This window comes from Gorilla gorilla, chromosome 9, assembly GCF_029281585.2.
Source record: "Gorilla gorilla gorilla isolate KB3781 chromosome 9, NHGRI_mGorGor1-v2.1_pri, whole genome shotgun sequence".
NCBI classification, from domain to species: domain Eukaryota; kingdom Metazoa; phylum Chordata; class Mammalia; order Primates; family Hominidae; genus Gorilla; species Gorilla gorilla.
This window is the reverse complement of record NC_073233.2, coordinates 11,931,445-12,069,853: the sequence shown is the minus strand read 5'-3', so window position 1 is coordinate 12,069,853 and position 138,409 is coordinate 11,931,445. Positions and strand designations below refer to the sequence as shown.

The 138,409-nt window shown below is 40.9% G+C and overlaps 6 protein-coding genes across 18 annotated transcripts in view; 1 reads left to right on the top strand and 5 right to left on the bottom strand.

Moving 5' to 3' along the window:
• Window positions 1–3,425: 3,425 nt before the first annotated feature.
• Window positions 3,426–17,688, bottom strand: LOC101135696 (olfactory receptor 52P1). The gene is made up of 3 exons (XM_063710626.1): window positions 17,422–17,688; window positions 12,412–12,526; window positions 3,426–4,453 (listed from the first exon to the last, which is right to left on the bottom strand). The coding sequence occupies exon 3, from the start codon at window positions 4,413–4,415 to the stop codon at window positions 3,426–3,428; it is 990 nt and encodes a 329-aa protein (XP_063566696.1). The 5' UTR covers window positions 4,416–4,453; window positions 12,412–12,526; window positions 17,422–17,688.
• Window positions 16,364–17,673, bottom strand: LOC101137158 (olfactory receptor 52D1-like). The gene has a single exon (XM_055355304.2). It carries the CDS (start codon window positions 17,665–17,667, stop codon window positions 17,035–17,037), a length of 633 nt encoding a protein of 210 aa, XP_055211279.2. The 5' UTR covers window positions 17,668–17,673; the 3' UTR covers window positions 16,364–17,034.
• An 8,364-nt stretch (window positions 17,689–26,052) lies between the features above and the next one.
• TRIM22 (tripartite motif containing 22) lies at window positions 26,053–48,775 on the bottom strand. Of its 3 annotated transcripts, none has more exons than XM_055355279.2 (9): window positions 48,640–48,775; window positions 46,616–46,742; window positions 39,880–40,368; window positions 39,191–39,286; window positions 37,991–38,221; window positions 30,302–30,324; window positions 28,650–28,750; window positions 28,320–28,346; window positions 26,053–27,868 (listed from the first exon to the last, which is right to left on the bottom strand). In XM_055355279.2, the coding sequence occupies exons 3-9, from the start codon at window positions 40,300–40,302 to the stop codon at window positions 27,273–27,275; spliced, it is 1,497 nt and encodes a 498-aa protein (XP_055211254.2). In that variant the 5' UTR covers window positions 40,303–40,368; window positions 46,616–46,742; window positions 48,640–48,775; the 3' UTR covers window positions 26,053–27,272. The 3 variants fall into 3 exon arrangements, with proteins under 3 accessions (XP_055211254.2, XP_055211253.2, XP_018892630.4); XM_055355278.2 differs by lacking the exon at window positions 48,640–48,775 and adding an exon at window positions 46,811–46,929; XM_019037085.4 differs by lacking the exons at window positions 46,616–46,742; window positions 48,640–48,775 and adding an exon at window positions 45,338–46,167.
• Window positions 48,776–51,026: 2,251 nt separating this feature from the next.
• Window positions 51,027–72,509, top strand: TRIM5 (tripartite motif containing 5). Of its 7 annotated transcripts, none has more exons than XM_019035662.4 (8): window positions 51,027–51,130; window positions 55,921–56,398; window positions 56,990–57,085; window positions 57,725–57,955; window positions 68,413–68,435; window positions 70,044–70,144; window positions 70,442–70,468; window positions 70,729–72,509. In XM_019035662.4, the coding sequence occupies exons 2-8, from the start codon at window positions 55,982–55,984 to the stop codon at window positions 71,313–71,315; spliced, it is 1,482 nt and encodes a 493-aa protein (XP_018891207.2). In that variant the 5' UTR covers window positions 51,027–51,130; window positions 55,921–55,981; the 3' UTR covers window positions 71,316–72,509.
• A 17,782-nt stretch (window positions 72,510–90,291) lies between these two features.
• TRIM34 (tripartite motif containing 34) lies at window positions 90,292–114,888 on the bottom strand. Of its 3 annotated transcripts, none has more exons than XM_055355284.2 (8): window positions 114,631–114,888; window positions 101,901–102,400; window positions 100,762–100,857; window positions 99,822–100,052; window positions 93,501–93,523; window positions 92,181–92,281; window positions 91,845–91,871; window positions 90,292–91,546 (listed from the first exon to the last, which is right to left on the bottom strand). In XM_055355284.2, the coding sequence occupies exons 2-8, from the start codon at window positions 102,321–102,323 to the stop codon at window positions 90,981–90,983; spliced, it is 1,467 nt and encodes a 488-aa protein (XP_055211259.1). In that variant the 5' UTR covers window positions 102,324–102,400; window positions 114,631–114,888; the 3' UTR covers window positions 90,292–90,980. The 3 variants fall into 3 exon arrangements, with proteins under 3 accessions (XP_055211259.1, XP_055211258.1, XP_063566690.1); XM_055355283.2 differs by lacking the exon at window positions 114,631–114,888 and adding an exon at window positions 109,610–109,684; XM_063710620.1 differs by lacking the exon at window positions 114,631–114,888 and adding an exon at window positions 108,077–109,573.
• Window positions 114,889–121,706: 6,818 nt separating this feature from the next.
• TRIM6 (tripartite motif containing 6) overlaps window positions 121,707–138,409 on the bottom strand; it is a 17,099-nt gene continuing 396 nt past the window's right edge. The window contains exons 1-8 of one of the 3 annotated variants that reach the window (XM_004050556.4): window positions 137,724–138,406; window positions 130,938–131,427; window positions 130,039–130,134; window positions 129,101–129,331; window positions 126,269–126,291; window positions 124,421–124,521; window positions 124,105–124,131; window positions 121,707–123,889 (exon numbers count right to left, since the gene is read on the bottom strand). In XM_004050556.4, coding sequence (XP_004050604.3) covers window positions 123,324–123,889; window positions 124,105–124,131; window positions 124,421–124,521; window positions 126,269–126,291; window positions 129,101–129,331; window positions 130,039–130,134; window positions 130,938–131,427; window positions 137,724–137,740 — 1,551 coding nt within the window. In that variant the 5' untranslated portion in view covers window positions 137,741–138,406 and the 3' untranslated portion in view covers window positions 121,707–123,323. Of the gene's footprint in view, window positions 123,890–124,104; window positions 124,132–124,420; window positions 124,522–126,268; window positions 126,292–129,100; window positions 129,332–130,038; window positions 130,135–130,937; window positions 131,428–137,723; window positions 138,407–138,409 lie in introns of those variants that run through there. The other 2 variants (XM_055355275.2, XM_055355276.2) reach the window with 2 other exon arrangements.

Sequence of the window (138,409 nt, the reverse complement as noted above, 5' to 3'; positions counted from 1 at the left end):
TAAGCACACCATCGGTCATAATTTAAAGAAACAAAAAGGCAAGAGAAGTTTCCTAATGCAATGAAGAGCACAGTGTTTTCTGCATAGACATCTAGTTGCTGTCTCCTGCAGGAAGCCCTCTGCCTTGACACTGTTCTGGATTTTCAGCTCTTCCTTTCATAGTCCCCATTGCTATGGACTTAGATTGGAATGAGTGAGAAGTTAGCCAAAGATGGATCTCTGAGAAACACCAACATTTAAAAGTCAGGTTCATTAAAAATAAAATAAGGGGAAGAGGATGAAAAACATTAGAGACATGAAAGAAAAGCTGGGATTGTGTGGGATCATAGAAATCACAGTGGATAGATTTTGGAGAAGTAAGTCATAATATAACACAATTTAAGGTAGTTCTGTTAAAAATGGTTACTGCTGGCCGGGCGTGGTGGCTCACGCCTGTAATCCCAGCACTTTGGGAGGCTGAGGCGGGCGGATCACGAGGTCAGAAGATCGAGACCATCCTGGCTAACACAGTGAAACCCCGTCTCTACAAAAAATACAAAAAATTAGCCAGGCATGGTGGCGGGCGCCTGTAGTCCCAGCTACTCAGGAGGCTGAGGCAGGAGAATGGCATGAACCCGGGAGGCGGAGCTGGTAGTGAGCTGAGATTGTGCCACTGCACTCCAGCCTGGGCACCAGAGTGAGACTCCATCTCAAAAAAAAAAAAAAAAATGGTTACTGCTGGCTTTGATGACAGGTATTTCTCTGGAAACATCAACTTCTGGTTGAAGTTAGATTGTAATATAAGAAAAGAATAGGACATAAGAATGCAGCAATAATTAGTTCCAAAAATATTTTTCATGAACTTTCATTTAAAAAAAATCACTAAGGTTATGAGAAATTTTTCTATGGGGCAAATGTGCCAGTAAATTCAAATGGGTTATAAACAGGAGACATGCAAGAAGTAACTGATAGTCTGGGATCCCAAAGGCATATTATAAGAGGCTTTCTTGAGAAGAAAAAGAAATTGGCAGTAAATAAATATAGCAAGAAAGGAGGAAATAATGGCTATACACATCAAAAGTTTATATGAGGATTATAATTGGAGACAGTTTATTCCTTGTCATTTCACTTTTTATGGAATTGAAATTAATGTAATATTACAAACATGAGTGGCCGGAGGTGTATAAGGGGTTGATCATGATATAAACTTATTATTGCAAATCATAAAAGGTGAACACATAGACATCTAGCATTGAGATTCACGTTAAAGTGAGAAGTTATGAACAAGCAGTGCTTATAAGTATATTGCTTACAATACACTTTAGAAACGTTCTACAAAGTATAGAAACCCATGATACAGTATAAGATTGTTACACAGTTGGGGTTGTAGGTTTCTGTGCTAGAAAAATGGTCAATTTGGAGAACACAAAAGTAATTTTGTTGATAAACTGTAGTGTTAGAATTGTATATAAATCTTAAAAATCTATTAAGAATATCTCGGCCGGGCACGGTGGCTCACGCCTGTAATCCCAGCACTTTGGGAAGCTGAGGCAGGTGGATCACAAGGTCAGGAGATCGAGACCATCCTAGCTAACATGGTGAAACCCCGTCTCTACTAAAAAATACAAAAAATTAGCCGGGTGTGTTGGCGGGTGCCTGTAGTCCCAGCTGCTCGGGAGGCTGAGGCAGAATGGTGTGAACCTGGGAGGCGGAGCTAGTAGTGAGCTGAGATCATGCCATTGCACACCAGCCTGGGTGACAGAGCGAGACTCTGCCTCAAAAAAAAAAAAAAAAAAAAGAATATCTCAATTTAAGGATTAGATACATGGACAGAGGAAGGGGAACATCACACACCGGGGTCTGTTGTGGGGTGGGGGTGAGGGGAGGGATAGCATTAGGAGATATACCTAATGTAAAGGACGAGTTAATGGGTGCAGCACACCAACATGGCTCATGTATACATATGTAACAAACCTGCACGTTGTGCACGTGTACCCTAGAACTTAAAGTATAATAAAAAAAAATTGAGGGTTAGAATAAAAAAATTAAAACCAGTGACAGCCCATATACTACTACTCTCCCTATAAAAAGTGATTATTTTTTCTCTGAAAAATGGACAGTGCTCAGCCTACTTCATTGAGTTTCACTATTTGTGCACTGTTTATCCCAACATATTTGAAGTGTCCCAATAAAACACTTATATTCCTGACAGAGACAGAGCTTTGAAGAGCTGGCTTTCTACCTCAGGACTGATACTTTCCCAGGACAGGAGTGTCTGTGAACTTCCACAAGGGAGTTTTGTGTTCCCTCCACCTAACAGGGTAGGATGGCATATAAGCGGATGACAAGCAAAAAATGTGTACTATTGGCGAACTCAAAATTGAAAGTGCTAATTTGTTAAGAGAATGTGTTTGATAAATTGTCTGAAGCTATTTGGTGAGGAGTGGACAGAAAGCTCAGTATGTACAGTAACTGGTTTCCAATCTTTGTTTCATGGATATAGTTAGGAACTTTCCATCACCACATGGAGTTACTAGAATCAAGCTTAATCTTCTTTTCATTATAAATAAATAGAAGAATTAATAAATACAGACTAATTTCATAATTAAGAATTCCCATTCTGAGTGGTTTGGGTAAGTGACCATTTCTTATAGGTTCAGGAGATAAGTCAATGACTTCTGAAAGGTCCTCCCATTGTATGTATGTACAAGAATAATTGGAAACTGCTTGTGAGGGATGATATCCAAGGTCATTCAGACTTAGGTTAGTTCCTGAGAGGCTGGAGACAGGAGTGTACCTGTGAGATAAATAGAAAATGTCTAGAAATGAAGAGTTATTCCTAACCTCTCTTGTGCCCTCATTCATAGAAGTCCTAAAGGATTCTAGTTTTCACGGCTTTGTTCTGCCACTAAGTAATATTGTGGATGCTGGTGGATCTTTTTCTCCTCTTGGTTTGAAGCTCTAATGGAGAAATACAGGGTTATGGAAAAGCATGATAAATTTTTTGCAGCTTTAACTTCTCTAACTGTGGCTATATTGTCCTATCTTCTGATTCTTGCAGCTGGTAAGATAGCTGCTATATCGTAAGGTATGAAATTAGAAATCCATGCCTGGAATATTGGAAGGGTGCCAGGAAATGAGAAGAGATCTTATGGCTATGCAGGGACTCTTCTGAACTGCAGCAGGGTAGAAACCCTCCAGAACACAGTGGGTTGTTTTCAATATCTGCACGTTACCCAGGTTGCAAGAATCTTCCCATGTTTACACTTCTCTGAAAGGAAAGAAAGAATGCCCTTCTCTGTGATTTATCATTCTTGGAAATGGTCTAGAAAGTTCTGCAGAAGACATTATCCCCCTCTTAAAAGCTCTTTCTGGTCTCACATACTGAGGATTATCTTGAAAAGGTTTTTTTTTTATTTTGGATTAAGTCCCTCTATACTCCAGGGTCACTCAGATGCCTTGATGCCCATTCCCTGCCCACTTTGAAACACCCTGACAACTCTTTTACAGATCTGTTTGGTCTTAACTCCATATACCACAGGATTAAGAGCAGGTGGCAAAAGCAGATAAACGTTGGCCAAAAGAATGTGAATATGGACTGGAACGTGATGGCCAAAGCGGTGTGTAAAAAAGGAGAAGAGGGCTGGTGTATAAGAGATGAGGATGACACAGACATGGGAACCACAGGTCCCTAGGGCCTTGGACCGAGCTTCATGGGATGAGAGGCGAAGGACAGCTTGTGCAATTAGGGCATAGGAGAGACCAATGCAAAACAAGTCAACCCCAATGACCAACAGTGCAGCTGTCAGCCCATACACACGGTTAGGCCTGGTGTCTCCACAGGCCAGCTTCACCACAGCCACGTGCTCACAGTACGTGTGTAGGATCACATGGCTTTGGCAGAAGTTCAAACGCCCAATAAGGAAGGGACAGGGGAGCATGAGCAGGGAGCCTCGCACTACAGCTGCCACCCCTATGCGGGCAATGATGGTGTCAGTGAGGATTGTGGCATAGCGGAGTGGGTGGCAGATGGCCATGCAGCGATCAAAGGCCATGGCCAGTAGCACAGTGGACTCCATCATGCAGAAGGCATGAATGAAGAACATCTGTGCCAGGCAGGCAGAGGCAGATATATGTCCGGCTCCACACCAGAAGATAGCCAGTAGCTTGGGAACTGTGGAGACAGAGGCAGCCAAGTCGATGGTTGAGAGCATGCACAGAAAAAGGTACACAGGCTTGTGCAAGACTGGTTCAGTGGCAACAACAACCAGAATAGTTATATTGCCCACAATTATGGCTGTGCCTAAGCCACACACAGGGAGTGAGAGCCACAGATGAAATTGTTCCAGACCTGGGATGCCCAGGAGGAAGAAGACAGAAGGGTCAACATCAGTGTGATTAGGAGATTCCATGTTGTGGCCAAGAGTGCTGGACATTCTCTGTGGTCAGGAACCTCCACATAGTATCACATTATCTGGAGGAACAAGATAGAACAGAGATAGGAATGAGAGAATAGTAACACTTACTGGCTATATCATGTTTAGAAAGCTTCATCATCCATAAAATAGCAATAATAATCATATCTATTCCCTATAGAGAAGAGAATTATATGGGTTAATATGTCTAAAGATTTCTAAACAGCTTTGAATAATACCTGATATATAATGCTTATTAAATAAAATAAATGAACGTGAGAAAGGGCTCAAATAAGCCTTTAGATAAACTAGAATTGTCTCCTGGCTAAGGCTATACAAATATACCTGAATACATACATACACACAAAGAAACACACACACATACATACACACTGTCTTTTATGGAGTATAAGAAGAAATTAGGTGTGACTATCAGTTTAGTGACACAAACTACAAACATAGTTCACTGGGTAATCTTGGACGTTTTTTTTCTTGTCCTTTAAGTTGGAATAGATTCTAATTTGGGACCCTGTACTTAGTAATTATTTTTGAACTTAATATTACTCTAGTCATTTCCACTCTTCTTACTAAGCTATAGATACATTTTCACATATATCTGCTCAGTCTTCATCTGAAATTTCATAAGATGCTTCAGCTATCCTTTCCCCAAAATGTTGAAGGTAACCCTTTTGGACTTCATTCTATTTATGAAACTGAAAATTCCAAGCTTTTTCAGCCCACATCTTGGTCAATCCTTTATTCACATTCCATCTGCTGTACCTGGTAATTTCTAAGAAAGGGCATAGTCAAATCCTTCTCAATGTTACCATTCCACAGTGGCAAGAGTGATTTTACAAGAGTACTTTGACTTTACCTGGACAGTGATGACTAATGTGCCTGATGTCAGAATACTAGGGGGAAAAAAAGCTCAAGGAAATCTAAGGTTCTGCTGATTCCCTCTGCCTAGTTTCATGCTGTTCATCTTTATAGCGTCTGTCCATCTCACTAGGCACACAAATTCCCCCTTCCGTGCTTCATGAGAAATTACTGCTTGTTAGTAATTTCAGGAATATTATAGTGAATGCCATAAACTTTCTTCACAATGCCTCGCATGTCTTTCATCTGGTTAACATATCACTTGCTTCTTCCTTTCCAGGTAGTTCCCCACTGTCTTCCCCTTTCCAACTACTCAGCCTAACGCCAAACTATAATTTTTGTTTCAGGATGCCTGCTAACTAAAATTCCAAATCAGACTCTACAGAGGTGTTACTCGGGGAAATTTCCTTTCCTGGATATTCTCCACGCTTTCAAGCAAATCTTTAAATCTTTATTTTAAATCTTATTCTCCATGCTTTCAAGCAAACTTTCCATAACCAGTTTGCACAGAAAAACTTCTCTTGAGGGCTAAGAAATGCCTTTTCCAGAGTCTTTTCCTAGCCAAACTCACAGGATTCCAGGAGAGCAGAAAAGAGAAGGCACCACAGTATAGAAGCATCCTCAGAAGATTGCAAGAACATTACAAGTCTCTGCTCACCCTCAACTATCTGAAATACATTTCACAGCCCCCTGGGAGTGTACTGGCTTGCACTGAGTTTAAGCCTAGAGCTGCCTAGGGAGCCTCTATGTTCCCTAGGAAATTGGGCATTCACGCCCTACTCTTCTGAATGCAGTCCAGATCAGAATGTGAAGGTGAAGCCAGGGGCTTTTGTTAAAGATTCAGGGAAGACATATTTGTAGTCTGTTCCCTTGGAGTTCTTTTCCTGTTGTTTTGGTTTGGTTTTAACTCCCCACATATCAGTACTGGCACCATTTCCATAAGGGCAGCTAACATTTTAGAGTCATTGAGGATACAAATACTGTGGTTACTTGAAGGCAGCTCTACCACCCAAAGGATTCCAGGACATGCTTTCTTTCCCTTCCACTCTTTTCTGTGATTATCTCTGGCGCATTCTGCTATGTTTACTTTTTCCTAAGACTCTAATACTGTAGAGAATTTACTACACATGTTCCCAGACTTGCTGACTGGCTTTGTAAAATGCTGTGCTGATTTTTTTATTTTATTTATTTATTTATTTATTTTTTTAAATTTTTTTTTTATTATACTTTAAGTTTTAGGGTACATGTGCACATTGTGCAGGTTAGTTACATATGTATACATGTGCCATTCTGGTGTGCTGCACCCACTAACTTGTCATCTAGCATTAGGTATATCTCCCAATGCTATCCCTCCCCCCTCCCCCCACCCCACAACAGTCCCCAGAGTGTGATATTCCCCTTCCTGTGTCCATGTGATCTCATTGTTCAATTCCCACCTATGAGTGAGAATATGCGGTGTTTGGTTTTTTGTTCTTGTGATAGTTTACTGAGAATGATGGTTTCCAGTTTCATCCATGTCCCTACAAAGGACATGAACTCATCATTTTTTATGGCTGCATAGTATTCCATGGTGTATATCTGCCACATTTTCTTAATCCAGTCTATCATTGTTGGACATTTGGGTTGGTTCCAAGTCTTTGCTATTGTGAATAATGCCGCAATAAACATACGTGTGCATGTGTCTTTATAGCAGCATGATTTATAGTCCTTTGGGTATATACCCAGTAATGGGATTGCTGGGTCAAATGGTATTTCTAGTTCTAGATCCCTGAGGAATCGCCACACCGACTTCCACAATGGTTGAACTAGTTTACAGTCCCACCAACAGTGTAAAAGTGTTCCTATTTCTCCACATCCTCTCCAGCACCTGTTGTTTCCTGACTTTTTAATGATTGCCATTCTAACTGGTGTGAGATGATATCTCATAGTGGTTTTGATTTGCATTTCTCTGATGGCCAGTGATGATGAGCATTTTTTCATGTGTTTTTTGGCTGCATAAATGTCTTCTTTTGTGAAGTGTCTGTTCATGTCCTTCGCCCACTTTTTGATGGGGTTGTTTGTTTTTTTCTTGTAAATTTGTTTGAGTTCATTGTAGATTCTGGATATTAGCCCTTTGTCAGATGAGTAGGTTGCGAACATTTTCTCCCATGTTGTAGGTTGCCTGTTCACTCTGATGGTAGTTTCTTTTGCTGTGCAGAAGCTCTTTAGTTTAATTAGATCCCATTTGTCAATTTTGTCTTTTGTTGCCATTGCTTTTGGTGTTTTGGACATGAAGTCCTTGCCCACGCCTATGTCCTGAATGGTAATGCCTAGGTTTTCTTCTAGGGTTTTTATGCTTTTAGGTCTAACGTTTAAATCTTTAATCCATCTTGAATTGATTTTTGTATAAGGTGTAAGGAAGGGATCCAGTTTCAGCTTTCTACATATGGCTAGCCAGTTTTCCCAGCACCATTTATTAAATAGGGAATCCTTTCCCCATTGCATGTTTTTCTCAGGTTTGTCAAAGATCAGATAGTTGTAGGTATGCGGCGTTATTTCTGAGGGCTCTGTTCTGTTCCATTGATCTATATCTCTGTTTTGGTACCAGTACCATGCTGTTTTGGTTACTGTAGCCTTGTAGTATAGTTTGAAGTCAGGTAGTGTGATGCCTCCAGCTTTGTTCTTTTGGCTTAGGATTGACTTGGCGATGCGGGCTCTTTTTTGGTTCCATATGAACTTTAAAGTAGTTTTTTCCAATTCTGTGAAGAAAGTCATTGGTAGCTTGATGGGGATGGCATTGAATCTGTAAATGACCTTGGGCAGTATGGCCATTTTCACGATATTGATTCTTCCTACCCATGAGCATGGAATGTTCTTCCAATTGTTTGTATCCTCTTTTATTTCCTTGAGCAGTGGTTTGTAGTTCTCCTTGAAGAGGTCCTTCACATCCCTTGTAAGTTGGATTCCTAGGTATTTTATTCTCTTTGAAGCAATTGTGAATGGGAGTTCACTCATGATTTGGCTCTCTGTTTGTCTGTTGTTGGTGTATAAGAATGCTTGTGATTTTTGTACATTGATTTTGTATCCTGAGACTTTGCTGAAGTTGCTTATCAGCTTAAGGAGATTTTGGGCTGAGACAATGGGGTTTTCTAGATAAACAATCATGTCGTCTGCAAACAGGGACAATTTGACTTCCTCTTTTCCTAATTGAATACCCTTTATTTCCTTCTCCTGCCTGATTGCCCTGGCCAGAACTTCCAACACTATGTTGAATAGGAGCGGTGAGAGAGGGCATCCCTGTCTTGTGCCAGTTTTCAAAGGGAATGCTTCCAGTTTTTGCCCATTCAGTATGATATTGGCTGTGGGTTTGTCATAGATAGCTCTTATTATTTTGAAATACGTCCCATCAATACCTAATTTATTGAGAGTTTTTAGCATGAAGGGTTGTTGAATTTTGTCAAAGGCTTTTTCTGCATCTATTGAGATAATCATGTGGTTTTTGTCTTTGGCTCTGTTTATATGCTGGATTACATTTATTGATTTGCGTATATTGAACCAGCCTTGCATCCCAGGGATGAAGCCCACTTGATCGTGGTGGATAAGCTTTTTGATGTGCTGCTGGATTCGTTTTGCCAGTATTTTATTGAGGATTTTTGCATCAATGTTCATCAAGGATATTGGTCTAAAATTCTCTTTTTTGGTTGTGTCTCTGCCCGGCTTTGGTATCAGAATGATGCTGGCCTCATAAAATGAGTTAGGGAGGATTCCCTCTTTTTCTATTGATTGGAATAGTTTCAGAAGGAATGGTACCAGTTCCTCCTTATACCTCTGGTAGAATTCGGCTGTGAATCCATCTGGTCCTGGACTCTTTTTGGTTGGTAAACTATTGATTATTGCCACAATTTCAGCTCCTGTTATTGGTCTATTCAGAGATTCAACTTCTTCCTGGTTTAGTCTTGGGAGAGTGTATGTGTCAAGGAATGTATCCATTTCTTCTAGATTTTCTAGTTTATTTGCGTAGAGGTGTTTGTAGTATTCTCTGATGGTAGTTTGTATTTCTGTGGGATCGGTGGTGATATCCCCTTTATCATTTTTTATTGTGTCTATTTGATTCTTCTCTCTTTTTTTCTTTATTAGTCTTGCTAGCGGTCTATCAATTTTGTTGATCCTTTCAAAAAACCAGCTCCTGGATTCATTGATTTTTTGAAGGGTTTTTTGTGTCTCTATTTCCTTCAGTTCTGCTCTGATTTTAGTTATTTCTTGCCTTCTGCTAGCTTTTGAATGTGTTTGCTCTTGCTTTTCTAGTTCTTTTAATTGTGATGTTAGGGTGTCAATTTTGGATCTTTCCTGCTTTCTCTTGTGGGCATTTAGTGCTATAAATTTCCCTCTACACACTGCTTTGAATGCATCCCAGAGATTCTGGTATGTTGTGTCTTTGTTCTCGTTGGCTTCAAAGAACATCTTTATTTCTGCCTTCATTTCGTTATGTACCCAGTAGTCATTCAGGAGCAGGTTGTTCAGTTTCCATGTAGTTGAGTGGCTTTGAGTGAGATTTTTAATCCTGAGTTCTAGTTTGATTGCACTGTGGTCTGAGAGATAGTTTGTTATAATTTCTGTTCTTTTACATTTGCTGAGGAGAGCTTTACTTCCAACTATGTGGTCAATTTTGGAATAGGTGTGGTGTGGTGCTGAAAAAAATGTATATTCTGTTGATTTGGGGTGGAGAGTTCTGTAGATGTCTATTAGGTCCGCTTGGTGCAGAGCTGAGTTCAATTCCTGGGTATCCTTGTTGACTTTCTGTCTCATTGATCTGTCTAATGTTGACAGTGGGGTGTTAAAGTCTCCCATTATTAATGTGTGGGAGTCTAAGTCTCTTTGTAGGTCACTCAGGACTTGCTTTATGAATCTGGGTGCTCCTGTATTGGGTGCATATATATTTAGGATAGTTAGCTCCTCTTGTTGAATTGATCCCTTTACCATTATGTAATGGCCTTCTTTGTCTCTTTTGATCTTTGTTGGTTTAAAGTCTGTTTTATCAGAGACTAGGATTGCAACCCCTGCCTTTTTTTGTTTTCCATTTGCTTGGTAGATCTTCCTCCATCCTTTTATTTTGAGCCTATGTGTGTCTCTGCACGTGAGATGGGTTTCCTGAATACAGCACACTGATGGGTCTTGACTCTTTATCCAACTTGCCAGTCTGTGTCTTTTAATTGGAGAATTTAGTCCATTTACATTTAAAGTTAATATTGTTATGTGTGAATTTGATCCTGTCATTATGATGTTAGCTGGTGATTTTGCTCATTAGTTGATGCAGTTTCTTCCTAGTCTCAATGGTCTTTACATTTTGGCATGATTTTGCAGCGGCTGGTACTGGTTGTTCCTTTCCATGTTTAGCGCTTCCTTCAGGAGCTCTTTTAGGGCAGGCCTGGTGGTGACAAAATCTCTCAGCATTTGCTTGTCTGTAAAGTATTTTATTCCTCCTTCACTTGTGAAGCTTAGTTTGGCTGGATATGAAATTCTGGGTTGAAAATTCTTTTCTTTAAGAATGTTGAATATTGGCCCCCACTCTCTTCTGGCTTGTAGGGTTTCTGCCGAGAAATCCGCTGTTAGTCTGATGGGCTTCCCTTTGAGGGTAACCCGACCTTTCTCTCTGGCTGCCCTTAACATTTTTTCCTTCATTTCAACTTTGGTGAATCTGACAATTATGTGTCTTGGAGTTGCTCTTCTCGAGGAGTATCTTTGTGGTGTTCTCTGTATTTCCTGAATCTGAATGTTGGCCTGCCTTGCTAGATTGGGGAAGTTCTCCTGGATAATATCCTGCAGAGTGTTTTCCAACTTGGTTCCATTCTCCGCATCACTTTCAGGTACACCAATCAGACGTAGATTTGGTCTTTTCACATAGTCCCATATTTCTTGGAGGCTTTGCTCATTTCTTTTTATTCTTTTTTCTCTAGACTTCCCTTCTCGCTTCATTTCATTCATTTCATCTTCCATTGCTGATACCCTTTCTTCCAGTTGATCGCATCGGCTCCTGAGGCTTCTGCATTCTTCACGTAGTTCTCGAGCCTTGGTTTTCAGCTCCATCAGCTCCTTTAAGCACTTCTCTGTATTGGTTATTCTAGTTATACATTCTTCTAAATTTTTTTCAAAGTTTTCAACTTCTTTGCCTTTGGTTTGAATGTCCTCCCGTAGCTCAGAGTAATTTGATCGTCTGAAGCCTTCTTCTCTCAGCTCGTCAAAATCATTCTCCATCCAGCTTTGTTCCGTTGCTGGTGAGGAACTGCGTTCCTTTGGAGGAGGAGAGGTGCTCTGCGTTTTAGAGTTTCCAGTTTTTCTGTTCTGTTTTTTCCCCATCTTTGTGGTTTTATCTACTTTTGGTCTTTGATGATGGTGATGTACAGATGGGTTTTCGGTGTGGATGTCCTTTCTGTTTGTTAGTTTTCCTTCTAACAGACAGGACCCTCAGCTGCAGGTCTGTTGGAATACCCTGCCGTGTGAGGTGTCAATGTGCCCCTGCTGGGGGGTGCCTCCCAGTTAGGCTGCTCGGGGGTCAGGGGTCAGGCACCCACTTGAGGAGGCAGTCTGCCCGTTCTCAGATCTCCAGCTGCGTGCTGGGAGAACCACTGCTCTCTTCAAAGCTGTCAGACAGGGACATTTAAGTCTGCAGAGGTTACTGCTGTCTTTTTGTTTGTCTGTGCCCTGCCCCCAGAGGTGGAGCCTACAGAGGCAGGCAGGCCTCCTTGAGCTGTGGTGGGCTCCACCCAGTTCGAGCTTCCCGGCTGCTTTGTTTACCTAAGCAAGCCTGGGCAATGGCGGGCGCCCCTCCCCCAGCCTCGCTGCCGCCTTGCAGTTTGATCTCAGACTGCTGCGCTAGCAATCAGTGAGATTCCGTGGGCGTAGGACCCTCCGAGCCAGGTGTGGGATATAGTCTCGTGGTGCGCCATTTTTTAAGCCGGTCTGAAAAGCGCAATATTCGGGTAGGAGTGACCCGATTTTCCAGGTGCGTCCGTTACCCCTTTCTTTGACTGGGAAAGGGAACTCCCTGACCCCTTGCGCTTCCCAGGTGAGGCAATGCCTCGCCCTGCTTCGGCTCGCGCACGGTGCGCGCACCCACTGACCTGCGCCCACTGTCTGGCACTCCCTAGTGAGATGAACCCGGTACCTCAGATGGAAATGCAGAAATCACCCGTCTTCTGCGTCGCTCACGCTGGGAGCTGTAGACCGGAGCTGTTCCTATTCGGTCATCTTGGCTCCTCCTCCTGATTTTTTTATATTGCCTGTGAATGATGTAGCAAGATGGTAGTGAAACTCAATAGGAAATTGTACCCATACATGATATCTAGGAGATGTGACTTGTTAAAGACAATTTTTCACCATATAAAGTAATTATCATATGAACTGAGCACACCAGAGAAGACATGCATTAAGCATTACCAAACCTATATCTCCTGGTGGCCTTTGCTGAAAACCTGTCCACTGTACTTATTTCAGTAAACTATATTGTCAAAGAGCTCATTTGCATTAAACCTAAAACCTAATTTTTCTATGGACTAACTTACTCTTGGTACCAATACTCTAATACTCAAATATTTATTTGGTATAGCCCTACCACTACTGTAATTTACTCCACCATGCATCCCTGACCTTCTTCAAGTTATGAATGAGTGTCTTAAACCTCTCAGAAAAGTAGCTCCCGCCATGATCTGGATTCCACATTATGCAGGGAGAGTTTGGAGAATTGTCAATGTAGAACTGTAGTCTTTTTCCACAGTTTACGGCAGTTGGACTCCTTATCATCTTTACTTAAGTCGGTCTCCTTATTCTCTTTCCAAAAGCTCCCCTGGTTATTTTCTCCTTCAGCCACACCCTATCTAAAGAGATCTATCCTTACCATGAACAGCGCCCACACCTGGACTGGATCTGAATTCTAGTGATCATACTCTATCTTAGCTCCTGAGAGGCTCTCGAAGCCAGTGGTTTGAAAATGTTCTTGTACTTCTAAACTGCTTACCGCTCCTGTTAAGCAGATTGCTAGTCCACATCCCCAGAGTTTCTAATTCAGTGAGTTTGGAGCAAGACCTCAAAATTTCCTTTACTAACAAACTTCCAATTAAAGGGAATGCTGTTGGTCAAGAGATCATACTTTAAAGAAACAGCACCCCCCAAAAAAAATTTTTTTAAGTTTTTTGATTGAGTTTTTCTCCCCAAACTGCTATCTGGTCTGCACTCTTCGTGAGTTCTACTGGACAATTTGGCTACCACAAATATCCTTAATAAGTCATGTTAAAAATCTAGAGCAGAATAGGCTTGCAGCAACTTTCCTTTCCTAGAATCTTGACCTGAAAAATTTTATCTTTCTAGAGCTAAAGATGCCTCCAAAAGCCTTCAACCCACTGGGAATTTTTTTGTTCATCCCACAAAACAAGTCTACCTCTCAGCAACTTCTGGGAAAATTTGTGAATAATGCATTCTATGGAGAATGTAATAGCCCTGCGGAGTGTCAACTTGCATAGGCAAAACTATATTCCCTGGAATTCACTTTCTATTATCTTTTCAGATAAGTGGACTACTAGAAATAATCTCTTGTGAGACTTAAGATGGAAGGGAAATAACAGCCATTGCATTGCACACACACTACTCTCAGTTATTCAAACATGAATACAGGTGTTGCTGCAAAGTTGTTGCAGAGATATACCAGAATACCCTAATCAGTTGGCTTTAAGTTAGGTGAATTATCTGGGGTGGGCCTGACTTAATTGGTTAAAAGGCCTTAAAAGGGGCTTAGGGCTTCCTTGGAAAAACAAAGACTCATACCTCTAGAAACCAGCTTCATCCCATGCCTGGGCAGATTCCAGCATGCTTGTGATTTTTATTTTCTGACTGTCCACTCTGTGAACTTTGGACTTGCCTAGCCAGCCTCCACAGTTATGTAAGCCAATCCCTTGAATGTGTATGTGTATGTATATATCTCTCCTAATGGTTTTGTGTTTGTGATTGAATCTTGACTAATAAAGAAACCAATGTGTTTTCTCCATTTATTTTACTATGTCATTATTGTATTCTGCAAGGAATTTGGGGTGTTAGCAATAAGCACTAGAAATGGAAATAAGACACAAATCAGACACTGCAAAAATGGAAGTATAATATGATGTTACTACAGAAGCCCAGTGAAAATCAGTATGTAATCTTAGACTGACTATATTACTTTTTAAGAAAATACGAGACACAAGTAGCATGAGATATTGCTGAACTAAAAAATTAGAAATGTGTAATAAATGGTAAAAAAGTTAGAAGCATTTCTAAATGCTTCTAAAGCAAGAATAAAAAGGAGTACGCAATCCCCCTGCTCCTTCCATATTGAGTATTGTACCAAAGGTCACAGCCATGCAATAAGAAGAAAAGATAATTAAAAAATAGGAAGCATGAATGGTATTACAATTTGCATAGAAAGTATAAGAGAATCTACAGAGAATTTGTTAGTCTATAAAGATTTCAACAAGATTGATAGATACAAGTTCAAAATAAAGAGATAAGCAAAAATTATAAAAAATTATGGAATTTTTTATGAATATAAAATGCTGAGTTCATGTCCTTTGTAGAGACATGGATGAAGCTGGAAATCATCATTCTCAGTAAACTATCGCAAGGACAAAAAACCAAACACTGCATGTCCTCACTCATAGGTGGGAATTGAACAATGAGAACACATGGACACAGGAAGGGGAACATCACACTCTGGGGACTGTTGTGGGGTCGGGGGAGGGGGGAGGGATAGCATTAGGAGATATACCTAATGTTAAATGACAAGTTAATGGGTGCAGCACACCAGCATGGCACATGTATACATATGTAACTAACCTGCACATTGTGCACATGTACCCTAAAACTTAAAGTATAATAATAATAAAAATAAAATAAAAATAAAAATAAAAAATTGTTAAGCACAACATTTTGCTGACGACATTTTTTTCTTTGTAGGTTTGTAGTGGCTTAAATATGTACTTAGTACTTATTTCAGACAAGCAGTACTCTGTTCTTCAGCCATTAATGCTCCTGCAAATTTTCCTTGATCTCTGGTCTTCCATTTATAGAAAAGGCACTTCCTAGTTAGTTCTCTGTCTTTTTTTTTTTCTCCTGAAGGTTGGACCGTTTGTTTCAAGCTCTGAAATATCCCACCTTTCTGAGCCTATGTTATTAAATTTTTTGTTTACTTCAAGCCTTAATTATTAGTATAACTAGAACAACACTCTGGAAAAGTTGCATTTATTTTCCTGACATTTTAAGAGTCTTATTTAAATAGTGGTCATGTGGCTTTTAAAGTAGGTGTCTTTTTCACTGAATCCTGCCTTTACATATTAGCTATACAATATGATGAAAAATCCTAAAATATTTCAGGCTACAAACTTCATGAGTCTTAAAATATTTGCCACTATATTCCAAATCAATGTCTAGAAGTGATAAACAATATCTCCTGAACTTAATGTATTCACATATCTTGGCACACGATCTGAACTCTACACACCACTCCAAGTGCTTGTTCATGATTTCTTCCTTGATTTCCGGAGAAATGGCCTGGCAGAATTCTGTAACCAAGACTTCTAATATAACACTGACTTTTATAACTATGACCCTTCACAGAACATTCTCAGAATTTTCTCTTTGCTAGAGAGTCTTGTCATATGCTGGAATTAGTTGAGACAAGCAGAACAGTTGACTCTAGGAATTTTTATAAATATAAAATTTGTTAGAATGCATATCCACCTTCTTAGAGTAAGAGTTTCCCATTTTCTCCTTTTCCTTTGAAATTTCTCTGGGAATTTCAGATTATGTTTTCTGTACATATTCCCTAGGCTTATAAGGAAGCAACCAGTTCTGTTGCTCAAGTGTAAGTCTTCTGCAGTAAGGATAACATAGTGACTAAATTCAATTTTGAACATTCATTGTCCTTTTTGACTCCTCCTAAGCAATCTTCTCCATTTTACCTTCCTCTTGAACACACAAATACACACACACACACCTACACACACAGCTTAGCCTTATCTTGGCAAAGTAAGTAGCATTCTACAACTCATTGATTTGATGCTGGGCAAGTTATTGGGTGCCCATATGTTCTCTCCATATGGAAACATTCTACCTCATCTTATGTGTGTTCAGCATGTGTTGTTCAAAATGCTTTTACAGACATTATAACATGTAATTTGTCCAACCCCTCTGTCAAGTATAGAAAGCAGATGTCATTATTTTCATTTCACAGTGGGGATAATTTCCTTGCTTTGGAATTACTGAGATCAAGAAGGTCTCCTGTCCCTTAGCTTCTCTGACCAAGGATAAACATCTTGGCAGCTAAATCTGCCAACATAACATATTTCTACCACTAGCTGATTCCCCCAGGAATTGCATCTACTTAACATTCCTTCCTCATACTCACAGCTGCTGGATTACCAGACAAGTTTCTGACCATGGTCAGTGGTTGTGGGTTCTTTTTTCCAGCAACCCTATTTGGTCACTTTGTCCCAGAACTTCTTAGTTTTCACTCCATAAATTATAGGACTGAGCATTGGAGGTACAAGGAAGTAAAGGTTGCCAAGAATGATGTGGACATGGGGTGGAATGCCTTGGCCAAAGCGGTGAGCGAGAAAAGAGAAAAGTGAGGGAGTATAGGAAATAAGCATGACACAGATGTGTGTGGTGCAGGTGTTGACTGCTTTGTGGTGGGCTTACTTACAAGAGAGACGCATTACAGCCTGGATGATTAGCACATAAGATGAAGCAATAGCTATGAGATCTAGCCAGCAACCAACAAGGCCACCACCAGGCCATATATCCTGTTGACTGCAGTATCTACACAAACCATCTTCACCACAGCCATGTGCTCACAGTAGGTGGTGGGGATGACACGATTGGCATGATAGGGCATTTGCTGAAGGAGGATGGGCATGGGGAGAATAAAGAGGATAGCTCTCACCAAACTCACTAAGCCAATGAGTCCAGTGCAACTATTGGAAAGGATGGTGGCATAGCGCAAGGGCTTGCAGATGGCCGCATAGCGGTCAAAGGCCATGGTCATCAGGACAGCTGACTGCATGGCAGAGATGGAGTGGATGAAGAACAGCTGAACCAGGCATCCTTCATAGCTGATCTCACTCTGGCCAAACCAGAAAATGCACAGCACCTTGGGAATGGTGGTTGTAGACATGCCCAGGTCTGTGAGGGCCAACAGACATAGGAGCAGGAACATGGGTTTGTGCAGGGAGCGCTCTGTGGAGATGGTGAGGAGGATGGTGCAGTTCCCAAGCACCATAACGAAATACATGGAGGAGAAGGGGATAGATATCCATCTGTGTTTGTCCTCCATGCCAGGAATTCCTTGGAGAATGAAGAAAGAAGGGTGGCCCTGTGAGGCATTGCAAGCAGTCATGGTGGCACCCTGCCGAAGTACCTGTGGAGAACAATAAAGAGGCTACATGAGCTTCAATTTAAAAAATGAGCTTCAACATGGAAAATAAAGATTGAAATGTTATACACACAAATGATTCTGAAATCATGATGCTATCTATGTATCATAGGGTATAGTTGTAATAGTACAGTAGCAATAATGAAGTATAACTGCATTCATATCCAAGAGGATATATTTTATGCTAAATGTTTTTATTAAGGACAAAATGATTCATCATTAATAAAATATAAATAAATTTTAATATATTAAGAAATAAACATGTATCAACTTAAAGAACAGAACTTGAAGTATGTACAGCAAAAATGCATGGCATACGAAGAGAAGCTGACAAAATGCAATATACCCCTTTCGGAAACCAAAAGATGAAATGTATTCAACACAACAGATTTTTGTTTAATTAAGATGACTTAAAAGCTTATAATAGAATTTTGCATCCAAAAATTAAAGAATACACATTTTCAGCAGATACAGGATATGAGGGAGTGGGAACCTTATTGATGAGAATGGTGCAATGATGATGAAGAATGAAGTAGGCAATGGGGTGCTGGACAGCTGAGGCTCACCAGAATATGAACATAAAGCCCACCCTCATCAAGAACACTTACCTGAAAGAGAGGCAGTGAGAGGATAGGCAGCTGGTCCCAGACACCTTCTGAGAATCTGTATGTGTGAGTGTGTACATAGGTATGTAGGTATATCTTAAACACCCATATGACTCTTGGAGAGCACACCCGTGGCCTTGCATCTCTCCATACTTCACTTCTGGGCACCCAGAATCCATGGTGTGGTCTTTTAAGTAACCTAAGTAAAGGCCCTCAGGGTGCCCAGCATTAGCTCTTTGCTTACTTCTGTCAACCCCAACCTTCCACCTCCCAACACACAAGGCACAACTATTATTATGTGTAAAACTGACCCTGGAGGTTGCCTGAGCTCCCAAGAGATGAGGGTAATTAATCTTAGGAATTCAGGAAATGTTCCAGTCTTTGCCAATCTTGGAGGAGTTTGAAGAGAGAGAGGGTGAAGTTAAAACTGAATCAATGGATGGATGGATAAATAAGCAAACTGTGGAGTATATGTAGAATGCGAATATTGTTCAGGCTTAAAAAAGGAGGATATCCTGCCATTTGACGTAACATAAATGGACCTGGAGGAGATGATACTAAAGTAAATAAGCCCATCACAGAGAGACAAATACCACATGATCTCACTTACATGTGAAATTTGGAAAAAGGGGGGGTCAAACATATAGAGAATAAAATGATTACCAGGGTCGGGGTCACAGAGAGGAAATAGAGATATTAGTCAAAAGATACAAAATAGCAAACATGCAGAATGAACAAGTCAGAACACCTAATGTACAACATGGGCGCTATAGTTAATAACAGTATATTGTATCAGGATTTTTGTTGAATGAGTAGATTGTAGCTGCTTTTGCTACATGAGGAAAAATGGATAACTATGTGAGATGATGAATATGTTAATTTGTTCCACTACAGTGGAACATATATATACTACAGATATAGATATGTTATAACATCGTGTGGTATACCTTAAATATACACAATAAAATTTATTTTTAAAACAAAGTTGAATCTGGTACTAGATTGGGGACTAGCAGTTTGGGCATTCTTTTTTTTCTGTAAAAAGAAAACAATCCAATTTTTATTTTTTTATTTTTTTATTATTATTATACTTTAAATTTTAGGGTACATGTGCACAATGTGCAGGTTAGTTACATATGTATACATGTGCCATGCTGGTGTGCTGCACCCACTAACTCATCATTTAGCATTAGGTGTATCACCTAATGCTATCCCTCCCCCCTCCCCCCACCCCACAACAGTCCCCAGAGTGTGATGTTCCCCTTCCTGTGTCCATGTGTTCTCATTGTTCAGTTCCCACCTATGAGTGAGAATATGCGGTGTTTGGTTTTTTGTCCTTCGATAGTTTACTGAGAATGATGATTTCCAATTTCATCCATGTCCCTGCAAAGGACATGAATTCATCATTTTTTATAGCTGCATAGTATTCCATGGTGTATATGTGCCACATTTTCTTAATCCAGTCTATCATTGTTGGACATTTGGGTTGGTTACAAGTCTTTGCTGTTGTGAATAGTGCCGCAATAAACATACGTGTGCATGTGTCTTTATAGCAGCATGATTTATAGTCCTTTGGGTATATACCCAGTAATGGGATTGCTGGGTCAAATGGTATTTCTAGTTCTAGATCCCTGAGGAATCATCACACTGACTTCCACAATGGTTGAACTAGTTTACAGTTCAGTACTGTAAACTACTGTTTCAGTACTGTTTACTACTGTAAACAGTACTGTAAACTACTGTTTCAGTACTGTTTACCAACAGTGTAAAAGTGTTCCTATTTCTCCACATCCTCTCCAGCACCTGTTTTTTCCTGACTTTTTAATGATCGCCATTCTAACTGGTGTGAGATGGTATCTCATTGTGGTTTTGATTTGCATTTCTCTGATGGCCAGTGATGGTGAGCAATTTTTTCATGTGTTTTTTGGCTGCATAAATGTCTTCTTTTGAGAAGTGCCTGTTCATGTCCTTTGCCCACTTTTTGATGGGGTTGTTTGTTTTTTTCTTGTAAATTTGTTTGAGTTCATTGTAGATTCTGGATATTAGCCCTTTGTCAGATGAGTAGGTTGCAAAAATTTTCTCCCATTTTTTAGGTTGCCTGTTCACTCTGATGGTAGTTTCTTTTGCTGTGCAGAAGCTCTTTAGTTTAATTAGATCCCATTTGTCAATTTTGGCTTTTGTTGCCATTGCTTTTGGTGTTTTAGACATGAAGTCGTTGCCTATGCCTATGTCCTGAATGGTAATGCCTAGGTTTTCTTCTAGGGTTTTTATGGTTTTAGGTCTAACATTTAAGTCTTTAATCCATCTTGAATTAATTTTTGTATAAGGTGTAAGGAAGAGATCCAGTTTCAGCTTTCTACATATGGCTAGCCAGTTTTCCCAGCACCATTTATTAAATAGGGAATCCTTTCCCCATTGCTTGTTTTTCTCAGGTTTGTCAAAGATCACATAGTTGCAGATATGTGGCGTTATTTCTGAGGGCTCTGTTCTGTTCCATTGGTCCATATCTCTGTTTTGGTACCAGTACCATGCTGTTTTGGTTACTGTAGCCTTGTAGTATAGTTTGAAATCAGGTAGCGTGATGCCTCCAGCTTTGTTCTTTTGGCTTAGGATTGAGACTTGGCGATGCGGGCTCTTTTTTGGTTCCATATGAACTTTAAAGTAGTTTTTTCCAATTCTGTGAAGAAAGTCATTGGTAGCTTGATGGGGATGGCATTGAATCTATAAATTACCTTGGGCAGTATGGCCATCGTCACAATATTGATTCTTCCTACCCATGAGCATGGAATGTTCTTCCATTTGTTTGTGTCCTCTTTTATTTCATTGGGCAGTGGTTTGTAGTTCTCCTTGAAGAGGTCCTTCATGTCCCTTGTAAGTTGGATTCCTAGGTATTTTATTCTCTTTGAAGCAATTGTGAATGGGAGTTCACTCATGATTTGGCTCTCTGTTTGTCTGTTATTGGTGTATAAGAATGCTTGTGATTTTTGTACAATGATTTTGTATCCTGAGACTTTACTGAAGTTGCTTATCAGCTTAAGGAGATTTTGGGCTGAGACAATCGGGTTTTCTAGATATACAATCATGTCATCTGCAAACAGGGACAATTTGACTTCCTCTTTTCCTAATTGAATACCCTTTATTTCCTTCTCCTGCCTAATTGCCCTGGCCAGAACTTCTTGAATAGGAGTGGTGAGAGAGGGCATCCCTGTCTTGTGCCAGTTTTCAAAGGGAATGCTTCCAGTTTTTGCCCATTCAGTATGATATTGGCTGTGGGTTTGTCATACATAGCTCTTATTATTTTGAGATACGACCCATCAATACCTAATTTATTGAGAGTTTTTAGCATGAAGGTTGTTGAATTTTGTCAAAGGCCTTTTCTGCATCTATTGAGATAATCATGTGGTTTTTGTCTTTGGTTCTGTTTATATGCTGGATTACATTTAGTGATTTGCATATATTGAACGAGCCTTGCATCCCAGGGATGAAGCCCACTCGATCATGGTGGATAAGCTTTTTGATGTGCTGCTGGATTCGGTTTGCCAGTATTTCATTGAGGATTTTTGCATCCATGTTCATCAAGGATATTGGTCTAAAATTCTCTTTTTTGCTTGTGTCTCTGCCCGGCTTTGGTATCAGCATGATGCTGGCCTCATAAAATGAGTTAGGGAGGTTTCCCTCTTTTTCTATTGACTGGAATAGTTTCAGAAGGAATGGTACCAGTTCCTCCTTGTACCTCTGGTAGAATTCGGCTGTGAATCCTTCTGGTCCTGGACTTTGTTTGGTTGGTAAGCTATTGATTATTGCCTCAATTTCACAGCCTGTTATTGGTCTATTCAGAGATTCAACTTCTTCCTGGTTTAGTCTTGGGAGGGTGTATGTGTCGAGGAATTTATCCATTTCTTCTAGATTTTCTAGTTTATTTCCATAGAGGTGTTTGTAGTATTCTCTGATGGTAGACTACTGAGTACATAACGAAATGAAGACAGAAATAAAGATGTTCTTTGAAACCAACAAGAACAAAGACACAACATACCAGAATCTCTGGGACACATTCAAGGCAGTGTGTAGAGGGAAATTTATAGCACTAAATGCCCACAAGAGAAAGCAGGAAAGATCCAAAATTGACACCCTAACATCACAATTAAAAGAACTAGAAAAGCAAGAGCAAACACATTCAAAAGCTAGCAGAAGGCAAGAAATAACTAAAATCAGAGCAGAACTGAGGGAAATAGAGACCAAAAAAACCCTTCAAAAAATTAATGAATCCAGGAGCTGGTTTTTTGAAAGGATCAACAAAATTGATAGACCGTTAGCAAGACTAATAAAGAAAAAAAGAGAGAAGAATCAGATAGACGCAATAAAAAATGATAAAGGGGTTATCACCACCGATCCCACAGAAATGCAAACTACCATCAGTTTTGTTTATTTCTGCAAGCTGAGAAATCTGGGCAAAACAGGGCCCTCTAACTTACCCCCAGACCCACTGAGAGAGGCAGGGGAAAGCACCCTAGATGAGTCACAGAGGCTGTCTATAAAGATTTAGACGTGTTTTCTGGGGTGCAGGAAGAGATTGGAGAGCTGAGTGGAGCAGTGGCCCAGGTAGATGGCTGTTTTATGGCCAGAACTTCTGGGAACCGTGCAGGGATGGCTGATTTGAGCTCAGCTCAGGCTTCCCACAGGCTTTCTGGCACTGCCCAGAAGGATGTGGTTGCTGCTGCTGCTTATGTGCTGTTATCAAGGCAGCAGCCGCTGTCAGGGCACTCTAAAGAATGAGGTCTGTAATAAGTCACCCTATACTGTGCTAGTCTTGCTTACTAACTATAGCAAGATTACCTCTGGAGAGCATTTACGTAAGTCTCTAAGGTCTCTTTAGGGCCGCTGGGCAAAGTGATCTCGAGGAGCTCTACACCTCTTTTCTTTCGTATGAAATTGCAACAACTTGCTGCACTACAGGGTGTTTATCAGGGCCAGAGACCTGAGTAGAGTTACGCGGCTTGCAGAAGCCCACTGCCCATTCCCATTGACAGAGGGCACTAAGCAGTGGCTAGAGAACTGTTTCACTAGCTTTCTCCAAACCCCTCTGTAACGAACAGACACCCACTAATTTCCACCTCTTTATACTCATGCCTTTATAAAATTTCTTCCTTTTTAGAGTCGGCAGAATTTCTGAATTCCTTATAATCAATATTATGTGGCAAAAGTGATGGGATGTTACTACCATGGTTGTCTTATATTATGTAAGGCCTTCTCACTAAAATAGTCTTCTTCTCCTGTTGGCCTTGAAGAGGCAACAACCATGGTATGAACTACCTATTGAGAGGTTCACGTAGCAAGAAACTTCAGGCAGTCTTCAGGATCAGAGGGCCTAGGTCCTACACGAGCAAGGAACTGAATTCTACTAATAACCTAAGTTAGCTTGGAAATAGATCCTTCCCTACTCTGACCTCCACATGAAAACTCATGCCAGCTGGCACTGTGAGTTCATTATGGAGAGATCGTGAAGGAGAAAACCCATCTAAGCTGGGTCCAGACTTCTGATCCACAGATACTGTAACATAACAAATGTTATCTTACATTTATCTTGCTACTAAATTTGCAATAGCCTATTTTTATGCAGCAAAGAAAGCTAATGCAACTTTTACCTGCATGGGTAAAATACTGTACATTAATATAATATTTATTAATAACTCAATTGAAAAATGTTAAGGACTGTGATTCTTTACTCAGATTATTCTATTTCTTAAAACAGTTAATTATTTCAAAACTAAATTAGTATGCATTCTTAAAATTATTTTTCTCAAGTCAGAGAAAAGAATCCAAGAAAAAAAATAACATATACCACTCTGTGTCAGTGCATATGTTCCATGAAATAGCAGAAGTTATTACAAATATACTATTATTTAATTCTCATAATATCACTGCCAGGTAGGTCTTATAAGGGCCACTAGGTGGCTATGTCATCATTATGTAAAATTCCACCTGTTTTCAGAATGCAAGTTTGTAACCATTCAATTATAAAGTTCATCCTCTACACCAAGAGGAGGGAACATTTTCGTCAAGTCATCTGCAATAGCATACTTGTCATAAAGTGCTTCCATGTCCTTCTTCCTCATTTATGGCTATACGTATTCAGATTATCAATTTACATTTGATGGCACCTAAAGTTTTTCTTAAAACTCCTGCAGATCAGCATTTTCTGGGCTCTCCCTTCTGTCCCCATCTCCTGGGAAATTGGCTGCGGCCTTCTCCATGGTGGTGTGGTGCAGAGGAGTGAGCACAGGTGCTTAGTAACACAGGCCTGGTATTAATCCTGCCTCTTCTACTCAATAGCTTTGGGACCATCAGGAAAACTCTAATGGTTTATCGACTCCTTCAACCCCTTTATATAAATTTCTCTTTGGCCAGGCACGGTAGCTCACGCCTGTAATCCCAGCACTTTGGGAGGCCAAGACAGGCAGATCACCTGAGGTCAGGAGTTCGAGATCAGCCTGGCCAACATGGCGAAGCCCCATCTCTACTAAAAATACAAAAAAAATTAGCCAGGCCTGGTGGCACGTGCCTGTAATCCAAGCTACTCGGGAGGCTGAGGCAGGAGAATTGCTTGAACCCAGGAGGCAGAGGTTGCAGTGAGCCGAGATTGTGCCATTGCAGTGAGCCGAGATCGTCCCATTGCACTCCGGCCTGGGCAACAACAGCAAAATTCCGTCTCAGAAAAAAAAAAATCTCCTTTTTATGATATTTGTACAGATTATCTTGGATAATGTTCATGTGTGTATCTATAATATATTTATACATATTATTATATGTATATATACCTATATGTATAGATATATGAATGAGTGTGTATACATGTCTAGATCAATCTCAAGCCAGGCACTTTCACACTATTCCTTTCTTCAAAGTCCTACAAATCTTGATGTGAATTCTGTACAGTGGCATAAGCTGCCTTAATTTATAATGCATACATGATGGTTAATTTTACATGCTAATTTGACTGGTCATAGATTGCCTGGATGAAACATTATTTCTGGTGGTATTTGTAAGGGTATTTCTGGTTGTATTTGTAAGGGTGTTTCTGAAAAAGATTAGCACCTGAATAGCTGGACTCAGTAATGTCTACCTCTCCAAAGCTTGCCCTCCCCCAGGTTGCTGGACATCATCTAATCCATAAAGGATCTGAGTAGGAGAAAGGGTTGAGGAAGAAGATATTTGCTTCTTTTCCTGCCGCAGTACTTGAGCTGAGATATGTCACCTCATCTTTTTCTGCCTTTGTACTGGCATTTATACCATCAGCTCCCTGGTTCTTAGGGCTTCAGAGACACACTGACTTATATCACCAGCTTTTGGGTCTCTGGTTTCCAAATGGCAGATAATGGGAAGTCTTAGCCTCCATAATCAAGTAAGCCAATTCCTTATAATAAATACATATCTCTTATTGTTCTGTTTCTCTGGAGAACCCCGACTAATACAATATATTTCTTTAAGAATGTTTTGTGTCTTTGCTATCCTAGGTAGTTCTACTACTCATCCTGTGTTTGAAAAAAGACTTAAAAAAAAAAAAAAGTACCTAGGATGGTAAATGCAGTGGTACACACAAGTGTTTCATTACGAGAAAAAGATCTGAACAGCATAAGGTCGTCTCTTATCAAGGACAGCTGAGCCTAGACATGACCTTCTTTACTGGACATATGGAAACTCATATTATCTGCAGCAAGATTTTGGAAACTGAAGAATGAGACTTCAGTAGAGCCAGCTATTGTTTTATTGAAGCAAAAAGAAAACAGAACAAAAACAAAAAATTGTTTCCCAAGACATTGAAATGGCTGACATTTTTTCAGTAATATTCAGAACAATATTTATTTTTATATTTAAAATTCATAGAAAAGTGCCTTACATTTAATAAAAGTTTGTTTCTCAAAGTGATCAGAGGAATTAGATACAGTCTTGAACACCAATATTAATTTGAGGAAAATACACCAAAATACATTAAGTAAATTATTTAAGATCATAGAGCTTGTAAGTGAAAAGATAAAATTTGACCTCAGAAACTCTGAGCATTAAAAATCCACTATTAGCAAATAAATTACTATGGACTTCTTGCTTTAATTTTGTGATGAATATGGGGTGTCACTGGTAAACCAACACATTCTGAAGGATACATTACTTAGTGATAGATTCTTATGTACTTTGCTAGATAACGTGGATATGAGTTGACAAGTTTCTCTTTCAGTCTTTTAAGGGGCAGAGGAAATGAGGAAGAAAAGAGATTACAAAGGAATTACAGCAATACTGTTCTTTCTATAGGAAGGATTAGATATGTTTCCTTTGCAAATATAAAAAAATAATAATCATGTTTACTACTAGTGAAACCAAGGTGTTAGGAAAATAATGTACAAGCATCTCTTGCAAGAAAGGGTAAGATTGTTATGAGTGAAATCGTGACTTCCTCAAATTTGTATGTTGGAGTTTTTATTCCCAATACCTCCAAATATTATCTTATTTGGAAATAAGGTCTTTGTAGAGAATATAATGTTAAAATGATTTCATTAAGGCATTAGCGGTGGGCCCTGAGCCAGTATGACTGGTGTCTTAATAAAAAGGGAAAACTTGGGCACAGAGATGTACATAAAGACAATGTGAAGAGTCATAGGGGCAAGATGCCTTCTACAAGCCAAGGAGAGAGGCATGGAACAGAGCTCTTCCTTGCAGACCTCAGAAAGAACCAACTCTGCTGGAATCTAGATTTGGGATTTCCAGCCCACAGTACGGCAATACAATTACAGTTTAAATCAGCAGTCTGTGATGCTTTGTTATGGAAGCCCTAGCAAATGAATACAAAGACATTCTAAGTAAAAGAAGGGGAAAGAAAGGAAGAGATGGTCTCAGTAGAGATGAACTCAGGTGCAGAATCTGAGTCTCAGCACAAGGGCTACTATGCAGAAGTGGGTAAAGGAATGAGAACACTTAGGAGCTCGGTGGGCACACAGTCATGGGGACTAGGCAGTTCCAAGGATTGAAATACGGATAAGCAGGTTGAGAAAAGCGACATCCAGAGAACTTGTAGATGAGTGCTCCGTGGTTTGTGACATTGAAAAATGAGACAATGCCTGCCTCATAGTCTAGGAAAACCCCAATACGACAGGGAGGCACAGCCATAAAGAGAGTCAAAACCTTGGGATCAGAAGAGAAGGAGTCCTCAAAAGCATTATATTCACATGTATTCTGTAATCCTATAACCCAGTAGCCATATTGAGGTCTATATTTGGAGTAAACTTTTGAATAATTTACACTTGGATCAAAAGCAAACCCAGAGCTCTTCCTTTTATTCAGACTACTTATTTTACTGTGTACGCCCAGGATCCAGGCAATCTTTCCAGACACATCTACTTCCCAGTAATATTTCCCCGAAGAGAAATATTGGCAGCCGAAGACACCAAAAGCAGAAAAATCACATGGATTTGAATTCTTAAATGTGCAGGTGTGTACAGTTTTTACTTGTCTCTGATCCACAGAAATAGCAACATTCGAAGTGGCACTGCCTGGATTCAGCATCACGTCCACTGTAGAAAAAATTACCAAGTCAAGTGAAGGATACGGGATAGGTGTGTCTTACAGCATTGAGAAGAGACATATTGAAAATGAAACTTGTGTCGATATCAAACGGAACTTGTGTTGATAGTCAGAGGTTAGTAGCACACTTAAGAAATACAGGGTGTAAGACTATAAAAATTAGCCAAGCGTGGTGGCACACGCCTGTAATCCCAGCTACTTGGGAGGCTGAGGCAGCAGAATCGCTTGAACCCAGGAGGCAGAGGTTGCAGTGAGCCGAGACCGCGCCATTGCACTCCAGCCTGGGCAACAATAGCAAAAATCTATCTTAAAAAAAAAAAAAAAAAAAGAACTACATGGTGTAAGCATGTTTGGGGAGGAACACATGAGACTCAGATTATGAGATCTAATAGTAACCACAATTCTGAAAGGAAGTGATTTGAAAACCCCATATCATCTTACCCCAGTAGTACTGGACATCTGTCAGCTCTGAAACGACAAAAGTTTCAGTGATGTTGTTAGAAGCAAATAAGTAAGTACTGACACCTGTCTCTTCTCCAGAGTAGGGAAAGGAAAGGGGGAATACTGGGATTCTATGCACTGGTGAATGAGAGGATGAATCAGACACCTGGTCATTCCCCCTAAGACAGGACCACATCTACAGCACAGGATTTTCCTCCTTCTCTGGCCCACCTCCTCTCCTATATCCTAACCTAAAAAAACCTCCTGCTTCCCTATTGAGCCCTGATACTAAGAAATCCACATTCACAGCCTTCCCCTGAATCCCCTTACCTTTAAGAACTTGCAGCATCCCACTCAGATCTGGTACTCGGAATACACTCTTTAGTTTCTTGGAAACAGATTTTGGCTTCTTCAATGTCCAGCTTTCACTCCTAGTGATAACAAAAATTGATAACCTTTACACCTTTGCCCTATTTCTCTCCATCCAAGATCACTGTCTCTTTCACCTTTCACCATACTTGCTGATGCACTTGGACCCTCTTCCCTGAGGACAGTAGAGGGGAGACGCCTAACACTGGAGCCCAGAGAAATGTGCTCATGTCTACCTGTCTGTGTGTAATCTTGGGAAGGTCTTCCCCTCTGTGTAATCTTGGGAAGGTCTTCACTTCAACGACGTTTGCTTTCTTACTTTTAAAATGCAATAATTAACCCCATGCTTTCTACCTCTTAAAAATGAATATAAAATTAGATAAAATAATAATGCTTTTGTTTGTTTGTTTGTTTGTTTGTTTGTTTGTTTTGAGATGGGGTCTCACTCTGTCATCCAGGCTGGAGTGTAGTGGCGCGACCTCGGCTCACTGCAACCTCTGCCTCCCAGGTTCAAGCCATTCTCCTGCCTCAGCCTCCCGAGTAGCTGGGATTACAGGTGCCTGCTACCACATCTGGCTAATTTTTTTGTACTTTTAGTAGAGACAGGGTTTCACCATGTTGGCCAGGCGGGTTTTGAACTTCTGACCTCAAGTGATCCGCCTGCCTCGGCTTCCCAAAGTGCTAGCATTGTAGGCGTGACCCACTGCACCCAGCCAATAATGCTTTTAAAAGATATTCAGTGCCTCCAAAAAACGTATTTAATATTTAGAAAAGTCATTGCCATCTCAGTGGGTCCACCAGGAAGAGGCCAGAGATGTGGGTTCCTAGACAGGTGGTCATTAAGGAGGCCATAGAATCTGTCTCCTGAGTTGTTGAGAGATATCAAAGTAGGATCCTATATTGAAGAGCTAAAGGGTTTCCAAAATCTGTTATCCCAATATGAGACCTAGAGAATAACATCTGAGGTTTCAAGTTATTTGGGGAAAGACAAATTACGATGACTAAATTAATTAATGGTCTGATTTTCATGTGTTTAAAAAAACTTCGATGTTGCCAAGTAGGTGGGCAACTTTAGACACAAGAATATTATTTTTTCCTACAAGACGGTAAAGTATGTGAGCAAGAAAAGGTTATGCTAGCACCAGGACCAAAGCCACTATTCCTCAAGACTTGAATCTATTTTTCTAGAAATCTAAAAAGCACCACCTAGAAAGTTATTGTTTATTTTATTCTCAGGGAGGAAAACAAACATAAAGGCGCTGTCTCTTGGAGTCTGGCATATAAAAAGGGCAGACCCTCACTGCAATAAGACAGGCATCTATGCAATATGGAAACAACAGAGACAGAGGTTTGAATAAATTGAGTGAAGTCATGGGGTTCTGATATTGCAAACTCTTATTCCTAAGGCCTCCGTCGACCCTAACTCTGTGATCTCCCAACACCAACATTTCTTACAATTGAAAACTTTAATCTGCGCCTAGCAATTTGGGACAATTTAATACACAAATTTCCCAGCCTTTTGATTTTTTAAGTTGTTCTGATTGAAGGAAGATATCTCTCAGGACTATAATTCTCTTCAGACAAATAAGACCACATCTCTCTTCCACATATACCTTTTCATGACGTCAATCACATCCTGGGGAAAAGATAGAAAACATGAGTCAAGATAGGGTTGCCAGATTTAGAACATAAAAGTGGCTAGTTCAATTAGAATTTGGGATAAACAATATATTTTTTGTTATATATATGACCCTTATAATATTTAAGATATTCTTATACTAAAAATATTACATTTCTTTTATCTGAAATTAAACTTTAACTGAGCATCCTGTATTTTGTCTAGCAATGCTCAAAAAAGTAATAGGCCCGCCCTCCTATCTTACAAAGTTTTATCCACCTTCCTCCCCACACTCTTACTATCCCTGGATATGGTGGGAATAAATAGATGGTCACAGACTGGGGACAAAGTGTGGAGATAAGATTCAGACTGACCACTGCAGAGGACTAAGATGAGGGTGTTAGGAAGATGCTTCAAGTATCTCAAGAAGGAATATATTTTAAAAAGAGGGAGGAGCTCTAATATTTTTATACATTTTTAATGAGATAACCTCATTAATTCATTGTGTTTTTATTTTATACATCAACAGACACAAAACAGCGAAATACGTTTGCCCTATATTTTTTCAGGCTTTAGGGATTTAATGATGAAAATTAATAATAAAAGTCCTTAAGAAGTGTACTGTTGCCGTGAGCAAAAGCAAGCAAGCATTTCAACTAAAAGTTTGTCTGGCCTCCATGTACTCACTGTATATGCTGACTAAACTCCACTGTAGGTGATCTCATCCATTTTTCAGTATGAAACAAGCCACAGGACCAAGTAACTGAGTAGGTCTTAAATGTAACTTACTATTTCCCAACTATTTACACCCCACTGTCCCGAATAGTGTCAATATCCACTTAGTCATCATCTTTGAAACTATAAAATTTTATCCTGGATTCTAATATTTTATTAACCTAGACTAGTTTACATTTTTAACTGTTTTTAGCTATCTTTTCTTTCTCACCATAACCATTATTTCCTTTATTTTTTTGAACAAGTATGTACCAATATATTTGGTCTCCCGCTGTCTGATCTGACCCCCTTTATACCAACAAAGAATTGACCTCCAGTTGACTTCACACCCTCAGAAATAGTTTCACTGCCTGTATTAGCTTTTTTGTTGTTGTAATATCTGACAAAACCAACTAAAACTGGTCTAAATTTTTAAAAAACAACTTCAAGGGGTCAAGTATAATTTTACTCATAGCTACATCTTTAAACTAAAATCTTGCCATCAGAATCTGGTTTTTCTTCTAAAAATTATATTTTATACCTATTATATTGACTTATTTTCAGATTAATTATGGCATCAGCTTGACTCTCCTGGTTTAAATTATTATCCCTGATATGACACCCATCAGAAAAGACAACTGCTCTTTTTACTCATGACAGTAAAATTCTAAGGCATGCAAACCATCGACTCCAATTGAGTCAAGTATATATCTTAAAATAATTACTGTAAAGTTGGTAAAAATATAAGAGTTGGATATAATGATGTGCCAGAACTGAGTAACATATACATGCCTAATGCTACTAATTTTGTCTACTTTAACCAACTACAGGGAATGAGACAGTGTAGGGATGGTTCCTCAAAAGTTATTATAAAGAAACAATCAAAAGGAATAGAGGTTAGACAGACAAACAAATATTGTCCTCTATGGTCCATTCCTCAGCTGTCTGCCACTTCTTCAGCCTTATTACCAAACTGTTTGCAAAAAATGGCACATTCCTCAGCTCTCTGCCACCTCTTCACCCTTATTACCAAACTGTTTGCAAAACATGGCACAATATAATACAATGGCTACAATAACATTAAAAATAGATAACTTATACCATATAACCACTATAACTAAAAATAAATCAAAGACCTAAAGATATAATACTCCTAGAAGAAAAGGGGAAAATTGCATGACATTGGATTTGGTAGTGATTTGTTGGCTATGATACAAAAAGTAAAGGCAATGTGAGAAAAAAATAAATAAACAGATCTTTACCAAAATGAAACTTTAAAAAAATCACTTTTAAGTTATGAAGAACACTATGAAGAGAGCGAAAAGGCAATCTACAGAATGGGAAAGCATATTTACAAATTATATGTCTGATAAGGTATTAATATCCAGAATCTATAAATGACTCCTAAAATTCAACAAGAAAATCAACATCCATTCAGATAAAACCTCTCAACAAACTGATAATAAAAGAGAACATCCTGAAAACTGATAAGAAACATGTATAAGTAATATACAACTAATAACATAATTAATAGTGAAAGTCTGAATTACTTCCTCCTAAAATCAAGAAAAAGACTAGCGTGTGTGGTTTCACCACTAAGGTCAACATTGTATTGGAAGTTTTATCAAGTGCAATAAAGAAAAAAAAAAGAAAGATAAAGAAGAAAAGAGTAAAAATAAAAAGAAATAAGACATCTAGCATGAAAGAGAAGTAAAACTGTATTTGGTTTGGTAGAATGATTTATTTTCCTTTGGGTATATACCCAGCAGGGAGATTGCTGGGTCTAACAGTAGCTCTGTTTTAAGTTCTTTTAGAAACCTCCAGACTGCTTTCTACAATGGCTGAAATAATTTAGATTTCTACCAACAGAGTACATGTTCCCATTACTCTGTAGCCTCACTAGCATCTGTTAATTTTTGACTTTATAATAATAGCCATTCTGACTGTTGTGAGATGGTATCTCGTTGTGGTTTTTATTTGCATTTCTCAGGTTATTAGCAATGATGAGCATTTTTTCATGTTTGTTGGCCACCTGTATGTCTTCTTTGGATAAATGTCTGTTCATGACTTTTGCCCATTTTTAATGGGGTTCTTTGTTTTCTTGCTTGTAGCAGACATGGAATCAACCCAGGTATCCATCAATAGTAGACTGGATAAACAAAATGTGGTACATATACACTATGGAATACTACATAGCCATAAAAAAAATAAAATTTCCGGGCACGGTGGCTCACGCCTGTAGTCTCAGCACTTTGGGAGGCTGAGGTGGGCGGATCACGAGGTCAGGAGATCGAGACTGTCCTGGCTAACAAGGTGAAACCCCGTCTCTACTAAAAATACAAAAAATTAGCTGGGCGTGGTTGCAGGCGCCTGTAGTCCCAGCTACTCGGGAGGATGCAGCAGGAGAATGGCCTGAACCCGGGAAGCAGAGCTTGCAGTGAGCCAAGATCGCGCCACTGCACTCCAGCCTGGGTGACAGAGCAAGACTCCATCTCAAAAAAAAAAAGAAAAAAAAAGAATAAAATTATGTCCTTTGCAACAACATGGATGCAGCTGGAGGCCATAATCCTAAGCAAATTAACACAGGAACTGAAAATCAAGCACTGCATGTTCTCCCTTATAGGTGGAAGCTAACTATTGAGCATACGTGGACATAAATATGGAAATAATAAACACTGCAGACTACACTAGGGGAGGGAGGAGGGTGTGTGAGTTGAAAAACTACTGATTGGGTAATATGCTCATTACCTGGGTGATGGGATCTGTATCCCAAACCTCAGCATCACACAATATTCCCATGTAACAAACCTGCACATATACTCCCTGTATCTAAAATAAAAGTTGCAGTTTTAAAATTAACTATATTTATTTACAGACAGCATGATTCAGTATGTAAATGATCTCAAAGAATATACACACACAAACACACAACTACTAAAACTAGTAAAAGTTCAGCATGTGGAATAAATATTAAAGTTTTGAAAGAATAACACCCATGACTCAAGAATTTTATATTCAGAAATTTTGTCCTGCAATAATGAAGGAAATACTTTGCCATAAATGTTAAAAGACATTATTCAGGGGGAAGAAGAGTATATGTCTGAAATTCAGATCTTCACAAAGAGAGAAAGAGCACTGAAAAAGAAGTAAAGGTAAAATCAAATATTTTGTTTTTCTGATTCTCAACTAATATATAAGATAATGGTTTAAAGTAATAATATCAACAATGTAGTGGGCGATTACAGCTTATGGATAAGTGAAATGAATGACAGCAACGTTACTCAAGATTGAGGATACTCTGCTCTAAGGTACCTGCACTACACGTGAAGGGGTATAGTGTTATTTGTAAGTAGACTTAGATTAGTTGTAAATGCATATTGCAAACTCCAGGGAAACCACTAAGCCTTTATATATATATATATGTATAGTGTTATTTATATTTTTAAAATATATTTTTATATATTTATAAAAAGTTTATATTTTTAAAATATTTTTATATTTCAAATATATATGTATGTTTGTTTTATATTTATATATATACCTTTAGGCATATTAGTTATATTATTATTAGTTATATTAGTTATATTATTAGGCATATTCGTTATATTTATATATACCTTTAGGCATATTAGTTATATATAACTATATATAATATATATTAGTTAAGTATACTAGTTATGTATATATATAATATATAACTAATATATACTAGTTATGTATATGTAATATATAACTAATATATATTAGTTATGTATATTATATATAACTAATATAGCTATATTTGTGATGTATATTAGTAATATATAACTAATAAGCTAAGAGAGGAAAGAAAATTGAATAATATAAAATAATCAATTGAATAATACAAAATAGTTAAAAGTAAAAGAGGGCAGAAAAAGAGAGGAAGGGAAAAAAAAGCAAAGAACAAGTACAGTGAATAGAAAACAGTCAAAAATGGTAGGCGTTTTAATTTTCTGGGGTTGCTGTAACAACGTAGCACAAACTGTATGGTTTTTAAACAACTGAGATTTAGTCTCTCACAGTTCTTGAGGCTAGGTTCAAAATCAGGATATTGGTAATGTTGGTCCCTACTGTAATCTGTTCCACACTTCCCTATTAACTTCTGGTGGTTGCTGGCACACTGATTTTGGGCTCTGAGCTTTCAGAACTATGAGACAATTTTTTTGTATGAGGTTTTAAGTTACAAAGTTTGTGACAATTTCTTACAGCAGCCACAGGAAATGATTACCACTACAGTTGTACCTGAACAGCACACTGTATATCAACTGATTTAAATGGCATTCATAGAATATTCCATCTAAGGCAAATATCTATTCTTCTCAAGCTCACATTGAAAATTAACCAAGCTATAACACATTCTATACCACAAAATACGCATTAACAAATGTAAACAATTGAACTCATACAAAATGTTTTCTTACACAACAATAGAATTTAACTAGTAATCAGTAACAGATAGCTGTAATACTCCAAAATATTAAGCAACACTTTAAAAATAGGCTTAGTGGGTTTTATTGGTAAACTGATGAATTCTACCAAAAGTTGGAGAAGGAAATTATCAAAATTCTCCCCAAATTTGTTTCAGAAAATGAAAGGAGATGGACTATTTTGTAACACATTCTATGAGGTCAGCATTACCCTAATCCAGAGCCAAGTAAAGACATTATGAGAAAGGAAAACCAGAAACCAGTATCTCTCATGAACACAGATGCAAAAATTCTCAACAGTACGTTAGTAAAACAAATCCAACAAAATATATATAAAAATTGTGCACCACAAGTAAGTGGGATTTATTCAAGGTATGCAAGCTGGTTCAATCTTTGAAAATTATTAATGTAATCTCCCATATCAATAAAGAAGAAAAATCATATGATTATATCAACTGAGGCAGAAAAGCTATTCGACAAAATTCACACCATTCATGATAAAAACTCTCAGCAAACTAGGAATAAAGAGGAAGTTTCTCGGCCGGGTGCATCTGAGGTCAGGAGTTCAAAACCAGCCTGCCCAACATGGCAAAACCCTGTCTCTACTAAAAATACAAAAATTAGCTGGATGTGTTGGTGGGCAGCCTGCAGTCCCAGCTGAGGCAGGAGAATCGCTTGAACCCGGGAGGCAGAGTTTGCAGTGAGCCGAGATCGTGCCACTGCACTCCAGTCTGGGTGACAGAACGAGACTGCGTCTCAAAAAAAAGAAAAAAAGAGGAAGTTTCTCAACTTCATTATAAATCTGACAAAAAAAAAAAAAAAAAAGACTCCTATAGCTAACATCATACTTACAAGTGAGAGACTGAGTACTTTCCCCCTAAGGTCAGAAAAAAGGAAAGGATATCCCCTCTCACCATCCCCACTGAACATTGTACTAGAAGTCCTAGCTAGTGTAATAAAACAAGCAAAGACAAATGAAAACTATACAAACTGCTGGCCGGGCGCGGTGGCTCACGCCTGTAATCCTAGCACTTCGGGAGGCCAAGGCGGGCAGATTGCCTGAGCTCAAGAGTTCGAGACCAGCCTGGGCAACACAGTGAATCCCTGTCTTTACTAAAATACAAAAAAAATGTAGCCAGGTGTGGCGGTGTGCGCTAGTCCTGGGAGGCTGAGGCAGGAGAATTATTTGAACCTGAGAGGTGAAGGTTGCAGTGAGGTGAGATCGTGCCACCACATTCTAGCCTGGGTAACAGTATGAGACTCCCTCTCCAAAAAAATACACCAAAAAAAAAAAAAAACATACAAACTGCAGAGTATGAAACAATTAACTTTATTCTCAGATGACATCATTCTCCGTGTAGAAAATGCCAAAGAATTGACATTAAAAAAAAAAACTCTTCTATGACTAATAAGTAATTATAGCAAGGTTGGAATATACAAGATTAAAATACTAAAGTCAGTTTCTTTTCTATGTGCCAGCAATGAAGAATTGAAATTTGAAATAAAAAAAAAATTACAATAGCACCAAAAGTAAAACAGAAAAAACTCTTAAAAAAGGTACAGAATCTACATGTGGAAATAATAAGCTTTTCAGCAGTGTTAGTTATTAGGAAAAAGCAAATCAAAACTGCATTGAGATACCATTACGTTCCCACTAGAAAGGCTGTAACTAAAAAAAAAAAAAGAAGGAAATAATCAAGTATTAACAAGGATGTGAAGAACCTAGAAACTTTTTATATTGCTTTTTATAAGGTTTTATATTGTTACTCATATAAAATGAGTAACAACTTTGGAAAATAGTACAACTTAAAAATTATACATAAACAACATACAACACTCTTAAAATCTACTCAAGATAAATGAAAACATGTTTGTATGAGGACATGTAAGTGAATGTTTACTGTAGCATTATTCATAATAGTCCCTAACTGGAAAATATTCATATAAGCCACCAATTGGTGAATACATAAACATAATATGATTTATTCAGATAATGGAATAGTATTAGCAATAAGAGCAAAATGCTGATACATACTGCAATATAAATAAACCTCAAAATATTATGCTAAGTTAAAGATGCCAGATGCAAAAGACTACATGTTTTATAATTCAATTCATATTGAAAGGTCCAGAGAAGCCAATTCTATACAGACAGAAAACAGATAGGCTGCCAGGAGGTGGAGGTAGAAACAGATATTGACTGCAAACAGGCATGAGAAATGTTTTTGATGTGATGGGAAAGTTCTAAAACTGATTTGCTCATGGTACAAAGAATCCTCTCCAAGCTCAAATTTTTACACTGCCTCTCATAAGTGAATAATAATGGGAATTTCCCTTGCCATTCATACACTTAATGATCTCTGTGACCCCTGAAATGATGGGCATAAAAGGGGTCTGCCGGGCCAAAGGAACCATTTAATGTCACCACACAGAAGAAAGCCTAGAGACTAGGAAGGGAAGGAAAATCAGCCTCTGTGTTTTTCCCCTAATCTCTTATGTAAGTGCTCCATCCCAAGTCTTACCTGCAGCATCTCTACAGACGATCCCCTCAACCTCCGCTGGAGATCTGAGATGAGCGTGCTGGCATCCTGCCTCTGCTGGACCAGCTGGTCTGTAGCTGCTGCCAGGTTATCCAGCACATTCACCTCACCTTCCTCCAGCTTTTGCAGCTCTCTCTGCTCCTCATTGTCCAAGATGACTCTCATTTCATTGAACCCTTTCAGAATCTTCTGTCTCTCTTTCTGGATATAATTCTTGGGAATGAAAAGAGAAAGAGGCAGTCAGTCTGGCTGGTTGAAGGCCTGCTTTGTATGAGCCTGGGAGCCAGGATAAGAACTGTTTTCCTCAGGGAGTTCTCAAAAGGAATAGGAGGCAAAAGCCAATACACAATTTCTGGTGAAGCCATGTTTTTCTACTTTTTAACCTGAGCTCCTCCCAAAGCAATACACTCAAGTCTGTTTTATTGAGGCCTAATCTGAGACAAAATGTGATGCCTGGGTGAGGCTTGGATTGTAGACACCTGTCCTGAACAACTTTGCCTTCTGTGTCTTAAATCCCTCTACCTGGCCGGGCACAGTGGCTCATGCCTGTAATCCCAGCACTTTGGGAGGCTGAGGTGGGCGGATCACAAGGTCAGGAGATTGAGACCATCCTGGCTAACATGATGAAACCCCATCTCTACTAAAAATACAAAAAATTAGCCGGGCATGGTGGCACATGCCTGTAGTCCCAGCTACTCGGGAGGCTGAGGCAGGAGAATCGTTTGAACCAGGGAGGCAGAGGTTGCAGTGAGCCAAGATCGCGCCACTACACTCCAGCCTGGATGACAGAGAGAGACTGTGTCTCAAAAAACAAACAAACAAACAAAAAAATCCCCCTACTCAAACCCCCTAAACAGGGAATCCTAGGTCTTTCCCCAGGGTGTTTACTGGAAGGATTGGAGCCTCAAACCTGATGACACAAATGGAACACAGGTTTCACAGGAAGTGTTTTCACAGATATTTCCCTCCATGCCTTCACTTCCAAATATAGTGTTGATTTATGATATGTCTGCTCTCCAGCCCCTAAACTCCAACAGGGAAGGAATTAAATGAGACCTAATCAAATGACTTCTATGCTTGTTAATTCTAGCACAGCAAAGAGGAAGGGGTCTCCTTGTGATAGAGCCCAGGGTCCTGCCCAGATTCCTGTCTAATTATCCCTTAGGAGGTGTCTCCTCCTGCCTTCCAGGCGGTTCTCTCTTGTCTGATGTCATCTTCCAGCTTCTCAGCCTCTTGATCCTCCTTTATCAGCCTCTGCAGGGCTACCTGCAGCTTTTCCTGTAAGAAAGAAATTATACCAGAGTAAAGTTATGAGCTTTCTCAGCACCTGAATAGAGGACAGCAAGGAAGAAATTGGATGGCTCTCAGAAGAAACTAGTTTACAGAAACAGTGAGGCTGGTGATTAGAACCTATGGCATGGGGGAAAATCTGAGGAGATGAATGTATTCTTTATTCCTGGATGGTGGAAGTCACCATCCTCTTATCAAGAGTAGCCTGATTCTTTTCCTAGAGAAAAAGCAGACCCTGCAGTAAGGAAAGACTTCCTTTCATTGCCACTCTTCCCACATCTAACCAGACGTGTTCCCAAAAACACTGTTCTTCTCGGAGGGGCAATGAAAGCTTATCTTACAAAGCAATTCTCCATTCATTCAACTTTTCCTTGCTAAAAATTTGTACTCTTTTTTAAATAAAAACAATGTGCAGCAGTGTCCTTCAGGCATCAGAAACTAAGCAAAGAGTATGGAAAGAGATCACAGGGCTCTCAGTTCTATGGTGACAAGGGGAATAAAGCAGGACAAAAAAACTGGAGATTTCACATGAGGTACCATCTTCTGCTCTCTGCTCTCTCTTCCTCTATCTTGGAGCCTACCTGACATTCCTTGACCACCTCGTTTATGCGGAATGTTTGGTGACCTTGGTGTTCCTGAGACAGTTCACAAACCCAGCAAATGACTTTTCCATCCTCCTTACAGAAGATCTGGAGTTTTTTTCCATGGTGCTCACAGACATCTCTCTTCTGCCCCTCCTGTGGGCTCATCTTGACCTCTTTGACTCTCTCAACTATGTTGGCCAGATGCCGATTAGGTCGGAGGTTCCCAGGCTGGAATCTGGTCTGACACACAGGACAGCTGCTTTCCCCTCTTGAGATGATCACTGACTCCTTGATCTTTGCAGTGATGCAGGCTTGGCAGAAGCTGTGGCCACAATCTAGGCTCAGAGGTTCTGTCAGGAGCTCCAGGCAGATGGGGCAGGTCACCTCCTTCTCTATGTCTACCTTTACTGAGAAATCCATTGCACTGCTCCCTTGGCTTCCTTCTGTCTTGACTCTTGAAGCTCTTGGTCACAAACTCCTGCAGTGCTGAGAATGTTGAAGGGGACAGGGTAAGAAAAGAAGGAATAGAAAGAATACTGCTTTTACAGAGATTTAGAACAGGACAAAACATTAATATTTAACAGAGAAAGGAGAAAAGAAAGGCATGAAGAATAAACCAATGACAGAATAAAATGGACTTTGTAGTAATTTCAAACACTTTATTCTTAATTTCTGTCTCAGGACAAATTTCACCCCATCAAGGCAATTATTGTTATTTTCTCTTCTACTGGAGAGGACAAACTGAGGCTCTTCTACCAAGAGCTTCGTGTAACCCATCATTTGTCCTGCCTTTTGTTCCCCAACCCAAAACACATTTTCCATGTTAAATGCACTAAACATACCCCTGCCCCTGGGCTTGCACACAGGCTTTTCTCTCTGAATGGCATGATTGTATCCCTAATATTTGCATGATTCACGAATATTTGCATATTTTTAAGCTATTGAATTGTATTTACATAGCATCAAACACTGTCATTTTTAAGTGTATCATGCGATAATTTCTAGTAAATTTGTGGAACTATATAACTATTACTGTAACCCAATTTAAAATTATTTTTATCACCTGAAAAAAAAAACCCCCTAATGCCATCACTCCTATTCTGATCCCAAGCTCCAGGCAACCACTATTAATATCCTTTGGGTTTTTAATCAATTGATAAAAATAGAATCATAATATATGTCTTTGGTGTCTGAATTATTTTACTTATACTGTTAAGGTTTATCTCCTCTGACTTTTTTCCCCATGTAAAAAATACCTCCTCAATTAAACTACCAAATCTATGGCTCCTCAAGGCTTTTGCACTTGCTCCTCTCTCTGCATAAAATGATCCTCCCCCTGATGTTAGCAAGACTCACTCTTACATTTAATTCAATCTCCTCTTAGATGTCCTCTTCTTAGAAGGACATACTATAATTTACTTATAGCAAAACCACCAGTACTGTCACTCACTGCACATTTAGCTTCTTATTTTTACTATGTAATATATAAGATTGTTCTTTAAATGTCTACTTCTTCCTCCTGAAAAGTAATCCATTCATAGACCTGGGACTTTTTTTGTTCACTGATATATCCTCTATACCTAGAAAAGTGAATCACATGCAGGAATAAAACGTTTAACGAATATATAAAGCCACAACTTCCTTATCCCTCCATAGATGATTAGACCTTTTAATCAGATTTTCATCTTTTCTTTCCATCAATTAGCAGTTTCCCAATAGCTGACCTTTGGGACCACAATTATGGTTTCCAGTGAAGAAGTGCTTACATCCTAACACATCTACCCATAGCAAGTCCTCCCATGACCTCACACTCCGTCCCCAAAGACATACACACACACCCACACACCACCGCCACCAACACCATAATAGGAAAATAATTTTATCATGAACAATTTTATAAGCAGTTACAATTTAGAAATCATTTTGACTTCTTTATTCTTCATACAAAACCCTTGAGAAATAAGAATACTCCCTTTCTTCAGGTGTGTCAATAGAATCAAGTGACTTACAAAGATCCCTCATTCTAATCTAATAGGTAGAGTAAGAGTGAATGTATTGTCCCCAAGGTCCTCCTTCAGAGTTCTCTCCACTGCAGCACAGATTTAAACAGACAACAAAGGTAAAGGCTACAAGAGCTATACTGATACCCAGTGCTATTGGGGGTATAAAAATGGAGAGATCCAGACCAGCTATGTAGTTCTGGGGCATGCTGTGGTTTTAAATGTTGAAATTTCACCTTGAATTGGACATATGGCAAGGATGGTGATAGGAACCTAAAGATGTATATATTTAGGGAAGAGGAAAAGAGGCTAAAATAGTTATAGGATCACACACATGACAGACTCAATATACATTTCAAAGAAACACCTGTTGGTCATGGGAGAAAAGTCTCAATCCATAAAGGAGGCCAAGTATATTAAGAATATGTAGCAGAGAGATAAAGTCTGTCCTGTTTCTCCCCAAATGATGTTGAAATCCTAATGTGTGAATGTGCTCTTATTTGAAACTAGTATATTTAAATACTATTTAGTTACCATGTGCTCATTAGGGTAGACCCTTATCCAACATGACTGTGTCCTTATCAAAAAGGGACATTTATACACAAGGAAAATGCCAGGGTGAAGAAGAAAGCAGAGATCAGGGTGATGCACCTATAAGCCAAGGAATGCTAAAGGTTTCCAGGAAACTATTAGAAGCTAGAAGAGAGGCATGGACCAGAGGCCTCCTTCATAGCCTTCAGAAGGAACCAGCCCTGTCAACACGTTTTATCTTGGATAACTAGCCTCCAGAATTGTAAGGCAATATATTTCTGCTATTTAAGCCAACCACTTTTGGTACTTTTTCTATGACAGCTCTAGAAAACTAATACAAGTGCTTATTTTTCTTGATTTATTCATTCTTTTTTTTGAGACGGAGTCTCACTCTGTCACCCAGGCTGGAGTGCAGTGGTGCGATCTCGGCTCCTTGCCAGCTCCGCCTCCCGGGTTCACGCCATTCTCCTGCCTCAGCCTCCAAGTAGCTGGGACTACAGGCGCCTGCCACCACACCCGGCTGATTTTTTTGTGTCTTTTTAGTAGAGACGGGGTTTCACTGTGTTAGCCAGGATGGTCTTGATCTCCGGACCTCACGATCTGCCCGCCTCGGCCTCCCAAAGTGCTGCGATTACTGGCGTGAGCCACCGCGCCCGGCCTATTCATTCTTTATTCTAACATTGAAGAAATGTAGCCCCATCGAAACCCTTCCGACCTAAGACAGGTAGACAGACAGACACATAAACAAAATGCATGCTCCCCTTTGAAGGTGGTGTGAATGTAGAAGTTTTTATGACACGGTGAAGGCTAACTAGGTCCATAGCTTCCTTGTTTCAGAATACTCTGATTACCTGCACAGAAGCTTTCTTTATCTGTACAATTTAAATCAAAAAAAAAAAAAAAAAAAGATGGCCAGGGGCTGTGGCTCAAGCCTGTAATCCCAGCACTTTGGGGGGCCGAGGCGGGCAGATTACCTGAGGTCAGGAGTTTGAGGCCAGCCTGGCCACTATGGTGAGACCCCGTATCTACTAAAAAAATATATATATATATACAAACATTAGCCAGGTGTGACAGCAGTTGCTTGTAGTCCCCACTACTCCGGAGGCTGAGGCAGGAGAATCACTTGAACCCAGGAGGCGGAGGTTGCAGTGAGCTGAGATCACACCACTGCACTCCAGCCTGGCGACAGAGCAAGACTCCGTCAAAAAAAAAAAAAAGATTAAATTAAATTAGTGTGGCTACACAATAAGGAGAAAAATTATAAGGGGTTTAGCCACCAATATCTTTTTTTTTTTTTTTTTTTTTTGAGACAAGGTCTCACTGCGTTGCCCAGGCTGGTCTCAAACTCCTGAACTCAAGCAGTCCTCCAGTCTTGGCTTCCCAAAGTGCTGGGATTTTTGGCTAGGCATTGGCACAAGCCACCAGGTGCCTGGCCTAGCCAACATCTTTTAAATTTCCCCTGTTCCTTGGGTCAGGAACTACCAATGGAGAAAATAGGTCCTGTTCTTGGCATGCAGAAACCTGGAGAACTCAGAAACATCGTTACCACTTCTTATTTGTCTAAACTCAGAGTTCCTTTTTCAATGACCCACTAAAATGTCCAGGGTTTAGTTTTCCCCAGAGTAATGACCCTTTTTCCAAGAGTTCTAACTCTCTGGTCAATATGTTTCAGATAAGTCATTTTGTAACAGAGGACAAATTTCATAAAGCTACCCCAGTGTCATCTCTTTCTCTCACAGTTAGTTCATCAGTTCTTAAATCCATCATTTTATTGAAGACTGCTCAAAATCATTTTCTCACAGTGAGACCTAATGTGAAATCTATTTAAAGTTGCAAAGCCCTTGACAAGAGCACTACAGATACCACATCCTATTGCAGCCCTTTTAGTTTGTTGCTTTTGTTTTATTGGTTTTACATTTATCCTCTAGTAACTGCTACCTTTTTGCTACATTAAAACTGCTGGTTTACTTCCTTTTTTTGACTGCGTGTTTACTTCCTTTTCCCTAGTCCAGAGCATAATCTCTTACTGGTATTTAATGTTGATTATATATCGAATAGATAGTTTTTTTGTTTTTGTTTTTGTTTTTTTACTATACCTGTATGCTTTTGTTTTGTGAATTTAGTCAAAAATATTTTTCAAAAATTAAAAGTACAGTTTTATTTATTGGGTCCTGTACTAGACTTGACAATTAATAAATACTAGATATGGACCTTGACAAGATGTACGGCACAGACACATAAGGAGACAGTTACCTGGACCTCTGAAAAGTGAAACAAAGAAAAGGACACATCAGAATATGGGTGACATAGGCATCAAGGTACAAAATGCTCAGAGATAAGATCAAGATAAGACTCAGGAGAAATTACCAACTCCTTGCCTTAACTCTGTGCAAGGGAAAATTGAGTAGGGAGTTGAGGTAACTCATGATGAAATGTGTACCTAGAATAATAGCAACTTCTAAAACAGGAGTGGATACCAGAGGTTCATTGGGTGCTACAGAAGTTGAGGGAGGAGACCACCTCTCATATTGTCTTATGCCCAATTTCTGCCTCCGAAGAAAGAAAGAAGTAAAAACTAAAAGGCAGAAATGAAATCCACAAGCAGACAGCCCGGGGCCACACCCTGGACCTGGTAGTTAAAGATGGACCCCTGACCTAATCGGTTTGTTATCTATAGATTCCAGACACTGTATAGAAAAGCACTGTGAAAATCCCTACTCTGTTTTGTTCCGATCTAATTGCCGGTGTATGCAGCCCCCAGTCACGTACCCCCTGCTTGCTCAATCGATCACGACCCTCTCACGCGGACCCCCTTAGAGTTGTGAGCCCTTAAAAGGGACAGGAATTGCTCACTCGAGGAGCTCGGCTCTTGAGACAGGAGTCTTGCCGATGCCCCTGGCTGAATAAACCCCTTCCTTCTTTACCTTGGTGTCTGAGGAGTTTTTTCTGTGGCTCGTCCTGCTGCAAAGGAAGAGTAAGCTGTGGGTACTCAGAAGAACAAGTTCCCTGTGACTGGACCTTCAGAGACAAGAGACCAAAGTGGAGCTGCAGAGATGAGCAGCAGTCTGCCCGTCCTGCGGCCTCTCTCCTCGGACTAACCAGAGGGCTGCTAATTTATCAGGAAAGCTATGGACAGCATCCAAAAAGTTACCAGAAGGCAAGTAAAAGGATACGCTTCAAAAGGGCCTTACTTCTGAAGAGTGAGTACCTAAGACTCCTTCGCCTCATACCCAGATCCAGATAAGGGCTTTCATCCCTGCTGAACCTCATCATGAGGTTGCTTTATGAAAAGTGAAAATAAAGCTTCATTGCACAGGCTTCTTCAGGAGAAAGTAGGAAGGAATTTGCTGCCTCTGAATAAAAGAATATTCTGATCCACGTTGGCAAAATGGAAAAATCAAAATGACAGAATAGGAATGTGGGGTATGATAAGGTTTCTCTTCAAATAGCCTGATCAGTCCTTTATTCTTTAATTCACACTGCCCCCCTCGCCACTTCACTTTTCTTCTCTTTTCTTTCCTTTCTGCTTTTGCTACGTGCCCAGACATGTGACAGTACCAGGCGTTATCAGTACCAACTCACATTCCTTTCCTTATTTTGGAAGAAGATTAGTTCTCTAGCTCATCACACCCACCCCTTCCCCATCTCTCTCTCTCCCTCACGTGCCCACCTTATCTAAAGAAAGTTAAAATGTTTAGCCAACTGAGTCTAGTTTAGATTGTGTGGCCAACTCCAGCCAATGGGGAAAGGGCACAGGGGTAGGATTTGCGTCAGGAATAAAAACTTCCTTCCTCCGTTGTTCTAGTGCGCTCTCATGGTGACTGGCAAAGAAGAAACACCCCTCTGCACAGAAATAAAATTGCTTTGCTGAGAAATCCTTTGTTTGAGTGCTCATCTCCCTTAAGATTCTGAGCTTTATTTCCAACAAGGAAGGTGATGGAGGTACCTAGATTGAAGAAATGAATGGTCCCTCTAGGAAACAAGCAAGGCTTTTTGCTTTTGCAAACCTCTCTTCTTTAAAGGTTAACCCTCTCCCAGACTCAGTGCTTTCTTCCTCTGCCATCTCAGCAGACAGTTCACAAGCTGCCTCTTTTTGTTTATGCAGAGCAGCTTCAGAACTACAAATTAAACTCACCCAGACACAATCAATCTATTCTTCTCAAAGCCTCCCATTCTATGCTCCCACAAATTGCTCCACTCACCTTCAGTCCAAAGCAGAGGAGTCTTGAATCAGGGGAGAAGAGTGAAGGCAGGGCAGGAGCCGGTGTAAACCAGATTCACTCACCAAGCCAGAGGGCTGGTCTCCACAAATGAGTTTCCCCACAGGAGCTGAGTGAGAAACGAAAGTTAAGTTCTCAGAAGTGAAAGAAAACAAAGGAAGCTGAACAAGAACTTACATAACAATAAACCCTGGGGAATAGTAATGCTACATTATGTTCTAGCATCTGCTGTACTGGCAAGGCACTCAGTCACTACTTCCTTATTCTTAGTGTGGTTTACTCAAGCAAGAATATTTGAATAAAAAGAATGTGAATTACAGTTATACAGCTTGCCTGAATACTTAGAATTCCAATGCAGTCCTATAATTATTAGTCGAATTTATCTTATATTTAAGACCTAAGCAAGGAAAATAAAGATCCAGAGACTTGGGACCTAGCTTCTTGAAATGCAGTCTGACGAGGAAGATACTGTTATAAAGCTCTACAAATTTGGGCTGACAAGATGAGTATTAGCAGCTGACATTGTGAATGGTAAAAATAAAATTATTTTTATAAATAAAAGGATTTTTAGTGTGAGCCCATTGAAAAAAATGTTCTCAAAATGTCATTAAATCTTAAGAGTCCATCAATTAATTATCACTTCCTGCTCCTAATCCAGACAGACCAGATGAGGATGGATTCCAGAGAAGAATAGAGGTAAAACTGTGTCAGTGTCATGTTACCCAGCCACTGAGGCAGGTGAGAACATGGAAGTTAACAGATGATGCTGTTTAATTATAATCATTCATTGAGTTACTCTCATGCCTTCGTAATTTTTCCATTTTTCCCTGCTTCTCTAAGAAAAGTTTGGTCATTTTTACACAATCAATTAAAAAGTAGCACTGAAACATGTTATACGTCATGCACATACTTCTGTACCCTGTTGTCTATCGTATTCTTGTTTAACTGCATGTGCCAGATAATGCCATCAAAAACTGATGGAGGCCCGTGGTGTCTCATGCCTGTGATCCCAGCACTCTGGGAGGCCCAGGTGGGTGGATCACTTGAGTCCAGGACTTCAACACCAGCCTGGGCAACATGGTGAAATCCCATCTGTAAGAAAAATTAAAAAAAAAAAAATAGCTGGGTGTGGTGATGTGCACCTGTAGTCCCAGCCACTCAGGAAACTGAGATGGGAGGATGGCTTGACCCCAGGAGGTGGAGGTTGCATTGAGCCAAGATTGCGTCATTGCACCATAGCACTGCAGCCTGGGTGACATAGTAAGACCCTGTCTCTACAAAAAACAAACAAACACCACACAACACACACACACCCAAAAAAAAAGAAAAAAAAAGTCAACTCATGGAGCTTCCATAACATGGATCCCTGACTGACACTATGGAGCATGGCCATCTTCATACTTTAATCAATGATACACATGTAGGATGACTGAGAAATCAATGTTTATTATTTCAATAATAGATATTTTGGTATTATTTGTTGCTCACAGAATAATAAGCTAATCCTGGCTATAAATTCTTTCCTACTCACTTATATCTATGAGGACCTTATTCAATCAGTTGAAAGCCAGAATAGAAGAAAAAACTGACTTCTCCCTGAGAAGAGGGAATATTACCAGCAGGCAAACTTCAGGCGTGAGCTATAACATTGACTCCTTCTTGGATCCAGAGCCTCTTGGCCTACCTTGCAGACTTTGGACTTGCCAGTCTCCAAAATCACCTGAGACATTTCTCAAGTTTCTTTCCAAATAAATTCATAGTTTAGTGGTTCTATTGCTATGATGAACCTTGACTAAGACAGGCGTGAAATTTTCTTATTTCTTCTTGCAGATAAATAAGCAAGAGATGTAATTTTAGGTATATTCCATGTTTGAATAGAATATTTTGTTGACATTTGTAGGGGAGTGAGCGCTCAGTGAGTGAATGTGTTTTTTTTGGAGTGCACAGAGTGGAGTCCGAGTGTCAACCACAATAGACAAAGTGAATGAACTCATTTATCCAGAGACCTGTTCTCTGTCCATTATTTCTTCCCTTCTCAGCACTTCCATAGATCTCATAGCCATCCTTTTATTCTCGTCTGGCTTTGAACATCTGGAGTGAACTTTCATCCTGGTCTGATTTATCTCATGAAGTATTAATTGCAGCTGAGAGAAAACAGTAGGAATATTAGGTCCTGACAAGATACCAGAAAACCTGGGCCAATAGAAAACCTGAATGCACCACACACAATTTATCACCAGAGTTGAGCATGTTGGCAGGCTCCATATTCTAACCTATGTTCTAAATTGTAGAAAAAATATATTATTGTTGGAGCTGTGTGTTTTCTCTGTAAACCTTATATATCCTGCTTTCCTGCTTGAAGAGGAATCAAATGAAATATCTCTACCTTTGGGTCCATGGATATTTAACATTTTTCTCTTCAAGAAAAAGAGCAAAATAAGAGTAAATATGGTTAGAGTCTGAATAATACTTAGGAAGAAAACAGAGAGGATATTTTAAAAAATCGTTTAAAATTTGTTTAAAAATTTACATAATTATTACTTTTTTTTTTTTTTTTTTTTTTTGAGACCGAGTCTCACTCTATTGCCCAGGCTGGAGTGCAGTGGCGTGATCTCGGCTCACTTCAACCTCCACCTCCCGGGTTCACGCAATTCTCCTTCCTCACCCTCCTGAGTAGCTGGGATTACAGGCATCTGCCATTACACCTGGCTAATTTTTGTATTTTTCGTAGAGATGAGGTTTCACCATGTTGGTCAGGCTGGTCTCAAATTCCTGACCTCAAGTGATCCACCCACCTTGGTCTCCCGAAGTGCGAGGATTACAGGTGTGAGCCACTGCAAATGTAATCATTACATAATTATTACTAATGCCACATAATTATTACTAATTAACAATTAGTAATATTAATTATAATTGTAACTATTAACAATTGTAATTATTAATAATACTAATTATTATAATTATTACTGCCACATAATTATTACTAATGCCAGAAGAATATTTGAATTAAACTAGGTGACACAGCAGTTATCTTTACAGCAAGAATAGAACAGAAATGTGACATCAAGATATTCAATTAAAATTAGATTAATAGCTATATATCTTCATATCTACTTAAATATTACTCCTTATATACACCATATTCTAGTAAATCTGAGACAATAAAGAACAAAACGCAAAAGCCCCCTACCTGATTTCATGAAACTGAAAGCTGCAGGGGTACAGTGTGGAGGGGGTATGAGGTTACTGATGATGGAATTAAGTGATAACAGGCTGCCCACTGCAGTGCTCCCCATTGCCTTCTCCTCAGGCATTTTCATTTTCAAACTAAATACTCCTCTCTACCAATGATCCTAGTTCCAGTGTGGACTTCCTGAGATGTTCCAGTAAGGGAAAGCTTAGAAGGGAGGCTATGGTACATGGACCACAGTTCTGCCTTTTGGACCGGTTTTGCATAGTAACCAGAAGAGAAGAGAGAGGAAGGCCTGGCCCTGCTCAGGGATGCAATAGATACTTTGGAAAAGACAACAGCGGGAAGTTGGAGAGTTCTTTCTTTGAAAGTGAATAGTTGAAAGAAATAATGTGGTATTTCTTTATCGCTCTCCAGATAAACTTCTTTTTTTTTTTTTTTTTTTGAGACGGAGTCTCACTCTGTCGCCCAGGCTGGAGTGCAGTGGCGCGATCTCTGCTCACTGCAAGCTCCACCTCCCGGGTTCACGCCATTTTGCTGCCTCAGCCTCCGGAATAGCTGGGACCACAGGCACCCGCCACCATGCCCGGCTAATTTTTTATTTTATTTTATTTTATTAGAGATGGGTTTTCACCGTGTTAGCCAGGATGGTCTCGATCTCCTGACGTTGTGATCCTCCCGCCTCAGCCTCCCAAAGTGCTGGGATTACAGGCGTGAGCCACCGCGCCCGGCCCTCTCCAGATAAATTTCTAGCATCCTGTCCTCTCTGGGTTTCGGAGTCTTAATAATATGACATCTCTCCTACCTGCAGCTCCTTTTCTGTTCATAGGTCCTATAAGATTTTTAAGTCCAGACCAGAAATCTACTGCAATTCTCTAAAAATCATTAACTTTGTTCTTCCTTCTCTTTGGGCCATATCTGTCACCCAGAAGCAGAACTCAGCTGTGAGATCAGGAGCAAGAGGAGCACATTGGAAGAATTTCGAAAAAGGGCATCTTTTCTAATTTTTAATACTTGGCTGGGTTAATCTGAAACTATGTCAGAAGAAGTGGCATGATAACAAGATCCTGAGACTCAAGAGAAAAGGGAGATTGAGTGGGAATGCCTCTAGTTCCCACGGCTCCTCCTGTGAACAGCACAGCTACAGGGCCGGCTGATTCATTCGGAGGGCGGGACTCACCAGGCCCTACGTGGAGAAATGCCATTGGCCCATAGTTTATCTTTCACTTTCCTGCCCTGAGTGTGAGCAAGAATTTCCTGCGGTTCCTCTAGGAAAATTCCTTTGTGCAGATCAGGCCCGTGGATTGGTGAGTGAATCCTAACCACGTCTTCCCTGGCCTGTCTTCACTCTTCTCCCCAGAATCACCACTTCTGCAGTGGTGTCTGAAGGTGTATTGAGTGATTTTGTGGAGGGCAGAAGTAGGAAGTCTTTGGGACAAAACTGAATTTACCTTGGTGAGTTTAACTTATCTGAAAAGCTGTGCGGGGGTGGGGAAAAGACACAGTTCACAGACTTCTTGCTGCCAGAGCTGACTGAGGGGAACAGAGCTGCCTGGCGGGCAGGCAGATTTGAAAGAAGGGAGAGCTTTAAAGTGAAGGGCTTCGTTTCCCGAAGGCTGGTTATTTTTCCATGCTGACTCTCTCCCCATCCCCTCCCTACTCTATACTTTTTAATTGAACTTCGCTGTAGAGAGCCAGAATTCTCTCTTTCAGTGTCTTCTGCCAACAACAAGGGCAAAGACAGGGGCCTTGGAATCCTAATGATGTAATGCCTATTAATTTACTAATGTAGTGTTTCTGCATAACTCTACAGGTCAGTTCTCATCACCTTGGCCTGTCTCTGTGACATCAGCCTTAATGGTATGACAGCTGTCCAGCTCTGTAGTCCTGTCATTGTCACTGGTAAATGGAGTTCTTTCCCTAGTTCATATTGGTTACAAAGATAATGGGAAAAAAGGCAAGCAGGTTTTATTTCTTGCTAGCAGTGGAGAGTAAGAGAGCTCCTTCTCTAAAGCCCCCTCCCCCAAAACAGTGGAAAGCATTGGCTTTAAAAGAACTGAGTACGGGGAGAGAAAGGAGTGTTAGCCTATAGGGTGGAACTCCAGTTGTGCCACCTCTGTTTATAAACACATGTCTTCATACTGTGTCCGGAATTGGTGGGTTCTTGGTCTCACTGACTTCAAGAATGAAGCCGCGGACGCTTGCAGTGAGTGTTACAGTTCTTAAAGGCGGCGTGTCCGGAGTTTGTTCCTTCTGATGTTCGGATGTGTTCAGAGTTTCTTCTTTCTGGTGGGTTCGTGGTCTCGCTGGCTCAGGAGGGAAGCTGCACACCTTCGCGGTGAGTGTTACAGCTCATAAAGGCAGTGTGGACCCAAAGAGTGAGCAGTATCAAGATTTATTGCAAAGAGCAAAATAACAAAGCTTCCACAGTGTGGAAGGGGACCAGTGCAGGTTGCCACTGCTGGCTCAGGCAGCCTGCTTTTATTCTCTTATCTGGCCCCACCCACATCCTCCTGATTGGTCCATTTTACAGAGAGCCGAGTGGTCTGTTTTGACAGGGCACTGATTGGTGCATTTACAATCCCTGAGCTAGACAAAAAAGTTCTCCAGTCCCCACTAGATTAGCTAGATACAGAGTGTAGACACAAAGATTCTCCACATCCCCACCAGAGTAGCTAGATACAGAGTGTCGATTGGTGCATTCACAAACCCCGAGCTAGACACAGGGTGCTGATTGGTGTGTTTACAAACCTTGAGCTAGATACAGAGTGCCGATTGGTGTATTTACAATCCCTTAGCTAGACATAAACTTTCTCCAAGTCCCCACCAGAGTAGCTAGATACAGAGTGTTGATTGGTGCATTCACAAACCCTGAGCTAGACACAGGGTGCTGATTGGTGCATTTGCAATCCCTTAGCTAGACATAAAGGTTCTGCAAGTCCCCATCAGACTCAGGAGCCCCACTGGCTTCACCCAGCAGATCCTGCACCAGGCCGCAGGTGGAGCTGCCTGCCAGTCCTGCACCATGCCACGCACCTGCACTCCTCAGCCCTTGGGTGGTTGATGGGACTGAGCGCCGTGGAGCAGGGGGCGGTGCTCGTCAGGGAGGCTCCCGCAGCACAGGAGCCCAAGGGGTTGGGGGGAGGCTCAGGCATGGCAGGCTGCAGGTCCTGAGCTCTGCCCTGCAGGGAGGCAGCTAAGGCCCGGTGAGAAATTGAGCACAGCAGCTGCTGGCCCAGGTGCTAAGCCGCTCACTGCCCGAGGCAGCCGGGCCAGCCGGCCACTCCGAGTGCGGGCCCACCAAGCCCACGCCCACCCGGAACTCCAGCTGGCCCACAAGCGCCCCGCGCAGCCCCGGTTCCCGCTCGCCCCTCTCCCTCCACACCTCCCTGCAAGCTGAGGGAGCCAGTTCCGGCCTTGACCAGCCCAGAAAGGGGCTCCCACAGTGCAGCGGTGGGCTGAAGGGCTCCTCAAGTGCCGCCAAAGTGGGAGCCCAGGCAGAGGAGGCACCGAGAGCGAGTGAGGGCTGCAAGGGCTGCCAGCACGCTGTCACTTCTCAATATAACCCAGGCACACAAAATGGTGGAGATTTTCTAGTTTGGTGTCGTTGTTCGGGGGGGGGGGGGGGGGCGGTAATTTAACACTCTAGTGATATGTTAATGATCTAAAGGCAATTAGGGATTGTCAGTTCCAGTTTATACGCTGGTTCAGGGGTCTAATTTCCCCCTTGGATCTGGTCAGGGGTCAAGATCTGGACCATGCTGGGCAGTCTGGCTTCTTCTTAAGCAACTTTGTCTATAAATAAAGGGAATAAAGAAAAACGTTAAGAAACATAACTTTCCCAGTTATTTCATCAGGGCTTCCCTGGTGACAGCATCTGTTTGCCTCTACTAGGGCACCAAGTCCAGACTCAGGGAACTACTGGATTTTCTTAAAAATCATTAACCTTGCTCCTCCCTCTCCATGGGCCGTATCTGACCCCCAAAAGCAGAGCTTAGGTGAGATACGAAGAGCAGGAGAAGCATGTGGAAAGAATACCCAAGTAGCTGGGATTACAGGCACCTGTCACCAAGCCCAGCTCATTTTGTATTTTTAGTAGAGACAGAATTTCACCATGTTGGCCAGGCTGGTCTTGAACTCCCAGCCTCAGGTGATCCGCCTGCCTTGGCCTCCCAAAGTGCTAGGATTACAAGCGTGAGCCACCACACCCGTCTGGTTAAGTTAAATATTAAAAGCTGAAGCCAGGCACAGTGGCTCACGCCTGTAATCCCAGCACTTTAGGAGGCCGAGGCAGGTGGATCACAAGGTCAGGAGTTTGAGACCAGACTGGCCAATATGGTGAAACCCCATCTGTACCAAAAATACAAAAATTAACCAGGTGTGGTGGTGCGTGCCTGTGGTCCCAGCTGCTTGGGAGGCTGGGGCAGAGGAGTCACTGGAACCTGGGAGGCGGAGGTTGCGGTGAGCCGAGATTGTGCCATTGCACTCCAGCCTGGGCAACAGAGCAAGACTCCATCTCAAAAAACAAAAAAAATATTAAAAGCTGATAGAGCCAGTGCCCTTATACAAAGGCTGGAATGTAACAGAAGCCTACTGAGAGTTTTGCCCAGCCCTTTCCTGGGCCTTGAAGCATGACAAGATAACGAAGGAATTGATTAGGACCTGTTTAGGATTAAACAAGTTTTATGGGGGTCTGAAGGAACTCCCAGGCCTCCACAAACAAGTTTATTGAGGGTCTGAAGGAACTCCCCAAACCTTAATGATTTAGCAGGAGAGACAAGATAAGGGTAATCACCCCAGCACCCGGACCCATCTAGATTAAGTAAATTTACTGAGGCACCAGAGGAAGGTCTTTAAAACTCAGACCTTAGTTATAGATTAGAAGAAGTTAATCACTTATGTTTTTAGATGAATAATGCACACCTATACATAGACATATAGCGTAGAAGGTATATAAGCTCTGGAAAACTTTGTAATTTTGAGTTGGTCTGGAGATATTTTCCAGGCCTTCTCCCTGTACGCAGAAATAAAAATTCCCTTCTTTCCCAGTAAATCTGCATCTCGTTATTGGGCCGCGAGAAGAAGCAGCCGACCCTCCATTTGGTCCGGGAACAAAATCATCTCATCTAATATTTTGAGACTTCTCTCTCAAGACTGATATCCATTGCCTCTGTGTTTCTAGTTTTCAAGTCTCCGACATGTGTGATCCACTGAGTATTTCTCTATCATCACTCTCTACACCAAGTCTACACCTTTAGGCTCCAATAAATGTCCTTGGCAAACTTTCAGGATGAGACTCCTCAGAACCTCCCAGCTGTTGTGGATTCCTCTACTTCCACACCCCAATTGCTCTGAGTATTAATTGGATATATGCTGTTATCTCCATTTGTCATTGATTAATCAAAAGAGTAGCAAAGAGGCCAGTGAAAGAGGACCCTGAATACGAGGTCATCTCAGGTCACCATATTGAAGATAAATAATTTTTGTAAATGACTTATTGTGTCTATTTATACATTTGATGAAACAGTCATTCACTCTGCTGATAATAAGAGCAATCATTGCAAACGTACAGTGAGTGGTGAGATTTGTTACACTGCACATAAGGTAGTCAGAGCAGGTATTTTTGATAATATAACATGTAAGGAGAGAATTTAATAAAATCATACTAACATCAGAGAAACATTTCATGCTGAGAGAAGAGCAAATGTGAAAGCCCTGAGGCATAAGCTGTTTGGTGATTTTAATATTGAGGATGTGTTTTGGCATGGGAAAGAAAAGCCAGGAGAGATGATGGGTCACACAAAGATCTTGGTAGAAAAGACCTCAGTCTGTTTTCTATTCATTGAAAGTAAAGAAAAATGATAACCAATGCACAGATAAGAACAGAATTTGTCATATGACATGAACTGGCAGTAAAGTATTTAAGGTGATTATGAAAAGCCCTTATTACCAGGTAACCAAACACCTTTTCTTATTTCTCCCCTTTTTTTGTCCTTAATTATTTTCATCTTGCCCATTTTCTAATTGTGCACAATCAATATCCTTTCTATTTCTACCTTTCTTACTTGGTCCCATTTTAACCTTCCCAATCATGCAGGGATCTGTGAACAAGAGGAACCTCAGCAGCCAGGACAGGCAGGAGCAGTGGAATAGCTAGTATGGCTTCTGGAATCCTGGTTAATGTAAAGGAGGAGGTGACCTGCCCCATCTGCCTGGAACTCCTGACACAACCCCTGAGCCTGGACTGCGGCCACAGCTTCTGCCAAGCATGCCTCACTGCAAACCACAAGAAGTCCATGCTAGACAAAGGAGAGAGTAGCTGCCCTGTGTGCCGGATCAGTTACCAGCCTGAGAACATACGGCCTAATCGGCATGTAGCCAACATAGTGGAGAAGCTTAGGGAGGTCAAGTTGAGCCCAGAGGGGCAGAAAGTTGATCATTGTGCACGCCATGGAGAGAAACTTCTACTCTTCTGTCAGGAGGACGGGAAGGTCATTTGCTGGCTTTGCGAGCGGTCTCAGGAGCACCGTGGTCACCACACGTTCCTCACAGAGGAGGTTGCCCAGGAGTACCAAGTAAGAGACTGGGATGGAAGGAAGAGAGGGCAGAAAATGGGACCAGATGGAAAATTTTCACTTTGCCTTTGACATTAACTGCCTTGTCATGATAGACCTGAGGCCCGGGATTATTTTTTTCATGCTATGCTTAACTTCTGAGGCTTTAAGGATGGTTTTTTGCATTTCACCCAATTACAGGAGAATAATCCTAGAGTATATATTCCTGGCCGGGAGTAAATATTTTGTACCTTGGGTTAGATGGGTAGAGATTTGGTGTCCAAGAAAAGCTCTGATTACCCCTTTCAGCAGGAGAGTAACTGGAGTGGGTTGAGATGTAAGTTTTTTCCTTGCTGCAGGATCAGTTTTTTCTTCTAGGAGAAAAAGAGTCAGTCTACTCATGGTGAGGAGATGGGGAGGTCTATTACCTGAGATGTAGGGAGCACATTCACCAATGTAAGTTTTCTTCCAAGTCATGGATTCTCATTGCCATTCTCACAGTTTCTGCAAATTTGTTTCTTCTGAGATCAACCTGATTTATTTCATGTTTATACTCTATCTAGGTGCTGGAAAACCTCATAGCTTGACTATGGTGTGATTCCTTTCTCACAGGTGAAGCTCCAGGCAGCTCTGGAGATGCTGAGGCAGAAGCAGCAGGAAGCTGAAGAGTTGGAAGCTGACATCAGAGAAGAGAAAGCTTCCTGGAAGGCAAGAGGATGTGGTTCCCGAAGGAGTTAGCTAGAAATCTGGGCAGGACCATGGGAAGGAGCTTTCTTCCTCTTTATTCCCTGACACTTGATAAGTCCAGAAGTCATTTGATTAGTCCTCTTCATCCTTTCCCTGATGGAGTGTGGTGGCTGGGGAGTGAATATGTCACAATGAACACAGTAGGGAGCTATTTACATGAAGGATCTCTCTGGTGAGGATGGCTAGTGAATCCTGCATTCTATTTTTGTGCTACTTTTTGAGTCCGTGACTCTATTTGGGGAAGGCATTTGGCAATGGCTCATGATTCTGTCCTCAGTGTTCAACTTTTGGCAGGGAGTTTGAGCTTGGGCTGAGAAGTAATACAGGCAGGCATGAGTGTCCTGCATAGCTGTGTGAAAGGGAAGCTACATCCAGGTAACCCATTTTGATGCAGGATGAACCTCAATATACCCATTCAAGGTCATTGTTTTAAAATGTCATGAAGGAAAAGAAATAGGAAAAGTCAGCTTTCCTAAGACCTACTCTCCTGCTACTATGTCCCCTCCTTGTGAGAACTCCCCAAAAGAAACAGCTCTTTTTCTGGCTAACAGCCTCTGCCTGGTAGACTGAGTGCCCCTTTCTCTTCTCTTGTCTCTGAAGACTCAAATACAGTATGACAAAACCAACGTCTTGGCAGATTTTGAGCAACTGAGAGACATCCTGGACTGGGAGGAGAGCAATGAGCTGCAAAACCTGGAGAAGGAGGAGGAAGACATTCTGAAACGCCTTACGAAGTCTGAAACTGAGATGGTGCAGCAGACCCAGTCCGTGAGAGAGCTCATCTCAGATCTGGAGCATCGGCTGCAGGGGTCAGTGATGGAGCTGCTTCAGGTAAAAAGTGGAAAGAAGCCTGAGCACTGAGATGAAAGAAAAGTGAAGGCTATTTCCTTCTCTGCGTTGCTGTGCTTTTTCTAATATTAACAATGTTCTCTGCAGGACCGCTTTTCTGAATCAATTGCTGAAGTTATAAGAATAATTGAATGTAGAAGTAGCAAGAGATAATCCCATTTTTATTAATTTATCCAGAGCAGTAGAAAAATTTGACGTAGTAGAGATGATCAATTAGCTCTAGTCATGTTTGATAGGTTCCCATTCTCTGTATTCTAGTGTTAAGACTTATCAGTGCAGCTTTTCATTGCTCAGCTTAGCCACTGGCAAACAAATACACATCAAAATACAAGATGCTTTTTATTTTTTTCCTTCATGGAATTAATTGAGACTTTTTCCTCTTTTTTAATTTTCTGAAAAGAATTAAATAACTGCTATCATTTCTTCTTTATATGCTCAATAGAATTCACTAGTAAAGGCCGGGCGCGGTGGCTCACGCCTGTAATCCCAGCACTTTGGGAGGCCCAGGCGGGCCAGTCATGAGGTCAGGAGATTGAGACCATCCTGGCTAACACGGTGAAACCCCGTCTCTACTAAAAATACAAAAAATTCTAGATCCCTGAGGAATCGCCACACTGACTTCCACAATGGTTGAACTAGTTTACAGTCCCACCAACAGTGTAAAAGTGTTCCTATTTCTGCACATCCTCTCCAGCATCTGTTGTTTCCTGACTTTTTAATGATTGCCATTCTAACTGGTGTGAGATGGTATCTCATTGTGGTTTTGATTTGCATTTCTCTGATGGCCAGTGATGATGAGCATTTTTTCATGTGTTTTTTGGCTGCATAAATGTCTTCTTTTGAGAAGTGTCTGTTCATGTCCTTCGCCCACTTTTTGATGGGGTTGTTTGTTTTTTTCTTGTAAATTTGTTTGAGTTCATTGTAGATTCCGGATATTAGCCCTTTGTCAGATGAGTAGGTTGTGAAAATTTTCTCCCATTTTGTGGGTTGCCTGTTCACTCTGATGGTAGTTTCTTTTGCTGTGCAGAAGCTCTTTAGTTTAATGAGATCCCATTTGTCAATTTTGTCTTTTGTTGCCATTGCTTTTGGTGTTTTAGACATGAAGTCCTTGCCCATGCCTATGTCCTGAATGGTACTGCCTAGGTTTTCTTCTAGGGTTTTTATGGTTTTAGGTCTAACGTTTAAGTCTTTAATCCATCTTGAATTGATTTTTGTATAAGGTGTAAGGAAGGGATCCAGTTTCAGCTTTCTACATATGGCTAGCCAGTTTTCCCAGCACCATTTATTAAATAGGGAATCCTTTCCCCATTGCTTGTTTTTCTCAGGTTTGTCAAAGATCATATAGTTGTAGATATGCGGCGTTATTTCTGAGGGCTCTGTTCTGTTCCATTGATCTATATCTCTGTTTTGGTACCAGTACCATGCTGTTTTGGTTACTGTAGCCTTGTAGTATAGTTTGAAGTCAGGTAGCGTGATGCCTCCAGCTTTGTTCTTTTGGCTTAGGATTGCCTTGGCGATGCGGGCTCTTTTTTGGTTCCATATGAACTTTAAAGTAGTTTTTTCCAATTCTGTGAAGAAAGTCATTGGTAGCTTGATGGGGATGGCATTGAATCTGTAAATGACCTTGGGCAGTATGGCCATTTTCACGATATTGATTCTTCCTACCCATGAGCATGGAATGTTCTTCCATTTGTTTGTATCCTCTTTTATTTCCTTGAGTAGTGGTTTGTAGTTCTCCTTGAAGAGGTCCTTCACATCCCTTGTAAGTTGGATTCCTAGGTATTTTATTCTCTTTGAAGCAATTGTGAATGGGAGTTCACTCATGATTTGGCTCTCTGTTTGTCTGTTGTTGGTGTATAAGAATGCTTGTGATTTTTGTACATTGATTTTGTATCCTGAGACTTTGCTGAAGTATACCATTTGACCCAGCCATCCCATTACTGGGTATATACCCAAAGGACTATAAATCATGCTGCTATAAAGACACATGCACACGTATGTTTGTTGTGGCATTATTCACAATAGCAAAGACTTGGAACCAACCCAAATGTCCAACAATGATAGACTGGATTAAGAAAATGTGGCACATCTACACCATGGAATACTATGCAGCCATAAAAAATGATGAGTTCATGTCCTTTGTAGGGACATGGATGAAATTGGAAATCATCATTCTCAGTAAACTATCGCAAGAACAAAAAACCAAACACCGCATATTCTCACTCATAGGTGGGAACTGAACAATGAGATCACATGGACACAGGAAGGGGAATATCACACTCTGGGGACTGTGGTGGGGCGGGGGGAGGGGGGAGGGATAGCATTGGGAGATATACCTAATGCTAGATGACGAGTTAGTGGGTGCAGCGCACCAGCATGCCACATGTATACATATGTAACTAACCTGCACAATGTGCACATGTACCCTAAAACTTAAAGTATAATAAAAAAAAAACAAAAACAAAAAAAACACAACAGAAGAAAAAAAAAAAAGAAAAAAAGAAATGCAAGAAAGCTAGCACCCCCAGGGGCATCCTTCAACCAATGGGGTTGGGAGTTGATGGAGAAATGCCTCAGCTCTCAGTGTTTCGGGCAGAGATTCTGGGGCATTCCCAGGAGGTTTGGTGGGATCATGATCCCATAATGCCCAGAAACAACCCCAACAGCTTACTCATACATTGGCTTCTCCTCCTCCCTGTCTCACCTCCCTGCTCCCTCATTCCTGCTTCCTGGGGTCAGGTAAATCACCTGGACCCAGGTCCTTGTCTCAGGCTCTATGTTCAGTGTTTTTCATGCTGTATTCCTCGGAACCCCAGGGCACCTTAGGATGTGTCTACCCCTCTCTCACCTGCATTTGATTTAATGCTCTGTTGTCATCATCTTGAAATGTTTAATAAATTTTGAACAAGGGGCCGCATGTTTTCATTTTGCATTGTACCCCACAAATGAAAAAAAAAAATACAAAAAATTAGCCGGGCGTGGTGGCGGGCACCTGTAATCCCAGCTACTTGGGAGGCTGAGGCAGGAGAATAGTGTGAACCTGGGAGGCGGAGCTTGCACTGAGCCAAGACTGCGCCACTGCACTCCAGCCTGGGCAACAGTGGGAGACTCCATCTCAAAAAAAAAAGAAAACTGCTCTCATCCCAATTTTCAAGAATACAATACATTGTTAACTATAATTGCCACATTCTGCAATAGATCTCTTGAAGATAGTCATCTTTTCATTCTGAAGTTGGTATCCTTTTACCAATATCGGCCTCAACTCTCCCTACACCCCAGCTCTTGGAAACCCCTCTTCCACTCTCTACTTTTATGAGCTCAACTATTTTTTACATCTACATACTAAGTGATGTTATACAGTATTTGTCTTTCTGTTCCTGACTTACTTTACTTAAAGTCCTCCATGGTGTGAGATAGTCTTCTGCATATGGCTATCCAGTTGTTCCAACACAACTGAGAATGGTCCTACCACTGAGGGCAACCTGGCATTTAGATAGCTCGTAGACTGAGTCCACTACACAGATCTAGAGCCTAGGCTGTGAGATACGGCCTGGAGGCTTATCCATAGATACCAGTCTGGAGTCTGGTGTCTTCAGACCTGCCAGGCTGGGTTTTACTAGGTTGAGCCCAGTGTTAGGGTCTGAGGTAACGTTTGGTGCTCATTTTCCCCTCTTTCTCCTTGTGGAGGGTACCTCTCATGCGCTATGCTGCCTAGAGTTGTAAGAGGGGTGAAATGGAAAATGTAAAACTGTCCTTCCTACATTCTTCCATGAGTCTTTTTCTTCTTTCTGTGTTATACCCAGATGCTGTATGCTCCCACCCTATTTCTTAGTTCTGGTGAGGTGTTTTAGTTCTTGGATGGTTGTTTAAATTGTTTTTGCAGGGAGACAACTGCTAGAGACTCCTATGATACTATTTTGCTGACATCCATCTGCAATTCCTTTCATTTCTATCTACAGCACACACACTTATGTCTCCTCTTTTATTCCTGATTTTGGTGATTTGTTTTCTCTCCCTTTTTTTGTCCTTTTAGTTATATTTGGTCAATTTTGTTAACTTTTACGAAATTAAAAAGGCTTTTTGCTACATTGATTTTATCTTTTTTTAACCTTTCTGTATCGTTTCTGCTCTGATCTTTATTATTTCATCTTTTTCGTTGAGTTTTTTGTTGTTCCTTTTCTAATTTTTCTAAGGTGAAATCTTAGATGCTGTGAAATCTTTTTTTCTGATATAGTGTTTAATAAATGAATTGCTTTAACTATATTTCATACATTTTAATTTTTGAGTTTTCATTTGGCTCAATGTATTTTCTAATTTTCTTTGTGATCTTTTGGTTTACTCTTGGGTTATTCAGAAAAGTAGTGTTTAATTTTAAAGCATTGAAGAATTTTTTTAATGTTTCTTCTGCTGTGGATTTCAAATCCCATTCCTTGGTAATCAGATAACTTATTTTATCATTTGTTAATGTATTGAAACTTATCTTATGGTATGGAACATTACATGAGCAGGAAAATGTTTTATATGCATTTGAAAAGAATATGTATTCTGCATTCATTTGGTGAAATAATCTAAAGATGTCCATTAGGTCAAGCTAACTGATAGTGTTAGTCTTCTATATCCTTTAAGGTTTTTATACTAGTTTTTCTATTAATTACTGAGAGTAAATTATTGAAATCTTCACCAGTTGTTATTGAGTTGTCAGTTTTCCTTTTCTTAATTCTTTATGTATTGTTTTCAGTATTTTGAAGCCCTGTTGTTAGGTGAAGATACACTAATATTGTTATTTCTTCTTGACATATTGAACCTTTCTTTCATTATGAAATATTCCTGTTATTCTCACATAGCAGTTCTTGCCTTAAAGTATCTTTGGTCTAATATTAATATATCTACTTGAGTTGTGTTATGGTTACTGCTTGCATAGTATATATATTTTTATTTCTACTTTGGGTTTATTTATGCTTTGAGTCTAATATATGCTCTCCTATAGGTAGTGATAACCGAATCTTCTTCTTTACCCAGTCTGTCTGACAGTCTCTGACTTTTCATTTGGGTTTTCTTTATAACATTTAATGCAATTATTGATATAGTTTTACTTAAATTTACCATTTTGCTATTTGTTTTCTATATTTCTCCTGTCTTTTTTGATGTTATTTTCTGCATCCTTAACTGGCTTCCTTTGTGTTAAATAAATATTTTCCAATGTAGATTTTTAGTTTTTCTCTTTTTCAGCTGTATGACATTAGTACTCTTCCTAGTGCTTGCTCTAATGATTACAATATGCATCTTGTCCTATCACAGCCACCTTCTGATTAATAGTAACTTAATTCCAGTAAAATACTTCCCTTCAATATTGCTTCATTTTCTTCATCTTTGGTTATCATTTTGTCATATATCTCACATGCATATATGTTATAACCTATTAATATAGTATTGAATTACTTTGTAATAAACTTAATGTCTTTTGAAGTTATTAAGAAAATACTTTGGGAAATAAACTATAGATTCTTTTATCTTAACTCACATTTTATAGTATTTCCATTTTGTTTAGGTTTATTATGAATTTGGGTAAATCTTTGGAGGAAATTAATTTCAACTGAAGAAATTTTAAAAAATATTTTTGGGAAGAAATATTTATGGGAAGAAATATTTTGCAGGGGCTCACACCTGTCATCTCAGCAGTTTGGGAGGCTGGGGCAGGTGGATCACCTGAGGTCAGGAGTTCAAGACCAGCTGGCCAACATGCAGAAACCCCATCTCTACTAAAAATACAAAGATTAGCTGGGCATGGTGGCACGTGCCTGTAATCCCACCTACTTGAGAAACTGAGGCAGGAGAATCGCTTGAACCTGGGAGGCAGGGGTTATACTGCATCGAGATGGCACCACTGCACTCCAGCCTGGGCAACAGTGTCAGACTCTGTCTCAAAAAAAGAAAGAAAAAAAGGAAAAAACATTTTTTCTCCATCTTCCAGCAACAAATTCTCTCAGTCTTCATCTCAGAATATTTTTTTCTTCATATTTGAAGAAAATTTTTGCTTTATATGGAGTTTGGAGTTGACAGTTTCTTTTAGTGCTTTCAATAAGTCAGTCTAGTCTTTTCTCTCATCTGTTATTTCAGATGAGAAGTCAGCTATTAATCATGTTGAAAGCATTCCTTATATAATGATTAATTTTTCTCTTGCTGCTTTAATTTTTTCTTTGCTTTGATTGTAGCCTTTGGAAGTTTTTCTATGATATGTGGGTCTCATATTAGTTATTTAACTTGGGGTTCATTGAACATAGATTTAGATATTAATATAGATGAAATATTAATTTTTATAGAATGTAAACAATTTTTCCCCAATTATTTTTTTCTACTTGAAAATGTAGCAACATACATGTAATAGATCTTACAACAGGTTTTAAAACCTTTTCCTCTCTTCTTTCCTTCTGGAAGACCTATTACATGTACATTGCTACGTTGTGACATCTGACATGTCTTTGAGGCTCTTTTTATTTCTTAAGTCTTTTTTCCCTCTGTTCTTTAAATCATAAAATTTTTATTGATGCAGCTTTTCAGGTTCAATGATCTTTTTGTGTGCTGTGGAGCACTTTTCACAAATATTTCATTATTGTTATTTTACTTAAAATTTTCAGAATTTTTATTTCCTTATCATTTCTATCTCTCGAGCATATCTATTTTTTGAGTCATTGTTTTTATACTTCAATTCTTTAAGCATAGTTCTCCTTAGTTTTTTAACCTATTTGCAATAGTTGCTTTGAAGTCTTTATCTTCTAGCTCCAACATCTGGGGTCACTTGGGGATATTTTCTATTTATTGTTTTGTGGGTTTTTTGTGTGTGTGTTTTTTTTAATCCCCCTGAGCTGTAGTATTCTATCTTGTTTCTTTGTATGTGTACACATTTCTTTTGTAAATAACATATATATATTTTAGACAGAGTCTCACTCTGTTGCCCATGCTAGTATGTAGTGGTGCGATCTTGACTCACTATAGCCTCGACATCCTGAACTCAAGCAATCCCCTCACCTCAGACCCCAGAGTAGCTGGGACTACAGCTCTGCACTACCATGCTCACCTAATTTTTGTATTTTTTGTAGAGATGGGATTTCACCATGTTGCCCAGGCTGGTCTCAATCCACCTGCCTCAGCCTCCCAAAGTCCTGGGATTACAGGAATGAGCCACTGCAGCTGGCCAAGACATACATTTTTGTTACTTTGTTGTTTCTGAGAATTCCCATCCTCTAGTCTCTACCCAGCAAGAAGTGTTTCTATATCTTCATTTAGTTACTTCCCTGTGGTTGCTAATGTCTCTGCTGTGTTTAAAGAAAGCTAAAATATAATTTTTAAGTGTAGCATCCTAGCTTTGCCCTGTGTGTCCATGTATCTTTGGTTTGCCTCTAATCTCGAATATAAGTTATGTTCAATCCCCTCAAGGCAGTAAGGCTTCTGTCGTCTCCTGATGAATCTATGCTTGGGTAAGTGAGATTGCCCAAATTAATTCAAAGTTAAGGCTGTTTAAAAATCTGCTACAATTTACTCACTGATATGTTGTTTCACTTATCCTTTCCATACGTGTGTGTCTTTAGCATTGCCAGGGTTGCATATAACTTACTCCTAGTTAAGTTAATATATGTAATTCCTGTTGTTTCCAGCCACAGTGCAGTAGTGCTTTTAAGATGGGCATCTGGGCTGGGCGCAGTGGCTCATGCCTGTAATCCTAGCACTTTGGGAGGCCGAGGCGGGCGGATCGAGACCATCCTGGCTAACACGGTGAAACCCCATCTCTACTTAAAATACAAAAGAAAAAAAAAATTAGCTGGGTGTGGTGGTGGGAGCCTGTAGTCCCAGCTACTCGGGAGGCTGAAACAGGAGAATGGCATGAACCCAGGAGGCAGAGCTTGCAGTGAGCTGAGATCACACCACTGCACTCCAGCCTGGGTGACAGAGTGAGACTCCATCTCAAAAAAAAAAAAAAAAAAAAAAAAAGATGGGCATCTGATCCAACACAGACAAATGCCATGCAAGCCTAAAAGTTTTTTATGTTAAAACTTAGAAGTTCTCCTTTCTGCTGGGATTTATATCAGGAGAGTTACATTTCCTTCATGTACAGAGAATAAACTCAATGTAGAGGAATAGGGAGAATTTGGAGAAGGACATTGATCATATTTTTGTTTTTTGTTTTCAGATGAAGTCTCACTCTGTTGCCCAGGCTGGAGTGCAGTGGTGTGATCTTGGATAACTGCAACCTCCGCCTCCTGGGTTCAAACAATTCTTGTGCCTCAGCCTCCTGAGTAGCTGGGATTATAGGCATGCGTATGTTTTGAAGAGACGGAATTTCACCAGATTGGCCAGGCTGGTCTTGAACTCCTGACCTCAAGTGATCTGCTCACCTTAGCTTCCCAAAGTGCTGGGATCACAGGCAGGAGTCACTGCGCCCAGCCCATAGACCAGATCTTGATGACAAGGTTTGAGTTTCAAAATTCAGCTGTGACTGAAATTGTAATTACCCTTTCCAAAATTTTTTTCACCACTTAATCCAGTTTTGTTTGGTTTATGTTACATACAACATAAAAGTACTAATACAAAAAGAAAAACTATTTGATTGTATGTGTAGATCCAGCTATTGGCTTTGTTCTTGAAAAAAAATCTATGTGGAAAAATTGTGTCTGGCAGAAATGAGACCAAAGACATTGCATTGGTACATATCTGCTAAAACAAAACAGTATGTGTGGTGATAAAGACGAGTAGATTACCTAAAACCATTAAGAATGTAAACTAGCTGGGTGCGGTGGCTCACGCCTGTAATCCCAGCATTTTGGGAGGCTGAGGCAGGTGGATCGCCTGAGGTTGGGAGTTCGAGACCAGCCCGACCAACATGGAGAAACCCTGTCTCTACTAAAAATACAAAAATTAGCCAGGCGTGGTGGCGCACACCTATAATCCCAGCTACTCAGGAGGCTGAGGCAGGAGAATCGCTTGAACCCAGGAGGTGGAGGTTGCGGTGAGCTGAGATTGCGCCATTGCACTCCAGCCTGGGAAACGAGCGAAACCCCGTATCAAAAAAAAAAGAATGTAGACCAAACTGTCCTGTTAGAGACTAGAGTTCAGAGTAAATGTAGTTTTTAGGACAATGACTGAGTAGGTATTAGTAATATTATGGACAATGTGGTATAAGAGAGAAGACAGTATGGTTGGTGTTACATAATAAAAATTCTTAGTTGTTGGTCCTTGTTGCTCCTTCACTACTGAATGTATTAAACTGCATTTAAGTGACAAACTTGGGTAAAAGTAGGGAATTGGAAATCAGTTGCACATATGTGTGTCAAACTTAAGGAAGTGAATGAAGTCAGTTACAGTTAATGTCTAAAATGAAAAGAGAGCAACCTTAAGAAGTACGTAGGCCGGGTGTCGTGGCACATGCCTGTAATCTCAGCACTTTGGGAGGCCAAGGCAGGTGGATCACTTGAGGTCAGGAGTTCAAGACCACCCTGACCAACATGGTGAAACCCCATTTCTACTAAAAATACAAAAAATAGCCGGGCATTATGGTGGGCGCCAGTAATCCCAGCTACTCGAGAGGTTGAGGCAGGAGAATGGCTTGAACCCGGGAGGCGGAGGTTGCAGTGACCCGAGATCACGCCACTGCACTCCAGCCTGGGCAACAAAGTGAGACTCCTTCTTAAAAAAAAAGAAAGAAAGAAAAATATCTATACTTGTTTAGTACACTTGTTTGCTTATACCCTCAGCAAAGGCCGCGTAAACATCTTGAGCACTATTATTCATTCATCTTTGATTCTTCAAAATGTGACATAATGCCTGGAGAATAAGTTTATATATATACGTTTTGTTGTTTATTTTTGTGATTTTGTTTTTGTTTAGAAATGGGGTCTTACTCTGAAAGCCAGACTGGAGTGCAGTAGTGTGATCCTAGCTCAGTACAGCCTCAGTCAAACTTCTGGGCTCAAATTCTCCCACCTCAGCTTCCCAAGTAGTTGGAACTACAGGCTCATGCCACCATGCTTGGCTAATTTTTTTTTTTTTTATTTTTTGTAGAGATGCGGTCATGCTATGTTGCCTAGGCTGTACATCTGTTTAATAAATAAAAGAAGCACTAATTATTTAAATCATTTCATGGAGAGCCATATACGTTTGGAGAAAAACAAATTGTCAGTCACTTCTTTTCCTTCTAAACATGTCCCATCTGCAGAAACCAGGAGCCTCTTCCACAGGGATGAAAGCTATTTCTACTTTTAAGGGAACTTGGAAATCTCACATGAGTCTTCTGGGATGATTGCCTTGAGTCTTATCTTTGCTTTTTTGTCTTTCACACTGTCACCATCTCCATTCTCAGCACATTAGGAACTGGGGGAAATGTGATGAAGCTTTATAAGTGAGGAGAGACTCTTTCTTTCTTAATTGATGTTTTCTCTCTTTCCTAGGGTGTGGATGGCGTCATAAAAAGGTATGTGTGGGAGGACAGAGATGGTCCTTTTGTGCAGTGAGGAGAGATTTATAGCCATTAGAATTGTCTTGGTTTTAATTAGAATAAAACATCTCCCAGGGCAGAAAAATTTCGATATTGTTTTATCATAAATTTCTGGTCATAAATCAGCATTCGAATGTTCTATAACTATTAAGAATAGACCAGATTTGGCCAGGTGTGGTGGCTGAAGCCTATAATCCCAGCACTTTGGGACGCCGAGTCAGGAAGATCAGGAGTTTGAGACCAGCCTGGCCAACGTGGCAAAACCCTGTCTCTATCAAAAAAATACAAAAATTAGGGGGGCGTGGTGGCACACACCTGTAATCCCAGCTATTCGGGAGGCTGAGGCATGAGAATTGCTTGAATCCAGGAGGCAGAGGTTGCAGTGAGCCGAGACCGTGCACTGCACTCCAGTCTGGGCGACAAAGTGAGACTCTGTCTTAGAAAAATCAATAAAATTAAATAAAATTAAAAAAAAAAAAAAGGAATAGACCAGATTCTATGGTAGAAAATTTGGGTGGTGGAGACTCAGAGTGTGGGTCAGTAGTGGTTTCAGGGATAAGGTGTTGCAGTGTCAGACCCCTGTGCCATCACCATTTTATTACCTACATCTAGTTCTGTTTCTGTATTTAATAGGTTCTTGATTTATTTTGGATGGGCCATATCTTCTTTTTCTCTTATATACCCCTAATTGTCCATTGGGACAATTCCCACATGTTTATATTTTCCTCCTGGAAAAAGACCAGTTCCTCTTCGTTTATATTTAGATTTCCAAAATCAGATGTTTATTTCCGGAATAATATTTCAAAATAATATTCTGGATAATATGTGGTCATGGTACAAAGAATTGATCCACCTCAGCTGCGTTCTTTAGAAGAGCATAAAAAGGTGCTATTCTTGTGTCTAAAATCGCACACCTCGCACACCTACGTGGTGGTATCAAGTTCTTTCTAACCACATGATATTCAGGCCAGTAATAGTTTAGTGCACATAATTTCTCATTTGCCAAGTGTTTGTAATTTTTCCCAGAAATCTGAAACCTTAGATGTTATCTGAGTACCTCCCTGCTGGGAATAGCTTTGAAGGTCTTAGGCCTCTCCAAACAGGATTCCTCTCTTGATATGTGTCAAACACCCAGGAGCCAGGTTCTGCAACCTCACTTTCTAACCATCTCCCTGGGAACTCAACATACATAGCGATGATGTTTCCACCCATTAAATGTTAGGGTTTCTTTTGTAAGGCACCAAAGTTTTGTTTTGTTTTGTTTTAAAATCCTTTTTTTTTTTTTTATGTCCTATGAGTTTAAGAATGTAGACAGGGAGAGGTTAATTATTTCATTTTAGAAGGAAGAAACTGTGCTTCTGAGAGGTTAAGATCTTCCCACGTTCTCACAGAAAGTAAGTGGGAAGGCAAACATGAGAACATTTTGTTTGCCTCCAGGGTCAAGAGTTTGCAATCTCCCTTCTCAGGATCCCCAAGAAGAGAGTTCAAGTGCCTCAATGGGCTGAAATGATAGGAAGTCAGGGGTGTTCAATGGAGACAAGGTCAAAGGTTTGGAAGTATTTTTTTTTTTTTTTTAATTCTTAGGATGGAGAACGTGACCTTGAAGAAGCCAGAAACTTTTCCAAAAAATCGAAGGAGAGTGTTTCGAGCTCCTGATCTGAAAGGAATGCTAGAAGTGTTTAGAGGTGAGGAGAGCTAGATCAACAACAGGGTTATGGAATTCAAGTGGTGTTAGGGTGCTAAATAGGGAAGAGGGTGCAGTTTCCAAATATGGATAGAGGGGATAGGGGAGGATAGATATTGTCTGCTGCTGATGGATTATATTTAATGGGAAATGGCTCGGTGGCTGTTTCATCTCGTCATTCAGCAATTTACTGCCCTACCATAGGGCATACCTACTCTTTCCCTAATCTGGAGAGAAAATGAATTTCAGTGCTGACTCCTTTGTTTGTATTCAATATTGTGCATTTTTATCATTTCAGAGCTGACAGATGTCCGACGCTACTGGGGTAAGGAGAAGTCACATTATCATAAGCCACCCTGCAGCTTATCATTATTATTATCTTTGTCTTTTAGAATTTTATGTTCTCTATTAGGCTCATGTTTTAAGATTTATGATTCTCCTTCCAAGACACACATAACTTACCCCTCCTTATAACTTCTAAACAAGGTTCCTCCCAGTTTTCTCTCAAGTCTTTATCAAGATTTCTCTCATATCACAAATAAAGTTACATTATATCCCTTAGCTGACCTGTTAATTTTTCTACAGTTGATGTGACAGTGGCTCCAAACAACATTTCATGTGCTGTCATTTCTGAAGATATGAGACAAGTGAGCTCTCCGAAACCACAGATAATATATGGGGCACAAGGGACAAGATATCAGACATTTATGAATTTCAATTATTGTACGGGCATCCTGGGCTCTCAAAGTATCACATCAGGGAAACATTACTGGGAGGTAGACGTGTCCAAGAAAAGTGCTTGGATCCTGGGGGTATGTGCTGGCTTCCAACCTGATGCAACGTGTAATATTGAAAAAAATGAAAATTATCAACCTAAATATGGCTACTGGGTTATAGGGTTAGAGGAAGGAGTTAAATGCAGTGCTTTCCAGGATGGTTCCTTCCATACTCCTTCTGCTCCTTTCATTGTGCCCCTCTCTGTGATTATTTGTCCTGATCGTGTTGGAGTTTTCCTAGACTATGAGGCTTGCACTGTCTCATTCTTCAATATCACAAACCATGGATTTCTCATCTATAAGTTTTCTCACTGTTCTTTTTCTCAGCCTGTATTTCCATATTTAAATCCTAGAAAATGTAGAGTCCCCATGACTCTGTGCTCGCCAAGCTCTTGAACCTTCTTACACACTCAGCCCCTTCTGTACAGCACCTCTTGTCCAGGTGCGTCTCATACACCTGAACTCATTTGCATCATTTTAACCATCTTTTCCTTGCTGTCTCCCTTCTTTCTATTTGAACGTCCTTCACTCATCAGTAAAATGTAATAATTGCCTTGTGCCATATTGTCCCCAATATTTTATTGACATTTGAGAGCAATTTTTTTCATCATTTTCCATACTCCTAAGGAAAACTGACCTACACCTCATAAAATGAGACCACTATTTAGGTATTACTTCTGCCAGATATTTATCACTCAATTGCCTCTGACACTGACTAAGAAGATGAAGAAAAGCTTTTCAACAGCCTTTCTATGTCATCGTGTGATAATTGTTCACCAATGAATGAGTCCTTAGCCATGTGTCAGTTTACCCTCGATGCCCTTATTTGTGAGTTAAAGAGAAAATACCATAAATGGTATACTCTTAAGTATAGAGGTTTTGTATCTAGAGGATCTGAGTTCAACTCCTGTCTCTCCATATACTAGCAGTGTAACTGTGAATAACATACTTAAATGGCTGTGTTTATTTCCTTTTCTTTTCTTTTCTTTTCTTTTTTTTTTTTTTGAGATGAAGTTTTGCTCTTGTTCCCCAGGCTGGAGTGCAATGGCACGATCTCGGTTCACTGCAACCTCCACCTCTCAGATTCAAGCAATTCTCCTGCCTCAGCCTCCCAAGTAGCTGGGATTACAGGTGCCCACCACCATCCCTGGCTAAATTTGTATTTTCAGTAGAGACAGGGTTTCCCCATGTTGGTTAGGCTCGTCTAGAACTTCTGACCTCAGGTGATCCACCCGCCTTGGCCTCCCAAAGTGCTGGGATTACAGGCGTGAGCCACGGCACCCAGCCTGTGCTTATTTTCTTAAAATAATTTTTGTATTAAAAACTTCACATTAAATAAGTGCTAATGTTTTATTGCATAGTAGGGTGACTAGAGTTAACAATAACCTATTGCATATATTTTGAAATAGCTAGAAGAGAGGATTTTGAAAGTTCTCAACACAAAGAAATGACACGTATTTGAGGTGATGGATATGCTAATTACCCTGGTTTGGTTATTACACAATGTATACATGTATCAAAACATCACACTGTACCACATAAATATGTACATTTATTATTTGTCAATTAAAAGCAAAATAAAACAAAAAACCTTCGTCTAATACTTTGGATCATTGTGAAAAAATAAATTCCTGAAGTATAAAGCATATATCTAAGTGTCTCGATCTAATAAGTACTTGTTCTACAAATTATTGAAAAACATAAACTCTGTTAATGTCTCATGGAACAGGTTGTGCCTTCAGGGAAACTAGGATTGGATTTACTAAATTCTCATTTTTTAGATCTCAGATACTACTGTCAAAATGACTTCAATTCTGCCTTCTATATATAATACACACATATATTTAGGATTTTGTTGTAATTCTAATGTTGCCACATATTAGTCTTTATCAAACAAACTGAATTATGTAGGAATCAGTTTATTAATTATAAAAAATAATTATAATAAAATTAGCTGATGTAGTTTTTTAAAAGTTAAACAGAGTTTTTTAAATAACTTCACTCATTTCTAGCACGTAAGTGGTAATCCATTATGGTGTTGGGCTTTTTTGTTTGTTTGTTTGTTTTGAGACAGGGTTTGTCTCTGTCACCCAAGCTGGAGTGCAATGGCACGATCTCGGCTCACTGCAACCTCCATCTCCAGGGTTCATCCTCCCACCTCAGCCTCCTGAGTAGCTGGGACTACAGTCACGCACCACCACGCCCTGGTTATTTTTTGTATTTTTGGTAGAGACGGGGTTTCACTATGTTGCCCAGGCGGGTCCCGAAGCCCTGGGCTCAAGCGATCTGCCCACTTTACCTCTCAAAGTGCTAGGATTATAGGTGTGAGCCACCATGCCCGGCCTCATTATGGTGTCTATTAATTTTTGGTTCCCTCTCACTGTGACTGAAAGCAATAATTTTTAACAATATGTAATAGTTCTTTTCAAAATTATCTTTCTCCCTTCGTTTGAAGAAGTGTAAGAACTAAATTAAAAATCACAGATTTTTCTTGTAGAAAGTTTTAAAATAAGTGTTTATAAATGGGAAAAAAAATCTTTGTTCTTAATTTCATAGCTGCTTAGTCTTAAGTTGTTTTAAGTATTTCTGAGTACTCTAATTTCATTGTAAATTTTTCCTGTTTGCCAAGTAGTAAAAATGTGTTTTGCACAGTGATGCAGATAAAGTCAGAAGTACATGTGGCATTTTTCAACAATGGTATCGATAAGTGAATTGTGAGCCCAGGTTAGCCTGACTCTTTTCATTAAAGTAACAAAGGCATGGTAATTTTCATAAATGACAAAAAAAAATACTTGTTCTCCTTGTTCAGTGAGGAGAATTATTTTTGCAGCAGATGTTTATGAAGGGCATGGTAGGATCCCTATGTCTATTGGCATTTTTATTTCCAACTCTTTCCCAAGTTTTGAGCTGAAGTTTTTTGTTTTGTTTTAATGGTCTACCTCATCAAATAGTCTCTGCTCTTCACCCTGCTTCGCCACAGAAATTTTAAGGTCTCTATCTTTGTGGTAACTTTAGTCAGAGAAGGGATTCCAAGGTGAATATTTTCAGTAACTATGTGTGTGCACACATCTCTACCTCAGCACCATCCAGGGAAACCGAGGAGGTTGATGCTATAAATTTTCCCTTTTACCTCTGCTTTCCTGTCACCCAATGTTATGAAGATTGAGGCTTTCACTCACTGGGAACAGTCTGGACTAGCTTGAATTATTGGCAAGTGACTCTCCAGGGACATTAATGCCTTTTCATTTCCTGGAAAGCCAAGTCCCACAGCTCAGGATGAAGTACCCAGTTACACAACAATAAAGACCTGAATTTGTATATACAACAGAAAAGATCTGCACACTGAAGGATTTTTTCAAACAGATGCTCCTGGCCCTAGTAATGAATCTCTCAGCTGAAAAGAATATGAAGCTTATGAATTGCTCTGAGCTACGCTCCGTCTTGTCAGTAAAAGGCTGAAGAAGGCAACCTGTGCTCAAAAAGGCTAATGGACATCAACTGTGGATTTTCTCTCTGCCTATGTATCAGTTCTAGGATGTTCCCTCCCCATCACTTCTGAACCTCTGAGTAACAATTATGTCATCTTCTATTCTGAGACTTCAGATCTATGCTGGGCCATTAATTAGGCATATCTGGCTAGAATTTTGGTACAATCTGGGGAGAAGCACAGAGAAAAGAGGTTGTAAAAAAAAAAAAAAAAAACAGGGATTGCTTGAAGACTGTTCTGCAGGTCACTGAGTAAAGAATGGGAGCAGGCCTCAAGCAGAAACCAGTGGGAGGACAAAGAATACGAAGAAGCAGAATGAGAGTTCGTAGGGGCTAAAGAGAAGGTGCCCTGATGAAGAGCCAATTCTAAGATTCAAAGGGAGAGAAAAGTAAAAGAATGTTTATAGGATGTGTTGGAGGGATGGGATGGAATAAGCATCGGGCAGAGGAGAGCTCTTTGGAAAAGAGATCTCTTTGGTTTTTTTCTTTGGACATTGCAACCAATACTCCTTCTTGATGCTATACTTGTCACAAGGTAACAATTATGTTCTGAGCTCCTTGATCCTCTTCAGTATCAATAAGATACAGAAATTAAATCTCATAATATGCCTAAACATATATCTAATCTTTTTTTTTTTTTTTTTTTTTGAGACGGAGTCTCTCTCTGTCGCCCAGGCTGGAGTGCAGTGGCGTGATTTCGGCTCACTGCAAGCTCCGCCTCCCGGGTTCACGCCATTCTCCTGCCTCAGTCTCCCGAGTAGCTGGGACTACAGGCACCTGCCACCACGCGCAGCTAATTTTTGGTATTTTTAGTAGAGTCAGGGTTTCACCGTGTTAGCCAGGATGGTCCCGATCTCCTGACCTCAAGATCCGCCCGCCTCGGCCTCCGCGAAAGTGCTGGGATTACAGGCGTGAGCCACTGCGCCCGGCCTATCTAATCTTAATAATATCTTTGTATTAACCACCATACTCCAACACCACCATTATTTTCTTTCTGAATTATGTGGCAGTGCAAAACGTTACAACCACACTGAAAAAAAAATCCGGCAGTTTGGTAGAGAAAGAAAGCGTAAAATCGATCAATCTAACATATAGTTAAAGATTGTCTAGAGTGAGCAAAACTGAGGTTCTATTTCCATTAATGAAGGTATATATTCTAATAAAACTGCATGCCCTCACCCACAGATCCAACATTAGAAACCTTGCACAAAATGTAAAAATCAAACCTGAAGGCACTAGAAAGTGACAAGCAATCAGAATATTCAGGGTAATAGACACTTAGAAAAAGACAACGGTATTGGGGGAGTTTCCTGTTTCTGTGGCTTTTCACTTGAAGGCAGACCTCAGTTGTTACTGGGTAGAACACTAAAAACTCAGTTAACAATATATGTACTTGTTGCTTTGAAAAACAAGAATGAGCCGGACGCAGTGGCTTACGCTTGTAATCCCAGCACTTTGGGAGGCTGAGGTGGGCAGATCACAAGGTCAGGATTTCGAGACCAGCCAGGCCAATATGGTGAAACCCCGTCTCTACTAAAAACACAAAAATTAGCCTGGCGTGGTGGCAGGCGCCTGTAGTCCCAGCTACTCAGGAGGCTGAGGCAGGAGAATCGCTTGAACCCAGGAGGCAGAGGTTGCAGTGAGCCGAGATCTCGCCACTGCACGTCAGCCTGGGCGACAGAGCGAGACTCCGTTTCAAAAAAAAAAAAGAATGATTTGTGCCTGCCATAGCAACTAGAAAATGATGGTAGAGTACCCGTAAAGAAGAGATATAGAGGAATAAATACCAAATTGTATAAACTCTGATCAAGTCTCTAAAGTACATGTTTGAGACAGATGTGAAGCAGCCCAAAATAGGCTAAAGATTTCAGCTGCTGTATGTAGCAGGGAAAAATTAAGAATTTAATTTCAATCAAATTAACTACCTGAAAAAAAAAGGCTTCAGAGAATTATACAGAATCCAGAACAGGAGCTTACAAAACAATAAACCCTGGGGATGGTAATGTTTCAGTATGTTCTATGGTCTGTGCCATCTAGGCACTCAGTCACTACCGTTTTATTCTTAGTGCAGTTTACTACAGCAAGAATATTTGAATTAAAAGAATATGAATTACAGTTATACATTCTACAGCTTTGAATATACAGTGCTTTACCTGAGTACTTAGAATTTCCATGCAATTCTATAATTATTAGTTGAAGTTATCTTATACCTAAGCTCTAAGCATGTAGAATAATGACCCAGAACAACTTGGCACCCAGCATCTTGAAATGCAATCTGATGGGGAAGACACTCAGTTATAAAGCTCTGCAAATTTGGGCTGACAAAATGAGTTATTAGTGAAATGAGAAAAGTTCCCTTGTCCCCTTTGCAGGGCATGCGACAGGGGGAATGGCTCGCTTCAGTGCCCTGCTGCTCAAACCTCTAGGGGAGAATGCAGACGGGCAGGTTGTGGGGCTCTAACCCCACAGCAACCTCTAGGGGTGAGTGTTTACAGCTCCTGTGGGCCCCGTGGACATGTGTTACACTGTACTCTTTTTTTTTTTATACTTTAAGTTCTAGGGTACGTGTGCACAATGTGCAGGTTTGTTACATATGTATACATGTGCCGTGTTGGTTTGGTGCACCCATTAACTTGTCATTTACATTAGGTATTTCTCCTAATACTATCCCTCCCCCAGGCGCCCACCCTACCACAGACCTCAGTGTGTGATGTTCCCCGCCCTGTGTCCAAGTGTTCTCATTGTTCAGTTCCCACCTACAAGTGAGAACATGCGGTGTTTGGTTTTCTGTCCTTGTGATAGTTTGCTGAGAATGATGGTTTCCAGCTTCATCCATGTCCCTGCAAAGGACATGAACTCATCCTTTTTTGTAGCTGCATAGTATTCCATGGTGTATAGTGCCACATTTGACCCAGCGATCCCATTACTGGGTATGTGCCCAGAGGATTATAAATCATGCTACTATAAAGACACATGCACACACTGTACTCTTTCTAACAAAACTGCATGTCCTCACCCATAGATCAACATTAGAAACCTTGCACAAAATGTGAAAATCAAGTAAACCTGAAGGCACTAGAAAGTGACAAAAGCAGTCAGAATATTCAGGGTAATAGACACTTAGAAAAATATAACAGTATTGGAGGAGTTTCCTCTTTGCTGCCTGCAGGTGGCTTGTGTTTATCTGCTCTGACCCTCTGCCTTATTGCAAGGACAGAGGGCTTTCTGTATCCCAGGTTCTTGCCTTAACGTATCAGAAAAATTGGATCACACGTGGGCTTGGAGAATGAGTGCAAGGTTTTTTATCGAGTGGTAGTAGCTCTCAGCGAGGTGGATGAAGAGGCCAGAAGGAAGATGGAGTAGGAAGGTGGATTTCCCTGGAGTTGGGCCACCCAGCAGCCAGGCTCTCCTCTGACAGCCCCGACCAATCTCTGCATCGGTCCGTCGGTCGCTGGCCTTCCAGCATGTGCTGGTGCCTGTTGGTGTGTTCTTCTACCAATTTGCTACTCTTAACATTCAGTTGCTTGTGTCTCTTCCCGCTATAGGCACAGGATGGGGGCATAGCAGGCCAGGGTGATCTTGGAAAATGCAACATTTGGGCACAAAAACAGAAATTCCTGTCCTCACCTAAGTCTGTGGGCCCAGGCCCCAGGAGTGGAGGCTTTGTCAGGGACCGTGCCTTTCTCTTTTCAGCCCTTCCCTGCACCCCTCTCATATAATTAGCAGCTGTCATTCTGAATGGGAAAAATAAACTTATTTTTCTAAATAAAAGGATTTTGCCAGACATGGTGGCTCAGGCCTGTAATCCCAGCACTTTGGTAGGCCGAGGCTCTCAGATCACTTGAGGTCAGGAGTTAGAGACCAGCCTGGCCAACATGGTGAAACTCCGTCTCTACTAAAAATACAAAAATTTGCCGGGCATGGTGGTGCAGGCCTGTAGTCCCAGCTATTCCGGAATATAATACAATATAATATATATATATTTATTTATATTATATTATAAATATATATTATATATAATATATAAATAATGTATATAAATGCATTATATATATAAATATTTTATATATATATACACTTTAAGTTCTGGGATACATGTGCAGAACGTGCAGGTTTGTTACACAGGTATACACGTACCATGGTGGTTTGCTGCACCCATTAACCTGTCATCTAAATTAGGTATTTATCCTAACGCGATCCCTTCCCTAGTCCCCCACCCATCGAAGGCCCTGGTGTGTGATGTTCCCCTCCCTGTGTCCATGTGTTCGCATTGTTCAACTCCCACTTATAAGTGAGAACATGCAGTGTTTGGTTTTCTGTTCCTGTGTTAGTTTGCTCAGAATGATGGTTTCCAGCTTCATCCATGTCCCTGCAAAGGACATGAACTCATTCTTTTTTGTAGCTGCATAGTATTCCATGATGTATATGTGCCACATTTTCTTTATCCAGTCTATCATTGATAGGCATTTGGGTTGGTTCCAAATCTTTGCTATTGTGACTAGTGCTGCAATAAACATATGTGTGCATGTGTCTTTGTAGTAGAATGATTTACAATCCTTTGAGTATATACCCAGTAATGGGATTACTGTGTCAAATGGTATTTCTGGTTCTAGATACTTGAGGAATCGCCACACTATCTTCCACAATGGTCGAAACAATTTATACTCCCACCTACAGTGTAAAAGTGTTCCTATTTCTCCACATCATCTCCAGCGTCTGTTGTTTCCTGACTTTTTAATGATCGCCATTCTAACTGGAGTGAGATGGTATCTCATTGTGGTTTTGATTTGCATTTCTCTAGTAACCAGTGATGATGGGGTTTTTTTCAAATGTTTGTTGGCCGCATAAATGTCTTCTTTTAAGAAGTGTCTATTCATGGCCTGGCGTAGTGTCTCATGCCTATAATCCCAGTACTTTGGGAGGCCGAGGTGGGCGGATCACCTAAGGTTGGGAGTTCGAGACCAGCCTGACCAACATGGAGAAACTCCATCTCTACTAAAAATACAAAACTAGCCGGGCATGGTGGTGCATGCCTGTAATCCCAGCTACTTGGGAGGCTGAGGCAGGAAGAATTGCTTGAACCTGGGAGGCGGAGGTTGCAGTAAGCCAAGATCACGCCACTGCACTCTGGTGTGGGCAACAAGAGCAAAACTCTGTCTCAAAAAAAAAAAAAAGTGTCTGTTCATATCCTTCGCTCACTTTTTGATGGGGTTGTTTTTTTCTTGTAAATTTGTTTAAGTTTTTTGTAGATTCTGGATTTTAGCCCTTTGTCAGGTAGACAGATTGCAAAAATGTTCTCTCATTCTGGAGGTTGCCTGTTCACTCTGATGGTAGTTTCTTTTGCTGTGCAGAAACGCTTTTGTTTAATTAGATCCCATTTGTCAGTTTTGGCTTTTGTTGCCATTGCTTTTGGTGTTTTAGTCATGAAGTCTTTGCTCATGCCTTTGTCCTGAACGGTATTGCCTAGGTTTTCTTCTAGGGTTTTTATGGTTTTAGGTCTTATGTTTAAGTCTTTAATCCATCTTGAGTTAATTTTTGTATAAGGTGTAAGGAAGGGATCCAGTTTCAGTTTTCTGCATATGGCTAGCCAGTTTTCCCAACACCATTTATTAAATAGAGAATCCTTTCCCCATTGCTTTTGTCAGGTTTGTCAAAGATCAGATGGTTGTAGATGTGTGGCATTATTTCTGAGGCCTTTGCTCTGTAGATATATAGACCAATGGAAGTTTGCTCATTTTTACACAATTAATTAAAAGGTAGCACTGAATGATTTTATATGTCCTGCACATACTTTTGTGCCCTGTTATCTATCTTATTCTTTTTTTGACTGCATATGCCAGATGACATCACTAAAAACTGATGAAGCCTCCATAACATTGGTTCCTTACTGACGCTGAGGAGCATGGCAATCTTCACACCTTAACCAATGCTATTCATGTAGGATGACCAAAAAATGAATGTTTCTTACTGAAATAATACATATTTTGGCATCTTTTGTTACCCATAGACTAATAAACTAATCCTGGCTTATAAAATCCTTTTTACCTACTTATTTCTATTTGGAGGAACTCAAAATCATATTGGTATAATGATCCACATAACAATTTCAGTTTCTTGGTTGAGTGAAGTTTGCTCTAACAAACAATAAATTCATCATGTTTCTCAAATTAAATGATAATTATTTAAATTGTAGATAAATATTATTCTGGGAGGCAGGAAGTCTTTTTCTTTATTTATCACATACTACTATCATTGAATATTGTTCCCACCCAGCTTCCTAAAGGCAAGTTTCCTAAAGGCAAAAAAAGGCCATTTCCTTTTTTTTTTTTTAGACGGAGTTTCGCTCTTGTTGCCCAAGCTGGAGTGCAATGGCATGATCTCTGCTCACTGCAACCTCCACCTGCCAGGTTCAAGCCATTCTCCTGCCTCAGCCTCCCGAAGTAGCTGGATTACAGGTGCCCGCCACCACGCCCAGATAATTTTTTTGTATTTTTAGTTAAGACCAGGTTTCACCATGTTAGCCAGGCTGATCTTGAACTCCTGACCTCAGGTGATCCACCCACCTCAGCCTTCCAAAGTGCTGGGATTACAGGCAGGAGCTACCGTGCCCGGCCAGAAAAATACCATTTCTTATATTGCAGTCAACATAAATGCTGTGGTACATAATGAAATTCTGCTATTTTTGTGGTATTATTAACATTTAGGTAATCCTTTTTGACAAATTTTAACCTACAATTTTTCACATCTCCATTTTGTTCCTGTAGTTTATCTGGATACTTACCTCAATGCATGTGGTTAATCTATCCACAACACAACACTCTAAGCACATTTTTCCTGTGCCGCACAGTGTTTGAAACTAGAAATAGTCAAAAGTGATTGGTACAAACCCACACTCACCCCCGTCTGCCACCACCAGCTCCCATGTATGCTGCCCAGGTGTTCGAAGACTAGCATGCCTGGCCCCTGGCACCACCACTGGTACTCACACGTGCTACCCAGGGTCACAAGGAACATCCTGCCTGACATCCCCAGCAAAGCCTTACCATAGCCTCCAGTAACAGCCACAAAAAGAAGAAAATACCTAGGAATACAGTTACGCAGGGAGATGAAGGATATCTACAATGAGAATTTGAAAACACTGCTCAAAGAAATCAGAGATGGCCGGGTACAGTGGCTCATGTGTGTAATCCCAGCACTTTGGGAGGCCAAGGCGGGCAGATCACGAGGTCAGGAGATCGAGACCATCCTGGCTAACATGGTGAAATCTTGTCTCTACCAAAAATACAAAAAATTAGCCGGGCATGGTGGTGGGCACCTGTAGTCCCAGCTACTTGAGAGGCTGAGGCAGGAGAATGGCATGAACCCAGGAGGCTGGAGCTTGCAGTGAGCTGAGATCACGCCACTGCACTCCAGCCTAGGCAACAGAGCGAGACTGCCTCAAAAAAAAAAAAAAAAAAAGAAAAGAAAAAGAAATCAGAGATTAACACAAACAAATGGAAAAACATTCTATGCTCATGGATCGGAAGAATAAATATTGGTAAAATGGCCATACTACCCAAAGCACTTTACAAATTCAGTGCTATTCCTATCAAACTACCAAGGATATTCTTCACAGGACTAGAAAAAAACTATTCTAAAATTCATATGAAATAAAAAAAGGAACCCAAATAGGCAAGGAATTAGAATGCAAAAAGAACAAAGCTGGAGGCATCAATTACCTGACTTCAAACCATACTACAAAGCTACAGTAACCAAAACAGTATGGTACTGGTTTAAAAGCAGACATATAGACTGATGGAATAGAACACAGAGCCCGGAAATAATGCTACAAGCCTGCAACCATCTGATCTTAAACCAAGTTGACAAAAGCAAGAAATGGAAAAAGGACCCCTTATTCAATGAATGGGCTGAGATACCTCGCTTGCCATATGCAGAAGATTGAAACTGGACCCTTTCCTTATATCATATACAAAAGTCAACTCAAGATGGATTAAAGAATTAAATATAAAACCTAAAACTTATAAAAACCGTGGAAGATTACCTGGGTAATACCATTCTGGACACAGGCCCTGGCAAAGATGTCATGACAAAGACTCCAAAAGTACTTGCAACAAAAACAAATGTTGACGAATGGGATCTAATTAAACTAAAGAGCCTCTGCACAGCAAAAAAACCCAAAACCAAAACCAAAAACAAAAAACAGAGAAAATACACAACCTACAAAATGGGAGAAAATATTTGTAAATGATCCACCTGACAAACGGTTAATATATAGGTTCTATAAGTAACTTCAATAAATTTACAAGCAGAAAACAAACAACCCCATTAAAATATGGGCACAGAAAATGAACAGACACTTCTCAAAAGAAGACATACACGTGGCCAACAAGCATGTGAAAAAATGCTCAACATCACTAGTCATTAGAGAAATGAATATCAAAACCACAATGAGATACCATCTCCCACCAGTCTAAATGGCTATTATTAAAAAGTAAAAAAATAATAGATGCTGGTGAGGTTGCAGAGAAAAGAGAATGCTTACACACTACTGGTGGGCATGTAAATTAGTTTAGCCACTGTGGAAAGCAGTTTGGCAATTTCTCAAAGTACTCAAAGCAGAATTACCATTAGACCCAGCAATCCCATTACTGGGTATATACACAAAGGAATATAAATCATTCTACCATAAAGACACATGCACATGTACATTCATCACAGCACCATTCACAGTAACAAATACATGGAAACAACCTAAATGGCCATCAATGATAGACTAGATAAAGGAAATGTGGTACCTATACACCATGGAATGCTAGATGTTCTTACTTATAAGTGGAAGCAAAACATTGAGTAGATATAGATACAAAGAAGGGAACAACAGACATCGGGGCCTACTTGAGGGTGGAGGTTTAGAGGAGGGTAAGAATTGAAAAACTACCTACTGGGTACTATGCTTATTACCCAGGTGATGAAACAATCTGTACACCAAATCCCAAAGCACACAGTTTACTTATATAAGAAATCTGCACGTGTACTCCTGAACCTAAAATAATTAAAATAATTAAATAATTAAAAAACCGCAGGGATCTTCTCAGTTAAATTTCCAGGGATCCGGTGGTGTGAGGTGTATGGAAATATCCCTTTTAAAGTGAAAAGGAAATTGTTGCATCTGGCCATGCCTACAACCAAAAGAGAGGCACAAGACCTAGTGAGCCTCTTTGGATTTTGGAGGAAACGTGTTCCTCATTTTGAGGTGTCACTCCAGTCCATTTACTAAGTTACTTGAAAAGAGTAAGATTTGAGTGGAAGCTGGAATAACATAATGCTCTGCAGTTGATACAGGCGTTGCTAAATCTGCCCTGCCACTGGGACCATATGATCAAGCCAATACAATGGTGCTTGAAATGTCTGTGGCGGATAAGGAAGATTTTGGAGTATTTGGCAGGACCCTATAGGTGCTATCTTCTGTAGATACCTACTATCTTTTTCAAGAAACAGCTTTTGGCTTTCTATTGAGCCTTGGTGGAGACTGAACACTGAACTATGGACCACGAAGTTACTATGTGACCCTACCCGGCCATCATGAACTAGGTATTAGCTGATCCATCAAACAACAAATTTGGATGTGCACAGTAGCGCTCCAACAAAAAACGGAAGTGTTATCTACATCATTGGCCATAAGCAGGCCCTAAAACAAAATACAAGTCACACAAAGAAGTGGCTCAAATGTGCATGGTCTTCACTTCTGCTGCACTATCTACTCTCACCCAGCCTGCAGGTATGTCCTCATGGAAAATTATCTACAATCAGTTGATGAAGAAAGAAAAAACTCAGATCCAGTTTACAGATGGTTCTGTATGATATGAAGGTATCACCTGGAGGAGACAGCTACAGCACTAAAGCTTTTTTCTGGGATATCCCTGAAGTACCCCGTGAAGGAAAGCCCTCCCAATAGGCAGAACTTTAAAAAGTAGTGCAACCAATTGTTCAATTGCTTAGAAAGAGAAATAGCCAGATGTATGATTATATACTGAATCACGGGCAATGGCCAATGGTTTGAATAGATGGTGAAGGAATTGGAAAGCTACCTAGTTGCACATTGACTACATACTGCATCCATCATGGAAAAGTCAGCATTTTCTCCTCACTGGAATAGACATTTACTCTGGATACAGATTTGCCTTACATACACACAACGTTTCTCCAAGAACTACCATCCTCAGACTTACAGAATGCCTCATTTACCACCATGGTATTCCACACAGCATTGATTCCAATCAAGGAACTCACTTCATAGGAAATAAAGTGTAGCAAAGGGCCCATGTTTATGGAATTTACTGAACTTGCTATGTTCCCCATCATCTTGAGCAGCTGGCTTGATAGAAAAGTGGCCCTTACAAGACAAACTAAAAGCACCAGTTAAGTGGCAGTATCTTCCCGGATTGGAGCAAAGTTCTTTAGGAGGGCATATATCCTCTAAATCAGTGTCCAACATATGGTGTTATTTTTCCCATGACTAGGATTCATGGGACTATAAATCAAGGGGTGGATAGGGGAGAGATACCACTCACTACTATTCCTAGTGCTCCACTAGCAAATTTTGCCTTCTACTTCTGCAACATTACGCTCTGCTGCCTTAGCGATCTTAGTTCCAAAAGGAAGAATGCTTTCACCAGTAGACATGACAATGATTTCATTGAACTAGAAGTTAAGACAGCCACCCAGCCACTTTGGGTGCTCATGCCTCTGAACCAACAGGCAAAGACAGGAATTACTGTGCTTGCTAGGATGATTAATCCTGACTATCAAGGACACTTAGAACAACTACTCCACAATGTAGGTTAAGAAAATGTATGTCTGGAGATCCCTTAGGGTATCTCTTAGTATTACTGTGCCCTGTGATTAAAGTCAATAAAAAAAGACAACAACTCAGCTCAGGCAAGATGACGAATGGCCAAGCCCCTTCAGAAATGAAAGTTTGGGTCACTCCATCAGGTAAAAATTGCTATCACTCGAGGTGCTTGCTGAGAGTAAAGAGAATATGGAATGGTTAGTGGAAGAAGGGGTACTATGAATAGATATTGGTAACATTTTATAGATAATCTGGTATAAGAAAACAGTGTGGTTGGTGTTACATAATAGACATCCTGAATTCCTGGTCCTCGTGGCTCCTTCACTACTGAATATATTAAACTGCATTTAAGTGAAAACTGAGTAAAAATAGAGAGTTGGAAATCAAGTACAGATATGTATATGTTGATCTTAAGGAAATGAATGAGGTCAGTTACAGTTTATATCTAAAATGAAGAGAGGGGCTTGAGAAACAAACACCTATACTGGTTTAGTACACTTGTTTGCTTATACTCTCAGCAAAGCCATGTAAACTTCTTGAGGACAACTTTTTATTTATTTTTGATTCTTTGAATCCTGGCATAATATCTGACAAATAATTTTGCAAATTGGTTGAATAAATCAAAGAAACACTAATTATTTAACGTTTTAAAACATTTCATGGGGAGTCATACATGTTTGGAGAAAAATAATTGTAGGTCTCTTCTTTTCCTTATAAACACGTCCCATCTGCAGATACCAAAAGCCTCTTCCACAAGGGTGAAAACTGTCTACTTTTTAGAGAACTTGCCAGCCTCACATGACTCTACTGGATTGATTGCTCTGGGTCTTATGCTTATTTTTTTTGTCTTTCACACTGGCCCTATCTCCATTCTCAGCACCTCAGGGACTGGGGGAAATGTGATGAAGCCTCGTGTGTGAGGAGAAGCTGTTATTTATTTTATTTTATTTATTTATTTATTTATTTATTTTTTGAGACGGAGTCTCCCTCTGTCGCTCAGGCTGGAGTGCAGTGGCGCGATCTCAGCTCACTGCAACCTCCACCTCCCAGGTTCACGCCATTCTCCCGCCTCAGCCAACTGAGTAGCTGGGATTACAGGCACCTACCACCACGCCCGGCTAATTTTTTGTATTTTTAGTAGAGATGGGGTTTCTCCGTGTTAGCCAGGATGGTCTCGATCTCCTGACCTCGTGATCCACCTGCCTCGGCCTCCCAAAGTGCTGGGATTACAGGTGTAAGCCACCGCGCCCGGCCCCGAAGCTGTTATGTCTTAATTTATGTTTTCTTTCTTCTTCCTGGAATGTGGATGGCATCATAAAGTGGTATATGTGGGAGTACAGAGATTGTCCTTTTGTGTTGTGAGAAAAGATGTGTAGCCATTAGAATTGCCCGGGGTTCAATCAGAATAAAACATCTCCCAGGACAGGAAATTTAGATATAATAGTATTGTAAATTTCTGGTCGCAATTCAGGGTTTGAGCATTCTAAAACTACTGAGAATAAATCACATTCTATGGTATAAAATTTGGGTGGTGGAGAGTCACAGAGTGTGTGGATCAATAGTGGTATTAGGGATAAGGTGTTGCAGTATCAGACCCCAGTGACATCACCATTCATTACCTCCATCTAGCTCTGGTTTTGTATTTAATAGGTGTCTCAGCCAGGTGTGGTGGTTCAGGCTTATAATCCCAGCACTTTGGGAGGCCAAGGCAGGTGGATCACGAGGTCAGGAGTTCAAAACCAGCCTGGCCAACATAGTGAAATCCCCTCTTTACTAAAAATACAAAAATTAGCCAGGCATGGTGGCGTGTGCCTGTAGTCCTAGCTACTCAGGAGGCTGAGGCAGGAGAACTGCTTGAACCTGGGAGGTGGAGGTTGCAGTGAGCCAAGATCGCACCACTGAACTCCAGCTTGGGTAACAGAGTGAGACTTTGTCTCAAAAAAATGATGTCTCATTTGCTATAACAGAATTATATCTTGTCTGCCAAGCACCCCAAATTTTTCATTCAGACAACTCCTATATATTTATATTTTTCCTGTGGGTATAGAAGAGAACAGATCCTTCCTTGTGATTCTATTTAGATTTAAAAAAAGAAATATGCATTTCTGGAATAGTTTTTTTCCTTGGTGTAAACAATTGATTCATCTCAGTCAGATACTTTAGAAGAGTATGAAAAGGTGACATCTTTGTGTCTAAAACTGTACACCTACTTGACAATATAGAGCTTTTCTAAACACACAAAATTCAGACCACTATTAGTTTGGTATTCATAAAATCCCCTTTGCCAAGTATTGGTAATTTTCCCCAAAAAACATGGAACCTCAGATATTATCTGAGCACTTCTCTAGTGGAAATAGGCTTTGAAGGTCTTAGGCCTCTCCAGACAGGATTCCTCTCCTGATATGTCTCAAACACCCAGGAGCCAGGTTCTGCAACCTCACTATCTAACCATCTTTCTGGTAACCCACATCCATAGCAATGATGTTTCCACACATTAAATCGTTTTGTTAAGGCACCAAAGTTTTTTGTTTGTTTGTTTTAAAATCCATTACTTCTTCATGTCCTATGAGCTCAAGAAGGTAGAGAGGGAGAGATTAATTATTTCATTTTGGAAGGAAGAAACTGTGCTTCTGAGAGGTTAAGACCATCTCATGGTCATACAGAGAGTAAGGGAGAAAGTGGACATGAGTACATTTTGTCTGGTTCTAGGGTCAAGAGTCTGCCCTCTCCCTTCTCAGGGAACAGAGTTCAAGTACATCAATGGGGTGAAATGATAGGAAATCAGTGGTGTCCAAGGGTTACAAAGTCAGAGGTTTGGGAGTCAATTTTTTTCATTCCTAGGGGTGAGAATTTGACTTAAGCTAAAAACGTTTCCCAAAGAATAAAGGGAAGTGTGTTGAGCTTCTCATCTAAGAGGAATGCTTCAAGCGTGTAAAGATGAGAACAGCTAGAACAACTAGATCTGCAGTAGTCTAGTGGTGGCAGGTGCTAGACAGGGAAGAGAGCAGTTTCTAGGCGTAGATGGAAGAGATAAGGGAGGATGGACATTGTGTGCTGATGATGTGGTCATATTTGATGGAGAATAGCCAAGAGACTGTTTCATGCTATTATTCGCAAATTCATTGCCCTAACATAGTCCCCTCCTCTTTCTCTGTTCTGGAGAAAAAATTGACGTCAGTGCTGCCTCCTTTGCATATAGTCAATATTATGAATTTTTATCATTTCAGAGTGGACAGACATCCAGTGCTACTGTGGTAAAATGATATTTCCAGATAAGCTGTGCCTCTGGTGGTTGGAATTCTGGGAAGAAACATGAGGGTGGCTGGTGTATTTGGGGATATGTGTGTGTGTACGTGTGTATATGTATATTTATATAATATACATGTATATTAAAATGTATACATTTATATGTATTATACATATATAATCTATTTATGTGTATTACACATATGTATATATGTATTATATATAATTATAAATTACACATATGTTATAAATACATACACATATTAATATACATTTAATATACATGTTTTATATATCTATATCTATTTTTATATATATATATATATATTTTTTTTTTTTCCAGAAGACTAGATGTGATGAAGAGAGCAGTTGTCACATCTGGGTAAAAGTCTCATCATCAGGGCAAAGAACAGGTGGGAATGTATCCAGAGAATCAACATACAATGAGCAAAAGTGAAGCTTTTCCTAGACTTGACCCTCATCAAATCTCCTCTGTCCCCACTCTCTTCTGAAGAAGGAAAGGTAGGCCTGTCTTTTTTTCTTCCTGATCGTAGAACTGACCCAAAACATTAGACCTTCAAAAGTACTCTCATTCTATGCACTTGAACACATATAATTTTATAATGTTTACATCATTTTATTATTGTGGTTCTACGGAATTTTCTGCTTCTTCCTGATTGTAAGATTGTTAATTTTAACCTATTCATTTTACAGAGATTTAAAACCTAGCATTGAATTGTATGACAATGTTTCATAATTTTTTGGTGATCTATATAACAAACCACTTTTTTCACACTTTTTTTTTTTTTTTTTTTTGAGACAGAGTTTTGCTCTTGTTGCCCAGGCTGGAGTGCAGTGGTGCGATCTCGGCTCACTGCAACCTCTGCCTCCCAGGTTCAAGCGATTCTCATGCCTCAGCCTCCCAAGTTGGTGGGATTACAGGGGCTCGCCACCACGTCCAGCTAATTTTTGTATTTTTAGTAGAGACAGGGTTTTGCAATTTTGGCCAGGCCGGTCTTGAACTCCTGACCTCGCGTGATCCTCTCTTCTCGGCCTCCCAAAGTGCTGGCTGGGATTACCGGCATGAGCCAAGGCACCCAGCCTATCATACTTTTTTATTGTTGTACTAACTTAAATTTTTTTTGTCAAATATAATCACCTTTTTATTCTAACATTAGCAGGAATAGGAACATCTCTGGCAAGAGTGGGAACAATACAGAGACAGGAGGAAGTGCCACACTCTTAAATAACCAGATCTCCCAAGAACTCACAGCAAGAATGTATTCATTACCATGGGGATGGTGCTAGGCCCTCCATGAGGCCCCCATGATCCAATCACCTCCCACCAGGCCCCACCTCCAACACTGGGGATCACATTTCAACATGAGATTTGGGCAGGACAAAAATCCCAACTATTTCAAGGATTCTAGTTAATATTGTATTGTATACTGGGAATTTGCTAAGAAAGATTTTAAATGCACTTACCACCACCCCCCCACACACACGGTAACTATATACAGTGGATGTATAATTTACTTGGCTGTAGTAATCACTTTACCACGTAAGTGTATATCAAAACATCATAGTATATATATCTTAAATATGTACAATAAAAAAGAAAAAAAACAGTCCCACTCTCAGTATAAAAAGTTCTATAAAACAAAGCTAAAATTGGAGTGGTCTTAACAGTGGAGTCTGGGAACTTGAAAAATGAGACTTCATTAAAATCAACTACTATTCCTCTGAAGGCCACAAAACTATTGCACAGGACATTACTACAGCTCACACTTTTTAGCAATCATGAGAGCAAATATTTATTATGTTCCAGACACTAAATCGATGCATTACATTTAGAGACACTTAGTTTTACACAGTGATCTTAATAGTTAGGTACAGTCTTAAATCCCAATTTATATTTCAGGAAAAAGAAACTGAGAAAGTATTCATCATGATTAGAAAACAAGAGACAAGGTTTGAGCTCAAATACTCTGGACATAAAATCTTCACTCTGAATACACATATTGCTCATATTTTCCTCTCCTTGATTCCTTGATGTACCTGGGGTATCCTGAGCAACACACTGACATACCCTCCAAGAACCTTTAGTTGATGTTCGTGGTGGTCATGGGGGTGGTTCCTATGGACTACCTAGGTAGCATGGATGGTGGCTAGCAGGCTTTCGGCCTCTTCATGTCAGTGATAAAGTGAAACATGGGTAAATGGGAAGGCAAGGATGTTATACCCATACTGCTGTGTCTTTAGCAGGGATTAGGTAACTTTCTCTGAAAATATGAAGAAGAGTAAATGAATAAATAAGCATCTCTCATAACTCAAGCCAAATACACCGTACATCTCAAGGATGAGTAAAAGTTCTAAAGAAGGGAAACCACAAGGAAGCAATGGTCTGAATGTTGCAGATGAGTCAGCTGCAGGAGATAAGTCAAGACAAAGGGTTGTAGGTGAAGAAATGAGAAAATTCAAGAGCTTGGTGGGCATAGAGTCATGGGAGCTGGACAGTTCCAAGGATTGAAATATGGATAAACAGGCTGAGAAAAGCAACATTTAGAGAACTTGTAAATGAGGGAGCCATGGCTTGTGACATTGAAAAATGAGACAATGCCTGCTTCATAGTCGAGGAAAACCCCAACACGGCAGGGAGGCACAGCCATGGAGAGAGTCAAAACCTCGGGATCAGAGGACAAAGACTCCTCAAAGACACCATACTTACATTTATTCTGTAACCCTATAACCCAGTAGCCAAATAGAGGTCTGTATTTGGAGTAAAGATTTTGACGATTTGCACATCTTCGGACAACATACTTCATATGGCGGGAATATGTTCTACAGTATACCCCCAGGATCCAGGCAGTTTTCTTGGACACGTCCACTTCCCAGTAATGTTTCCCAGAGGAGAAATATTGGGATCCCAAGACACCATAATTATAACACTGAAAAGGCCAAATTGGCACAGATATCACTTGTCTCTGATCTTCTGAAAGGACAAGATTCAAATTTAGGTTGACTGAATTCAGTGTGACATCCACTGCAAGAAAAAAATATATATATATATGTATATGAATATAATCATCTGTGTGATATATATGATTAGGTGACAGATATGGAGTAGGTTTATCTAGTGACATTGTGATGAATGAACTTGGGAAGTGACTGAAAAACTTGCACTGATGAATTGGAGGGGTAAAACACTGGAGAAATGTATTTAGCAAATGTTTTGGGAGGTGCTGAGAAGGCATGAGGCTAAGATCAGAAGATATCATTGAAACCATAAACTTCTGAAAGGTAATTGGAAAACAGTTATTTAAAGACTAACTTTTTCTTACCCCAGTAGCACCGGACAGCTGTCAGTTCTGAAATAATAAAAGATTCAGTGATGCTGATTAGAAACAAAGGAGTAAGCACTGATACCTATCTATTCTTTAGAGTAGGGACAGGGGAAGGGAATACCATGAAGCTGTGAGCTAGTGAATTAAAAGATAAAGCAGAGACCTAGCCATTTTTCCTTACATATAAATGCATCCTCTTCACCACAGAATATTCCTTATTCTCTGACCTCCCTCCTCTCTTCTGTCCTCAATTTTAAGTTATCCCACCTAGACAGTTTATTACCTGACACCACAACAATCCCACATCCACAGTCTTTGTCTGCTTCTCCTCACCTCTAAACATTTGCAGCATCCTACTCAGATCTGGAGCATGGAATACAGTCTTCAGTTTCTTGGAAACCGTTTTTGGCTTTTTCAGCCTCCAGATCTCACTCCTAGGGATGAAAAAAATTTTTTGACCCCCACTTCTCTCATCCTGTGTCCATCCCTCCCACATCACTGGTTTCATCTCCTTCACATCACTGATGCACTTGAACCCTTCTCCCTGAGCCTGAGGAGGGGGAGAAGGGAGAGCCGGACCCTGGATCCAGAAGAAATGTGACTGTGTCTACTTTCCCTCTTATCCTCTGGGTGACCTTGAGAAGGTCTTCATTTCTTGAAAGCACAGTTTCTTCCTTAAAAATGAAATAATTAAACCCTCCTTTGATATCTAATGGAAATAATAAAAAATTGGATAAAACAATAGATAGGAAAAGACTTTGCTACCTGTAGAAATGGTATGTGATATGTGGAAAACTCACTGCATCTCAGTGGGTCTTCTGGGAGGGGCCAGAGATGTAGTAGTCTGAGCTGTAGATCCTGACTGTGATACGGGGCTCTGTAGGGAAATCCTGTCAGCCTGTGCCTGAGTTCAAAGCCTGAACTGCAGTGGAATGGCCCATATTTGAGATTTCAGATTCCTGGGAAACACGAACACTCGGCAAAGGAGAAGTTCTGACAACCTAACTAAAAATGGTTAGAATTTTATGTCTTTGTAAGAAACTTGATGTTTCCAAGTGGGTTGGCAATGGTAGACACAAGGAACAAGGACTACACTTTTCCATAGGAGCTTCTAACGTGTGTGAACTGGCAGAGATTAATTATCATCACCAGAGTCACAGCTACCGTCCTGAGGCTCGAGTCTACTTTTGGAAATCTAAAGAGAACCTTGCATAATGATCTGGTACCTTCTATTTCTAAGTAAGCAAAGTAAATATAAAGGAGCTGTCTCCATGCCCTATTTTAGGATTTGACAAGGCCCTCCATGTGTATGACAAACACATAAAAATAAAAGATCCAGGGCTGGATGCAGGGACAGAGGATGAATTAAATGAGTGAAGTCACCGAAGTCTGACAGTAAAAGCTCTCATCCTTAATATCCTTTTTGGCTGTAGCTCTGAACTTCAACCACTGAATTTACTACCATAGGATCAAGTCCATTAATAGTTATGGAACACTCAAATACTCATCGGGGACCAGCAATTTAAGATAACAATACATCCAAATTTTACTACTCTGGGAGATTTTTTATTCCAATTGACCACCAAATAACTCTAATAGCTACAAACACTTCTTTATAACTCACAAGCACCACTCCTGGCCACCCATACGCACCATTTCATGATTCCACTCATGTCCTAGAAAGAAAAGAGAAAACATGAGTCAAAGTGTATAAAGACTGGTGTAAGACTAATGAAAGAAAGAAGAACAGTAGAAAAAAAATGGAAAAATCAGAAGTGAGTTATATGAAAATCTCAACAAAATTGGCAAACATTTAGCTAGACACACCAAGAAAAAAAATCAGGAATGAAAGATGGGATATTACTACTGACCTTAAGGAAATTAAAAGGATTATAAAATGATGAACAACTGTATGCCAACAGATTAGATAATCTTAATGAAACAGACAAATTCCTAGAAATACAGAAACTATCAATACACATTAAAGAACGCATAGAAAATATGAATAGGCCTAAAACATGTTAAGAGATTAAGTTGGAATTCAAAGACTTCCTACAGAGAAAAGGCCTCACCCAGATGGCTTCACTGGCGAATTCTGCTAAAGGTTTAAAAAGAAATAATATCAAAACTTCATAAATTATTTCAAAAATATAGAAGAGCAGGGAACACTTCCTAACTGATTACATGAGGCTCATCCTACCCTGATAAAGGACCCTATAAAAGAACCAAAGACATCACAAGAAAAGAAAACCATAGACCAATATCTCTTATAAATATAAATACAAAATTCTTCAACAAAAATACAAGAAAATCAAATCTGGCAATCCAGCAAAAAGATTATACCTGATGGCCAAGTAGAATTTATCCCAGAAATGCAAGGTTGGTTCAACATAAAAAAAAAATCAATTGATGTAATATACCATATTAATAAAATAAAGGATGAAAACCACATGATGATCTCAATAGACATGAAAAAAAGCATTCAGCAAAATTCAGCACACTTTCATAAAAAAACAAAACAAAACAGGAATGGTAACAAACTTGGAATAGAAGAGAGGTCCCTCAGCCTGATAAAACACATCTATGAAAAACCTACAGCTAACATCATACTTTGTGGTGAAAAACTGAATGCTTTTTCCCGAAGATCAGAAAAGACAAGGATGTTTGCTCTCACTACTTCTATTTAACATGGTATTGGAGGTTCTAGTCAGGGCAGTTAGTCACAGAAAACAAATAAAAGGCTCTATGTTGGCAGTTAGATAGAATGAATAAGATTTAGTATTTGATACCACAACAGAGTGACTATAGTCAACAATAATTTATTATGCATTTAAAATAATTAAAATAGTATAATCTGAATGTTGGCAACACAAACAAATGATAAATGCTTGAGATGATGGATACATCATTTACTCTGATGTACTGATGTAATTATTATGCATTGTATACCTGTGCCAAAATCTATCTCCCTATAAATATGTATACTTATTAAGTACCAATAAAAACTAATTTTTAAAAAAGCTTCTATATTGGAAAGAAAATAGTAAATCTATCTCTTTTTACAGATGACATAGTCTTATGTACAGTCAGAAAAGTCCTGTTCTATCCACCGCCTATAGGCAACCTCTTCCAATCTTTTTTTTTTTTTTTTTGAAATAGAGTCTCACTCTGTCACCCAGGCTGGAGTGCAGTGGTGCGAACTTGGCTCGCTGCAACCTCCACCTCCCCGGTTCAAGCGATTCTTCTGCCTCAGCCTCCCAAGTACCTGGGACTACAGGCACGTGCCACCATGCCCGGCTAATTTTTTATATTTTTAGTAGAGACGGGGTTTCACTGTGTTAGCCAAGATGGTCTTGATCTCCTGACCTCATGATCCGCCCGCCTCGGTCTCCCAAAGTGCTGGGATTACAGGTGTGAGCCACCGCGCCCAGCCTCCAATCTTAATTTTAGCTCACACATAGGTGCTGTTTTTTGTCAACCTTTACATATCTAATCATTGTCTTTTGTCTGTAATCACGTTTCTGTAATACTGTGGCAGGTCAGGTTTCCATTAGCAACCAGAACAATCAGTTTCCCTTAACCCTTTACTATAATTTTGATGAATGCGTAAGTTAAACATTAAAGAACTGGAAAAGCTGGTGCCTGAGTACCAGGGCTGAAATGCGAAAACAAACCCTTTAAAGACCCTGCCTGGGTTTTCTCATACCCTAAAGTCTGATCGAATAATAAAAGCATTCTTACACATACAACTTGTACCAGGGCCCATTTAAGATTAAGAAACTTTCCAAGACTCCAGAGAAAGCTTTCTAGACCCCAGACCCTAGTTAAAGATAGATATAGATTGAATGAAACACTCCTGCATGTAGGTGCACTCCCACGTGAAGGCATAGAGCTTAAAATGTATATAAGCACCAGAAAAGAAAAACTTTGTAACTCTGAGTTGGTCTGATAAGTTACTCTGACCTTCTCCCTGTAACCAGTTGCAAAAATAAACTCCCTTCTTTTCCAAGTCTGTCTGCATCTCACTGGACTGTGAAAAAAAGCAGCTAGACTTCATTCTGTACAGGTACAATACTACATTCCACAAAGAAGAAAAAACGGCACCAGTAACTAAGAATATCTAAAACATAAGCTGTTCTCCAACCATACTGTTTCCTTTCTTATGCCGTATTGTCAAAATGGTATCAATATTCACTCAGTCCCTGTCCCAGACACTAAAACATTTTATCAAGCCAGTCCATCCTTAACTTCTGTTAGTCATCTGCATTCCCCCATCATCACCACTATGGGTTAATTTGTTTTGAGCAAGATGTACCAATATATTTGGCTTTACTCTTTCATGACACCAGCTGGTGTACAACCAAATAAATGGTTTTGCTCTCTATATTAGCATAGTTTTGTTGTTCAACAACTAAAATTGCCTTAACTGGGAAGAAAGTAAGGGTTGTGGCCAGAGAGGTATTACTTTAGTCACAGATGGCTCTGGAAGCTCAAACCTCTGTCACAATTCTGGCCTCTCTGTGCCTATTAATTCTCATTTCTTCCCTATATTTTGACTGTATTCTCAGATTTTAGTTGATAGCAACTTGAATCTCTTTATTTGAATTATCTTCACTGATATTATTTTCTGCTAAAAAGGAGAACTTCCCTTCACTGCAATGACAGTACAATTTTGTCACCCCCAAGCATTCAGGATTGGGTCAGATGTCCAACTTAAAATAATCACTGTGTGGCTGGTAGGGATGTAAGGATTGGATACGCTGATTTACATATAATTAACTCATTCATTCTTGATAGTGCTGATTTTCTCAGGTCTAAACAAGTACAAGGATGGAAACAGACATGCTAGTCTTTCTTCCAAGAGTAATTCCAGGTGTTATTACCAGAAAAACGGGGAATGGATATTGACGAAACAAAAATAATGAGTACCATGTAGCCCAAACCCTAGCATTATGCAATAGGCCCTTATAAGAAACCTGTAGGACAAATATTCTATGATTCCACTTATATGAGGTACTTAGAATAGGCAAAGTCATAGAGACAGAAAGTAGAATAGTGGTTATCAAAGTAGAGCAGTGGTGACCAAAGGGAATGGGGAGCTGTTTTTTAATGGGTACAGTTTCAGTTTGGGATGGTGAAAAAGTCCAGAGAGGGATCACACTTAATGGTTGCACAACAATGTGAATGTACTAAATGCCATCGAATTGAATGTGCCCCCTGAATCTAAAATTTTAAGAAACCTGGAAAAAAAATTTTAAATAATAGTAACTGCCATCTTCTTTCCCTCATTTAGCTACCTACCATTCCATCCTTTCAAAAATAAAAATGGCCAAATATAATAAAACTATTACAGAAAGCATTAAAAATCAAAGTATCTCCTTTATAAGGGAAACAACCTAAAATCTCATCTAATTTTTGCATCAGTTTTCAAGTTTAGCGTCTTTCTGTCTAGATCGTTCTTTGGCAGTAAGTGTTGAATGTAGCTCTTACGAAATGAATATCAGTCCCTCTAGCAAACAAACAATGGATATTTGATAACACCATCCATCCCGATCGCCATCATGAGAATCCATATAGAAAGAAAGCTGCTACAGGGACTCTCAGGAGATGGGATTGTGGAGGAGACATACCACAAATTCAACAGCACATATCTTTTTTTTTTTGACTGAGTCTCGCTCTGTCGCCCAGGCTGGAGTGCAGTGGCGCCATCTTGGCTCACTGCAAGCTCCGCCTCCTGGGTTCACACCATTCTCCTGCCTCAGCCTCCCGAGTAGCTGAGACTACAGGCAGCCGCCATCACCAGCTAATTTTTTGTATATTATAAAATGCCCGGCTAATTTTTTGTATTTTTAGTAGAGACGGGGTTTCACTGTGTTAGCCAGGATGATCTCGATCTCCTGACCTCGTGATCCACCCTCCTCGGCCTCCCAAAGTGCTGGGATTACAGGCGTGAGCCACCGCGCCCTGCCAACAGATTATATCTTAACATATTGGAGAGGAATAGCCAAAGTCCCTACTCAGATAAAAGAATAAGTTTCTAAGTTTTCCATTTGCCATTCTTTGAAGCTAACATCTAGAAGTGAAATGTTAATCCCACAGCATTTATAATTTTTGATCTACCAATATTTTTTTAAATTCCAAGTGACCAAATAGCAACTAAGACTGACTTAAATAGGACAAATGCCTGGACAAATGACATAAACACAGTGTTCTTTTGTGAAGGTGGCGATTCAAAGGGTTGTGAAGAGCTTAAGGAAGAACCATAAAAAAGGGCCTACGGAACCTTTTTGTTTTTGTTTTTACTGAGATGTAGTTCAAATACCATAAGATTTGCCCTTTACAGTGCACAATTTAACAGGTTTTAAAATATTCACAATGTAGTGCAACCATCATTGCACAGTAAATCCAGATCATTTTCATCACTACAAATAGAAATTGTACACTAATTAGCAATTACTTCCTATTCTTCCCCAGAGCCCTGGCAACCACTAATCTAGTTTCTATATTATGGATTTGCTACTTACAGACTTTCATATAAATGGAATCATACAAAAAAGAACTTGTGTTTGCCTTCTTTCAATTATAATGTTTTCAAGGTGCATCCATGTCATAGCATGTATTATTAATTCATTATTTTTCACAGCTAAACAATATTACATTGTTTGGATATAACACATTTTGCTTATCCAATCATCAATTAAGGAGATACGAGTTGTTTTTATTTATGAACAATACTGCTGTGAACTTTCATATATAAGTTTATGCACAAATATATGTATTCAGTTCTTCTAGGTATATAGGTAGGAATGGAATGGCTAGGCCACATGAGAACTCTCTTTACATTTCTGAGCAACTGCCAAGCAGTTTTTCCTAAGTAGCTTTACTATTTTACATCTCTACTAGCAATTCAAGAAGGTTTCAATTTCTTCACATCTTCCCAAACACTTGGTATTGTCCATCTTTTTTTATTATAGCCATACGAATTAGTGTAAAATACATTTAGGAACCTCTGTTCCAGAGTAATCTTAAATTTAAACAAAAAAAGAAGACAAAAGGAAAAAGGAATTAAAAAAAAGCTGGGATATAAGCACCAGAGACAAAGCAAACAATTCAACAAATGAAAATCAGTTACTCTCCTGCTTCGTTCCAAATCTTAAAAAGGAAATATTTGGAAATTCAGCAAAGAAAGGAGAGGACTGTCTGTCTATATATTTGTCCATCTTTCTCCCCAAAAGGCTCAATATTCTATCACTTTATGTTTAAAAAAAAGTAACAGGGGGCTGGGTGCGGTGGGTCAGGCCTGTAATCCCAGCATTTTGGGAGGCCGAGGCAGGCGGACCACGAGGTCAGGAGATTAAGACCATACTGGCTAGCACGGTGAAATCCCATGTTTACTAAAAATACAAAAAAAATTAGCCAGACGTGGTGGTGGGTGCCTGTAGTCCCAGCTACTCGGGATGCTGGGCAGAATAGCGTGAACCTGGGAGGCGGAGCTTGCAGGGAGCCGAGATCGCACCACTGCACTCCAGCCTGGGACACAGAGCCAGACTCCGTCTCAAAAAAAAAAAAAAAAAAAAAAAATTAACAGGGAACATTTGCATAACAAATAAGCATATTTTAAACTTAAATAGAACACATTTCTTAAATGTGTATGCCCTTAAACCTGAAAATGCATGTGTTTACCTGTGACTAACCCGAGTAAAGAGAAGTCTGATGAATGCTTGACACTAGATCACATATAACAGGGGCCTAGAGACTATAACTAGATATAATGGATCTTTTCTGCAAGGTAAAATGTATTCCCTTACTTCATAAATTAATAAAAATGTCATTCATGTCCATGACATCTAGAATGGACGACAAGGCGGCACTGCAAGGCCAAAGAAACCCCTTAGTGTCACCACCAGGATGAGAACGCAAGGACACAGGAGGGAACTGTGTTCCCAGAATCTCAGATTGAGCGAACCTTCTTACCTGCAGCAGCTCCATTGTTGACCACTGACTCCGACACTCCACATCTGAGATGAGCTCTCTCACCAACTGCTTCTGCTGAACTAGCTCATCCTCAGCCTCTGCAAACTTATCCAGCGTCTTCTTTTCTTCTTCTTCCAATCTTTGCAGCTCTCTCTGCTCCTCATTATTTAGGATGCTTCTAAGCTGATCAAATTCTGTTTGTATCCTTTGTCTCTCAGTTTGTACCTGATACTGCAAGGATGGACAAGAGAGAGTTGTAGTAAGTTTGTCAGGCTAAGGGCCTATTATGCAAGGGATTAGGAGCCAGTAGGGAAATATATATATATATATGTGTGTGTGTGTGTGTGTATTTATATTATCTGTATATATATATTTGTATTATCTATATATCGATTTTTTTTTCAGGGAGTTCAAATCAGCAAGGGAGTAGAAGCAATAGAGGTACTTGGAGGGAAGCTATTTTTTCCTACTATTTTCCTTTCAGTACTTACCAAAACAATGACCTCAAACTGTCTTATCTAGGCCAACCCTGAGACAAAATATAAAACATAAGGCTTAGCTTCTAGATAGCTTTCCTGGATATTCATGACTGCCTGCCTTACCACACTCCTAATTTGAATCTTGAGGAAAACCATAGTCCTTTATGTAGTGTCTTCCACCAGAAGTAGTAGAGCCCCATTGGAAAAGAGCAATGGAACACAGTATTTGCTAGCCTTCCTCATCATAGAGTCTATCTTTGTGCTCAGTTCCAGGTATGCGTGTGTAATTGTAACATGTCCACTTTCTAGCCTCCACCCCCAACAGGGACAGGACAGAGAAGAGAACTAATCAAATGGCTTCAGGACTCATGCAATGTCAAGGAATAAAAAGGACGAGGCCTCCTTGGATTAAGGTTCTGTCAAGGTTCCTGTCTCAGAAATCCTTCAGAATCTCCTCTTGCCTTCCAGGAAGTTTTCTCTTCTCTGATGTCAGCTTCCAGCTTCTCAGCTTCCTCCTCTTCCTTCTTCAGCCTCTTGAGGGCTGCCTGGAGTTTCTCCTATGAGAAGGGAATCACACTAGAGTCAAGCTATAAGCTTTCTTAGTATCTGGATAGAGGACAAACAGGGAAAAAATCAAGTTGATCCCAGAAAAAAGCAATTTACAGAAACTGTGAAGCTGGTGATTAGAATCTATGACATGGGGAAAAATTTGAGGAGATGAATGTATTGTTCATTCATTGTGATGAAAATCAATACCCCTCAAAAGGAGTAGCCTGATTCTGTCTTTCCTTAGAGTAAGTATTTACCCTGCAGAAAGTCGTTTCCTCTTATCAATGCTCTTTCGTCGTTCAATCCACAATGTTCCTTAGCAATTATCCTGCTTAGAGAAGCAAGAGAGCTAACTTTGGGAAGGAATTTATCACTTATACAATGAAAAAGGAAAAAACAAGACAAAAATCTCTCATTCTTGGCTAAGAGACTGTACTCTAGGATCATCTGTTATGTAAATGAAAGGAATACACAGGAGTGTACCCCAGGCATTGGAAGCTGAGCATAGTGTGAAAGATGTACATGGAGAAGATCACAGGACTCAGAATTATGGTTCCACAAGGGGTAAAGAAGGATGAAAAGGGCTGACTCCTTTTTCAGACTCAGTCTGCCTGCACCCAGGTGATTAAAAAGCTTTATTGCTCGCAAAAAAAAAAAAAAGAAAGAAAGAAAAGGCCGGGCATGGTGGCTCACACCTGTAATCCCAGCACTTTGGGAGGCCGAGGTGGGTGGATCACAAGATTAGGAGTTCAAGACCAGCCTGGCCAAGATGGTGAAATCCCGTCTCTACTAAAAATAAAAAATAAAAAAAAATTAGCCGGGCCCGGTGGCAGGCGCCTGTAATCCCAGCTACTTGGGAGGCTGAGGCAGGAAAATTGCTTGAACTCAGAGGGCAGAGGTTGCAGTGAGCCGAGAGCACGCCACTGCACTCCAGCCTGGGCGACAGAGTGAGACTCTGTCTCAAAAAAAAAAAAAAAAAAGAAGGACGAAAAGGTGAGATTTTCCGCCAACTACCATCTTCTGCCCCATCTCCCTCCATCTAGGGCCCTACCTGACATTCCTTGAATACTTCCTCCGTGAGGACTGTGTGGTGACCACGGTGCTCCTGAGACCGCTCACAAAGCCAGCAAATGACTTTCCTATCCTCCTTACAGAAGAGTAGGAGTTTCTCTCCATGATGATCACAGAGATCTCTCTTCTTCCCATTGTCTGGGCTCAACTTGACCTCCTTGAGTCTCTCCACTATGTTGGCCAGATGCTGATTAGCCTGTAGATGTTCAAATGAGTAACTGATACCACACACAGGACAGCTGCTTTTTCCTCCCGCGCTGGTCACTGCCTCCTTGTTGCTCACAGTGATGCAGGCTCGGCAGAGGCTGTGGCCACAGTCTAGACTCAAGGGTTCTGTCAACAGCTCCAGGCAGATGGGACAGGTCACCTCCTCTTGTACGTTAAGCAAGATTTTTGAAGCCATTGCACTGCTTCCCTGGCTTCTTCTGGTCCTAACTCCTGAGGCTCTCCTCTCTCTTCTGGTTAAAGACCCCTGGATGGCTGAGAAGATTGAAAGGGGATGGTATAAGAATGGTACAAATAAAAAGCATTCTAATTGCACACACATCAAAGACTGGCCGAGACTGCAATATCAAAGAACAAAGAAGATGAGGAAGAGAAACCAAAAATGGCTGAAAGTGGTCTGGGCGAGCTGTTAATGCCTCAAGGCTTTTGCACTTGTTCATTACTCAGCCTAGAATTACCATCCTGTTGCTATTTGCATGACTTTCGTTTATACTTTTTTCAACTTTCTCCTTACATGTCCCTTCATCAGAAGGGCCTGCTAAGACAAACTTAAGTACAGCACAACCACAAACTCATCATTCAGTGTACATTTGCCATCTTTCTTTTATTATCATTATCTATTTTTAAATGTCCACCTCTTCTTTCTAAAATATAATCTACACGTAGATTAGGCACTTTTGTCTTTTTACTGCTATAGCCTCAGTGTTTAGAACACAGAGAAGCACAATGTTTGATAAACATATATAAAAAAAACTTCCCTGTCTCTCCATAGATGACTAAAACTTTATAATTGTTTCATTATCTTCCTTCCATTATTTGGAAATTCTTCAATAGCTGAACTTTAGAACCCCAGATGTGGTTTCCAGTGAAGAAGTGCTCGCCTCCTAACACATCTACCCACACAAAATCCTCCCATGCCCTCACAGACTTTCCAGAGATACCGACAGAAACAGCAATGACCACAATATGGAGATTTCATTACCAGTTACAATTTAAAAATTGCTTTGGCCTGTTTGTTCCTCCTTCCAAAATTCTTGAGAAATAAGAGTACTCCCTTTCTTCAGATGAATAAATAAAATTAAATGATTTACAAAGATCACCCAATTCAATAGGTAGAATTGGAGTGAACATAATACCCTCAGAGTTCTCTTTCAGAGGTCTCCATGCTACTCCACTTATTTAAACAAAGAAAAGCAGAGGTAAAGCCTGAAAGAAGTAGATTGGGATCCAGGGTTATGAGAGTGTAGAAATGGAGGAAACCACATAAGTTGGGAATTTCTGGGGGGTCTTGTGTTTGTAGATGGTAGGATTTCTTCTTGGCCTGAAGGATGTTACAGAAGTTGATAGGAACCCAAAGGTGTGTATTTGTTGGGGGAGGGGTGTAACCAGCTGAATTACACATAGATCACAGATTCATACCAATGTCAGATCATCGAGGAATAGAAATACCAAGGAGATGGCTGTTGGCCATGAGAGAGATGTCCCAACACATAAGGGGAGACCACATTTAGGAGCAATGAAGTTCTGTCTGTGTTAAATCCACATCCACTAATTTAATGCCAATTATTCATGTGTTTATTTTGGAAATTCTCACTGAAGACATATTATCTTCCGTGATTAAAATTCAGGAAATGGATTAAAATCCAAAGTTGAGTATGAACAGATGGTATTAGCCAGAATAAAGTAAACAGTCACCTAAAGAAGATAGAAGCTAATTATATAATCATTCATAAAATGTAAAATGGTAGGTGTAAAAAACACCATCATAGAGAGGTATAGGTTTTTAGAAGATCAAATAATGTGCTAAATAGAGAACTATCCAAGATATCTTGCTTGGATAAGTAAGAGTTTAATGAAAGCTGAATAATGAGAAAGGAATACAGAATGAGAAAGAAAACAAATATTTGAGGCAGAAGGAATCATGTAAGTGAATGCCCCGTTCATGGAGGACATAGCATCATAACATCTTCGAAAGTTTTTAAATGTGTGGCTGGTATGCAAAAAGCCCTAGGCCTTGGCATCACATGAGCCTAGAGGAACCTGGATATGTGACACTTCCTAAATGAAGTAAAAGTGACAGTCTCTTTCCAATGAATAGGAGGTGGGGGCAGGGATGGGAGGATGCAGGACAAGTTAACAGAGGAAACAGAGAGAAGCAGATGAGGGTGGGAAGTAGGGTAAGGTAAAGGAAATAAGATTGGAAGTCAGACTAGACATGTGGGGGAAAAAAAGGTTATCATTAGGCTTAAGTCCTTTCTTCCTATAAAAAACACATCGCCATCACCATCCCCTGGTATATTATTTTATTTTTATTATTTTTGGTAAGCACAGACCTCATTTTCCGTAAGAGGATTGAGACTCTTGTAACAAAATATTCTCTGTAGGGCCCTGGAAGCTATGTTCATGGTCTTTACAAGGGAATCAATCCATTGATGTAAGATTTACCTAAGCTACGTTAGTTTCACACACATCCACATGGTCACATGGTCTTGTATCACCGTAAGAATCCTCACTGAGGCCGGGCGCGGTGGCTCACGCCTGTAATCTCAGCACTTTGGGAGGCCGAGGCAGGCGGATCACGAGGTCAGGAGATCAAGACCATCCTGGCTAACAAGGTGAAACCCGATCTCTACTAAAAATACAAAAATTAGCCAGGGGTGGCGGCGGGTGCCTGTAGTCCCAGCTACTCGGGAGGCTAAGGCAGGAGAATGGCGTGAACCCGGGAGGCAGAGCTTCCAGTGAGCCGAGATCGCACCACTGCACTCCAGCCCGGACGACAGAGCGAGACTCTGTCTCAAAAAACAAAACAAAACAAAAGAATCCTCACGGAGAGCTCACCTGAAGCGGCCCTGTCTGCATGCTATATCTCCTGTCCTGTACTCCCCCTGTGGAGTTAAGCTGCATGAGTGCAAATGGCAAAACAAACCTGCAATTATTGCTTGTGGTCAGCCAGAGGGTGTACCACAGGGTAGTGGCATGATGATACAATGCCAATTCTCAGAACCTGAGGTCAGTTAGACAAGAAACTGTGAGGCAAAGGGAAAAAGGGTGGCTCTCAGTAGGCAGTAACGTTTTGATACTTGTTCTAGTAGATAGATTTATACCCTCCACAAAAATTGTTCACTTATGTGAATGTGACCTTATTTGAAAATCACATCTTTGCAGGTGTAATCAAGTTAAGATGAGGTCATACTGGATAAAGACAGGCCCTAAATTCAATGACCTGTAGTTTTTGGTTTTTTTTGAGATAGAGTTTCGCTCTGTTGCCCAGGCTGGAATGCAATGGTACAATCTCAGCTCACTGCAACCCCCGCCTCCCAGGTTCAAGCGATTCTCCTGCCTCAGTCTCCTGAGTAGCTGGGATTACAGGTGTATGCCACCACGCCCAACTAATTTTTAGATTTTTAGTAGAGACGGGGTTTCACCATGTTGGCCAGGCTGGTCTTGAACTCCTGACCTCAGGTGATCCACCTGTCTCGGCCTCCCAAAGTGCCGGGATTACAGGTGTGAGCCACTGCACCCGGCCTTGACCTGTGTTTTTATAAGAGGAGAAGACATACAGACACACGGGAAAGAAAGCCATGTGACAATAGAGGCAGAGATGGGAATAGCACAGATATAAGCCAAAGAATGCCGAGGTTTGCTAGAAACCACCAGAAGCTAGGAGAGAGGAATAGAACCGATTTTCACATAGAGCCTTCTGAAAAAAAATCAAGTTTGCTGCCATCTTGGTTTTGGACTTCTGGGCTCCTGAGCTGTGATACAAATTCCTGTTGTTTTAAGTCATCTAGTTTGTGATAATTGGTTACAACAGTGCTAGGAAATGAATATAATTGAACAGGTTTGATAGTGAAAGAAAGATCTGTGATGTGTGACAACCTAGGAATCTTTCCCACGCTTGGCAAAAGGATGGGGTACAATAAAAGCTGTATGGAGATAAACCCAGGCCTCGAGACCTGTCTACTCCTCTAACCATCCATCAGAAGACCTTAAGGAGGAAAAAAAGCTGAAAGTTGGCTGGCAAGTGTCATCCAGCCAATGGTACAGATACTAAAAATCATACAAAAGGGATATACTGGTAGCCCCTGGCCACAATGACCATTGGTCAGACCAGGATCTGATGACTAGTAAGACAAGGAGTTTATATGATATGATAATATTCACCCCTGTTTATGGCTAAAGCCATGAGCCAACCACAGATGTGGGGTTCTTTGTTATCTTTTATTCCAATCAGTATCCAACCAATAGTTAGAAATACCGGGGGGCTCCAGGAGAGGAAGTAGTAGAACATGCATTCTGCCACGGGCTGTGACTTCATGTTCACAGTGAGGATGCATGTTGATGCCAAAGTTGCTGCCACCATAATGGCAAAAGAATGAGAAAAGTGCAGAGTAACCACGGTCCCACGTGTGAGAAATGACCCCACCACTTCCCAGTGTGGCTCAAGCCCAGCAGCAGTCAGGGAGGTAGAGAAGGGAACATGAGTGCCATTGGCCTGACAGAACTCCCAGGTTACCTGGTTACCATAGCTGCCAGGTGATTATACCCTTCATTTGAGTCTTCTCCTAACATCTGGACTCCTAACATCTGGATATGATAATGCAAACTTTAAGTCTCTCTGCAGGTAGATAGTAAAATGAGAGTGTCTGTAAGAGTGACTTTTAGGGGAGGATGTCTTTTGAAGTTTCTAGACAATATCCTAGACACTTCTTCTGGATTCTTGGTCAGAAACTGCCAATAAGGAAAGTAGAGCCTGTTTTGACATCCAGAGGCCCTGAGAGCTCAGAAACATTGTAACGTCTCCTCCCCATTCCTCTGTGCACTGAGTTCTTGCTTCAGCTACTCCTTAGAGTCCAGGGCCCAATCTATACCACATTAATGACTCTCTCCCCAAGAGCTGTAGTGTTCTGGTCAATATATCTCCAAGAAGTTATTTTTTAACATAGAATCATTTTCATTAAGCAATCCCTAATGTCTTTTTCTGTCTGTTACTTCATGAGAATATGCTGAAAGAGTTTTTTTTCAAATTAGTTTCCAACCACCTCAACTGCCGCCACTCTGGTAGAAACCACCTGAATTCAGGAAATTGTTCTTCCACTAGTCTTGCTGATACTATCATTGCCCTTCCTTTTTTTTTGAGACGGAGTTTTGCTCTTGTTACCCAGGTTGGAGTGTGGTGGCATGATCTCGGCTCACTGCAACCTCTGCTTGCTGGGTTCAAGCGCTTCTCTTGCCTCAGCCTCCCGAGTAGCTGGGATTACAGGTGCCTGCCACAACGCCCAGCTAATTTTTGTATTTTTAGTAGAGAGAGTTTCACCATGTTGGCCAGGCTGGTCTCAAACTCATGATCCACCTCAGGTGATCCACCTGCCTTGGCCTCCCACAGTGCTGGGATTATAGGTGTGAGCTACTGTGCCCACCCATCATTGTCCTTCTTCACTCTGCTCTCATCTCTGTTCTTACATCAGTAGACAGAGTGATCACCTTAAAGCAGATGTCAATCATGTCACTCTCCTGTTCAAACCCATGCCACCCAGAGCGAGGCCAGACTTCATAATGGTCCAGTTAGGTCCACATCACACATGCCTTCCCACTGCCTCAATCCTCAGAGCTCACCATATATTTTTTTTTTCTTTTGAGACAGAGTCTTGCTCTTTTCCCCCAGGCTGGAGTACAATGGCGAGATCTTGGCTCACTGCAACCTCCACCTCCTGGGTTCAACTGATTCTCCCGCCTCAGCCTCCCAAGTAGCTGGGACTACAGGCGTCCGCCACCACACCCGGCTAATTTTTGCATTTTTTTAGTAGAGACACAGTTTCACCACATTGGCCAGGCTGGTCTTGAACTCCTGATCTCTGGTGATCCTCCCGCCTTGTCCTCCCTAAGTGCTGGGATTACAAGCGTGAACCACCGCGCCTGGTCAGAGCTCACCTTTTATTCCTCTCCAGGCACACTCCCATCTTAATCTTCCACACTGTTCTCCTTTTAAGCCCGTGGGAAAAACCATTAAAGCCTTTAATTTCCTCGCATTCTTAAGATTCTACTCAAATGTGTTCTTACAATGAAAACTATTTAAAACTTTCATAAAAACTATTTAAAGTTGCAAGGCCTTCATGAGGTCTTTACAGAGTCATTACCCTAATGTAACTTCTTGAAGATGTTACTCCATAGTATTAGTCATCTTCTTGTGTACGCTAACAATCATTGATATGGTCTGTGATCACTTTCTAATTAGGATGTAGGCTTCCATGTATATTTCATATTTATTGAATGTTAAATGGATGCTAATTGCACGTTTTTACATTAGCAGCCTGCTTTATAATCAATTTTATCCCATATGTTGGGTCTTGTGCCTGACTAGATGCCTCTGGGAGACAGTCAGTTTGTAGGCAGACATGGATTCTACCCAGGAGTAAGGCAGAGACACAGGATGGCAGTTACAGTGAACTCTGAAGGGTGAGAACAGAGGCCAGAATGGCATGTGTCAGAATATCTGTAACATATCAATCAAGGTGCAAATTGCTCACAAGTGAGCTTAAGATAGGACATACTCTATGTCAAATTCTTAACAAGAAGATTAAATCTGTGGGCTCCTTCTGAGCCCACAATGAACAACTTCTGTTAAGTAATTGTGAGCAAAGAAAAGCAATAACAAATTGAGGTTACAAATCAATGCCAAGGTGTGTCTAAGAGGAAGAATGATGAGGAGCAAGTTCTGAGACAGGTGAAGACGCTGGTGGCACATGGGTTACTGAAGTAAAAGTAAACAGGTATGTTCAGGGATGTGCAAGGAGAGCCCTGAGATGACCTGCAGAAAGACATAGGATAAGAGGGAACAGAGCGGTGTGCAGCAGTCAGATCACTCAACCTGCTATTGTCAGGGAGGCCAAGGACTAAAGAATACGTGAGGATGGCCACAGAAAGCCCCTTAGTGGTTGCCAGGAGGGCAGCAAAAGAACCCGCTTCAACCCCTGGCCATGCTCCCATGGCTCCATTCTATCTGACGCCACATACTAGGAGCTAAGCCCTGCACACACTTGGAAAACAGAGACCTCCTTTCACCAACTTCTCTTTTGAGGAGGGAGTAGGAGGTGGAAAATAAGAGATCTTCTGTTCATCTCTTTGAGAGAGAAAAAGAGAGAGAGAGAGTTGTTTCCTTTGCAAGGTAGAAAATCAAAATTATACAATAGGAAGGGAATGGAAATAGATTCAGCCTGGAGGAAAAAAAGACACCCCAGAAAACAAAGGCGGCCTTCTGCCTCTTTAACACTGCTTTCAAGGCTGTCCCTCCCCAGACTCTAGGCTGCTATCAGTGTGCACTCAAAGCAGGAAGCCTGCAAGCTAGCCTCTGCTCCCGACAGAGCAGGGGAGACTTGGGGCCATAAATCAAATTCCCCTCACTTCATTGAGAACTTTTCTCCTGGAGTCTCATACCATCTACCCCCCACAAACCTCCCCACACACCTTCAGAGCAACAGAAATCTCGGCTCCTGGTTGAAGAGGTGAAGAAAAGCCAGGGTGGGTGTGGTCAGGATTCATTCAACAAATGAGGTTCCTCTGTGTGAAGAAGTCCCTCCCTCCCGAGGAGGAACTGCCTGAGAAATGAAAGTGAAATTTTTGGGGCTGTCAGGAAGAGAAAAGGGGAAGAAGCGTCTAGGTGAAATGAGCTGTGTAGTCCTTTAGAGCCTCTGGACAGAAGGTAATGCTCTTAATCCAGTGATTCTCGAGGGCAGAATGGAGGATTTGCACTAGATGGCACATTTGGCAATGTCTGAAGAGATATTTGGTTGTTAACTAGGGGAATGCTACTGGCATCTTAGTGGGTACAGGTCACAGATGCTGCTAAGCATTCTACAATGTATGGGGCAGCTCCCACAGCAAAGAATGATCCATTCCAAAACATCAATAGTGCTGTGTTTGAAAAGCCCTGTTTTAACCTTCCCTGCCTCCCAGGCCAGCTAAACACCCAACTCCCCTTCTCCTACCACTTTCATGGTTGCACATGGTCCCTCGAATCAGTTTACCAATTTGAATTATCCTTCAGCTCCAACGATCCACTTGCGTGCTACCTACCAAAGTACCATGTCACCCGCTAGGAGATGGAGGATGGGTGGCGGAGAGGTGGATGGTGCTGAGAAAAGTTGGCTACAAAGGACCTGGGGAACTTTTGGGAGTGTTGGAAATGCTCTAAATCTTTAAAAGGGGTAAAACGTTTTCAAAACTCATCAAACTGTGCACAGTAAATGGGTGCATATTATTGCATATAACATATATATCAGTAACGTTATTTAAAAATGAAAAGTCTTCCAGGTAATTTTTACGCGAATCTGAGGCTGAGAACCACTAGTTGTAAGTAGTAAATCAGGAGTTTTGTGCCCTGGACAGAAAGGGCTGCTTTGAAACTGAGGTAACCTTGAAATCAAACCGAACAAGGAGGAAACTTGAACAAGAGTTGCCACTCGTTTGGTCACAGGATGACCCCAGATTGTGCCTCCACAAACAGCATGCTCCATTTTCATGAGGAATATAAGTTGATAGATTCATTTTCTGTGCTGTATGCATCAAAACAATCGTAGTCTACCTCCTGTAGAGCACATTACATAATAAAAGGTGCCACCTTTGGAAACCACCTGACAAGGTACAATTTTCATTTTTGCCCTTTCCATCTGACTCATGCATGGTGATCAAGGACAATTATAAACTTGTTGGAAGTTTAACAACTTTCCCATAAAAATGTATCCACTATCCAATACCTTGGGAATATGCTTTGACTACTTTTAAGGGAGTCAATTACTATCAGGTTAGTGCAAAAGTAATTGCGGCTTTTGAAATTAAAAGTATTACAAAGCCAACTGTGGTGGCTCACGCCTGTAATCCCAGAACTTTGGGAGGTTGAGGTGGGCAGATCACAAGGTCAGGAGTTCGAGACCACCCTGGCTAACATGGTGAAACCCCCGTCTCTACTAAAATTACAAAAAAAAAAAAAAAAATTAGCCGAGCATGGTGGCATGCGCCTGTAATCCCAGCTACTCAGGAGGCTGAGGCAGGATAATTGCTTGAACCCGGGAGGCGGAGGTTGCAGTGAGCCGAGATCGCACCACTGCACTCCAGCCTGGGTGTCAGAGCAAGACTCTGTCTCAAAAAATAAAAAATAAAAATAAACAAAATAAATAAAAGTATTATAATAGCAAGAACCGCGATTACTTTTGTACCAACCTAATACTTTCAGATTTCTTTTCCTTATTTCAATATTGGTAACTAATACATTTAGATAGTGTAAAAGGGAAGAAAATCTCGGGACCCAAAAATCACTAAGCCAAAGGGAAAAGTCAGGTTGAGAACTGGTTAGGGCAAACCTGGCTCCCATTCTATTCCAAAAAAAGACAGCTACTAAGATAAAAAAAAAAAAAAAAAGCTCCAGACAGAACTCAAAGTCACCCCTTTGCTCAGGTGAGATAAACGAATATCTGGTTACTTCCTTTGCCCTATTGCTTAATGCAACCTGTTTGTCTTTTATCTACCTATGACCTGGAAACCCCCTCCCGGACTCAGTTGTCCTGCCTCTGCGGACATATATTGATTGATGTCTCACATCTCCCTCAAATGTATAAAACCAAGCTGTGCCCTGACCACCTTGGGTACATGTTGTCAGGACCTCCTGAGGCTGTCATGGGTGCATCCTTAACCTTGGCAAAATAAACTTCCTAAATTGATTGAGAGTTTTCTCAGATACTCTTTCATTTACAATAGTAAAGCATCAGACAGATTTGTTAAAGCATGTGTTGAGATGTGTATATTACCTTAGCCCATCAGTTCTGTGTGGATGACATTCAATTTTTCATCATTCATTTTGTTCACTTGAGTTTTTTCCGGTTTTTTTGTTTGTTTGTTTGTTTGTTTGAGATGGAGTTTCGCTCTTGTCGCCCAGACTGGAGTGCAATGGCATGATCTTGGCTCACCGCAACCTCAGCCTCCCAGGTTCGATTCTCCTAGCTCAGCCTCCTGAGTAGCTGGGATTACAGGCATGCGCCACCACGTCCAGCTAATTTTTCTTTTTTTCTTTTTTTTTTTTTGAGAGGTAGTCTCGCTCTGTCGCCCAGGCTGGAGTGCAGTGGCGCGATCTCGGCTCACTACAAGCTCCGCCTCCCGGGTTCACGCCATTCTCCTTCCTCAGCCTCCCAAGTTGCCGGGACTACAGGCGCCTGCCACAACGCCCGGCTAATTTTTTGTATTTTTAATAGAGGCAGGGTTTCACCATGTTGGCCAGGATGGTCTCAAACTCTTGACCTCATGATCTGCTTGCCTCGGTCTCCCGAAGTCCTGGGATTACAGGTGTGAGCCACTGCGCCCAGCTGAGTTTTTTCCTTTTTAAAAAACTCATTTCTCTGAGTTCAATGGACATGCAACTATGCTATGTCTTTAATGTCTTTTTGTTATTTTCTTAACAACTGTCTAGTCTGAACCCCGAAAATCTGAGACAGATCTCAGATAATTTAGAAAGTTTATTTTACCAAGGTTGAAGACATGTGTCCCTGACAGCCTCAGGAGGTCCTGACAACATGTGCCCAAGGTGATCAGAGCACAACTTGGTTGTATACATTTTAGAGAGACATGAGACATCAATCAATAAATGTGAGATGTACATTGTTTCCATCTGAAAAGGCAGGACAACTCAAGCAGGGAGGGGGCTTCCAGGTCACAGGTTGGTGAAGGACAACCTGTTGCATTCTTTTGAGTTTCCGATTGGCCTTTTCAAAGGAGTCAATCAGATATGCATTTATGTCAGTGAGCAGAGGGATGACTTTGAATAGAATGGGAGGCAGGTTTGCCCTAAGCAGTTCCCAGCTTGACTTTTCTATTTGGCCTAGTGATTTTGAAGCTCCAAGATTTATTCTCCTTTCATACTACCAACATATAATATATTAATGGTAGAAAAATCACCACTTTTGGAAACTCTTAGGCATTCTTCTGGTGCCTCACTCTCAGCTGAGCTATGCTTCTGGATAGCAGAAATGACCTGGACAGAAAAATGAGCAAGTTTAGTCATTCAAGAATATGCAGCTATTTCCATGGGCATGTACTTAGAGCTCTATGTAAACAGAGGAGTGGCTAACAAGAGTTGGCAAGGGTCATATCCTCAAGGCTTGTTTACACAGGAAGAGAGAGCCAGCTGGGAAATTATCTAGAGACACCAGTGCAGGAGTAAAGTATCTGTCTTCTCAGATCCCTCTGGCTTTACTCACACCATTCTCCCAGGTCCCAAAGCCCTGAAAATGAAAGTCATAAATATCCCAAAAGAGTTACCTGGAATTTAAGAGAGTACAGCAGCCTGTAGTGATCCAGAGCCTCGGGCATTGCAATAAAGGGGTGACTGGGATGCAGGGGTTAAAGGAAAATGGATAGAACTGGATTTCCTCCAGTTGCTATGGATGAGTGCTGCAGATAGGAATGTGTGTCTACACACAGAGAAACTGCCTGTATCTAACTTGGAATCCCTTCCCCCACCAAAGGTCACCAAGATATGGGGACTAAAAATATTCTAGTAAAGCTGGGACCAGAACAGTAACTGCTTTACTAGTTTAGAAGCAGAGAAAGGATAGTTGGCAACAAAAATGCCAAAAGACACAGGGACTCTACCATATATACTATGTGAACACTGCACAGCAGCTTTTGCCTTGCTATCTCACTGTAGGAGCAGAACAGGCTTTGCTTCATTCCTGAGGACTACCAGAGCCTCTCACATAATGGAAAGAAGAAGCTAATCTGGAGGAAGAGAACACTGACAAACACCATTGCAGAGGGAGCCCATGACAGTACTTCTGACCCTCCCACTGTAAGGCATAATGTGCACCCATAACCTGAAAAATGGAGACTTAGCTGGGCAGACAGAGAAAGTGATTTCCAAAGAAAGAGAATTACTACAGAAGTAGAAAAGAATACCAGGAACTTCCAGTTTTAGTTCCAACATGTAAAGAGCTTGAGACTCATTACTCCAACCCTCACAAGAGAAAAAAAGCTTGGCTGGACGCAGTGGCTCACGCCTGTAATCCCAGCACTATAGGAGGCTGAGGCGGGCGGATCACGAGTTCAGGAGTTAGAGACCAGTCTGGCCAAGGAATTCGAGACCAATCTGGCCAACATGGTGAAACCCCGTCTCTACTAAAAATACAAAAGCTTAGCTGGGTGCAGTGGCGCGCGCCTGTAGTCAGAGTTACTTGGGAGGTTGAGGCAGGAGAATCCATAGAACCCAGGAGGCGGAGGTTGCAGTGAGCCGAGATCCCGCCGCCGCACTCCAGCCTGGACGACAGAGTGAGACTCAGTCTCAACAAAAAAAAAAAAAAGAAGAAAGAAAAGGAAAAAAAGGCTAAACCAACTAAAAATCAATGACTTTCCTAAGTCTCATCAGATAAAGTCACAGGAAAAAAACTGCCACCCCAAAATGTACAGACAGGTAAACACAGAATAAACAGCCTAAATCTGCTTACCTGAAGCAGAAGTTGCGTGAGTCAGGACGGGCGCAGTGGCTTACACCTGTAATCCCAGCACTTTGGGAGCCTGAGGCGGGTGGATCACTTGAGGTCAGGAGTTTGAGACCAGCCTGGCCAACATGTCGAAACCCTGTCTACAAAAATACAAAAATTAGCCGGGCATGGTGGTGGGCGCCTGTAATCCCAGTTACTCGGGAGGCTGAGACAGGAGGATCGCTTGAACCCAGGAGACAGAGGTTGCAGTGAGCCGAGATCACACCACTACTCTAGCCTGGGCAACAGAGTGAGGTTCAGTCTCAAAAAAAACAAAACAAAACAAAACAAATTTAAAACAGGAGTTGCCTGAGTCATATACTGGTAGGAACACTTAAATAGTAGTTCTGACAAATTGCCGGAGGCTGATTATGGACTAGCTTGAGAGGGAGAAACTCCTAGCACCTAGACTTAGGGCCCCGCCCCCGCCCCCGCCCCACTTTCTTGGAATTTACCTCCAAAAACCAAAGTGAGTTCCCATAGTGGAAAGCCAAGAAAAAGATCCTTTCTTTTCTGGCAGAGAGAGAGTAAAAGAACCATTCTGAAATATGTTCAGAGCATCCCCTATAACAAAGGCCTACTCTCCATTGGAAAAGACTGGAAAGCAGAATGCTTTCTCCAAATAAGACAAAGAACTGAAGACTCCTGTACTTCTCTGGCAACAGAATGAAGGAGGCGTATTCTTGTACGATCATGTGGTTACCACTGAAACTGTTTTGGGGACATCAAAATATTGATAATGGCAATCTGTTGGCCTTTATGGTACAAAATGCCTGAGAGGCAGGGACAGCTATTCCATATGCAGAGTAGATGTCAACTTTTGTCAATAAGTACTTGCAGAGGCTCTTTTTAGGTAATAGGAGTACCAAGTCCACTTGCTACATACACAAAGTTGGTCGTTTTTCCCAAGGAGTTCGTATGACTCAGGCTACCCTCATATCACCATTTGCACACAATACATTGATTCACACATTCTTCATTTTCTCCAGGATTACTGTGAATTTTTACCCAATGACATGAAGCCTGCTCATGTGAGTGATTTAAAATGGCTTGTCCTTATCATGCGGCACTGATGTTTCCCAAATAAGTCATGGTTTTAGCTTTGTCACTGTTTCTCTCCCAAATATGCCCTTAATGAGATTTGTGTCCTCCTTATGTCTTATAATTGTACAAAGCTTAAAATAGAATTTCCTCTCATAGTCCAATCTTTTCTCCCCCAGAGTATACTACATTTGATGCTATCTATAATCAATCAAGGTTCAAGAATCAAAACAATCATGTACTTGTGCCATTGTTTTATAGTAGATTAATCAACATGCAATGTATACAGTTTATCATCTAGGCTAATTTTCTCTCTTCTTCTACCCTGTATATCCATTGACATTCCTGACTGTGGTGTTAAAATTTGCATATGAAATGATTTTATTTTGTTTTCCAACATAAGCTTTCAACTTAAAGTTTTCATCATTATCCTGGTCATGTAAGCTAGACCCCAACTTTAATATTACTTATATCATTTATGAGTAATATAGTTACAGGAGTCTATTCCTTCATTAGGCCTAAGATTACATTTTGAGCATTATACATTACTTTGACTATCTGTTTTTTTTTTTTTTTTTGAGATGGAGTCTCACTCTGTTGCCCAGGCTGGAGTGCAGTGGTGTGATCTCGGCTCACTGCAACCTTTGCCTCCTGGGTTCAAGCGATTCCCCTGCCTCAGCCTCCCAAGTAGCTGGAATTACAGGCGCAGGCCACCATGCCCGGCTAATTTTTGTATTTTTAGTAGAGATGGGGTTTCACCATGTTGGTCAGGCTGGTCAAACAGTAAATATTTTAGGATTTGCAGGTCAAGCAGTCTCTGTTGCAACCAGTCAACACTGCTGTTGTAACTTGAAAGCAGTCACAGATGATACATAAATAAGCATGGTGATATTCCAATAAAGTACATTTACAAAAATAGGTATCAAAGTAGGATTTGACTCACACACTGACCTTTTCAGATTTCTAACAGACAGAAATGAATAAAAATGTTGCCTCTGAATTTTGCTGCCCTGTTTTGTAGGTCAATTCTGCCACTTCATATGTGTCCAGCTTTGAGCAAATTCTTTCATCTCACTGTACCTCCATTTTCTCATTTTTTTTTAAAAAAGGATAATGACAGTACCTATTTTCATAGGACCACTATAAAGATTGAGCCCAGGCCGTGTGCGGTGGCTCAAGCCTGTAATTCCAGCACTTTGGGAGGCTGAGGCAGGTGGATCACCTGAGGTCAGGAGTTTGAGACCAGCCGGGCTAACATGGCGAAACCCCGTCTCTACTAAAAAACACAAAAATTAGACAGGCGTGGTGGTTGGTGCCTGTAATCCCAGCTACTCGGGAGGCCGAGGCTGGTGAATCGCTTGAACCTGGGAGGCGAAGGTTGCAGTGAGCCGAGATCATGCCATTGCACTCCAGCCTGGGCAACAAGAGCAAAACTCTGCCTGAAAAAAAAAAGAAAAAAAGATTGAGTCCATATATATAATGTGTAGAAACGTGATTGACACAGAGGAAGCGATATAGAAAACTCAGTTGCTGTCTTCATACAAGTACCCTCAGTGGTCAGGTGGAAATGTGTGTGATTCAAATGTGTGTGTTGACTTTCAGTTCAAAAATGTGAGGGTTTCCTTCAATCTCTTGAAATAAAGGCCAATGCTTAGCTGAGATAGGCAATAATGCCCTAAACTTGCAGTTCTATCTTCATTTGTCTCCTAACGTTTCTCCTCTGCTTTTTCAAAGATTCCAAAATAGACTCCATTTCCCTAATTGTTTTTCATATTTTAATTATTTGCCCTTCAAATACTAGTATGTTTTCAAGATGGATAAAAATGAATCAATATTTTCTTTGTTGATTCCTTATTTGACATGAGCCTGTACCTAAGCTTGCATTTATTTAAAAAAAAAAAAAAAAAAAAAAGCTGGGCGTGGTGGCTTATGCCTGTAATCCCAGCACTTTGAGAGGCGCCAAGGCAGGTGGATCACCTGAGGCTGAGAGTTTGAGATCAGCCTGGCCAACATGGTGAAACCCTGTCTCTACTAAAAATACAAAAATTAGCCGAAGGTGGCAGGCACCTTTCATCCCAGGTACTTGGGAGGCTGAGGCAGGAGAATCGCTTGAACCCAGGAGGCAGAGGTTGCAGTGAGCCGAGATCCTGCCACTGCACTCCAGCGTGGGCAACAGGAGGGAGACTCCATCTCAAGGAAAAAAAAAAAAAAAAAAGGTTATTCTCGGCCTCAAACATCAACCCCATGAGAACCTGAGAACTAGCCCTTCACCAATCAAATGTAATGTTTCAAATCTTGGAACCCTAAAACCCCAAATTTATCTTCTAAAAGATGGTTGAAATAAACCTCGCACAGAATATGCCTTTGTTTTATCCCCTAACTGACTGAGTCTCTGTGAAGGCAAGGGCTAGACTGTATGCACAAAGCAGTTATACAGCAAATGTTTAAAAAACTGAGAGTCCCATGGAATCAAGATCATTTCTGACAAAAGGTAAAGTAGCAAAATATTTAAATTTTAATTAAAACTAAGTTAAAATGCCAACTCAAGCAGTAACTTGTTGGGAAAAATGAAGATAACTATATTATTTACCTAGAGCAACTACATGCCACTTACATACTTTTCTTTTTTTTGAGACAGCGTTTCGCTCTTGTTGCCCGGGCTGGAGTACAATGAAGACACAAATGGTTTAAAAGTAAAAAGATGAGGCCGGGCGTGGTGGCTCACGCCTGTAATCCCAGCACTTTGGGAGGCAGAGGCGGGTGGATCACGAGGTCAGGAGATCGAGACCATCCTGGCCAACACGGTGAAACCCCGCCTCTACTAAAAATACAAAAAAATTAGCCGGGCGTCGTGGCGGGCGCCTGTAGTCCCAGCTACTGGGGAGGCTGATGCAGGAGAACGGCGTGAACCCGGGAGGCGGAGCTTGCAGTGAGCCGAGATCGCGCCACGTCACTCAATTGCGCCATGTCACTCCAGCCTGGGAGACAGAGCGAGACTCCGTCTCAAAAAAAAAAAAAAAAAAATGTGAAAAGATATGTTACGAAAACAATAATCAAAAGAAAGCTGGGCTGGGCACGGTGGCTCACGCCGGTAATTCCAGCACTTTGGGAGGCCGAGGCGGGTGGATCACCTGAGGTCAGGAGTTCGAGACCAGCCTGGCCAACATGGTGAAACCCCGTCTCTACTAAAAATACAATATTAGCCGGACGTGGTGGCAGGTGCCTGTAATCCCAGCTACTCGGGAGGCTGAGGCAGGAGAATCGCTTAAACCCAGGAGGCAGAGGTTGCAGTTAGCCAAGATCACGCCACTGCACTCCAGCCTGGATGACAGAACGAGACTCCATCTCAAACAAACAAACAAACAACAACAACAACAACAACAAAAACCCAAGAAAGCTGGAGTAGCTAAATTAATACCTAACAAAGTAGAATTTGGAGAAAAAGATATTACTAGAGATAGAGGGTCATTCCATAATGAGAAAGGGGTCAGTTCGTCAACAGGATGTAACATTCCTAAATGTGTATGCTCCTTACAAAAGAGCTTCAAAAATCAAAAAGCAAAATCTGATAGAATTGCAGGAGAAATAGGCAAATCCACAAATATAGTTGTAAATTTCAACACCCCTCTCATAGAAAATCAGTAAGGATACAGAAGATTTGAATAATATCAACTAACATGATGTTTATTGAACACTGTACCCCAGGACAATAGAATACACATTTCTTTCAAGTGCAAATGAGACATTTACCAATATAGATCATATCCTTTACCGTAAAACAAGTCTCAATACAATTAAAAAGGATTCAAGTCATATAAAGTCTGTATCTGGACCACTTAAAATTAAATTATAAACCAATAACAAAAAGATACATGAACATCCTCATAGATTTGGGAAAAAATATAATTTTAAATAATTCAATGGTCAAAGAAGAAATCAAAAGGGAAAATAGAATCTTGAATAGAATGGAGAATATATCAAAATTTGTGAGATGCATTTAAAGCCACAGAAGGAAATGTATAGCTCTAAGTGCTATATATACAAAAAAGAACCCCATCTGATTTATTGCCTTGACGGTGATGAGTTTCACAAGTCAAAATGTATCAAGTTATATACTTTATGAAATGTATTATATGTCAGTTATATCACAATAATAATGTTAAGACAGTCCTCTTCCCCTAAAAAGATTATTTTTAAGTTAGAATCAAACTTACATGCCAGCTCTAACAAGCACTCAGGCTTGTTGGGAAATATTAGGATAACTATACCACATGTCTAGAACTTTAGTGACAATACAGTTCTCTTTTACAAACTTCAGGCTATAGAATGGAATTAACATAGTTCCAGAAAAAAGCTGAGATCCTGAGTCCTCTATAATGGGAAAAAGGATTACTTAGGGTTACAGGCAGTTTCCACCAAAATCTGAGTTTTCTTTCCCTTGAAATTTGATTGTACATGATTGCATACTGCTAGACATTTAAAAAAATCTTTACAGTTAGGTTTAGCCCTATGGCTATTCTCATTAATAGAAAATGAGCAGATATTACGAATCCCATCTATGAACTAAGGATTTAAAAAGCACGTTTTCTCCCCTAAGTTTTCTTCACCTTTCTGCCAGCTTCATGCTGTTACTATTCTGGGGTACAGCAAGTGCCACAAGATGAAAGCAAGCTTGGTGCATGAATCCCACATGGAACAGTGCCACTCACCACCAGTTACCTACACTCATGACCGATTGTTTTACATTAACAAGAAGTATATTTCTTTAGTATTTGATCCATTATGTATTTTTAGAGTTCTTTTTCATAGCAGTTGAGCCTACTCTATCACATGTCAAGAACAGAAGGCCTCTGTCAAGCCCCCATAACCCCTCAAGAAAAGGTCAGAGCTGTGAACTTACCCTAATAATTGTCCCCAAGTCTCAGATTGAGCAACCTTCCCCAGGTCTTACCTATAGAATTCCAGCAAGTACTTAGTTTGGCTTTCACTATTATCTAAAGTCATTCACTGGACAATACTTTGGGTTCTCCAAGTGAATTTACTTATAAAGTAAATATCACAATAAAGATGTTAAGAAAGTCCCTCTCCCTTCCAAAATCTTCTTTTTAAGTTAGCATCAAACTTAAATATCGGCTCTAGCAAGCACTCACATTTTGGGAAATATTAGGATAACTATACCACATCCCTAGAACTCTGGTGACAAAAAAGAAAAATTACTTATAAAGTAAATTCACTTGGAAAGTAAATTTACTTGTAAAGTGAGTTTACAGAAGAGAGCTGGGCTAACTCTTTTGCCTAGAACTTATTGTATGGGAAAATAAGTGGGAAGGGGATAACTACTCCAGCAGATCTTTCTCTTTCCTGAACTTCCACCAGCCCCATAGGTCCCAGTCAGCTGGCCCTATCTCCTTTTATATCTCTTCCAATTGAAATGCAGACCAGGATAAGGAGTTTGCATCCAGCCTCTGGGCTTCCATAGATACGATCTCCCAAATATTATAAAACGGTGCCTTAGAACAAACCAGTAGTGAGCTTTTACTATAATCTGCACTACTTTATCTCACCATAGACACCCAAGCTGAGCCTTGATAACAAATCAGTGTTTCATCAAACCACGAAGGAGCTTCAAGTGCCCAACAGACTGAGGACTAACGGCAGGGGCCAGAGTCTGCAGAATCATTCTCTGGTCATGAGCCCTTTCTATGATCTTCCAAATTTCTACACTTCTAGATATGTTGAGCTCTTCTTTTCTCTGGCATTACCTTCCATAAAAATGCCTCAGGGCAGCTGGGAAGGTGCAGGTTCTGTAGAGATAAACATATGTGCCTTGAAACCTCCTCTGTATCCTGAGTCCATAGGCTTTTACACTAGGGCTCACTTAGGGACAGAAATTTCATTATAGGATCTACTCCAGAGTTGTCCAATAGAAATACAATGTAAGCCACATATGTAATTTTAAGGTTTCTAGTATCCACATTAAAAAAGTAAAATGAAACAGGTAAAATGAATAACATTTTATTTAATCCAATAGAGCCAACATATTATCGTTGCAATACACAAAGGAAAAGTTATTAGTGAGATATTTTACATTATTTTTTGAAGTAGGTATTTGAAATCTGGTACATATTTTATACTTGGAGCACATCTCAATTCAGACTAGTCATGTATGAAGTACTCAACAGACATTGGTGGCTCCTGGATACCATATGGGACAGCCAGTGCCATTCTCATCCTTGATATTTGTTTCTACCCTCACATGTACCTCTTAATTTCTTTTATAGCTGGTTCAAAAAACATATTGCACCTCTCTACCAAAGTCATAGCAGCTCACTCAACAGCTGTTTGTTCCTGCGCATAAAGAGAGTGTGGAAAAGCTGGAAGAAATCATCCTCTTCCTTCAAGTAAGTGCTTTATATTGTTCATATTTTCTCTTTGTATTTTCTTTCTATTCTGAGAGAAAAATACGTATTGGATTGTTTTTCTCTCCCCACTACCCTTTTGTTTTTACTGCAATTAATTTGAAAGACGTATTTTTTTTTTTTTATTGTTCTATTGCTACTCTTAAATGTAGAGAGGAAGGCCAAAGGTTGCAGTGAGGATTGTAGTGAAGACTCTCTTCAATTTGAGTTTGAAGCTACCCAAATTATCATTATAATGGTTTGGTTTTAGAGCTCAATCCTATACATACTTATACAAAAACAAAGTAATTTATTTGCTTATTATTGCATTTTATAGAACCTGGCAAAGATATTAGAAGAATGTAAAAATACAGGCCAATTTCTTTCATTAACATAGATGAGAACAAAATCTAAACAATACGTTATCAAAATATATCCAGTATTGCATACAACAAATAATAATGGTGTATTTCAGCAAGTTGTGGTAACAAATTGAAGTAAATCAATGTACTAAGCCACATTAACAGAACAAAAATGATACACAATTGTCTCAATAATTTACAGAAAAGACATAGGTAGAATACGAGTTTTCATTTTATACAAAAACTTGTAGTAAATTAACAGATCAGAACTTCCTAAATTTGATCCCCTGCATCAATCAAAAAAAAACCTGCATCAAATACTATGCTTAATGGCAAAATACTGAAAGCGCCCCCTATCCACCTCAAGACCTGTCATCAGTCAAAGATGCTTACTCTCACCACTGGGTGCATCCTAGTACTGAGTAACTGTTTAAAACAAAAGAACTGGCCGGGCGCGGTGGCTCACATCTGTAATCCCAGCACTTTGGGAGACCGAGGCGGGTGGATCACTTGCGGTCAGGAGTTCGAGATCAGCCTGGCCAACACGGTGAAACCCTATCTCTATAAAAATACAAAAATTAGTTGGGCATGGTGGTGGGTGCCTGTAATCCCAGCTACTTGGGATGCTGAGGCAGGAGGTTCGCTTGAACCCAGGAGGCAGAGGTTGCAGTGAGCCGAGATTGCGCCACTGCACTCCAGCCTGGGCGACAGAGCGAGATTCCATCTCAAAAAAGATTCAAAAACCAAAAAACAACAAAAGAATTGAGAACACAGAAAAACAGAAGATCAGAAGGGAGAATCACATGCTGATAAGCCTCAGGGTACTTATCAGCAGTGGGTGGGAACAGAAGAATATTCAAGAGCTCGGACGACGCAGGGTCATAGGAATTACACAGTTGCAAGGATTAAAATATGGACAAAGAGTAGTGGGAAAGTAATATTTAGAGAAAGTGTAGATGGGGAAGCCATGGTTTGTGACATTATAAAAGGAGACAGTACCAGCCTCATAATCTAAGAAAACCCCAACACGGCGAGGGGGCACTGTCATGGAGAGAAGCAGGGAAGGGGAAGAATCCTCATAGGCCCTATATTCATGGTTATGCTGTAACCCAATCACCCAGTATCCACTCTGAGGCTGATACCTGGAGTAAGCACTGTGATTTTGAGCATAATGGTTGAAAGAGAATGTAGGTCCCAGTGAATTGCTGCAAACCCCCAGGATCCAGGCAGTCTTCTTGGCCACATCTACCTCCCAGTAATGCTTACCAGAGGAGAAGTGCTGGGAGCCCAGGACACTACAGTCATAATGCTTTTCCAGACAGGAAGGTCCAGATACTTTAGTTCCCACAAACCTCACTTGTCTCCGGTTTTTAGCCAGGACAAGATTTAAATTAGCTGTGTGTGGATTCAGGGTCACGTCAACTGTAGGAAAAGGTACAACATCAGCAGATGAGAATGGGGACATGGGTCTCATTATGCTGAGAAGAGGAAACACAGGAAGTGGTTGGAGGAACTGGAACTATATGGCGGGGATCGGGGAGGCATCAACACCTAGGACCTGTGTGGGTATGTCTGGGGAGGGCATGTGAAAGGAGATCAGAATGTGCCAGCCCAAAGAGGCCATGGCTTCTACTTACCCCAGTAGCTTTGGACATCTGTCAGCTCTGTAATGATGAAAAGAGTCAATAATGTTGAATAGGACCAATTGTCTCATGTCTGGTATCTCTCTCCTTACTACATTGAGGGGAATGGTGAGGAATCCTGTGAGGATGTCACCTGGCCATTTCATCTCCCCTTAAATACAAACCGCATCTTCTTCAGCACACTATGTCCCTCCCTCTGGGACCTCCCTCTTTGCCACTGTGCTCAAATACCGACTATAGCCTCTATCCCGTTTATTTCTTCCCATGACAGTAATTTCACATCCAAACTCTTTCCCCTGAATCTCCTTACCTCTAAACACTCGCAGCATCCTTTTCAGATCTGGGGCTCGGAACATACTTCTCAGCTTTGTAGGGAGAGCTTCTGGCTTCCTCAGGGTCCAGAACTCACTCCTAGAAAGGACAGGACTTCTGAGTTCCCACACTGCTGACTGTGGGTTCCTCCACCACCCATCTCCCTTACCTCCCAAGCCTACTGATGAATTCCAGTCCTCCTTTCTGAATACACTTAGCATCATTCTGCAAACAGCCCTGGCACTGGAGCCAGAAGAGCTAGACTAGAAACTATCATCTCACCATCTACATAAACTTGTGTAAGATTTAACTTTTTTTTTGAGAAGGAGTCTCGCTCTGTCACCCAGGCTGGAGTGCAGTGGCACGATCTCGGCTCACTGCAACCTCCACCTCCCGGGTTCAAGTGATTCTCCTGCCTCAGCCTTCTGAGTAGCTGGGACTACAGGCGCGTGCCACCACGCCTGGCTAATTTTCTTGTATATTTAGTAGAGATGGGGTTTCATCATGTTAGCTAGGATGGTTTTGATCTCCTGACCTCGTGATCTGCCCTCCTCAGCCTCCCAAAGTGCTGGGATTACAGGTGCGAGTCACTGCGCCTGTCCAAGATTTAACTTCTTAAAGTCTCATTTTGTTTTTCTGTTGTTGTTTTTAGAAAATACTATAATTTTCCTTTTTCTGTGTCCTAGAGGTGTTATGCAGTTCAGTAAAATAATGGCTTGGAAATCTTTTGCTACCTCTAAAAAAAGATATAAAATATTTAAAATCAGAGGGGTTGAAGATGTCTGGGTTGACAGGCAGAACACCAGGGGCCTATTGCTGGGGCTTTGAAAGTAGCAAGTGAAGGGGTTTCTTCAGAAGAGTCTGTGGGCTTAGGCCCTGGGATTTCTCAGAAAACCTTCAAAACAGCATTTTAGGATTTGCTGTCTCTGGGAATGTTATGCCACTAGCTGGAGAAAAGATGTCCTCACCTCCAAACGAAGAGTACAGATTTCAGAAGGGACGATAGGGTTCCTATTTCGTGTGTCTGTGAGGAGCATGGAGGAACCAAGTGTGCAAGCAGCTTGACATGTCACCTTGTTGGATGAGACTCTGGAGTATGTGATAGAGAACATGTTTGATTCCCGGGCTAAATTATTATCCTCAAGAGCTCGAGTTTACGTTTTTACTGGAATTGAGACAAAAGAAAATCTACTAGGGAGCAAGGCCTGGGAGAAAGAAAAACTTAAGGCAGATGTGCCAAGACCAAATTCTTAGACCTTGAGAAATAATGCAGATGGGAATGTCACTCTGATAAAATTCACGGGCAGGAAGTTGCAGTGAGCCGAGATCACACCACTGCACTCCAGCCTGGGCGACAGAGTGAAACTCTGTCTCAAAAAAAAAAAAAAAAAAAATTTATGGGCAAAGAAAATTCCTGTGTATTTTGAGGTAACTATAAACTTAAGAATCAGGGATGAAAGCAGGCACAGAGGTTTATGGAAAAGTACACTAACAGGGTACTTGGGGAGTCACTGATACTGCAACTCTTTATTCATTTTTTTTTTTTGTTTGAGGCAGAGTCTCCCTTTGTCTCCCAGGCTGGAGTGCAGTGGCGCAATACTGCAACTCTTTATTCTAAATAACAGTACTGTCCCCACCTACTGACCTCCCATCACCCACATTTTCCTACCAGAGAGGCCAGTTCATCCCCTTTATTTGGGGATGCCAAAACTCTCATGTGATGCGCGATTCAAGACTACTCTCTTGAATCTTCCCCACTCTGATTCTTCTTCCCTTTCCCACTGATCATGGGTAAAGGAATCATTTGTCAATCCAGGGGAACTACCTCATGTTCTCCTACACATACCTTTCTGTGACATCACTCACATCCTAGGAAGGAAAAAGACAGGTTAAGTCAAGGAGTAACAGGTCATGCCCTTATCCACCTTTCTCCTTCCATGTCCACTACCCCATGATATGATACAAATAAAGATAATCCTAATGTGGAGGCCACAAAGTAGAGAAAAAACTCAGGGCAGACTGTCCCTAAGAACCCATGTGAAGACATCAAAAAATAACTCAATTGACTCATCAGTGTCTTGATTTTTACAACATTGTGTGTGTGCATATGTGTGTGTAATGTTATGTATGTATAGCATGTATTATTTGTCAGGCATTGTGCCTGGCCTAGAGAACCTCAGATGATGAAGTCATAATTTCCATCCCTGAGTAGCTTACATCCTGTTCTGGTTGCTGAAGATACAGGCTCATGGACTTTAAATATGGTTGTTTCTCAAACTTCACCTTCTCTAACCCTCTACCCTACCTTTGCTGACTTCATCCATTTCCTTCATTTTAATGTACACATGGTGATGATTCTCAAATCTGTATTTCTGCTCAGCCCCCTTTCCTTATGATTTTGATTAATATATACACCAGCAAATGAGTCACAGGTACCTCAAATGCAAGATGTTTAAAAGAACTTATTTCGGCAACTCTTGTCTCCCTTCCATCCTACTGAATCACACTAGCAACCACTTAAGTCACCAAATTTAAACAAAATAGGAAATAACTACCATATATTCACCCTGGCATCCTATCTTTGCCCAAGTCAGTCCACTTCACATCCTTAATTTCATTTGGTCACCAGTTGTTCACCTTTATCACTGCCACTGCTAGTCTCATTTCTGTGGAATTGGCCTATTCCTTTCTATTTGGTCGTTTTATCTTGTGCTCCATACATCTGAATGACCCCGAAGAAAAGCTTAAGTTTGGTCCATATAATACAGGATTAACTATTTTCTCTGTATTAGGGCTGTTTATGGTGGCATTTCATAGAGACACGACTCAAACTGGCTTGAACATAGAATGTGGTAGAGGTGCTGTGTTTGTCAATTTGCAGTAAATATCCAGGATTGTATCAATCTTACATTGTGGCTGTACTGAGGAACTGAAATGATCAAATCGATGTGCTATTTCATGTGGCTACTTCTCTTATGTTGGCTTTATGTCCATATTTTGAAGCTTTTATCTTGGCTATAAAATATTTTTTTTTTTTTTTTTGAGATGGAGTCTTGCTCTGTCCCCCAGGCTGGAGTGCAGTGGTGCGATCTCGGCTCACTGCACGCTCCGCCTCCTGGGTTTGCACCATTCTCCTGCCTCAGCCTCCCGAGTAGCTGGGATTACAGGCACCCACCACCACACCCGGCTAATTTTTTTTTGTTTTTAGTAGAGACAGGGTTTCACCGTGTTAGCCAGGATGGTCTCAATCTCCTGACCTCAGGATCCGCCTGCCTCGGCCTCCCAAAGTGCTGGGATTACAGGCGTGAGCCACCGCGCTCGGCCTTGGCTATAAAATCTTAATGGGCAACAATTCACACAGATATGGAAAAGAGAAAGAACAATGTCTGTGATGGGAAAATTCTAGAAAGTTTATTTTTAGAAAAGACTACTCAAGTTTAAATGTCCATGGGGCAGTCATACTAATGAATGTGGAAGTGTCTAAACTAGCAATATGAATTGACGATTCATTTGCATTTAAAAAATATTTACAGTTTGAGGACTGTTGAGGAGCCAGAACAAAAGGTGAAGGAGAAAGTATCAGGGTAATAATATCAATGATGAGGACAAAAAGGCAAGAAGAATAAAATGAAGATGCAAAGCAGGAAGCAGTGAATGAGAAAAAGCTGTAACAGGCAGAAAGTGGCTACCCGTGGCTCTAATACTAAGACCCAAGAATATGTAAATAAACAATTATTCCACCAAGAAAGAAAGAGCAAGAGGAAAGCACGAAGACAAACAAAATATAAAGAATATCTTACACTCTGAAGGTTACAGAATATCACAAGCTACATCATGCCTCAAATTCACAACCACACTATTCATTCTATGCAGAAAATAGCTGCTAGAATTTCAACCTCAGTTCAAGTCCCTCCATCAAATCTCTCTAGGCTTGATACCTTGTAATCTGCGACCTACACACATACAGACCAGAGCCCAGACCTCCAAAACCAGTTCAAATATCAATTGCTACAGTATGTTAAATGATTCTGCTCTAGACAAGAGAGTGAAAACAAAGAAGGGCTGGTAAAACATCATCTCTAAGAATTTAGCTTGGCGTAAGTGTGCCTGTGACTAAGCTGGGTAAGAAGCACCTGGCAAATTCCCAACACAGCATCAGAGACAAGAGGTGCCTAATGAACAGTGGTTCTCAACTGGGAGAGCACTGTGTTCACCCTGGGGCTATCGTGGCAATGTCTGAAGAAATTTGGGGTTGTCACACCTGGGGTGGTGCTGCTGACATCTAGTGAGCAGAGGCCAGAGACGCTGCTAAGCATCCTACAATGTACAGGAGAATCCCACGCAGCAAAGAATTATCCAGCCAGAAATGTAAATAGTGCCAAGACTGAGAAAGAAAGAACAACATCACTGGATACAACAGATCTTCTCCACAGCATCAAATAAACTTTTAGACAACCCTTTATAAATAAAAATGGGACTTTCCCTTGCATTGGTACTCTGAATTATCTTACGCTTTACTCCATACCTCTAAACAGTTTAATAGGGGATAGGGACTATAGCGCCAAAGGAATGTTTTTTCTTGTCCCCGCAACGATGGTAGTCTGATGTCCCAGAAAGGAAGGAAAGTTAGTTTCTCTTTTCCTTGACTCTCAGATCTGGGCTCCTTCACAAGCCTTACCTGCAGCAGCTCCATTGTTGACCCCTGACATCGACGCTCCAGATCCGAGATGAGCTCTCGCAGCGACTGGGTCTGGTGGACCAGATCATTCTCAGCCTCTTCTATAATTCGTAGCCCCTTCTTCTCTTCCTGTTCCAGCTTTTTCAGCTCCCGCTGCTCCACTCTGTCTAGGATACTTCGCAGCTGATTAAACTCTGTCTGGATCCTGCATCTCTCAGGCTCCATCTGATTCTTCAGGAACAGGGAAGAAAAAGAGGCTGCTAGTCGGTCACACTGAGGGTCTCCTCTATTAAAAGAGGGAGAGTTGGGCTCAGGACTGCTTTCCAGGGCCAAGCCTCCCAGGGAGAGGGAGGGCAAATGCTGCAGGAGAAAGCCTTTGTAGCCTGTTCTTTCCTTCTTTTCTCCCTTCAGCTCTGCCCAGACCACTGGCCCCGGGCTGCTTTATCTAGGCCACCTAGACATCAACTGTGATTCCTGGGTGACGTTTAGATTCCAGGAAGCCTCCCTCACCTCTGCATCAGCCTCCTCTTCCAATTTCGAGTACTGAGGTGGAAATTACTGGCCTGTGACTAACCTGTCTCAGATCTGGGCTTCTTCACAAGCCTTACCTGCATTTTCCCTTGCATTTGTACTCTGAATGCAAGGGAAAAGCCAAAGAGACTGAAACTGTAGAGCAAGACCCAGAATTATGAATTGGGGCGACCCCTAGCCACGGTTCCTCTGCTATGTTATTGTCTCCTAGGTTCAGTTTTGATATATTTGCTATTTACCTCCTCTCCTCCCCCTGTTTGGAAGGAATATAGTGGAGGACCAGGCAAAGGGAAGCTCTTCTAGTCATGGCATCAGAGGACAGACAGGACAAGGACTCCTTTGCCCTCAGCTCCTATGACCTGCCATGATTCCTGCCCCAGGACATCTTTAGAAAAAGTCTCCCTTGCCTTCCAGGATGTCTTCTTCTCTCTGATAAAAGCTGTTAGCTTCTCAGCTTCCTGCTCCTCATTCTTCAGCTTCTTTAGAGACTCCTGAAACTTCTCCTGGAAGAAACAAATCAGGTCAAGCAGGATCAAGCCTTCAGCTGACTCAGTACCCAGACATAGAATGAATGGGACAGAGATTCTGCTAACCTCAAAAGAAGCCTGTCCTAACCTAGGATGAAGACTTGAGAGGGCCAACAAATCTTTTATATATACATGGGATGAAAACCAACAGGGATAGGCTGATTCTCCATCCCCCTTGGGAAGGTGCCTGACCACAAAGCACCTGTGGCTCACGCCTGTAATCCCAGCACTTTGGGAGGCTGAGGCGGGTGGATTGCCTGAACTCAGGAGTTTGAGATCAGCCTGGGCAACATGGCAAAACCCCATCTCTACTAAACACACACACACACACACACACACGCACACACACACAATTAGCTGGGCGTGGTGGTGCACACCTACAGTCCTAGCTACTTGGGAGGCCAGGCACGAGAAGTGCTTGAACCCGGGAGGCAGAGGTTGCAGTCAGCCGGGATCGCACCACTGCACTCCAACCTGGGCGACAGAGCGAGACGCCTTCTCAAAATAAATACATGAGTAAATAAATTCCTTTACCTTCCCTGCCAACGTATCTCCACACTCAATCAAGCAAGTACCCCTTTTACCCCGAGCAGCTCTATCTACTCAATCTGGAATAGCAAGTAAATGATAAAGAATCTATTCTTAATCAGGGAGGCAGTTTCCAGGTTCATTCTCTAGGTAAACAAAGACTACAAAGAGATTAGATCAGAGCATGATAAAACGCTAAAACCTGCCAAAGACCCTGTTTCTCTGTCTCCCCTTCCATCCTGGGGTCTCACCTGGTACTCCTGGGCAACCTCCTCCACGAGGAACGTGTGGTGACCACGGTGCTCCTGAGACCGCTCACAAAGCCAGCAAATGACCTTCCCATCCTCCTGACAGAAGAGCTGCAGTTTTTCTCCATGGTCTGCACAAAGAACTGCTTTCAGCTGCTTCCCAGGGCCCAGCACTACCTCTCTGAGCCGCCTCACTATGTTGGCCAGATGCCGATTAGGCCGCAGGTTCCCTGGCTGGTAGCTGGTCTGGCACACAGGGCAGCTTCTTTCCCCTTCTTGACCAATCACTGATTCCCTGCTATTTGGTGTGATGCAGGCTTGGCAGAAGCTGTGGCCACAGTCTATGCTCAGGGGTTCTGTTAGGAGCTCCAGGCAGATAGGGCAGGTCACCTCTTCTCGTATGTCCACCAGTACTGGTGAAGTCATTGTAGCTACTCTCCTGGCTCCTGCCTGCCCAACCCTGATTTCTAAGATGTTTCCTGCCTGTAGAGTCCTAGGTAGATGAACAAACAAAAAAAGGATCAGGGTAAGCAAGGAGGGAGAATAAAGGAATACTGACTGCCCAGTCCTGGATAAAGAGGTCAGACACCTGGGGTAACAAGGGCTTCTCATTCTCATATCCAATACGTTCTTTATCCCGGCTCATACAAGGCACCAATTTCTCCCCATATTAAAGCAGTGATAATTTCCTCTTGCTCCTATTGAATGGAGACAAACTGAGGCCCTGGAAAGGAGGGGCCTGTGTGAGTCACTGTCTGTGTGATCTTTTCTTTTTTTTCTTTTTTGAGATGGACACTCACTCTGTCACCCAGGCTGGAATGCAGTGGTACAATCTCAGCTCACTGCAATCTCTGCCTCCCAGGTTCAAGCAATTCTCCTGCCTCAGCCTCCCGAGTAGCTGGGATTACAGGCACGTGCCACAACACCTGGCTAGTTTTTATATTTTTAGTAGAGACGGAGTTTCACCATGTTAGCCAGGGTGGTCTTGAACTCCTGACCTTAAGTGATGCTCCTGCCTTGGCCTCTCAAAGTGCTGGAATTACAGGCATGAGCCACTGCACCTGGAGACTGTGTGACCTTTTCTCACCCAAAACATATCCTCAATGTTAAAAGCACCTAAAACACACTGCTGCCTCAGGATTTTTGCATTTGTTGTTCGTGATGTAAAGATGACCCTTCACTCTGCTATCTGCATGACTTACTAGCTTCCTACCTATTCCCTTATCAGAAGGGTCTGCTCTGACTAGTCTATTTAGAGCACAGCCACCATACAATCACTCTCCACATATTCACCTCATTAGGGAGTCTTGCTCTGTCGCCCAGGCTGGAGTGCAGTGGCGCGATCTCGACTCACTGCAAGCTCCGCCTCCTGGGTTCAAGCCATTCTCCTGCCTCAGCCTCCCGAGTAGCTGGGATTACAGGTGCCTGCCACTATGTCCAGCTAATTTTTTTTGTATTTTTTAGTAGAGATGGGGTTTCACTGTGTTAGCCAGGATGGTCTTGATCTCCTGACCTCGTGATCCGCCCGCCTTGGCCTCCCAAAGGGTTGGGATTACAGGCATGAGCCACCGCACCCGGTCTATTTTACTTCTTACACCACTTAATATAGATCTTTACTTGTTTGAATCCTCGCAGTGAAATGTAAGCTCCATGAGATCTGAGACTTTTTGTTCATGGTTGTATCTTCGGCAGCTAGCATAGAGCCTGACATATAGGTCCTCAACTTTTGATGAATGAGGGGGTCAGAACCCCCTCATCCTCTACAGTGATCATCTGTGACCTTTCCATGAGCTCTTTCACCTCTCTGCCATCACCTTTGCATCACTCTCTGGTATCTGCTCTCTAAGACTGTGAAAACACTTCCACTTCTTAACGGCCCTGCTCCACATAGAGCCCTCTCACCACATGCTCGCCTTCTCAGAAAAAAACCAAAGAAACAGCAATGGCCACAATAAGGGGTGGTAATTTTTTTGTTGTTGTTGAAACTGAGTCTTGCTCTATCGCCCAGGCTGGAGGGCAGTGGCACTATCTCGGCTCACTGCAACCTCTGCCTCCCGGGTTCAAGCGATTCTCGTGCCTCAGCCTCCTGAGTAGCTGGGATTACAGATGAGCGCCACCATGCCCAGCTAATTTTTGTATTTTTAGTAGAGACAGGGTTTTACCATGTTGGCCAGGCTGGTCTCGAACGCCTGACCTCAAGTGATCTGCCTGCCTTGGCCTCCCAAAGTGCTGGGATTACAGGCGTGAGCCACTGCGCCCAGCCTGGGAGGTAATATTTTTACAACTCATGATTCTGTAACCAGTTGTGATTTAGAAATCACATTCTCTTGCTTTCTTTATCCCTCATGGACAACTCTGCATAAATAAGAGTATTCTCCATTCTTTAATAAGAAGAGACATTAAGTGACTTTACACAATCATGCACCTTGTAAGTTGTAGAATTGGCATAACCTAACCTTTCCAGGGTGCTAGTTCAAAGCTTCGTCCTCAAACTCATAACTTTGACCAAAGACAGTCAGTGGTAAAGGGTGTGAAAGTCAGGCATGGACCAAGTGCTTTCGAAGTATGGAAATGAGAGAGATTCTATTTGATGATGGGATTTTGCCAGGGCCTGTCTTAAACTTCAGCAGGATCCTAAGGGGGTCCATATGTAAGGAGAGGTGGCCGGTAAGGCAGTTGAGGCCTTGTATCTTCATTGAGAAATGTGACCTTTATTCTCTATTTTTCTTGGAAGAGTTCTTGATAAATTACGTTACCATTGTTTAAAATCACACTGAGAATACTCTTTAGAAAATTTTTAAAACTGTTTCCGGCATTGAGTTATTTTCATTGGGAGCCATTTGTTCTGCTTGTCTACCTGGAGTTGTGTTTGGGCCACCAAAGAAGAGCCAGCTAACACTGCCTATGTGAAGCTCTGGCCCTGGTTCCAGGCGTGACCTCGCTGTTCTGAACAGGCCACAGTGCGTAGGGAGCAGGCGGAATTCTCGAACTTGTCTTTGGCTGGTTTCCCAGCAAAAGTAAATGTACACTGATGTAAAAAACATAGTCCGTGTGGGCCTAAACACAAGGCCCTGTAAATTGTACCAATTTACCCCCATCTTGAGGACCTGGTGGATTTAAAAAGTATATCAAACTGCCTCCCAATAACAACACTCCCCTTAGAAGAAAGGGCCTGAGAAAGTGTCTCAGGTAAGGGTAAGAAAAAGTCACGGGACATAAGCATAAGCCTCCTAGCGGCCCTGCTGGGGGATCTAGCGAGCCGAAAACAGGTTCTTGGTGCTGCCATCTAGTGTTCTGTGGTGCTTCTGCAAGTACTGGCCTGGGTCTTCAGCTTTGCCATGCTTAGCAGCAGCAACGCTCACAGCAAATATTTACAGAAAGCCCATTAGGTATTCAGCAAGAATTTAATTATTTTGTACATAATAACTCAATAATTCCACATAACAACATTATGAATGTCCCTTAAATCTCATCTCATAGTTGTATAAACTGGTATTTAGTAGATCCTTCAAGTGGCGGGGCCGGTGTTGAATGCAGATACGCAGGCTGCAGAGCCGGAGCTCTTATTACTCCCTTATATTCCTCATCTCCATAAAGGGTGCAAAATATAATTAACAAATTAATGAACTCTGTGCATCTAACTGGTAGCACTAATTGGTGTTACAGAAGTATTTACCTATCATCTGAGAGTCTGTTTAACCAAATTAATCACACCTGTGGGAACTGCACTATTATTTCCTTTGTTAATATCTCCTACCATACCCACATCATCTCACTTAGCACACTGCACTATAAGGCTCTATTGCCTTTGATAATAGAGGCAATAGAGGCTCTATCTTCCAGGTGCCCCAGACCTTAGCACTGCAGCTAACACAGGAAATGATCAATTAACTTTATAATGGATTGAAAATTATAACTTACTGCTGAGCTTATAGTTGGCCTTGATGTTGGCACTAGAGTATAGAAATAAATGTGCTATCTTATGAAAGTGTTACTGTTAAAAAATGATTGTGTTGGCCGGGCGCGGTGGCCCAAGCCTGTAATCCCAGCACTTTGGGAGGCTGAGGCAGGCGGATCACAAGGTCAGGAGATCGAGACCATCCTGGCTAACATGGTGAAACCCTATCTCTACTAAAAATACAAAAATTTAGCTGGGTGTGGTGGCGGATGCCTGTAGTCCCAGCTACTCGGGAGGCTGAGGCAGGAGAATGGCGTGAACCCAGAAGGTGGAGCTTGCAGTGAGTCGAGATCGTGCCACTGCACTCCAGCCTGGGCAACAGAGCGAGACTCTGTCTCAAAACAAATAAATAAATAATAATAATAATTGTGTTGGTATTATATTTTAATTGAAAGTCCAATTCCAATTCGTCTTCCCCAACAAACACATGCACACTTTCATTTCAGGCAAAACTGTATTTAGCGTACCCAATTCTCTTGAAGGAGAACTACTGCCTCATAAATGCAATGTAGTAATAGTCCCAAACTGAAAAGAATCCATGACATCACTAACTGGTAAATGAACAAACTGTGGTGTATCCATACAGTGGCATATTACCAAACAATTAAACTGTTAATATATACAACAAGATAAATCTCAAAAGCATGCAAAGTGAAAGAACCCAAACATCAAATTTAAGTTATTGTATGAAGCTATTTATGTGAAATCCTAGAAAAGAGAAAGCCGTGGTATTTGAAAGTACATCAGTGGAAGCCAGGACCCAGGAGTGGGAGAAAAGTTTGAACTGCAAAGGGCATAAGGAAATTTGAAGGGTGACGGAAATGCCCTTTATGTATCATGATCATGGTGGTGGTTACACAGCTGACTGCAACTGTGAAAATTCACAGAACTGTATGCTTAAAATTTGTAACTTACTAGATAGAACTCAATAAACTGACAGAAACAAAAAAATACAAGAAAAATTAAAGGCTTGGTTTCTGATCTTCTAAGCATAATGCAACTGTGTTGTCAAACATGTAGCCAGATATGGCTACTGAGCATTTGAAGTGTGGCTACTCAGAAATGGGTTGCTTTAGGTACAAAATACACATTGGATTTTGAAGATTTAGTTTTAAAAAGTTAAATGATCTTATTAATTTTTTTATATTGATCACACATCCTAATTGTATTTTGCATGTATTGGGTTAAATGAAATATATTAAAATTAATTTCACCCGCTTATTTTTAATGAGGCTACTTGAGTATGTAACATTACATATGTGGCTTCATTCTATTTCTAGTTCATTATATGTCTTTTTTTCCTATCTAATATGCACTGTAGATATTTATCTAATACTCTCTTTAGACAGAAAAATTCTTGAGCAGAAAAAAGATTTGTAAGAGTTGAGGTCTCTTGTCAAAGCTGAGGCTTGGGAAAGAAATTGTGAAGGAGGGGAGCATACAGTTAGCATAGGTTTGAGTGACCCTTGCCCACACACCAGCAAGCCCTCACTGCCCACTGCAGCTAAGTGCAGCCCAAGGGAGATATGGGAGGCTGCCAGTTTCCAACTGAGGCCAAGTCTCTAGAGCAGTGTGGATGGGCTGAGAGAAGGCATTCTGACTGTGAGGAGTGCAGACGAGAAGAGCCTGCAGTCCCAGAGCCCAGTGCATCAAATTAGCAGAAGAAAGAGCCCAAATTCACAAGCAGGTGGGACCAATTAAATCAGAACCAGACGCCTGAAAAAGGTCTGCTAACTAGCAACACTGCAACCACTTGGAGTTCTTTATGCAGAATCTCAGTCTTTCCTGGAATGATTCAGAATCTGCACTTTAGTATTAAAGTTCTCTAGGTGATTCTTAGGCACATTAAGGCTTCAGAAGCACTGCCTTAGATAAAGGACCTTCTTTCCCAGGTGGATACAATTTAGGGTGCAAAACAGCTAGAAGCGGGAGGGGGACAGAGAATGGCCTGCTATTTAGATATGAAGCATCTTTTAGAATGGAAGCTTGCATCGATATCAAAATGGCTTTCAGAATAAAAATCAGTGACTCAGCAGGGGATACTGGGGCTGGTGTAGGCTGGGGGTTCAGAGTTAGGAATGACAGAGCGGGCCTGTCCACCAGCTGGGAGCCCTAGTGAAAGTGGAATAAAATAGGTGGCAGTTGCATTTATAAGTGAGTTGGGCATGAGTTCTTGCACTTTAGGAATAACATTTGTTTTATCTTTGTGTAGGGTTATATTTAACCTATTATCTGCAATTGATTATCTAACAGGACTCAATAAATATTTGAATTGGAACATAATCAGTTTCAAAACAAAAAATTTAATTTCCACTTCAAAAGAATTTCTACCCCCTGCATTTCAGAAACCTATAATTTAAAAATTGTTTTGATTGTGCATTTTTTTAAAGCTAGGCATGGAGTTTGCCAGTAATAATGACCATAATTTGTGTCAGGCAGCCTCCTACGTGTTTAAATCTGTCTCACTTAATCCTCACCAAAACTCTAAGATATACATATTACTCCGTCCATCTTACAGATGGAAGAAACTAAAGCTCAAAGAAGTCAAGTTAACAGTCTTCGGGCACACAGCCAGTGTCTGTCAGAGTCAGGATTTGAACACATGCAGTCTGGCTGCGGCATCTATGCTCCTAACCACACATTTCTGTCTCTATTGACTGACTAATTAAAAATAAAATGTCTCTAACCTCAGTGGGGTCATTTGCAGTGAGAAAGAAAAAGAAATAAAGATATAATGAGTTCCGAAAGGGAAAGGACCTTATCTCTTTCACTGCCCTGTCACCTCTGCCAGAAGTGACAATAAGAGCCAGTCAACAGAACGGTAGACATACCTCTCTGACCCGCACATCTGGGGAATGAGAAGCCAAGAAGTTCCAGATGTAAGCAATATCAGGTGGTCAAAGCTCTTCAGAGCAATCCAAGGCACCTTAAACTAATCTTAAGGAACAGAGCGCGCTCACTCGGCTTTTATCTAAACTCAACCACGCATGACTCTGCTCCGTTCCGTTCCGAGAAAGGCAGGGGATCCCTCCTCCGCCAGCCTTTGGCCGCTGAACGGACAGACCCACAGGTCAGGAGTTTGCGGAAGGCTCATCTCCCAACTCCTTCTGGGAGGAGTCGGGCCGCCTGGGGTGGGGGATAAATGGTGCTCACTTCCTGGAGCGGCCAGGCTGGAGATGGGGGAGGGGATGAGGGAAGGGGGAAGGAGGAAGGGGGGAAGGGATGCTGACCCTGAATCCACGCCTGACAAAATGGTTTGCAGTGATTCCCTAAAGCAGTTTCCAGAGCTGCCTCCTCTACATACTTTAGCTTGTAGAATAGAGGTTTAACTCTCTTTACATGGCCTATTCCCAGCTGCAAAGGTGCCTCTTCTGTGCTCCCTTCCCAAACTTGAGTTAACTTGAAAATGCAGAAGTCTCCCTCATTCTTCTTTCACCCGTGAACCACCCCCAACCCGACCTGCAGAGCGGGTCAAACTCTCCAGACAAGTGGGGACAGCGGGAGCTGGCCAGAAAAT

Bases quoted from the DNA above. Each gene is read 5' to 3' on its own strand.
- TRIM34 (XM_063710620.1), bottom strand. From the start codon at position 108,152: ATGGTTTTTCCCACGGGCTTAAAAGGAGAACAGTGTGGAAGATTAAGA. The intron at 93,524-99,821 runs GTAAGAAGGTTC...TTTTCTTTCTAG, and splicing joins CAACAATGGAGCTGCTGCAG to GACATGAGTGGAATCATGAA. The intron at 91,872-92,180 runs GTGAGGAGAAGC...TTATTATTTCAG, and splicing joins GATGCTGCAAATGTTTAGAG to AACTGACAGCTGTCCGGTGC.
- TRIM5 (XM_019035662.4), top strand. From the start codon at position 55,982: ATGGCTTCTGGAATCCTGGTTAATGTAAAGGAGGAGGTGACCTGCCCC. The intron at 56,399-56,989 runs GTAAGAGACTGG...CCTTTCTCACAG, and splicing joins AGGTTGCCCAGGAGTACCAA to GTGAAGCTCCAGGCAGCTCT. The intron at 57,956-68,412 runs GTAAAAAGTGGA...TCTCTTTCCTAG, and splicing joins CAGTGATGGAGCTGCTTCAG to GGTGTGGATGGCGTCATAAA.
- LOC101135696 (XM_063710626.1), bottom strand. From the start codon at position 4,415: ATGTCCAGCACTCTTGGCCACAACATGGAATCTCCTAATCACACTGAT.
- LOC101137158 (XM_055355304.2), bottom strand. From the start codon at position 17,667: ATGACTGCTTGCAATGCCTCACAGGGCCACCCTTCTTTCTTCATTCTC.
- TRIM22 (XM_055355279.2), bottom strand. From the start codon at position 40,302: ATGGATTTCTCAGTAAAGGTAGACATAGAGAAGGAGGTGACCTGCCCC. The intron at 39,287-39,879 runs GTAGGCTCCAAG...TCTTTCTTACAG, and splicing joins AGGTGGTCAAGGAATGTCAG to GAAAAGCTGCAGGTAGCCCT. The intron at 27,869-28,319 runs GTAAGATGATAT...TTTTTTCTACAG, and splicing joins AGATGTCCAGTACTACTGGG to TGGACGTGATGCTGAATCCA.